Here is a 124,982-nt window from a genome sequence, read left to right on the forward strand (position 1 = left end):
TGAATGGGGTTTTCAAAAAACCGGCTCTAACTTATCCTGTGCTAAATAAACATGTTCAGAACCCTGTACGTTTCGTCCTGTGTAAATTTTTCTCTTGTACATCACTGGATCCTCTGAATTACGAGGTTGTTAAAGGGTCGTAATACTAATAATGCTACACGAAAGCTAATGCTACTGCACATTAATTAGACGTCACTGAACTACACCAATCAAAACAACGAAACGAGCAGCTCGATTTTGTTGAGTACAACCAAAGGCGTAACACCTAACCATCCTTGCTTTCTACTTTAATGTAGCTAACTACTAAAAATATCAACCAAAACTTGTGAATATCACTCCACTGTTACACTTTTGAATCGCGCTGCTTCGTGCGCTTATTTCAGAGGCTTATAAAAGAAAGAAAAAAGAAAACATTAAGAGGCTTCAAGTTTAGTGACGTCAATTCCGTGCGCAGTAGCATTAGCTTACATGTAGCAATATTCATATTTTGACTCTTTAACGACTTCATAATTCAGAGGATCCAGTGATAATAGACAGAAGAATCTCCATAAAACAAAACGTAACAGCTTTGGAACATTTTTTATGACTACAGGATGTGAGAGAGGCAATTTGCGAAATCTCCATTCATATTTCCCATTCAAAATTTCTCTTAGACCCGGGTTACCAAATATGGGCATAACAACATGGCGTGGCCTACAAAATGACGACACGACTTCAGTGGTCTATTACATATACTGTATAAAAGATTACCAAAGGGCCACTAGGGATAAGGTAAGAGAGATATAACTCATGAATAACTGATAAATTGAACGTATCAGCATTTTTTCAATTTCAAAGCAACACTAACAGAGTAAAATAACTGCATTATTCATATGTACAAAACCTTTTGTTTAAATTGTCTTTAACATTCAAATGATATGTATTACATCAGTAACATAAAGCCAATTTTTTGGTTTTTACTCGATTACAATATAAAATAGTGTGTAGATTGCAGTCTCCTACTGCAATTAATTACTTGTGTAATTCCTGTTTCACAGACTTTTTAAATATCATGTATTCATTATTTTCCCTGTAGACTTTTTAGCAGTTTGTTGACATGTATGATAGTAATGCGTAGAGTTGAATAGTATCCACTTTACAGTCAGCTGTCTCAGTGTATATGATTTATTTACATGTGCTTGTACAGGCAGAAATGTTTTAAAAAGGCAATTATACAAGATGAAACATTTTACAACATATAATCCACAAAATGCCTCACCTAAAAGACAAGCCCAAACTGTAGCAAACATAAAATGCATGATTTGCGTGAAGTAAAAGAAAGATACATAGATATGTATACAGTAGATATGAAAAGTAGAATGCCCAGTCGTACCTTATAGTGGCAAAGCTGGTAGAGTGTGTGCCATTTAGTAAATGTTCTATCCAAATAATTAAATGTAAATGTATATATAAATCTGACCCAAACTAGTCTGGAATTTAATTTGGGGCCAGAAATACCATTATTATGGCAAAAAGTATTTGTCCCCTTTACATTTCTTCCCTTTTAGCATATCTGTCACACCGATCAGGCATAACATTATGACCATCTTCCTATAATATTGTGTTGGTCCCCCTTTTGCTGCCCTACACACAACAACCTGTGATGCACTGTGTATTCTGACACCTTTCTATCAGAACCAGCATTAACTTCTTTAGCAATTTAATAATAATAGTAGAGCGTCTGTTGGAACGGACCACACGGGCCAGCCTTCGTTCCCCACGTGCATCAATGAGCCTTGGCCGCCCATGACCCTGTCGCTGGTTTAAAATCTGTTCCTTCCTAGGACCACTTTTGATAGATACTGACCACTACAGACCGAGAACACCCCACAAGAGCTGCAGTTTTGGAGATACTCTGACCCACTCATCTAGCCATCAAAAAAGTTGGAGCTTGTCAAACTCGCTCAAATCCTTACGCTTGCCCATTTTTCCTGCACATCAACTTTGAGGATAAAATGTTCACTTGCTGCCTAATATATCCCACCCACTGACAGGTGCCATGATGAAGAGATAATCAGTGTTATTCAGTTGTCATAATGTTATGCCTGGTCGGTGTATACTGTATGTGTCAGATCATCATACCACTTTTAATATTAATATAATATTAAATGATCCAAGTAAACAGAAAATGATGATTTCATTTATTGAATATAAATGCTGATCAACCCTACTTGCCCCCATGTGAAAAAGTAATTGTCCCCTTTGGTACTAAATCACAGGTAAACCAAATTTAGTGATAATAAAATTATAAAGTCATAATTTCACTAGCCACACCCAGGCATGATTACTGCCAGACCCATTAAATGTAAACACCATTCAAAAAAAAGTGCAAATGCCATGTTCTAAAAAGTTTTAAATACTAATTCAAAACAAAATAACTGAAATCTGGAAAGTGTTACAAAGCCATTGCTAAAGCTCTGGGACTCAATGAGACACTCAACAACAACAACAATGAGAGACATTATTCAGAAATGGAGAAAACTTGAAACAGTGGTGAACTCTCCTAAAAGTGGTCGGCCTATCAAAATTTAATCAAGAATGCATTTGGTGATTCAAGCAGAAGCTTACAAAAGAACCGAGATGAACAACTAAAGAACTACTACCATGGTCTTCACTTGCCTCATTTAAGGTTAATGATGACTGATGAGTCCAGGGTGGACCATTGATAGTCTGGGGCTGTTTTGCTTCCTGGATGATTTGTCATAATTGATGGAAGCCTGAAGCATAAATTCTCTACCAGAAATTCCTGAAGGAGAATGTCTGCCAGTGAGTTCATGACCTAAAGCTCAAGGGCATTTGGGTTATGCGGCAGGACAGTGATCTGAAGTACACAATCAAGTCCAAAGAAACAAAAAGAAGATTTTGTAGTGGCTGATTTAAAATCCTGACTTGAATCCCTTTGAGATTTTATGCAGTCCATGCTGGGAAACTCTCCAATGTAGCCAAGTTAAAGCAATTCTCCAAAGAAGAGAAATTACTCCATAGTGATGAAAAAGACTCATCACAAGTTACGTCAAACACTTAATTGCTGCTGTTACTGCCAAGGGTGGCACAACTAGTTATTAGTTTCAGAGGGGGGCAATTACTTTTCACATAGAATGATCATATTAAAGCTGCATTTATGTTTACCTGTGTTGTTTTTATCTTTTAAATCATTTGGAAGATGTGAAACATTTCAATGCAAAACTAGAAGAAATCAGATGGGAGCCAAATACTTTTTCACAGCACTGCATATGGTTGAGTGTGTAATGCCCTTAGATAGATTGGCAGCCTGTTCTCAGCGTATTTTGCCAGCATATTTATGAATTACATTACCTGCTATACAAACAAAAATAGAACATTTTTACAAACATTTCTAGTAGCTGTTTCATTCAACTGAACATCAAAAATAAATGAAACAATAATATCTGTTTACAAATGTAAGACCCAATCACAAATGCTTTTACTAGGCTTTCTTTGTACAATGATTAGGCATAACATTATGACCACCTTCCTTATATTGTGTTGGTCCCCCTTTTGCTGCCAAAACAGCCCTGCAACTGTGATGCACTGTGTATTCTGACACCTTCCTATCAGAACCAGCATTAACTTCTTCAGCAGTTTGAGCTACAGTAGCTCGTCTGTTGGATCGGACCACACGGGCCAACCTTCGCTCCCCACGTGCATCAATGAGCCTTGGCCACCCGTGACCCTGTTGCCAGTTTACCACTGTTCCTTCCTTGGGCCACTTTTGATAGATACTGACCACTGCAGACCGTGAACACCCCACAAGAGCTGCAGTTTTGGAGATGCTCTGACCCAGTCATCTAGCCATCACAATTTGGCCCTTGTCAGACTCGCTCAAATCCTTACGCTTGCCCATGTTCACTTGCTGCCTAATATATCCCACCCACTATTAGGTGCCGTGATAAAGAGATAATCAGTGTTATTCACCTCACCTGTCAGTGGTCATAATGTTATTCCTGCTCAGTGTATGTCACTACTTTTTAATACTAGTATCAGGTATTAAAGTAAATACTGACAAATTTTCATTGGGTGCTCAGGTGGCACATCAGTAAAACACACTAGCACACCAAAGCTCGCAAGTTTGAATCTAAGCTCTGCTACCAGCCGGCTAAGCACCTATGCAGACAGTTATTGGCCCAAAGGGCAGGAATTCCAGAGGAGATTCCTCATAACTGCTGGAGTTGTGACCTCAGCTGGCTAGTCAATGGAGCCCAATTGAAGGTATGCACATTCCTGAAATACAAAGTATTCATACCCTCCAAATCCAACTGATAATATAGTTTTGGCTATTGAATTAAATTGGCTATTGAAATATAGTAGTTTGCTACTGCTGCTTGTGTTATGCACAGCCATGTTCCTCAGTACACGTCTCATTCAGATAAGTCAGTTCATTCATTTTGAAGCACTTTTCATTGTCCTGACCACATACTTGAAGTGGTTGTGACCGGGCTGCCAGGATCTTTGCAGGCCTTCTTGTAACTTTTGCCTGAGCCAAGTGAATGGATGAAGATGGGACTGTTTGGTGATGATGAAGAAGATGAAGATTGTGAGGATGAGCGGTTACAGGAAGAGGAAGACGCTTTGAGTTGGATCCACTTCTCTCCAAGGGCCTTGGCAAAGTGGTCATCCACAGACACGCTGATTGAGAGTTGCCTAGACGTATTCTTTTGATAGTTTACCCCAAGGCTTCTTTTGAAATGCTCCTCAACATTGTCATAACTGTGCTGGGTGATAACTGTATGGAAAGAACCAACATAGAGTACAATTTTAAATGTACATAAAACTTTATTTAACAACAGTTCATATTTTAAAAATGTGTTCCAATTGATTTATAATTGAATATACAAACCCCATTTTTGGACAAATTTGCAGCAATATGCAATAAAATAATCTGTGATTTATTCATTCTCTTAAATCCTTTTAATTTTTTCACCGATCAACTTCATTGTATTTTGTAAATATAAACACATTTATTTCAAATGCCTGCAACTCTCAAAAAGGTTAGAACAGTGGCTAAATAATAGAAAAGTTTATGTAATATTCAAACTATACTGTTTCAAAACATTCCACAATATACAGATGAATTGGTAACAGGTGAGGGAATCATGATTGGATATAAAAAAGAGAATCCACAGAAGGCTCAGTCTTTGCAAGCAATAATGAGTTGTGGTTCAACACTCTGTACCAAACTTTCAGCACTTTCAACATCAATTAGTTCAAAAACAACATTTCTAAATGGAATAATGCAAATAAATTAGGTATTTTACCATCTATCATACATAACAGTGTAAAAGATTCACAGAATCTGGAGAAATCTCAGTCTGTGTAGGGCAGGGCCTGAAATTACTTTTAAATAAGCATGACCTTCAAGCTCTCAGATAGTATTGGAGTAGATCATGCTAATATGACAAAGATAGCCACATAAGCTCATGTGTACTTTAGAAAACTATTGTTACATAACACAGTCCACCACTGCATGTAGAAATGCAACCTAAACTCTATTGCACAACAAGAACGTCATACATCAATTCTCTACAAAAATGCAGCCAAGTATTCTGGCCACAAGCTCATCTCAGATGAACTGAAAGGCAGTGGAAATGTGTGCTGTGGTCAGACCTCAATTGGTCCACAATTCAAAAAAATCATCTTCCTTGTGCCAAAGATGAAAAGGACAGTGCAGACAGCAAAAGGTACAGCCAACATCTGTCATGGTATGGTGGTGCAGCAGTGGCCATGGCATAGGTGATTTGCACATGTGCGAAAGTACCATTTTATAGACAGATGCTGCCATCAAGGTGACTTCTTTTTAAGAGAATAACATGGTTATTTTGGGAAGAAAGGCCAGGCCTTGTCCTGCATGTGCTACAATAGTGTGGCTTTGTAGACAGACAGACAGACAGACAGACAGACAGACAGACAGACAGACAGACAGACAGATAGATAGAATTAGTGTAAGTTCCAAAACCATCAAAAACTGCTATTAACAGGAAAGCTGATGAAAACAGGGGTAAACCCACTTCTGTCCCAACTTGTTTTGAGTGTGTTGAAGGCATTAAATCATAAATTTGCTAATATTTAGAAAACACAAGCTTAAGAGAACGAACAAACCACAGATTAACAGACCACAGATATTTATACTGCATTGTACAGTGTGAAAATGAGGTTTATAATTATTTTTTATAATAGATTTTTACCAACACAGATTTAAAGATTGGATAACGTCACCTGGCCTGATGAATCTATGTAAATTTTTACTGTTACATGCAAAAAGTGGAGTGAAAATATGTCCGAATAGCATATGCAGCATGACCCATGTGTTAACATTTAAAACTGGTGATCATTTGATAATGGTCTGGGGAATGTTTTTGGGGAGAATTGTTGCTATACAACTTGTAACCCATTTTGGCCACAATTTACTCATCTTATTGCCTAATGGCTACTTCAATTATGATCTTGAGCTACTTCACAAAGTCTTCTCAACATGGTTCCATTAACATGATGCAATGTTCCGTGTACCCTAATGGCCTCTTAATCTACCTTAATGGTCTCCGGATCTAAATCCAATTAGGCACTTTTGGGATGTGGAAAAAGCCCTAATGTGCACCTGGCTTTGTGGGTAGCACTGTCGCCTCACAGCAAGAAGGTCCTGGGTTCGATCCTAGATGGGGCGGTCCAGGTCCTTTCTGTGTGGAGTTGGCATGTTCTCCCTGTGTCTGTGTGGGTTTCCTCCGGGAGCTCCGGTTTCCTCCCACAGTCCAAAGACATGCAGTCAGGTTAATTAAAGATACAAACTTGTCCAACTTCAATATCTTGTGAAAAGCCTTTCTAAACATTGAAGGCTGGGTTGTCTAACAATCTCATGGTCAGGAATGTCATATAGTGTATAGTCAGTGGTAGAAACAAACATGGTTACATGATACCCATTTAGTATATTTAGCATTCTTTTGCATTTCAGAGATAAAACATACCTGTGGAATGGCTACAACAGTCTTCAGATCTAGAGGTTGATTTAGTGGATGAGACACAAGTGATCACTGTGGGTCGAGCCTAGAAAGAGAGAAAATAGATATTTGTAATGAGTTATCTATGATATCTACTACATTTATATTTATAGCAAGCTGTTGTTGGTACATTTTATTAAGAAGCGGAAAAGGTAAAACATTTTGAAAGTTCCAGACTTTTTCCATGATTCAACCGGTCAATAATAGTGGTGGTGCGTTGTAACATGTTGACAACATTCCTTCATCCTTTGCTTACATTTTCTCTCTGAATCTTGCTTGGCTGCATATCTAAAACAAGCAAAGACTTGCCCGCACATTTAGTAGGTCTGTAATGGGTGCCCTATTTAGCATTCTGTTGCATTAGGTTTAGCCAACTTAAATGATTTCTACTCTGCATTAAGTTTGTTAAAACCCCTTTAAAGATGTTTTATATGTGATTAAAATAAATGCATTTTAACAATCCACTTTAAACAAGAGTTTAAACAATATTTCCTTGTTCTTATTTACTGTTAGAATCAAATCTAAATCTGCAATTATCTGCAAACTATTTATAACAGTAAAGTATTTGAAAGGCATGACCCACAACTGTAAACATTATGAGGTTGCTAGATGTTACTAGAACTTTGACTGGATCTGGAAACTTTGGTCACAATCATCATCAACCTTATTATAATCATTTTCCTAATTGACCACCACTTTATCCTAATCAGGGTTGCAGTGGGTCTAGCATCCACTGAATCACTGGGTACGATGCAATAACACACTCTGAACAGGACGCCAATCCATTGCAGGGCCTCAGCCATACCACTCAGACATAGCCAATCATGTCTGTATGTGGACTCCCAATGTGCCAATAGCACTGCTGGGGATTTAAACCATGGACCCCAAAAGTAGTGGGCTAATGTTATTTACCACTGTGCCACCTGTGTTTTGTCTTTTTAGTGTGAAAATAGCATAGATACAATTTTTAAGTAATTACCATTGTAGACCATTACCTGAATGTGCCTAAGTGCAGTTGTCTTGCTCTTGTCCTCTGCTCTCTCTGGCTCCAGGCGAGCTTTCTTGATCAGGGCGAGAGGTTCATCCATAACCCGTGTGCAGTGGATTGGACTGGGAATAAGATGAATGGGACTTGTTGTGGGGCTCCAGGTAGATGTAGGACTTTCAGGCACTGTTGTCTTTGATGATACCCTGGCAGAGTTCTCTAGGCTTTTGTTTAAAGCCCTCTCCCTCCTGAAACCACAGCCATGAGTATCAGCATCTTTAATGGTCTTTGCTCTTTTTCAGTGGCATATAAATAATGTTTGTCTAAGCTGTATATATTTTAACATAACCACAGTTTGATGTACCTTTCTTCCAGTGTCCTTCCTGGATCTAAGCTGTGCTTGCGTTTTAGTGGATGAGCAGGGATGACTCTGATCCTCTCACTGGTCATGTGATGAAATCTGTCCTCACTTCTCAGGTGTGGCTGACCTAGGAAACACAAAAGTGTATTTAATGCAAAGACTGACAGATAACATGCCAGTGCATATACACTGATCAGCCATACCATTTAAACCACCTCCTTGTTTCTACACTCACTGTCCATTTTATCAGCTCCACTTACCATATAGAAGCACTTTGTAGTTCTACAATTACTGACTGTAGTCCATCTGTTTCTCTACATACTTTTTTAACCTGCTTTTACTCTGTCATTTAATGGTCAGGACCACCACAGAGCAGGTATATTTTGGGGATGAATCATTCTCAGCCCTGCAGTGACACTGACATGATGGTGGTGTGTTAGTGTGTGTTGTGCTGGTATGAGTGGATCAGACACAGCAATGCTGATTGAGTTTTCAAACACCTTACTGTCACTGCTGGACTGAGAATAGTCCACCAACCAAAAACATATCCAGCCAACAGCGCCCTGTGACCACTGATGAAGGTCTAGAAGATGACCAACTCAAAGAGCAGCAATAAATGAATAATCATCTAATGGTGACTTTACATCTACAAGGTGGACCAACTAGGTAGGAGTGTCTAATAGAGTGGACATTGAGTGGACACAGTATTTAAAAACTCCAGTGGCGCTGCTGTGTCTTATCCACTCATACCAGCACAACACACACTAACACACCACCACCATGTCAGTGTCACTGCAGTGCTGAGAATGATCCACCACCTACAGAATATCTGCTCTGTGGGGGTCCTGACCATTGAAGAACAGGGTGAAAGCAGGTTAGAAAAGTACAGTATGTAGAGAAACAGATGGACTACAGTCAGTAATTGTAGAACTACAAAGTGCTTCTATGTGGTAAGTGGAGCTGATAAAATGGACAGTGAGTGTAGAAACAATGAGGTGGTTTTAATGTTATGGCTGATCGGTGTATAACACATGTATGAGAAAATCTTTAAAATGTACACTGGTGTATAAGTAAACAGCACAAAATGCTGGTAAACTTTATTACAGCTAGATATTGTTTACTGGGACAATATGTGTGACAGACAATGTTAATGTGTGACTCCTCAATGTTAATCCCTGTGGTTTTATTATCATGTGAATGATCTAATGGTGGGAAAATGTTGATGTGCTGTGAATAAATGTAAACTCCGTTAAGTAGCAGAACAAGATAAACTGGCTTAATAGGTAATACAGTTGAACACAGCTGTTTTACCAGTAACGGTAAGCGTGATTCAAATTAAAAAAAAAAGCTATCCTTTGAGACATAAGCTGGTTAGAAATAATTTTTTATCCACTGAAGTAGTATGTTGTTACATTATATAGACAAAAGTATTGATGCAACCCTTTTAACTTTTGAATTAATGTGTTTCAGTCGTAACAGTTGCTTACATGTATAATAAATAAATTATAACAATACATTTTAGGCTTCCAACTTTGCAGAAACAGTTTAGGCAGGGCCCTTTCCTGTTCCTGCATTACTGTACCCCTGTGTACAAAGCAAGGTTTATAAAGACATGTTTTAAAATATGGCTTAAAGAAACTCAAGTGGCCTCCACAATGCTGTGACCTCAGCCCCAGTGCACAGCTTTGGTATGTTCTTGAACATCAGTTGAGACTTTCTTGACTAACATCAGTGCCCAGCCATACAAATGCTCTTTTGACTAAATAGGCACAAATTCTCTCTTATGAGAAGCCTTCTCAACAGAATGGCTGTTATAGCTGTAAAGATCATATGAAGGTCACTATATTTTAATACTATTTGTTTTGGAAATAGGATGTCCAACAAGCTCATGGTCAGGTGTCCAATACTTTATTTATTTATTTATTAGGATTTTAACGTCATGACTTTACACTTTGGTTACATTCATGACAGGAACGGTAGTTACTCATTACACAAGGTTCATCAGTTCACAAAGTTATATGGAACACAGTCTTGGACAATTTAGTGTCCCCAATTCATCTCACTTGCCTGTCTTTGGGCTGTGGGAGGAAACCGGAGCACCCGGAGTAAACCCATGCATGCAAACTCCATACAGAAAGGACCCGGACCCCCCCACCTGGGGATCGAACCCAGGACCTTCTTGCTCTGAGGCGACAGTGCTATTCACTGAGCCATCGTGCTGCCCGTGTCCAATACATTTGGCCATAAAGTGCATGTTATGCACAAGACTGACCAATCTAGAAAGAATTAAAGACATTTGCTTAATTTGCTTACTATGTACTTTTATTGTATTGTATTTTATTGTGTCAACTCACAAAGCTACACGTTCATTGCAAAGCAATTATGTTTCAGCTGTGTTTAAATGATATACAAATTTAAATTACTTGGATTATTGGGATTGTAAACATATTAATTAACATGATCTTGTATGTGATGCTTTTTAAGTAAAGACCAGCACATCTGAAGCCCTAACATATGATTGTTCATATTGGAAATTCCTTTCTTGAAAAATAATTCACAAACGTCAGTTATACAACAACAATATGATTTTAATTACTTAATGGACATGGTAATTGAATCAAATACCAAACGTATTATACCAAATATTAAATCTAAATCTTAAAGTAAATCTCTGAGTTGCATGATAAAAATGCATCTAAAAACACACAATAGGTTGCAATCCCTGTAATGACCAGTACCCCCTCTTTCTATCTAAGAAAAAAATTTGCAGAATGCAAAATATATTTATATGCATACATTTATACACAGTGTGGAAATAGAAATGGACAGGGGACTGGGTAAATACCACACCTTGAGTGGTTTTCTAGTGCCTGAGGGAGAGGTATTTTACCTCACTGATCACACACAAAAACAGGAATTTTTACCCTAAGAAGCTCAAACCGACAACAATAAGATCTGAATTATGATAAATGCCACAGTCAGACATGAAAAACATTGAAATGTTATATTTGTCAGTATTTAAACATTTAACTTAATTAAAATTTTTAAATTAAAATGCTGCTAAAATTACTTCAAAATACTTACACTTACTTATAGCATTATATCAGGATTCCATCCATAATGTAAAAAAGCTTACTGTAGCGTGCACTTGTATTTGTTGTATCTTGCAATTAGAAAAATAGTTATAGACGTGTAATTACCTTCCAATATGTAAACTTTGAAACCACTGCTCATCCGAGTAATGTAGTGGAAATTAGTGACCGCCATGGTTCCAAATCCTTGGCAATGAGTCGATGATGAACTCTACACTGGTGCTTTATTAGGACTTCAGAAATGTAAGGCTCAAAATGACTCAGTCTGTATTAGGATGGATCGTTTTCAGTCACTCAAGAAATTTTCTCAAAGTTTCCATTGGCTGGTTTTAGTCCAACCCCTTCCCGCTTCTCTTAATTTTTTTTGTCAGTCTTTCTTACCTACATGTTGGCTCCACGGGTGCCTCCTGGGAGGCGTTTGGTAGGTAATGTGAACCCTCTTTTGTGTTTCAGCATTTGCTTTTAATAAGCTCATCAGCAATAAAATGATGGATAATAGTAAGATATGTAAATTTAGTGGCAGCAATATTTCATGTGACTGTTTTTTTTTATATTTTATATAATCTGTAGGCATGTTAGCAGGAGAACTTACATTTTCAGTTGTACTTAGGCTAGTTTTTATTTCTTCCTCCCAATGTTTTTTTTCTTGGTTACTTTTGTAGGAGCCATCCCTCTCTGACAGCCCCTCCTTTTGGGTTAATCTAAAATCTTGCCTGACTGCATTTTTAGACTGCTTAATGTACCTGTGCAGCAGTCATTCTGCCAACCTGTCCATGCTTGTAGCTCCATGTAATTTCCCTTCACTTTAAAGCACCAGGCTTTCCTTTGTGTCTTGGTAAATAAAGGCTCCAGGCATTGAAAAGATCTCATGTGCTCTATGTGTAGGATCCTGTCTGAGCATGCTGAAAAATCTGGATTATTGCCCAGAATATGTAAGAGAAAAAGTAAGACACATTGTAGGTAGGTCAGTTATCAAGTATAGTTTAAGTCTAATATTAAAATTTACATTTTAAAAGCCAAACTAAGTTCTACATTTTAAAACCCCAATTCTAAAAACACACTCAACATCAAACACCATTATACCAAAATACCAAATATAATACAGCAAAATTATACAACCCCCAAATCAGAACAAGTTGGGACAGTATGGAAAAAAACACTTTCTTCTTACATTTACTTTGACTTTTATTTGATTGCAGACAGGATGAACCTAAGATATTTGATGTTTTATCTGCTCAACTTCATTTCATTTATTAATAAACATCCATTCCAGACATTTCAGACCTGCAACACATTCCAAAAAAAGTTGGGACAGTAAAGCATTAACCACTTTGTAATGTTGCCATTCCCTTTCACCACACTTAAAAGACGTTTTGGCACCGAGGATACCAAGTGATTTAGTGTTTCAGCTTTTATTTTGTTATTAAAATACCCATAAAATACCCATTATTCCTGAAAACACGTCTTAAAATGTGCAACAGTACGGGGTCCTCGTTGTTGCATTTTTCCTTTCACTGCAGGCAGGCCAGTCCAGTACCCGTACCCTGTTCTTCTGCAGCCATTCCTTTGTAATGTGTGCAGCATGTGGTTTTGCGTTGTCTTGTTGAAAAATGCATGGACGTCCCTGGAAAAGATGTTGCTCTAAGATCTCAATGTACTTTTCTGCATTAATGCTGCCATCACAGAAGTGTAAATGACCTTTGTCAAGGGCACTGACACAGCCCCATACCATGACAGACCCTGGCTTTTGGACTTGTTGCTGGTAACAGTATGGATGGTCCTTTTCATCTTTGGTCCGGAGCACATGGTGTCCATTTTTTCCAAAAAAGACCTGGAGTGCTGATTCATCTGACCACAATACACGTTTCCACTGTGTGATGGTCCATCCTAGATGCCTCCGAGCCCATGGAAGTCGACGCCGCTTCTGGACATGGTTAACATAAGGCTTCTTTTTTGCACAGTAAAGTTTTAAGTGGCATTTGTGCATGTAACTCTGTATTGTAGTGCTTGACAAAGGTTTGCCAAAGTAATCTCTTGCCAATGTGGTTATATCAGCTATTGTCGAGTGGCGATTCTTGATGCAGTGCCGTCTGAGGGATGAAAGATCACGGGCATTCAGATTAAGCTTGCGCCCTTGGCCTTTACACACTGAAATTCCTCCCGATTCCTTGAATGGTTTAATGATATTATGCACTGTAGAGGGAGAAATATGCAAATTCCTTCCAATCTTTCTTTGAGGTACATTGTTTTTAAACATTTCAATCATTTTCTCACACATTTGTTGACAAACTGGAGATCCTCTGATCATCTTTGCTCATCAAAGACTCAGCCTTTCCTGGATGCTGCTTTTGTACCAAACCATGATTACAATCACCTGTTGACATCACCTGTTTGGAATCACATCATTATTTAGTTTTTTTACCTCATTATTAGCCCTAAATTGCCCCGTCCCACCTTTTTTTGGAATGTGTTGCAGGCCTGAAATGCAGGAATGAATGGAGGTATATTAACAAATGAAATGAAATCTGCAGTCAAACAAAAGTCAAAGTAAATGTAAGGAACACTGCATTTTTATTTTATTTGCATTTTCCATACTGTCCCAACTTTTTCTGATTTGGGGTTGTACCAAATATCATATGGCAAAATAAAAGAAAAACAAGCCATTTCGTGATAGATACATTTCTAAAATATGTGTAATTAAAGCAAAATATCAAACACATACATTAAAACACACAACTAATACACCATTGTTAACACACATAAAAGTGATTTCAGTAAGTATTTAGACCCCTTGACTTGGCACACTTTTTGTGTTGTGGAGATGGTTGGTTTTGAGTGAACATAACTGTCATTTTACCCATTAATCTACAAACCCCATTTTCAGGAAAGTTAGGACATTTTGAAAAATGCAATAGAATATTCATAACTATATATTCAACATTTAAAGTATTTCACAATAAGCATGTGTATTGGTAACAGGTGAGGGCTTCATGACTGGATATAAAAAGGAAGATCCACTAAAGACTTAGTCAGAGGCAAGGCTGGGTGTGGCACAAACTCACTCACTTACTCACTTTCTTAACCGCTTATACAATTAGGGTCGCGGGGGGATGCTGGAGCCCAGCTTTTCGGCTTCAGTCCATCGCAGGGCAAACACACATACAGGTCCTTCTCAAAAAATTAGCATATTGTGATAAAGTTCATAATTTTCCATAACGTAATGATAAAAATTAAACTTTCATATATTTTAGATTCATTGCACACCAACTGAAATATTTCAGGTCTTTTATTGTTTTAATACTGATGATTTTGGCATACAGCTCATGAAAACCCAAAATTCCTATCTCAAAAAATTAGCATATCATGAAAAGGTTCTCTAAACGAGCTATTAACCTAATCATCTGAATCAACGAATTAACTCTAAACACCTGCAAAAGATTCCTGAGGCTTTTAAAAACTCCCAGCCTGGTTCATTACTCAAAACTGCAATCATGGGTAAGACTGCCGACCTGACTGCTGTCCAGAAGGCCATCATTGACACCCTCAAGCAAGAGGGTAAGACACAGAAAGAAATTTCTGAACGAATAGGCTGTTCCCAGAGTGCTGTATCAAGGCACCTCAGTGGGAAGTCTGTGGGAAGGAAAAAGTGTGGCAGAAAACGCTGCACAACGAGAAGAGGTGACCGGACCCTGAGGAAGATTGTGGAGAAGGGCCGATTCCAGACCTTGGGGGACCTGCGGAAGCAGTGGACTGAGTCTGGAGTAGAAACATCCAGAGCCACCGTGCACAGGCGTGTGCAGGAAATGGGCTACAGGTGCCGCATTCCCCAGGTCAAGCCACTTTTGAACCAGAAACAGCGGCAGAAGCGCCTGACCTGGGCTAAAGAGAAGCAGCACTGGACTGTTGCTCAGTGGTCCAAAGTACTGTTTTCGGAAATCAAGGTGCCAGAGTCTGGAGGAAGACTGGGGAGAAGGAAATGCCAAAATGCCTGAAGTCCAGTGTCAAGTACCCACAGTCAGTGATGGTCTGGGGTGCCATGTCAGCTGCTGGTGTTGGTCCACTGTGTTTTATCAAGGGCAGGGTCAATGCAGCTAGCTATCAGGAGATTTTGGAGCACTTCATGCTTCCATCTGCTGAAAAGCTTTATGGAGATGAAGATTTCATTTTTCAGCACGACCTGGCACCTGCTCACAGTGCCAAAACCACTGGTGAATGGTTTACTGACCATGGTATTACTGTGCTCAATTGGCCTGCCAACTCTCCTGACCTGAACCCCATAGAGAATCTGTGGGATATTGTGAAGAGAAAGTTGAGAGACACAAGACCCAACACTCTGGATGAGCTTAAGGCCGCTATCGAAGCATCCTGGGCCTCCATAACACCTCAGCAGTGCCACAGGCTGATTGCCTCCATGCCACGCCGCATTGAAGCAGTCATTTCTGCAAAAGGATTCCCGACCAAGTATTGAGTGCATAACTGAACATAATTATTTGAAGGTTGACTTTTTTTGTATTAAAAACACTTTTCTTTTATTGGTCGGATGAAATATGCTAATTTTTTGAGATAGGAATTTTGGGTTTTCATGAGCTGTATGCCAAAATCATCAGTATTAAAACAATAAAAGACCTGAAATATTTCAGTTGGTGTGCAATGAATCTAAAATATATGAAAGTTTAATTTTTATCATTACATTATGGAAAATAATGAACTTTATCACAATATGCTAATTTTTTGAGAAGGACCTGTACACATACACACACCCATTCACCTATACAATTCAGTGTCTCCAGTTAACCTGACTGCATGTCTTTGGACTGTGGGAGGAAACCGGAGCTCCCGGAGGAAACCCACGCAGACATGGGGAGAACATGCAAACTCCGCACAGAAAGCACCCGGACTACCCCGCCTGGGGATCGAACCCAGGACCTTCTTGCTGTGAGGGGACAGTGCTACCCACCTTGTGCCAAACTTTGTTAAAAAACCTCAAAACAAGATTGTGGATAATTGTGTTCTTTCACCATCACATTTGATTAAATTGTGAAATATTTGTGAAAAGATTAAATGAATCTTGTGAAATCTCAGTCTGAGTAAGGTAAAGCCAGATACCAGTTTTGAATGTGTTGACCCTCAAGCCTTCAGACTACACTGCATAAGAAGCATTGATATTACTCTTAACTGCAAAAGAAGCAAAAGCCGACGTGTGTAAAAGCTATATGTGTGAAAGCACCATTCATGTGGAGGCGTATGTTGTGACCTTAGAAAGACATGACACCTTCAAAGTGATGTCTTTTTTCCTGAAAGAAGAAATACAGTTTGTACAGCTAATCACTCAAACAAAGTGATTGTCATGTTCAAAGCTCTTCTTTCAGCTTTTGCCAACAACCATTTCTGCAGCACTTCATAAATCAGCCCTTTATGTCGAGTTGCAAGACCAAATGCATTGTTGAGTAAAAGGCATATAACAGAGCACTTGGTGTTTTCCAAATGGCATTGTAAATGACTCAAAGATTTACTGGATATAACACAACAATAACCCAAAGCATACCGTCAAAACATCACTGCAGTGGCTTCAGGGCAAGGGTCTGAATGTTCTTAAGTGGCCCAGCCGAAGCACAGACTTAAACACCATCCAACATTTGTGGAACTAAGATGGCAGTTCACAGAAGCTCACCATTAAATCTGATGAAGTTTGAGAGGCTTTGTCATAAATAATAGGATAAACTGTTTAACCCTTGTGTGGTGTTTGGGTCTGTGGGACTCGTTTTCAATGTTTACCAAAAGAAAAATAATGCTATTTATTATTATTTTAACCTCAGACTCCTTGCCTTTGGCTCATTTTGTGTGAAGAACATATAAAATAACACGTTTTAATGAGTTCACACTGTACACCCCACCCCCCTACACATTTATATTAGACATGTGGTGGTTATAGGTATAAAAGTGTGTCCCTTTACTCTGTCCTACTACAACATGTCCTGGTGTGAGTGTATGTGTGTCTCTCTGTGTGTGAGAGAGAGAGACAGACAGAGTGCCAGACAGAGAGAGAGGCAGAAAGACAGACAGAGAGAAAAAGATGGACAGACAGCCAGAAACAGAGAGGCAGGCAGAGAGACAGAGAGAGAGAAAGACAGAGAGAAACAGATGGACAGACAGAGAGAAACAGAGAGACAGAGAGAGAGAAAGACGGAGAGAAACAGATGGAAAGACAGAGAGAAACAGAGAGACAGGCAGAGAGACAGAGAGAGAGAAAGACAGAGAGAAACAGATGGACAGACAGAGAGAAACAGAGACAGGCAGAGAGACAGAGAGAGAAACAGACAAACAGGCAGAGAAAGACAGACAGATAGATAAAAACAGACAGAGAGACAGACAGAGAGAGAAACAGACAGAGACACAGGCAGACGGAGACACAGACAGAGAGACAGACAGAGACACAGGCAGCGAGACAGACAGACACAGCATACATGCATCAAATGAATGTATGCAACACACACACACACAGTAAAGCTGACCCTCATGTGTTGTATAGGCTAGCATGAATATACTGTGTTCCATGGGACTGATGTGTAGACTGATGTGTAGACTGATATAGATACTGTATCTGTTCAGGCTGGTGTTTCTTACACTGTTAAATGTTTTACATTTCTTAAGCTTGTTTCATTTGTTCAAAGTAAACACTTGTTCCAGCCATATTTTGATAGTGATTTTTTCACTACTTTTCACTATTTTTCACTATTTTTTATCACTACAAATGGATGGCACTGTTATTTATAGATATGATCCAACATAGGTAAATAGTAAATGTTAACCAAATATGCTGTATTTATTGCTTGTAAATATCTTAAAGTACACATCTGATATTTTGTATGTTAAATATGTTATGGCTGTATCGATGTAAAAACACAATAATGCGGTGGGTCCACCAGACCCGCAAACATTGGCTGAGTAACAAAACTATGAACACCACACAAGGGTTAACTGTTTGCAAAAACTGTAAAGATGTATCCAAGAACATGCACAGTTGTAATTGCTACAGAATAGGCTCCAACAATGTATTTAATAAAGGGTCTGAATATTTTTATGCAAAAGATTTCAGCTTTTAATGTTTTAAAACTCTAAAATGTTTTCACTTTAATTATGTGGGATTAAGTGAGGATGGTGGGTTAAAATGGCAATTATATATATTTAAAACAAAATCCACAACACAAAGTGTGCAAAAAGACAAGTATTCAGAATACTTTCTAAATCTACTGTATAACTTTTTGATCACAGTGTAAACAGAAACACAAAAATGCTTTGTATTGCCTAAACAATCTTGCATGTCACAGTCATCGACGACTGTAATGTTCTCAGAAACACCATTTACTGCTTTCAATTAAGAGCTCAGGTTATTTGGGTTGGTGAGGATTAAGGTTGAAAGTTTATAAACACTTGGCCACCCAAGAAGGATGGGCCCTGCTGAGTCTGGTTCCTCTCAAGGTTTCTTCCTGTAATTTTCAGGGAGTTTTTCCTTGCCACAGTCGCCCTCGGCTTGCTCAACAGGGGTTTTTTGTATCTGTTGGTCCTGGATTTTGTAAAGTTGCTTTGAGACAATGTCTATTGTAAAAAGCGCTATATAAATAAAGTTGACTTGACTTGACTTGACTTGACTTGTTACATCTGAAAGGGTGTGGTAAGGAGAGACTAATGACTCACCACCAATATGATTCTGGTTCTGACAAGTACAATGGCTGAACAGAATCAGAAAAAATGGGGTAGCCAAACACATTTATAAAAGGAAGAAAAGGGCAGAATTTATATGAAGCTTTTTAGCACTTTTCCACCAAAAGAACTATGGTTCTTGAACCAGTTCTGTTCAGATTTCTTCGAACCTTGGTGTTTTGTAGAGAACCGACCCGCGTTTCCACCAGTTTTTGGGAACCAAGCATGCGTCATCAATGGTGGGCGTTACACAACGAAAGTAAAGAGTACTAACATGATGACAGAGAGTGTAGATTATCTGCGAGGATTTGTGCTGTTGTTACAGATGTTCGTTATGCAAAAATCATCGGCCAACTATTGGTGATAAGAAGACGTAGATGTGTTTGTCGCAGTTGTTGTTTTCTTTAGTTCATTGACGTGAGAAGCGTTTTGTGCTTCGCTCTCACCACGACCCTCGGCGCAAATAGCCGATTTGCTCAGCGCTCGGCTTAAGCGATAAAACATCACTAAAATTCTACGACATGAACATTTATTTGTGTGAACTAACCATCAAATCTACTGTAAAAGCTCCACATGTATCTGTGTTTAGCCGTATTAGCTTCACGTCGTGGTTCTGCAGCTTGCGGTTCTGGAAAATCGGCTTCTCTGGAGAGTCTTTATGTAAAAAAGCGTAACGTGGCTTAATGTACTAAAAGTACTACACAGGAACACTAAATTTCTCTCCGTTATTACTGGTTATAAGTGCCCTGTACTACCGAAATTCATTGATCATTGTTTTAGTACAACAAGCCACGTTAAGCTTTATTTGTCATGTTAAGCGTTTTTCATACTGTCCGGGTTACTTTTACCACGTCATATCACACAGTTCATCTCTTTGAAAATATCAGTGAATATGAGCGGCAAACTGGCTCAAAATTTCATCAGGTGAACTTCAGATGAACCAAAGCAGTTTAGCAGCTTCTCATGTGAAAGCACCCAAACCTCTACACTGTGACACGCCCACAGATGATCATGGTTCGCGCTGAAAAACCAAGTATTCTGTGGTGCAAGATTGGAATGCTAGAATCGCTGCCTGGAACCTCTTTTTTTGGTGAAAACATGCGGAACCGGTTCAAAATCAAGTATGCGAACCGGAACGGAGCCGGCTCCACGTCGGTGGAAAAGGATCTGAGCACCCAAAACAACACTCTACAACATGAGCTAACCAGCAGACCAATAAATGAAAAAAATCCAACTATTCAAAGCCTGAAAGAGGGTGAGTGATTAAACTCATTCGTTTCACAAATTAAAAAAATTTTTTTTTAAACTTACTGAAGCTAGGAGGTGTAATGGTGGTGATGAGGCAGATTCCGGACCCAAGTGCAGTGGCTGAACAGAATCCAACCAAAAATAAGGGAGCTATTGACAATAAGGATCACCCACAAACTATGTAAAGCAAAAGATAAAAAAAAAACAAGCTGCTTAAGGCAGGATTTGAAACGATACTGTATGTAGCCACAGATTCAGCTGTGGGATCCCCCAAAATGTGGGATTGGTCATGACATCAGAGCATTTGCTTGAGGTCCTGGTTTACTCTATCCATCTGCTGATAGGGGGAACCCAGACAAAAGACTGACAGAGGCTTTCCAAAACTGGCTTGTGAACTGAGGTTTCTGATCTGGCACCAGATCTCTCAGCCCATGAACTTAAACTGCCTTCTGCAGAACAATCCTTTGACCAAGGACAATTTACTTCAGGCCTTTTAGAAGCGGTCCATCATCACCAATATAATGGTGTTGCCTTGGGTTGGTGGCAAAGTCAAGGAATGGGTAAAGGCCTGCAGGGTGTGTTACAGGGTTCTTATTGAGAGTGTACACCTGGAAAGTCCCAAGATATGCTTGTACATCTTTATATATCGAAGACCAAATGAATTGCCTGTGCAGAAACTCCAGAGTTGAAGGGTGCCCTTCAAAAGGAAAAGATGCTCCCATTGCTGGATCCATGCTTTAAAGGATGTTGTGACAAATTGAATCCCAGTGGGTCCATTACCGGGATCACATGGCCACATGCTCATCCAGATTCTTACTGTAGATAAGACTATCATCAATGTAGATGAACAAGTAGTGCCTCAGTGCTTCTTAAAGTACCTAATCTATAAACAGGTGGAGGATGGCTGGGGCATTTATGGGCCTGAAAGGCATTATACTGTATTCATAGTGGCCTAAAGGGGTGAAAAACACTTACATTAATTCCCCTGCCTCACTCTAAATAGGTTATAAGTGCTGCATGGATCCATTTTGTTATACTCAGAGGCCTGCTGCATATACTTCATGAACAGAAGCAACATTTTCCAGCATCATTATGGGGTCTATCAGGTAATTGCTCTGGATGGCAGAGATTGACAGATGATGGTGGTGATAAGTTGTGGGCCTTGTCAATAAAGTGTGTTAATAAAGCTCTTTCCTGCAATCAAATAAATACTTTTTGTGCTAAGCATTTTTTTTTCTTGTTAGGGCCACCATAGAAGTGTTGCCTTCCAAATAAGCCCCGAGGTCAGGGGTCAGTTTTTGGTCTGGTCTGGAGTTCTGGCAGAAGTTTGCTGGTGGAAGGTGCTATGGGGTTCTGCTTGGTTGCAGTCTGGGCCTAAACAAGGAGCTTGAAGCTGTTTTAGGATCTGCTAGAGCACTAGCTTTTAAAACAGTGCCCTGTCACCCAATAGTGTCCTTGACCCTGTAGGGGTCTGCAGGGTAAATAGCTGGCTGAGTCGTTCTGTAACAGCAGTGGTGAGGCAAAATACAGAAACTCACCTCTTAGCTGAATCTGGAAGTGCAGTGGCTGAACACAATCAGAAGACTGATTCAAGGAAGGATTCAATGTTGTAGGCATTGGAAGTGGACACACTATGTGCAGGGTGCAGAGCAGCAAACAAAGAACACTATCAAGCCCAATAGCAAGTTAGCAGGGGAACTGACTGACTTAATGAATCAATATAGGTAATCAACACCCTATCTGAAGCAAGGTGATTCTGACTGCGACTGAAGCCAGTGTACTAGCTACGCGGTCAACCAATACACTGACACACAATCGCAGTCTAATGCTTCTCCGTAATACCCTAACTAAGCAGATAAAGAAACAATAAAAAGGGGTTGGATGGCTTATCTGAACTCTAACAATTGTTCAGAGGTCACATATCTGACATTCATTTAATTCGATAGGCAGTTAACAAGAGAGATTTTTTTGAAATATAGCAAAATATTGCAGCACAAGCCATCTACCTTACCAGCATGGTACTACTTCTTGCCATTGGAGGAAGTGGTCGAAGGAGAGCTGAGCTGAGCTTAGGTAATGACTCAGCACTAAGGGTTTCCTTAAAAAACGTCAAAATCTGATGTGGTCCTTTAGCACTGTTTAATTCTATGATGGGCTGATTTAAAGGTTTGTTACCAGTACTGGTAATTGTTGACAGCTTTCATAATATGTAGTGTGATGACAGCTTTTTAGCAAGTGAAATAAGTTGTTAGGACAAGTTTAACCCACATTTTGAAAGTTAACATGACAGTTACCAGTACTGGTAATATAACATTTGACATTTTAATCACTGTTATGACAACACTTGCTGTAATAAGGGTTCAAGTAATTGTCTACACCACTAAATTAATATTATGTATGTACTCAGAATGAATTATTAAAATCGTTTTCAGGGGTGCTCAGGTGGCACAGGTGATAAAATGTTAAGTGACTTTGTATGTGTGATGTTTATATAAAAAAATAATATTCAACCTGATAGCTCAAAAACTTTTACTCCTATGCTCTTACTCCTATACTTTATTTATAAAGTTTAGGATCAAAGGACATGGCTGAACCTTCACAACTTCTTATTGACCCATCATTCCCCTCTCTCTTTCTAGATGAATCCTCACAAGCAGTTCTACAACAAGATTAACACCTATGCTTTTTGTTAGAGACCATGCAGTTTCACAAGATATATTTCAACATCCAAGCTTCATGTTAGAGACTAAGTACTGTAGTTCTACAATTTCATTTCAAACAGCTGCAAAGTACAGATTGCCATCAAACTGCACTCAGCAGATGGTGCCGTTTCCCCAATTTTTAACTCATTTCCAGCACCTCTTCGCACACCTTTTCTCCAACCTGTGTCCAGGAGCTAGAAGCTCCTGTTTCAAACAGTCATGCTTCTCACCTCCTACCTCCATTTACTCAAAATCTCAATTCAGGCTGCCATAAGCTTCAAAGAGTACCCAAAGCAAAGTCATTATCCATAGAATGCCCCTATTTGTCTTATATAAATATACTTAAGTGCAGTACAACTAATTCCATATATCACAACTTGTTTGGAAGCTGGGTTCAGAATGCAGGGTCAGCCATTGTATGACTCCCCAGGAGCAGAGAGGGTTAAGGGCCTTGCTAAAGTGCAAAACAGTGGCTTTTGAAATTTGGCCCAACAATCTTATCTACAACCATTTTTAACAACGTCACCTGACAGAGACTTTTACATGTACCACCTGCTAATGCCAAATCTACAGCATTGAAATTTAAAATCTCCAAATTTATGTCTGCATCCATAAGATTACAATGGCTCTACGACTGTTCGTCAGCTATTATAGACCAGGCTGTTCACCCTACCGGCTACACATTTCTCAAATCAAACACCACAAAGTCTTCACACCCAATAAAACCACCCATCTTCAACTCTTAAACATACCAGTAGCCATTCACCATCTAGGTAACAACATAAGATGCAAGAACTGCTGTCATGCCAGATGCTAAATGCAAACCTCTTCTAAAACAAGAGCTAAAGAGCTATCTATCACAATTAACATTCCTGCCCTTTCTGTCAACAACTGCCCCACCACTCCTTCACTAGCTACTTGCTGCATGGCCTCACTTTCAGTACTTCCAACTCCAAACACCAGGAGACATCCAAAGGCCCATGATTGGCCTCTTCTCCTTTCTATGCATCAGAACATTCTACATCAAACTCATCACTACAGCCACACATAAATAATCCAGAATGAAGAGGATCATCACTGACCATACAGCACTGCATGTAACCTCAAAACCCATCATTAACAGAATCAGAATCAGGGTAGCAAACAAAAAAAAATATCACCCAACGTTTTTGATTAAAAAAAACAAACAAGCGGGCGTCACGGTGGCTCGGTGGGTAGCACTGTCGCCTTACAACAAAAAGGTCCCGGGTTTGATCCCCAGGTGGGGCGATCCGGGTCCTTTCTGTGCGGAGTTTGCATGTTCTCCCGTGTCTGTGTGGATTTCCTCCGGGAGCTCCGGTTTCCTCCCACAGTCCAAAAACATGCAGTCAGGTTAATTGGAGACACTGAATTGCCCTATAGGTGAATGGGTAACTGTATGTGTGTGTGTATGTACCTTGCGCGCATTGAAAAGCTGAGATAGGCTCCAGCACCCCCTGTGACCCTAATTGGATAAGCGGTTAAGAAAGTGAGTGAGTGAATTAAAAAAAAAAAACCAAAAAAAAAAAACCAAGAAGTTACAGGGAACAGGGAAAATTATTTCTACCACCAGAGGCTGGATTCGATATAGGGCTGTAGAACGGTAAAACAAACACTCTACAGCAAATGCTAACACATCACCAGTACCTTCAGTGGGCTGGTCAATTTAGCCCTTTAGTCATTTTACCTAATACTCAGTAAATACTTTCCATATACTCCCTTTTAACTACTGCCACAAGCCTGAACTAGTACTGGACTTCCAAAGACCACACAGCCCAACTTCCCATGCGTCAGTCATCATGACGATATCACTGCTACAGGACACTAATTTAAGTGTTGCTACAATCCTACTTATTTCAAGGCTATTTGCTAATTAGGTCTAATCTAGATTGCTAGATTTTAAGATTTTTGCTAAAGGCAAATACAGACAGGTAGAACAATCAGAATTGTGGTGACACGAATGAGAGAGTCCTGATTGGTTGTTAACGGAGCCTGAGGTACCATGTGACCTCCCATGTGAGTCCAAAGAGTCAACTGAGTCAGCGAAGAGAGTCAAGTGAGTGAATTGGTGATTGGCAAGCAGCGTGACAGAAGGTCCTTCATATAATTACAAGAGAGTTCTGTTAGCTGATCTTTTAATCTTGGCAGCTGTAGAAATGTTTTTATTACTTGCAGTTCATATATAATCTTAAAGTTAGTGTATTTTACTTGGTAATATACAAACATAGTGTAGCGTCGGCACAGGCTTTACCCAGAAAGCCTTGCGGCAGTGGTGTCTAAGCTCACCGTAGCCGTGTATCCCGTTGTTGGGAGTGGGGTGGCTGCGGTGAGGGTTGGGTAAGTAGCTTATATGTTTGTCTGTTGTATGAATGTATGTGTGTATGAATGGGTGTCTGTCCCTAAATCACTGAATGAACTGCCAAAGGCAGCTCACTCGCGGCCCTGACGCTATCCTTCCTGCTCGCCGGCACCACATTGGTGTCAGAAGTGGGATTGTGGCATTTGGGTGGCTCTGGTGGTACAGTGGGCCAATATGTCCGGTCTGTCTGAGTGCGCTAGCCCAGGTGGCTGTAGGGGCAGGGTGCCCGGTCCAGCAGTGTGTGGAAGAGCGGCTCGGCAGTGTAATGGGGTGCGGTCTGGCCGATTTTTCATAAAGGTGGCAGATGAGGCCACTGAAAATCTTAAGGTGGCACACCAAACCCAAAAGCCACGATTGAATTTCAGGAACTCAGTTATGCTGTTGTAGTATATAGACTAGTTGATAACTGTCAATCTGTCCCAGTTGAGGAACTGATGTGCATAGACAAATTGTGCTCATATGCTGCAGTGCTCACAAACAATGCAAATGCAATTTAAACATCTTGTGGAATACCTCTCTACATGGTTCAAGAAAGACTTTAAGATCTGTTAAACTGGTTAGTGTTTCCAAGCCACTAGTTTTTATTCATATCACAAATTCACCTAAGCTGGGAGATATCTCATATCCTCAGTGCTGCAGCTGTATTGTGAGGCAAATGGAAACACCAAATTTTTCACGTTAGCTGCAAATACAGCTTTATCAACCATGCCACACTCTCTTGGCACTGAACTTCAGGCAGTCCTATGTGCTATTGCTGAACAAAAAATTATTTAAAATTTTGTTTTTCAAATCCAACTACAGTTGTTGAAACACCTTTACTTAGTACAAGCTAGCTATCAGCACTAAGTCAAGCTAACCAGCAAACAAAGTTGTACAAGCATCATACACAGTTTATACAGTTAAATAATTGGTTAAAACATATTAAATAATATAACCTTTAAGTGCTGCAATGGAGTATCATCTTCATTTTCATATCCAACTTCAGTCAATTTTGCATCTATATTTTGTAAATAACTTTGTACAGTGCTGTAAAAGTATTTGCCTCCTATTTATGCATATCGGTCACACCAAATGGTTTTAAATCCACATACAAAATGTAATACTTACAAAAACAACACAAGGAAACACAAAAGAGTTTTTGAATCGTTGTTTTATTAAAAGGGTTATACAACATCTGTTATACATGTAAAAAAATTATTGCCCTGTAAACTTTTCTCACCATCTGTATTACCTCCATTATCCCAGTCCTTGTGTAGGTGGCATCAACCAGTCAGCAGAGGTCATAATTGTAACAGTTGTGTCGAATCCCTCAAGCCATCCCTTACCTGAACAAGCCAATTATTGTTCTTGTAGGTGCATTGCTGGCCAACAGCAGAGCTATGATGAAATCTCAGCACTGGAGTGCATGATTTACCGCAGCGCCCAAAACAAGAAAAACATTTGTCTTAAAATAAATATAGTAACAAATATGCAAAAGTAGAAGCCATAATCTCTTTATGCATGTTCAATAATCCAGGTACTCAATTGTCTTTCACATATGAGTGCCGTATAGCTGGGGGGTGGGGGCGCTGAGAGTACATCTCTCACCATCTTACATCACCGTGATAGGAGCTATACCCCAATCATATGTGAAAGGCACATGTGGCCATTGCAATTAATGGTCATTGTGATTTGCATATGGACCTGATCACCGGTTTCACTGTTATGCAATGGGCGGTGATTGGTCGTTATAAAAATCGTCTGCATATAAGGTTGGGGTTATTCACCACCAGCTCAGACTGAAGAAGTCACATGGATGAGTGACGAAACGTATCTCTACAACAAACTTGTGTCCAGATGAACTGATTCAACTTTGTGGATAGAAGTCATAATGGGCAGATATTTTTATAAATCTGTATGATTGTCATGTATGTACAACACTTTTCCTTTAAATAAATGTCTTTGTCACCAGCATGACTGGTGAGAGTGCAAATGTTGTATGTTGCAATGGTAAACGTACGTTTTATGTCATGGCAAAATGTATTTTCGCTGAGGCAATTTGAAGACACGATGCCTGGAATGGGTTGCTTTAAACTAATCTTTCTTCATGTCTTTATAGACCTGGCTTTTATTGATTTATTACACCTGTCAGCAATTTTTCTGGCTGAAACACATACATTTAATAATTAGAAGGGATGTTCCAATACTTTTGTATATATAGTGTACATGCTGTTTGTGTTATAAGACTTTACTGTATGGCATGGCACACTGAATACTTCACCTTCTTTATTTTTAAAGTTAAATGAGATTAACTTTTGAGCACAGCGACAAGCTGTAAATACTGAGAGTCAAAGCTGCTCAAGGTAGAGCAGCGAGAAGTGGCAACATCCCACTTCATAGGAAACAATGGCATATCCAGTGCAGTAGTAGTTTTTCTGTGTGATGTGAATGCAGTTTTAGTCTCAAACTCCTGTATTTGAGTATGATTTAATTTAAACCTTTCAAGGCATGTAAACTCACTTGAGCTTTGTGGATAGTTAAGTGCGTATTATTTGTAATTCGTTTCATACGGTATAAGGGTCATCATACACTGATCAGCCATAACATTATGACCACCTCCTTTTTTCTACTCTCACTGTTCATGTTATCAGCCCCTCTTACCATATAGAAGCACTTTGTAGTTCTACAATTACTGACTATAGTCCATCAGTTTCTCTACATGCTTTCTTAGCCTGCTTTCACCCTGTTCTTTAATGGTCAGGGCCCCCACAGAGTAGTTATTATTTAGATGGTGGATCATTCTCAGCACTGCAGTGACAATGACATGATGGTGGTGTGTCAGTGTGTGTTGTGCTGGTATGAGTGGATCAGACACAGCAGAGTCCACTCACTGTCCACTTTATTAGACACTCCTAACTAGTTGGTCTACCTTGTAGATGTAAAGTCAAGAGACGATCGCTCATCTTTCGCTGCCGTTTGAGTTGGTCATCTTCTAGACTTCAACAGTGATGACAGGACGCTGCCCATGGGGCACCATTGGCCGCATTTTTTAGCCAGCAGTGGAAGTGTTTAAAAACTTCAGCAGCAGTGCTGTGTCTGATCCACTCACACCAGCACAACACACACTAACACACCACCACCATGTCAGTGTCACTGCAGTGCTGAGGATGACCCACCACCCAAATAATACCTACTCTGTGGTGGTCCTGACCATTAAAGAGCAGCATGAAAGGGGGATAACAAAGCATGCAGAGAAACAGATGGAGTACAGTCAGTAATTGTAGAACTACAAAGTGCTTCTATATGGTAAGTGGAGCTGATAAAATGGACAGTGAGTGTAGAAACGAGGAGGTGGTTTTAATGTTATGGCTGATCGGTGTATGCTACCTGTTAAATGAAATACTATTGACTTGTATCACTTTATATAGAGTTATAGAAAATATATAATTTCTACTCATTGTTTCGAAGTGTATGTACAGCACTGATCGATCACACGTAGTGTAGATCCTGCTGTTCTACTTGCATCCTGTTTTCCCATTCCGAGCTCGAACGCGTGACTTCGTCAGTGATGTCAATCCCAGTTCCCACATCTCCGTTCCGTTTACTTGAAGTTAGCCTTTTTTTTCCCGGCTTATTGTACGCATGCGCAGACTCCAAGACTCTTTGGCGCTATAGGAGGTCTTAGTGGTAGTTGAGCAGAACGAAAAGCTTGCTATCACTTTTAGCAAAACGTCGCTAGCTAGCTCTGTTCACGATTTGGTAGGACTCCGGAACCAAGGTGATTTGTGCGGCATTCCAGCGACCACAACAACAGCAACCAAAAGCGTTCTACGTTTATATTTGTTGGTAAGTAAAGCTTTTCGTGCGTCTATCTTGTTGCTTAACTAATGAATGTGTTTGATGACTTAGCTTGCAAATGGTACGTCAGCTAGCTGGTATTTGTTAAATGCTCTGAAGGCGAGATGCATGAACGATCTACACTTGACAGTGTGCGTATATAAACACTATTGAGTCTGTATGTACTTTTCGGTATTAAGATTTGTAGCTGCACATCGTTTTTGTGTCATTTCTTACGTAAAGTGTGCAGCTTTTAAAGTAACTTGCTAACGTTAGCTTGGCACTTTGCTAGCTAATAACAAGTACCTAGCTAGTTACAGGTATGTCAAGATAGATGGATTTACTATTAACCACAAACAAACTAGTTCACCACATTTACCCTGTTGTCTGCTAAGTAGTTAAAAGGTATACCAATAAAATACCCACTGTTTTTGTTATATATGTAACCCTATTGCAATTACAGTTAAACAAAACAAGAAATTTACATTTAATCATAGTGACTCAACATGTGCCATCTTTTTGTTTTCTGTCAATTATATATATATATATATATATATGACAAAAGCCATTTTTATGTCTGATGATTAATGTTTAGACAGCTAATGAACAGTTTAGTGTCAACAATAGTAACTCACTTTGCATTCTCCTATTCGTCAAAAAATATCACATTGTTTCAACAATTTTTTTAAGATTCAGTTCACTTTTTGCGATGGCACAGCATTTCCAGGAAGTGTCAAGTCTGCTCCACAAAGTGCCGATGATGCTGTAGGTTTTGAAAATTTGACAGACAAATTTATACAGAAGATCAAGATCAACAGATTAAACAAGGAACAGCTTTACTCATGGTTGGTTGGTTGGTTGGTATTCCTGCAGGCACACTAGTTGTGGATTAGATTAGAAACCTTTGAGCAGAACCAATATGATCAGTTTCTGGTCAAGGTTTTTTATCTGTGTCTAAACTGTCACAACACTTGAATGCCCATAATTCACTAAACAACTGTATCTGGCATATGGCTCAATTGACTACTCCATTTATTCTCTAAACAATTTGGTTGCAATTAGGGCTGACTCAATACCACTTTTTTGTGTCCAATACCGATACTGCAAAGTATTTGCTGATACCGATACCAATTCGATACCGTCATTTTAGGGCTGAAACGATTCCTCGAGTAACTCGAGTAAATCGATTACTAAAAATCATCGATTCAAATTTTTTGCATCGAGGAATCGTTTAATCCGCACAACCATATACAGCTCACGGTGTTTTACACGGACGACTTTCACTTTTGCGCAGCGTGTTTAACGCTGTGTGCAGGTGACGTGAAGAATCTGAGGGCTGCGTCCCAAATATCTTACACATAAACAGAACTTAACAGGACTCAATCCGGGTTCTTTTTGCGGACAGTTTAATGAACACTACGTATTTGGACACGTTCGCCGCTCCTGCGAACTGAACGTATCAGTTTAGGACGCAGCCGAAATTTGATAGCGCGGACTGCAAAATATAGAGAGAAAATAGCGAACAGGAGGAGACTGGACAGAGAAAACCACAGAAAGTTTGAGATCATTTTAAGCTGATAAAACTAAAACTCAGTATAACATCCACACCATCAGAGCGTCGTGTTTACTTTACTCATGTTTACTGACTTTACTTCGTTTCAACCACCACAGGCTTTTATGAAGATTTAGGCAAACAAACACACACATACATATACACACACACACACACACCAGATCTACCTCATCTAGAGACACAATCCTGACAGATTTGTATCCCCCTACAAACACCACAAAACCTCCCAACAAAATATTAAAGCTTTATGTTCTGCGTGAGCTGTAGCTGAAACTTTGAGTTTTGAAAGTTGCACAAATTACAGGCTTATGTTCATGTATTTTTTGTTTATTATTATTTATGACTTGATGACCTGATGTTTCAGGTTGCCTGTTTACATTTTAAAAGTAAATTGATTTATTTTTGATTGATTTATTTTTGCATTTAAAAAATGTTAAACTGTCCTGTATGCAAGGAATACAAATGTACAGTTTGGTTTAAGAAACATGTCTTATTTAATCTAATATGTATTTGTTTTTGCTCTTTGTTAAAGCAAAAGTATTTCTTATCCGATTACTCGATTAATCGCTGGAATAATCGATTACAAAAATAATCGATAGTTGCAGCCCTACGTCATTTCTCCTCTCAAACAACTAAGCAGTAATAATACATGTCTCAGTGCACCATGGTTAAACTAGCTATCTAAATAACAATGCTCAGACTGTGAAACAAATATTCTAAAGGAATAAATACAGAACCTACAACATCACACTTATGCAAAACTGCTGTTTTTATTTTCACTTTTACATACAGAACGTTTAGCAGCATTTTTGGCTTGTTTAAGAAAAGTGTCTACAATTGGAAGATGTGGATGTCAGTCAAACTCGATGGACCAATTAGAATTGACGCAGAGTTGAGATTTTCCGTTAAAGTTTTGTCACGTTTTTAGATTATTAAAAACCAAAGCGCGCTTATTAAAAAACCCTGCTGGATTTTGAAGAGGAAAATGGGAAACGATGTAGTTTGTTTCATTTCATAACACTAATGGATTAAATGTCGTTGAGGATGTGAGAGATCTCCAAACCGGGACAAGATTTATTAACCGGGGCAATTTTTATTGTGCTTAAACAGTGTGTTTAGATGTGGCAGTAGTAGATGATTTTTTTAAATGCTAAAAGTTGAAGTAGATCAGTGTGTTTTCATTTCTGAATGGCTGTTGCAGATGAGTTGTAGGTCAGTGGCACATGTTAATGATGTCATCAAGCGTTAGTGGCAATAAACGGCACTCTGTTGGAACGTATCTTCGAGTGTTATTTGCTTTACACACAAACAATGGCCTTATTTACATTAAGTGGTATTTACATTAAGCAACAGTATCGGATTGGATTACATGTTTTTTTCCTTCCAATATCCGATCCAGTGATTTTGGCCAATATCGGACCGACACCGAGTATCGGATCCACCGAGCATGCCAGCCCTAGTTGCAATGTTGGCACACCAGTTGCCGTAGTGGCTCAGTGGGTTAGGTACTAAAGTGTTGATGGGAAGGTTATAGCCCCTCCATCACCTGCCACTGTTGGACTGCTAGGCAAGGCTCTTAATCATGTGTTGCATGGCGGCACGGTGACTCAGTGGGTAGCACTGTCGTCTTACAGCGAGAAGGTCCTGGGTTCGATCCCCAGGTGGGGCGGTCTTGGTCCTTTCTGTGTGGAGTTTGCATGTTCTCCTTGCGTCTGTGTGGGTTTCCTCCGGGAGCTCCGGTTTCCTCCCACAGTCCAAAAGCATGCAAGTGAGGTGAATTGAAGATACAAAATTGTCCATGACTATGTTTGACGTTAAAACTTGTGAACTGATGAACCTTGTGTAATGAGTAACTACCGTTTCTGTCATGAATGTAACCAAAGTGTAAAACATGACGTTAAAACCCTAATAAACAAACAAACAATAAATTTGACAGACAAATTTAGATAGAAGATTAAGATCAACAGATTAAACAAGAAACAGCTTTACTCGTGGTTAATTGTTATTCCTGCAGACACACTAGTTGTGGATTAGATTAGAAACCTTTGAGCAGAACCAAAATGATCAGTTTCTGGTCAAGAGTTTTTATCTGTCCCTGAAATGTCACAACACCTGACCGTAATTCACGAGAACAGTTGTATCTGGCATATGGCATAATTGACTTCTCCAGTTATTCTTGAAACAATTTGATTGCAATGTTGGCACACAAGTTGCTGTAGTGGCTCAGTGGGTTAGGTACTAAAGTGTTGATGGGAAGGTTCTAGCCCCACCTTTGCCAGGCTGCCACTGTTGGACTGCTGGGAAGGGCTCTTAATCATGTGTTGTAGGTTTTTGACTAATTTATTGTTGTGCTAGCAGGATTATATCAGAAAATTTAAACTCTCTCAACATTGTAATGTAAACAACACTTCTGTTTACTGTACACACACTACAATGGTAAAAAAAGATAGATGATTTGCTAATAACAGCTTTACATTTAAAGTAGTAAGCAAACAAACAAGTGCCTGCAGCAGAGCCAAATTGGCCACAGTGTTTGCTTGGTTGATGAGATGACCGGACTATGTGGATGGGGTCTTCAAACGCTGTGCAAGGACCCTGGTTAGCGGATAGAGGCGTCTGTGCAGTAGCACGGACGTAAAGTGGGGTCAGCTAGGACTGTGCATGCGTCGGAGGGCACGTGAGCGGCAAATATTTCCGCCATGCAATCAGGGATCCACAGCAGCGAATCACAAATCGACTACGCTACATCAGGAGAAAATGCATAAATAAATAGAAAAAACCTTAAAAAGCATGTCTATGTTTCCTCAAACTAAAACAATTATGGGTTAGATGTAATGTATGCTTGTGTTTAAGTGTCATACAGTGAGCTGTATGATAACCATATCAGAAACTCTTTATGTGAGTGTGTTTGTTTGAACTGCATTTCCTTTTGTCACACCTATAGTTTGTTTGCTCGGGTCCGAGTCAGTTGATGACAGTTGATGAGTTCTGTAACTTGGAGTGTTTTCCCCTTGATTTGTTTTTACACAGAAAAATCCAAGCTCACCAAAATGCATCACATCACGTCTTGAAAATGCTGTACTGAGATCACACCATGTTCTCACCACAAATAAACTGTTTCAGAGTTTGTTTGGGACTGGACCTAGATTGCCTTCTTTCAAGGATCTCAGTGTGGTTGTTTTGATCTGTGTTTACAACCACCCAAATAAGTCGCACCAAGAGTGAAAAACTAACCTGAGTCAAATTCAACTGGACTAAAAAAAGGCACGTGAAGAAAACACCCTTAAATACAAACCCAGTATTTTTAATTCACAGCTTACTAGTTGCCATGCCATATTTTTCTCACAATGCCATGGTTCTAATTAAAAGTGGAATGCAACAGTTTTGGGGAAACAGTGAGAATTATTTTCTTCCAACAATGTTAGTTAGCATGCTGGATTGAAGTTCAGTCAGACTGGCAAATATGCACGATATGTGACACTCAAGGTAGCGCAGTGGCAAAGTTTAGCGGCACCACCTTACTCCATAGGAAACAATGGCACAGCCATTGCAGGTGTATCACTTAGGCCAGGGTCTTTCAAACCCTAGGTCACGACCCTTAGGTGGGTCACAAGCCGAAAAAATAGGTCGCAAAGAAAAAAAAAATTTAATAAACTCGTCACTGTCGCATCACAGCAAGAAGGTCCTGGGTTTGTCCCCAAGTGGGGCGGTCCGGATCCTTTCTGTGTGGAGTTTGTATGTTCTGCCCGTGTCTGCGTGGGTTTCCTCCGGGAGCTCCGGTTTTCTTTCACAGTCCAAAGACATGCAAGTGAGGTGAATTGGAGATACAAAATTGTCCATGACTGTGTTTGATATAACCTTGTGTGAACTGATGAACCTTGTGTGATGAGTAACTACTGTTCCTGTCATAATTCCCCTTGTGGAAGCTTTATGTTACATCTTGTATAGTGAGGGTAAGATGCATTGTGATGCCTGGGTCGCATAAAAAATCACGGACAAATTGTGGCTCGCATGAAAAAAGTTTGAAAAATCCTGACCAAGGCTGTGTGCAGAGATGCAGTTAATCTGATCCTAAATCTTCTGCTGGGCAGATTTTTTGTTGTGTAAACTTTTTAAATTTGTGTCTGGTTTGATTTGTAGACATTGTACTCAGAATTTTATATTACATTTAGGTCAATTGTATTTTACATTACAGAGATCTAACTTCTTGGCTAAACATTTCTCACACCATTACACCACCATCTAGCTAAACTGTTAAAACAAGCCAGGTTTCATCTATGGATTCATTTTCTGTCCACCACTTAACTACAGAGACTGTTGTGTGAGAATCCCAGTAGTTTAGTATTTACTATAATAAAATAGCTCTGCACCAACAAAAATGACAAATCAGTGTCACTTAGATCAATGTCTGATGTAAACATTAACTCAAAATACAGTCTTGGGCTGCACAATATGAACTAAAATGTGATATTGAGTAAATAGTCAGATATGACCATAATGATTTGATGAGATGCAGTAACTAAATGAAGGCTATATTCTCACTAGGGATCTTTATATGGAGAAAATGCTGCATGAAGCACTTTTTGGAGCTCATAAGAATTGGATCAACCATAGCAACTTTATACTACTTTAAGCAACTGGCTAACGGTTCAAGGTAGCCATTTATGAACTATGCTGTGACATTCAGTGATCAAATATCCAGGGTAATTGAGTTAATTGTTTTGTCCAAAGTTGTTGTTTTGTGTTTTTTTTTTTTTTAATGGAGATTTTAATAATTAACCACTAACACACTTCAGTGCACATGCACATCACGTGTTAGCTGACAGTGGTGTCTAGTTAAAGTCTAGTTAAATGCTCTAAGGTGCGTTCTTGTTGCGAGAGTGTGCTGAAAAAAATAATTAAGTACTGTTAAACTCTGTACCTGTGGAAATGTGTTGAATGTTTTAGATTTGTTAAAAGTAAAGTTTAGATATTTTGCCTGATGCAGCTGTGTAAAGGTAAGCCTCTGCTGACCTTGTTACATTAAATAATGTTGTTAAGAGTAGATTTGGCATGCCTGTTGCATCTTGATTACAGTATATACACTGAGCAGTCATAACATTAAAACCACCTATATATATATATAAATACACGACCCCAATTCCAATGAAGTTGGGACGTTGTGTAAAACATAAATAAAAACAGAATACGATGATTTGCAAATCCTTTTCAACCCATATTCAATTGAATACACTACAAAGACAAAATATTTAATGTTCAAACGGATAAACTTTATTGTTTTTTTGCAAATATTCACTCATTTTGAATTTGATGCCTGCAACACATTCCAAAAAAGTGGAAGAGGCGAAGGGAAGGAAAAGATGTGGTAGAAAAAAGTGTACAAGCAATAGGGATAACCACACCCTGGAGAGGACTGTGAAACAAAACCCATTCAAAAATGTGGGGGAGATTCACAAAGAGTGGACTGCAGCTGGAGTCAGTGCTTCAAGAACCACCACGCACAGACGTATGCAAGACATGGGTTTCAGCTGTCACATTCCTTGTGTCAAGCCACTCTTGAACAAGAGACAGCGTCAGAAGCGTCTCGCCTGGGCTAAAGACAAAAAGGACTGCTGAGTGGTCCAAAGTTATGTTCTCTGATGAAAGTAAATTTTGCATTACCTTTGGAAATCAAGGTCCCAGAGTCTGGAGGAAGAGAGGAGAGGCACAGAATCCAGTGTAAAGTTTCCACAGTCAGTGATGGTTTGGAGTGCCATGTCATCTGCTGGTGTTGGTCCACTGTGTTTTCTGAGGTCCAAAGTCAACGTAGCCGTCCACCAGGAAGTTTTAGAGCACTTCATGCTTCCTGCTGCTGACCAACTTTATGGAGATGCAGATTTCATTTTCCAACAGGACTTGGCACCTGCACACAGTGCCAAAGCTACCAGTACCTGGTTTAAGGACCATGGTATCCCTGTTCTTAATTGGCCAGCAAACTCGCCTGACCTTAACCCCATAGAAAATCTATGGGGTATTGTGAAGAGGAAGATGCGATACGCCAGACCCAACAATTCAGAAGAGCTGAAGGCCACTATCAGAGCAACCTGGGCTCTCATAACACCTGAGCAGTGCCACAGACTGATGGACTCCATGCCACGCCGCATTGCTGCAGTAATCCAGGCAAAAGGAGCCCCAACTAAGTATTGAGTGCTGTACATGCTCATACTTTTCATCTTCATACTTTTCAGTTGGCCAACATTTCTAAAAATCCTTTTTTTGTATTGGTCTTAAGTAATATTCTAATTTTCTGAGATACTGAATTTGTGGTTTTCATTAGTTTTCAGTTATAATCATCAACATTAAAATAAATAAACATTTGAAATATATCAGTCTGTGTGTATCTGTTTATTTGCAAAAAATAGAAGAGTTGAGTTATCTCTGATCTTATATACTCTTAAATGCAATGGAATCTTAGGTTGTCATAAGGTTGTGGGTTTGACTGATATAATCGCTCAACAGAATTAGCCAAAATTTGCAAGAAAGCAGATTGGACTGATAGTAAACATCAATTTTTAAACAAGGAAATGTGCAGTTTACATGATCGCTTTAACGGCAAATGATAAATGATTGTATCCATCAAGATTTAAACAAAGTTTTTTGAAATACTGAGGTAGTGTATGTATGCAGCTGTGCAAATAAGTCTAACTCAGTAGGCAGTAGTGCAAAAGATCTCAAGCTGCAGAATCAAACAGAGTAAGCCAGGTTTAGATGTGGAACAGCTTGGATACGGAACTGTTTCCGAGCCTGGATGGCATTTCAGATTCCTGTCATTTCATAGTGGGTAGGAAAAAGAACAGGCCGTGGTTGGAATGAGTGGGTTTTGTATACAGTAGATGGGAGCTGTGTGCCAGTGATATGCTTTGCCACCTTGAAGATTTTCTGTAGAGCTTTCTGGTCCAATGATTTGCAGTTACCACACTAAGATGCAGCTGGTTAGTTTGCTCTCTCTGACACGGCAGTAGAAAGTAGTAATGTTTTTGGGGATAGATAGGCTTCCTTAGCCTTCCCTGGAAATTCAGGCATTGATGGACCATCTGTATGTGTAAAGTCCATGAGAAGTCTTCATTTATGTGGACTTAAAAAAATTTACAGCAAAAGACACACTCCACTTCAACCCTATTGGTATAGACGAAATTCACAGTAAGTTCCTTTGTCTTCTGTATATTCAGAAGGAAACAATTGGAAGTGCTCCACGCCGTGATTTGCTGAGTTTTATCTCTGGAGGCTGTCTCATCATTGTTGCTGATTCTGCCTGGCCTGCTGATACCTGTTCTGTCATGAATGTAATCAAGGTGTGAAACATGATGTTAAAATCGTAATAAACAAACTATTTATAATCACATTAACACAAGTGCTGTTTACATCATGTAGCAAATAAGTATAAAAAAAATCTATGTAGAAGTGAACAGTCATAATAAATAAAACACAAGTAGCTTGCATACAAATATTGAAGCATATTCACCAAGATAGCACAGTCTGTAGCCAAAGCAAACTAACAAGCAAATGAGCACACAACTGGTAAGGGTCATGAGCTCCTTAACAAATAATGGTATTCTGCTCTTAATATGCTGCAATAACAGGCAGCATCACACTGATTTGCTTCTTTTTTATGAGTGTATTGTAGGCTGTGGTCCGGAGCAGACTGCCCAAGGTGGGGGCAGGGTGTTGCCTTGTATGAGTTTTTAATATTGGTTTATAGAGTATAGTGCAGAAGTCTTTTAGCCTTTTTTAGTCTTAAGTTTTAATGACCATCTCTTTATTTAGATACAAACAGAAAATAAATAAAATAGTATATTAGTAAATTTAAAAAACACACAACTTTCAGAACAAAAGGGCGTCTACAGGCAAAAGTCAGTATTTAGGGTGTGTTCGAAAACCTAGTGAGCTGCCTTGCTGTCTTACTGCCTACATAGGCAGCTGCCTCAGTATAGAGGATTCTAATAAGTCATCGACTTATAATGTAGGTTATTCGAACGCACTACTTAGACAGCAATTCCATCAGTTTTTGCTTACTAAGCTAACACAGTTAGCCTCATGCCATTCAAACCAATGGGATGGCGTGGCACAACGCGCTAGCATGTCAACTAACATCTCTCTCCGTATACCGAAAACGGTTAAATTCGCCGACAAGCCTGAATTTGCAAATAAATGACACTTGTGCAAGTTTATACAAATTTAAAATCAATAATCACCGCACCGTCCGCCATATATATTTTTTTTTGCGAGAAAAGTTGTGCAGCACTGAATGCTGGGATTGTCTTCACTGTTAAGGCAGCATCGGATGCTTTCTCGTTATTCTGTCAAAATACCTTTCAGATTTAAGGTGACTTAGTAGGCAGCATTTTAAGGCATCTAGGAATTCGAACAGCCTTCTTCTTGGGAGCACGTGTAGGATGACATTAAATGCTTTCTATGTAGAGAGCTCACTAGGTTTTTTGATGTGACCTAGTTCATCTTAATGTGACCTCTCTTGGCACTAAGCACTCTAGAATCTAGAATTCATTGGGGAGGCTGTCCTAAAGTTTTCTGAAATAATCTTTTTGTATATTATACCAGGCTTTGAGAGTGACCCTGCTGATGCAAAATTGTGGTTTTTGGCTTTTTTGAATGTGATTGAACATTGGTCTTATAGATATTAGCAAGCTTCCAATGAATTAAACTCATACAACATGTGTATGTAATGCTTAAGCATGTTTTGCAGAAACCTGGTGTAATAGACCAATAGACAAATAGCAATGGCATTAATCAGGGTTCCATTCCATTAGAGTCCAGAGGAGTCTTGTTCCTGACAGTTTTCTTACAGACTCAGGTTTAGGGGGAGGTCCCAATAACTATTTGCCATTTTTTAGCTATGGAGTCCAAGTTATTGTCTAATGATATCAGCAATCAAAATGTGGCAAGGCATAGATCAGCTCAAGGATATAAAATATCTAAGTCTTTAGGTGGACCCAATACAATAGTGACCTCAATAATTTTAAATGAAAAGTTTGGTACAATCTTGACTCTTCCAAAAGTTGGCTGTTAGGCCTAATAGAGCATCCAGGCAAGAGGGATTTTTGGTCAGGGAGGTAAGAAAGAGCTCACTGGTCACTTTAAAATAAGTTTTGTGCAGAGATGGTACCTGTTTAACAGACAAACATCTCTGCATCACTCTATAAAGTATGCATTAATGGCAGAGAGGCTAGATGGAAGCCACTGATGAGTAAAAGGCATATAAAACCCTTTTTGGAAAGTATTTTGTTGCGACATGAGAGACTTTTCTGGTCTGATGTGACAAAATTTAGTACAGAACAACAAGCACTATGTTTGACAATGCTGCCAAATATATGAACATTGTTAAAGAAAATGAACACATGCATATCCATACTGGACTCACAGCCAAAACAATACTTGAGTTGCTCTTGGTCAAGATTCTGCAAATCCTGTCAGTCGTATGCACACAGACTGTATGCCGTGAGCTTTATGACATGGGTTTCCATGGCCAAACAGCTGCATGCAAGCCTTACATCACTAAGTGCAATGCCAAGCGTCAGATGGTTTGGTGTAAAGCTGTGGGGTGATGAATCAGGTGTCTCTATCTGGCAGTCTGATAATCTGGGTTTAGCGAATGCTGGGAGAATGTTACATGCGTGACTGCATTGTGCCAGCTCTAAGGTTTGGTTTCAGGGGTTGGCCAAGGACCCTTAGTTCCAGTGAAATTTTAATGCTTTAGCCTACCAAGAAATTATGGACAATTGTATGCTTTCAATTTTGTGGGTACAATTTGTGGAAGGCTTGTTTCTCTTCCAGCATGACTTTGTCTCATCTTGCAAAGCAAGCTTCATAAAAGCATGGTTGGTTGAGTTTGGTATGGAATAACTTGACTGACTTCAACCCTACTGAACACCAGTGGGATGAACTAGAAATTGAAGATTTCAAGCCAGGCCAAGTCAGTGTCAGACCTTACAAATGCTTTTCTGGCTGAATGGGCAAAAACACCCACAAAAACACTCCCTACTCCAGACACAACCTTGTAGAAAACTTTCCAAATGATGGCATAAAAACATCCATAGGTGTAGTGCCTCCCGATACTTTTGTCTACAGTGTCATGGTATCACAGTAAAATATGTTTAGCAACTTTAATAAAAATGTAATTTGATGCACATCTACAAAAAATCACTTGCAAAAGTCTAAATCATTTGCATATTGAAAAAAAAAATATATAAACTGGACATCTCATAGTCTTGCACACTAAAACAGCCACATTTAATCTAGACAGTGGGTTTAGGTTAAGGCTAGAAACGCAACTTGCATTACAGTGCCTATGAGTCTGTAAAGTCTTAAGTACTTATGTATACAGGAAAATTCCCAAAAGAGCAGAAGTGGTAGTAACGAAGAGGATCCGATAAAGCTTTAAACTTAGAAAAAAGGAACAAACAGCTTTTAGCTGTTTTCATTTCTGAGCAAATGTCAACCTTACAATAAAAAATAGTGTTATAAGCATGGAAGTCTAATATTTGTAATTGCCTTCTTAATATTGGTTCTTGTAAAACTTTTAATAACAATAACCTGAATCAGTTATATGTAAATCATGTTTTAACCAAACATTTTGCATTGAGACACAGGTCTGTGTTTTTAATTGTCTTTGCATCTTAATTTCTTCACATGGTTTTGCATTAACCAAGGTCTTTTTGTCAGTTGTACAATGTTTGTTTTATTACTAATTAACTGTCAAATAAGTCATTGTTCAGTTAATGCTGTTGGGTAAAGAGTTTTATTTTTTCCAAATTAATTTTTATTAGCTTGCAGGTAATTCAAAATCATAAACAGGGAACCTACAAACCCCATTTCCTGAGAGGTTAAGACATTTTGCAAAATTAATGATAAGAATCTGTGATTTATTAATAGTCTTGAACCTTTATTAAACTGACAGACAGGAGACATTATGTTTTTTTTGTATGACTGGGATATATATGTTTGTGGCTTATTCTACTGTCATAAGTACATAAAGCATAAATAGTTTTCATTTTTCATGTATATAATGAAGGTTTTGAGTACTATAAGCTTTGCTTAGCCCCACATAATGCCACAATATATGATGGAATCAGTACACGTGGAACAGTTGCAATAAATACAATTTTATTGATAATTTAATATTTAAGTGTACAATTACCCCTAGCTCTCCCTCTACAACTACAAAATATCTCAGATTCCGGTTTGCTTATAACGTTGAAATAGCGACTAACATGAAGTATTTCCGCCCCCTAAGACAGACCTGGAATCCAGTGTTTTAATTATTGCTCTGAAAGCTTCTTTCTCAACTGTCTATAGAGGAATTGTGTCCATGCATATGTGGATTGTTACTGCGCTTGTAATGTCGTTGTTTGCAACAGCAGTGGCTCGACAAACCTTACAGTATATTGTGTTTTAGTCTGTTCTAAACTGCCAACACGCGGCAGGTTACTCGGTGCATATTTGGTCTTCCTCTCTTCATCCTCCTTCTGTTTTTGTTTATTTCTTTTTCACCATATTGAGGAAACCTCTCTCATCTGTTAACACCGCTTAATCTGCACGGCGCTCCATATCGCTTTTAGCAGCGAACAATATTATATGAGCTGCTGCCTTTTGAAGCCTACAGCTGTTTTATTAACTATGTTACGGTATGGTATTTGAAAAATCCATACCGTATGAGGAATCAAAGACTGTATACCGAATGTACAGCCATACATGTCCACCTATTTTAGGGTGTAAGTGAGACTCAAATACACAGTCTAAACTTTTACTTGCGCTGCACTCAAGTTCATATCAACTGTCAGCTGTAAGAAGTCAAGTCAAATGTATTTGTATGGTCCTTTTTACTATGGACATGGTCTCAAAGCAACTTTAAAGATTCCAGGATAAAAAATAAAAACTCCTGATAAGCAAGCATAGGGTAACAGCAGCACAGGAAATGCCCCTTTATATAACAGGGCAGAGAACATCTGCCCCAGGATCTGCTGACACTGTAAAATACTTACACTGTAAAACAAAGTGCACAAAACACCACAAAGAAAACTAGTGATACCACACACAATGAATGGAATATTCAACCAAACTACAGCAGATAAAACACAGAACCGATAGTACATATTTAGAACCTAGGCTTGTTTATTGAACAACATTGATGTAAACTTATAAACACATGGATCAGTTTTTCAGCATCCCTAACAGACAGAGGTATTACACAAATAAAAGACAACAACTTTAGTAATTTTACCATTGTGGGCATTAAAGGAGAGGTCTGAATCCATTGTGCTACCCAAGTTTTCTTTTTTACAACTGTGCTAGATTTACAGAGAAAACATAAAGATTTAATACCAGGTTAGAAAGCTTATGCCTCAGGGTTTTAGATCTGACAAATAATATCCCAGTTGTATTTAAATTTCATAGAACAAAGTTACATGACAAAGTCTTTTATTTTGTTTACACAATCTTTACTCTTACTAATTGTGTAGATGTAATTGTGTTTGGCTGCTATGTACTACTGTGTGTAGTCTGTATAACAGTGGAAATGTATTGATGATATAATAAATTGTGGTGTTGTGACATTTCTGGTGAGTTAGGATACTGTATCAAAAAGCAAACAGGGATTATTTTTGTTATTCTGCATTAAAGAGGTAAAATATAAGGCATGTTTATACACTGCCAAGACATCCTTACATGCTATCTGATACACTTTTTCATTTTGTGTGCTGCCATTTGAACTCCAAATAAGTTTAAATGAATATTGAAACCATTAATTGAACAGTGTCTTCCCTATTTGCTTCATTAGCTTGTTTTATTGAACAATCAATGAAGATAATATAAAACTCACTGATGTGTTAAATAATATAATGGATCTGTTTAATGACTGTCGGTTAAAAGAAAATGGCTAGATTTACAGCCCTACAGATTACATTTAAATAGCTAATAACAAAATGCCTGGAGACCTAGCAGTGCCATTGTTATGAAGCAATTCCACAAAGAAAAGTTGGCTTGAACTTTCTAATTATGGAAAGCATTTACGTGCAATCATTGATGTTAAATGTGTTACCAGTCAGGGGGGCAGTTACTTTAAGGTTGATATTAGTGTTAAAAAACTTTGTCCCTGAGCAAACAGGATATACAGTGGGATTCTTGTCTCAGTTGTTATTGTTTTATTCACTGATCATTCAGTGTGACACATACAACAACAGAGGAAATTTACGTTACAAGGGTTATTAATGTTAATGCTTGATAATGAAACTGTTGACAAGCATTAACATAATAACAGTATTGTATAATTAAATTTAAGTAATAATCAGAAGATTAAAATGCACTTAAAAATGAACTGTGAATAAGCAAAGTGATGTCAGATGCTCAGTCTCCAACCAGCCACGGTCCATTCTGTAATACAGAATCAGTGGTCATAAACGGTAAACAACTTAACTAGGATTTCCATGTAATGTTTCTGATTGTTGGCCTGTGTACATTAATTGAAAATGGAACATTTTAAAGTAGGTCAGGTCAAAAGTTTAATCACAGTTATAAATCACAGATGCTGTATATTTTAGCATCAGTTTTATATTGTTTGGAGAACACAAAACTTGACATGTAACCCAGTGGAGTTTGCACTGGAGACCCAACAGACACCACATATAAGGAAAAAACTATATTATACAAGACATTAATGAAATAAACCAAAACTATTAACTAATTGTTTCAAGCAGTAAATGGTGTTCTAAAAGCCAAGAAAATTAACAGACCCTAAATGTCATGCATGAATGTAATAGAGAACAATTTGGGGCAAGCCGTAGCCCAGTGGTGAAGGTACTGGATTAGTAATCAGAAGGTCGCTGGTTCAAGCCCCACCACTACCAGGTTGCTGCTGTTGTAACTGCAATGTAAGTCGCTTTGGATACAGGCGTCTGCTAAATGCCGAAAATGTTAAAAATGTCAAAATTTTTTTTTAGGCAGTTGTAGCCTAGTAGTTAATGCACTGGACTAGTATCAAAAGGTCACTGGTTCAAGCTCCACCACTGCCAGGTTGCCACTGTTGCACCCTTGAGCAAGGCCCTTAACCCTCAGTTGCTTAAACAATATACTGTCACAATACTGTAAGTCGCTTTGGATAAAAGCGTCTGCTAAATGCTGAAAATGTAAATGTGAAATGTAAATGTACAGATATTGTTATACGCTCATTATGAAATAAAGTAAAGTGGTAAAGTGGTAAATGGGTAAAGTGGTTTTAAGCCACAATGGGCTGCAGCATTGTGGCCAATGAGCTGCAATTTTGGAAACCCTTGTATGGCAACATATTTACTGTTTTTACATATTTGTGTTATAAATTATAAAAGTTTAGTTATAAATAAGTTAAAGTACCAAATCTCTGTTTTAAACATTGATGAATGTTGTAGTGAAAGTGTTCATTTATAGGGAAATAACAAGCGTTGCAGATGAAAACTCTAGTTGTGGTATGAAGAGGACATTAATAATGCATATCACAATCCAATTTTTTTAAAATAGCATGTCTTTGCTTGATGGAGAACAAAAATGCTAAAATTTATTTTTAATGTTTTGCACCTTATTATAAAGGTGCAAGGCAAGTTTATTTGTATAGCACCTTTCATACACAGTGGCAAGTCAAAGTGCTTTACATAAGGGAAAAAAAATAAAAGCATTAAAACATTGTTTTGTCCTTATATAACTGTAGGAAATTTTTGCTCATCCAGTTATTGATGTGCTCCAGATACTGACACAGTGAGTCTATTGGGCTGTAATCATCTGGTGAGAGAGCCAGATATATTAGATATATAATATTTGTGTTGTCTGTGTAACTATGGTAATCAGTGTTGTTGGTCTGTAGCATTTGGCCTAATGGAAGCATATAAAGATTGAACAGAATAGGTCCGAGAACTGATCCCTGGGGAATTTCACATGTCATAGCCACCCTGTTAGATTCCCAGCTGCCAATAGTGACGAATTAACTCCGGTCTCCTACATAAGACCTGAACCAATGAAGGACTGTTCCTGAAAGTAAATGGTGTTCTAAAAGACAAGAAAATTAAGGGACACTTACTATCATGCATTATTATAGAGATAACAGCAGAAGCTGATTTCTTTTGCTTTGTAGAGTTATTGTATATACTCATTATGAAAACAGTACTTACTTATGAGCTTTTTATTTTTACTATTTTTAATAGCATGTCTTCTGTGTGACATTGTGTTGTATTTGCTTGATGGAGAACAAAAAATGATTTTAAAACATGTGTTTTTAATGTTTTGCACCTTATTACAAAGGTTTAGCATCAGTTACATTTGACATTTCATTAACAACATGTATTCAGTTTACTTGAGGATATCAGCAGCCATCCTGAGTAAAACTATAATTCATTATGTTTACTTTTGTAGTGTTTCTGATGCAAGTATTTTCTTCATTTGCAGTTGATTCTCTTGCTGAGATAAAATATGGTAAAGCCAGACATTCACACTCTGGCACACCACCTGAAGCAGGAGAGATTGTACGTGACTTCAGAAAGACAGCTTATCCAGCGGCTCAATGGTGATGTCCTGAAGACAGCAGAGAGGCTGTACCGTGCAGCTTGGATAGCCAAGCAGCAGAGGATAAACCTTGACCGCCTCATCCTTACCAGGTAACTCTACCCTGCTAAATCTATAACATATAGTATTTTAAAAAATGTAAATAAAAACAAACTGCACTGCAAATAATTTTGACCAATATTTGATTGAAAACAGTTCAAGGATGTTTTTAACTGATGTGCTTATTTAATTTTAAGTGTTACATCTTTCCTTTTAATGATGTTTTTATGGCAGAGAACTAAGGACACTGTTATGTACAGTGGGGCCAAAAAGTATTTAGTCAGCCACTGATTGTGCAAGTTCTCCTACTTAGAAAGATGAGAGAGGTCTGTAATTTTCATCATAGATACACTTCAACTATGAGAGACAAAATGAGAAAAATAAATCCAGGAAATCACATTGTAGGATTTTTAAAGAATTTATTTGTAAATTATGGTGGAAAATAAGTATTTGATCAATAACAAAAGTTCAACTCAATACTTTGTAACATAACCTTTGTTGGCAATGACAGAGGTGAAACGTTTCCTGTAAGTCTTCACCAGGTTTGCACACACTGTAGCTGGTATTTTGGCCCATTCCTCCATGCAGATCTCCTCTAGAGCAGTGATGTTTTGGGGCTGTCGCTGGGCAACACAGACTTTCAACTCCCTCCACAAATGTTCTATGGGGTTGAGGTCTGGAGACTGGCTAGGCCACTCCAGGACCTTGAAATGCTTTTTACGGAGCCACGCCTTCGTTGCCCGAGCGGTGTGTTTGGGATCATTGTCATGCTGGAAGACCCAGCCACGTTCTATCTTCAATGCTCTCACTGATGGAAGGAGGTTTTGGCTTAAAATCTCACGATACATGGCCCCGTTCATTCTTCCCTTAACACGGATCAGTCGTCCTGTCCCCTCTGCAGAAAAACAGCCCCAAAGCATGATGTTTCCACCCCCATGCTTCACAGTAGGTATGGTGTTCTTGGGATGCAACTCGGCACTCTTCTTCCTCCAAACACGACGAGTTGATTTTTTACCAAAAAGTTCCATTTAGGTTTCATTTTGGTTTCATTTGACCACATGATATTCTCCCAATCCTCTTCTGGATCATCCATATGCTCTCTGGCAAGCTTCAGACGGGCCTGGACATGTACTGGTTTAAGCAGGGGGACACACCTGGCACTGCAGGATTTGAGTCCCTCTCGGCATAGTGTGTTACGGATGGTAGCCTTTGTTACTTCGGTCCCAGCTCTCTGCAGGTCATTCATCAGGTCCCTCCGTGTAGTTCTGGGATTTTTGCTCACCGTTCTCATGATCATTTTGACCCCACGGGATGAGATCTTGCGTGGGGCCCCAGATCGAGGGAGATTATCAATGGTCTTGTATGTCTTCCATTTTCTTACAATTGCTCCCACAGTTGATTTATTCACACCAACCTGCTTGCCTATTGTAGATTCACTCTTCCCAGCCTGGTGCAGGTCTACAATTTTCTTCCTGGTGTCCTTCGACAGCTCTTTGGTCTTGGCCATGGTTGAGTTTGGAGTCTGACTGTTTGAGGCTGTGCACAGGTGTCTTTTATACAGATAACGAGGTCAAACAGGTGCCATTAATACAGGTAACGAGTGGAGGACAGAAGAGCTTTTTAGTTACAGGTCTGTGAGAGCCAGAAATCTTGCTTGTTTGTTATTGACCAAATACTTATTTTCCACCATAATTTACAAATAAATTCTTTACAAATCCTACAATGTGATTTCCTGGATTTATTTTTCTCATTTTGTCTCTCATAGTTGAAGTGTACCTATGATGAAAATTACAGACCTCTCTCATCTTTCTAAGTAGGAGAACTTGCACAATCAGTGGCTGACTAAATACTTTTTGGCCCCACTGTACAGGACACAATTGTTTTATTTGTTTGTGAATTTTGTCCTTCTTTTGCTTGACAATGACAGATGATGACATATTGATGACAGAAGCTGGCTTTTGAATTTAGTTTAAATAACAACTGCGATAGTAACTGAGATTAAAAAGCTCAGGGTTAGATTAGTTTGTCTGTGGTATTAGATGCCAGCACACATTGTTATTGTCTAAAAGGACATTTTTTTAAAAGCTAAGCTAAAAGGTTTTGGTTGACTTCATATGTTACATGTTATCAAACATTTATTCATTGAAACATTTATTGTGTTATCTACCACTGCTTTGTCCTGGTCAGGTTTGTGATGGCTTTGATACAGTGGGTGAAAGGCAGGAAACACCCCATACAAGTCTTCTGTCCATCACGGTGTGCCACCATGCCGCTCATGTTATCAAGCAGCTATGCACATTAATGAAAGTACACAACAGTGTTGGTACTCTAGATAACAAGCTACATTTGTGCTATTTGTTTGAAAGGAAATACTTTATTGCAGTTAACTCAAATAATGCAAAATTAGTAGCTTAAATGTTTCCCCCTTGTCCATTATTATGTTACCAAATCTTAATTTTCACTCCACCTGTTTTAACAATTAAAAACACAAAGGACAAAAGACATTTAAGTGCAGCTAGAAATCACAAGCAGTGAGAGCAGCAAGCATCTGCAAACGTTCATGAGGTGAATAAGCTGTTTGGTATAGTCAGTCTGCACTGCCTGTAGATAAGAGAAGAAATGGGGATAGGGGTAACATTGAAAGAAGAGTGCATCAAGAATATAGTGAAGGTCAAAGGAGTGTTTAATAGTGATGAGTCAAGCTTAAATTTGAATGAGTGTTGACGAATGTCATCAGTGCATATGCCCGCCCACAAGTGAGTTGTAAGAAGAAGAAGCAGAAGATATACTTTATTTGTCATATATACATATACAGATGTACAGTACAATGAAATTCTTTCTTCGCATATCCCAGCTTGTTTGGAAGCTGGGGTCAGAGCGTAGTGTCAGCCATTGTACGGCGCCCCTGGAGCAGTCAGGGTTAAGGGCCTTGCTCAAGGACCCAACAGTGGCTGCATAGCTGAGCCTGGATTTGAACCGCCAATCTTCCGGTTGATAGCCCAAAGCTCTACCCACTAGGCTACCACTGTCTCAAGATGTAATGAATGTAAGAATGTTTAAGGGACGTCGAGTTACAAGGTACCGCTGTACTTTGTGGTGAATGTCTGCATTTATTTTTTCAGTGCAGACGCTTCCCCAGCCGAATGCTGTCAGCATGCCAAGGTGTTGGAGAATACGCAGTTTGCAGATGGATATAAGTTGTTGGGCTTTCAGGAGAGCATTTATGGAGAGTTTCTTGGGCGGCTGAGGGACAATCCGCGACTGGTTGCCTCCTTTGTAGTTGCTGGGGAGAGACTTATCCAGGAACATGCACAAGGAGTGATCCACACTGTTTTTACCTCTCTATATGGCAACTGCATCATGCAGGAGGATGAGAGCTACTTACTACAGGTATACAAAGACGGTTCCTATTCACTAAAACTGTTATTTGCATGTTAATTAGCATCAACATACTAGTGCATTGTTACAATACGTTTTGTGCTTTAATCTGATTTTATTGTAATTACCCCTAAAATTTGGTTAGGTTTGTATTTATGTTTTAAACACTTTCTGTCTACATTATAAATACAGACATTTGCAACTGTCATGTATTCATTAAACATTCTTTAGATGTTAATGTACACTATATTGCCAAAAATATTTACTCACCCATACATATTATTGAATTCAGGTGTTCCAATCACTTCCATGGCCACAGTTGTATAAAACCAAGCACCTAGGCATGCGGACTGCTTCTACAAAGATTTGTGAAATAATGGGTCACTCTTAGGAGCTCAGTGAATTCCAGCATTTTACCGTGATAGGATGCCACCCGTGCAGCAAGTCCAGTCGTGACATTTCCTCACTACTAAATATTCCACAGTCAACTGTCAGTGGTATTATAACAAAGTAGAAGCGATTGGGAACGACAGCAACTCGGCCACGAAGTGGTATCCACGTAAAATGACGGAGCGGGGTCAGCGGATGCTGAGGCACATGGTGCACAAAGGTTCGCCAACTTTCTGCAAAGTCAATCTCTACACACCTCCAAACTTCATGTGGCCTTCAGATTAGCTCAAGAACAGTGTGTAGAGAGCTTCATGGAATGGGTTTCCATGGCCGAGCAGCTGCAGCCAAGCCTCACATCACCAAGCACAATGCAAAGCGTCGGATGAAGTGCTGTAAAGCACGCCGCCACTGGACTCTAGAGCAGTGGAGACGTGTTCTCTGGAGTGACGAATCACGCTTCTCCGTCTGGCAATCTGATGGATGAGTCTGGGTTTGGCGGTTGCCAGGAGAACGGTACTTGTCTGACTGCATTGTGCCAAGTGTAAAGTTTGGTAGAGGGGGGATTATGGTGTGGGGTTGTTTTTCAGGAGTTGGGCTCGGCCTCTTGGTTCCAAGCTTTCCCAGAGGAGTTGAAGCTGTTATAGTTGCAAAGGGTGAGTTGACATCATATTAAACCCTATGGATTAAGAATGGGATGTCACTCAAGTTCATATGCGTGTGAAGGCAGACGAGCGAACACTTTTGGCAATATAGTGTACATGACAAAGTACATTATTTAGTAGTTAGTAGGCTGTTTGTTTGAAGTAAACTACATTTTACAAATTACACATATTATATTTTTGCTATTTTAACAAAATATTGTAAGGCATTTCTTTTCACCTTTTACCCAGGTCCTACGTTACCTAATTGAATTCGAGCTTAAGGAGAGTGACAATCCTCGTCGCCTGCTACGCCGGGGCACATGTGCTTTTAGCATATTATTTAAGCTCTTCTCTGAGGGCCTGTACTCGGCCAAACTATTCCTTACTGCCACCTTACACGAACCCATTATGCAGCTCCTGGTAGAGGATGAGGACCACCTAGAGACCGACCCAGGCAAACTGACTGAGAGGTTTACCCCGACACAACAGGAGCGCCTTTTTGGCGAGAAAGGCACTGATGCTTATCGCCAAAAGGTTCAGGCAGCCGTGGAAGCAAATGAGGCGAAACTAGTGGCTCTTGTTAACTCCTTTATTGGATACCTCAAGCAGAACACCTACTGCTTTCCTCAGAGCTTACGCTGGATTGTGTCTCAAATGTACAAGTCGCTAGAGCGTGTGGAGGGGCTGGAGGTAGGTGAGGTGAGGACCATGTGCACAGACCTACTGCTGACCTGTTTTATCTGCCCATCCATTGTCAACCCTGAACAGTATGGAATCATCTCAGACGCACCCATCAATGAAGTCGCACGCTTTAATCTTATGCAGGTAGGATCTGTTTGATCATTTTGAACTCATTTGAAGTCTTCTCTAAGAAATGAAAATGTGTATTAGAGTACTTCTGTTTGTGACATTTAAATGATAGTTTTTTGATGGTATAATGTATTTTGAATTATTTCATGTGAAATAATATGTTTATCTTTAATGTTCTCTTTACTATTATAGGTGGGTCAGTTACTACAGCAATTAGCCATGGTGGATACGGATAATGGGGATCCCAGACGGAAAAGCAGTTTATCAAAATTTGATAAAGTAAGAATTCTATTTATTTGTGTTACGAGCAAGCCTGCACTGTCTTTAACAAACTTAGCAGACAGTGGATATAAAAAGTCTACACAACCTTTAATGTGAAAAATATAAAAGTGCATCAACTAGTTGGAGAAAAAGCAAGACAAAGTACAACAAGCATCAAAATCCCCTTGACAGATATAAAACTGCTAAAAATACCTACATAAAAGAAAAATGGCAAGCTCAGTGGAACACACAGACCACAAATACGCCCACACATCAACATTAAACCAAAGAAACAAACCAAAGTATGACGCATAGACCAAGTTATGCACACACAATTCAAAATTGGCCATGCCAAAATAACCCACCAACACCTGATAAAAGGTGAAAACCCCCAGCCTGTGAAATTTGCCAAACACCTTCTATGATAAAGCACATCCTCATAGAATGCCCCAAATACACAAAGGAAGGACAAGATGTACACGTCTGAAACAAAAAAAATAAAAAATGGGTTGGGGGTGTATTGGCAAAGTAATTTCATGTAGTTGGTGTCACCATGGCAATGTGTAAAACGTAGGGGTTTAAAACTAACCGATGCATTTATGGTCAGATAATCTTATTACTCTCAATTCAGCATTTAGCCCTAAACAGTAATAACAACAAATAAAATAGTTCATCAGTAGAGCTATTTCGACAACATCTGGCACCATCACACCTCTATCTTAGTATGCCCATTTAAAAATGTTCGCTCTGTTTTCAGAATCAGGGACTTTTTAACAATGCAGACGTGCACTTCAATAATCTGTAGCTTTGTGATGTGAAATTATCTCTGCAGCAGTAACAACATCTTATGTTTTACCCGATCTCACAAAATAGTGGCACCTGTATTTGACACTGACACATACTGTACGTGTCAGCTTTGCAGGTCATGCGTTCTGCTTCCCAAGGATCCCAACCGGGACAGAAACACAATTTTTTTTCTGTAATTCATCTGTGAATTTTTATTTGTGCTGGGGCATTATTAAGAGAAGTGCGAGAAGGCGGGACCTAAAGAGAAAGGTGAAATCAGTGCAAAAACATGCAAAGAATAGCGCACGCAGACTGCAAAAGCCTAATCCCCAGTATTTTTGGTGATTTATAAATCCCGGCCCGATGCATTTTTTTTAGGAAATCCATTTTGTCCAGGAAAAAGAGGACCTATATAAAATCACCCTAAAGTCACCCTATATAAAATGAATGCATTATTTACATTATACTCTGTATGAATTTAAATGGGCTAAACAATGTAATTAAACAAAGCTAAATTATAGCTAAAATGAAAAAGGAGAAAAACAGTATTTTGGCAGGAAACTCACCTTTCTGGGGAAGTACACGATTAACTTAATAGGTTTTAGCAATTCTTTATTTTCATTTTACAAAAATTCATATGTGATAATTGACAACAAGGGTAGATTACTTCTGATAGGCCTAAAGGGGATAAAAGGACTCTTGGCTCTTATGCTCTCAGCGTTACTTTTTTTTCTTTTTACTTGATTGCATCAGTAACATATGGAACTCTTATCTGTGCATGAAATTTAATATGCTTCTTAACCCTTTGTTAAATACTACCAACAAGCTAAGAAGATAAAACTTGTATAAAAAAATACAAATAAGGTAATTAAAGACATAGGACTGACTGTATTGTGGTTCATGCGTGGATTACACCCAGGATGTACTTTTTTTTTTTGCTTGACGCACAGTCTGTTCAAGAGTAGATTATTATTTTCTTTTCTTTATTTATCTTGTAGAAAAAGCCAGAATGATTTTTCAGACCACTCTGGGGTCTATCTAACTTTTCATTTAGATTGTATGCAGTGAAATACACTATATTGCCAAAAGTATTCACTCACCCATCCAAATCATTAAATTCATGTGCGTAGAGAGCTTCATGGAATGGGTTTCCATGGCCGAGCAGCTGTATCCAAGCCTCACATCACCAAGCTCAATTCAGTGCAATGTGTCAGGTGCAGTGGTGTAAAGCACGCCGCCACTGGACTCTAGAGCAGTGGAGATGTGTTCTGGAATAACAAAACACGTTTCTCCGTCTGGCAATCCGATGGATGAGTTTAGGTTTGGCGGTTGCCAGGAGAACGGTACTTGTCTGACTGCATTGTGCCAAGTGTAAAGTTTGGTGGAGGGGGGTTGTTTTTCAGGAGTTGGCTCATTCCCTTAGTTCCAGTGAAAGGAACTCTTAATGCTTCAGCATACCAAGAGATTTTGGACAATTCCATGCTCTCAACTTTGTGGGAACAGTTTGGGGATGGCCCCTTTCCTGTTCCAACATGACAGCGCACCAGTGCACAAATCAAGGTCCATAAAGACATGGACGAGCGAATTTGGTGTCCTGACCTTAACCTGATAGAACACCTTTGGGATGAATTAGAGCAGAGACTGTGAGCCAGGCCTTCTCATCCAACATCAGTGTCTGACCTCACAAATGCACTTCTGGAAGAATGGTCAAAAATTCCCATAAACACACTCCTAAACCTTGTGGAAAGCCTTCCCAGAAGAGTTGAAGCTGTTATAGCTGCACAGGGGGGGCCGACATCATATTAAACTCTATGGATTAAGATTGGGATGTCACTCAAGTTCATATGCGTGTGAAGGCAGATGAGTGAATACTTTTGGCATTATAGTGTATATTGTGAAGGTTAAACACTGGCATGATGAATGATCCAACTTAGAAGTTCAGTGGTGACAGGTCTAGGGGATGTGAACCCTAATATATCATTGAATGCAGCCAAAGCCAGGGGGAAGATCATGGGTAAGATCATAGCCAGGATGCCTCTGTTGAAAAAGATTAAAGCATAGGAAAAGCTGGGAGATCTGGATGAAGCGCACATTGTTCATAAAGACCCCTCTATTAGAAATGCCAAGACAGGAAGTTGAGATAAAATACTGAGTTTGGAAGTTGAGAAAAAACAACATGAAACAAAGATTGAGAATACAACAAGCGGAAAATACCATTTATATGATTGGAGATCAGTTTACAAATAAGAATACTTGTAGTCTGAATGTTATACAAAAGCATTTTAAACATATTTAAAATAGTTATACTCTCAGTCAGACTAGGTGAAGAGACATACAGTTGTTGAATTTCTGAATGTCTTAGACCTCTTCATGCCTGGTCAAGAAATAAATGATACTTTAACAATAACATAGGAAGAGATAGACAAAGCAAATCTCAACAAGTAACAATTCATTTGTTACTGATGGGTTGCCCCCAGAATGGTACAGATCTATAAAGAAACACTCTCTCCCTTTAGTGGAGACCTGTTTTAATTATGTTATAAAGCATCCGCTTTCCTGGAGAGAGGCTTTTATATCAATTATCCCTGAGGAAGAAAAGAACAGGATGGATTATAAAAGACATAGGCCTTTTAGTGTTTTAAACACAGACTATACGCTTTATGCCATGACTTTAACAATAAGGAAACAGTAATACTGTTGTTAAGAGGTGCTTTAATAAATGACCAAACTAGATTTATGATTCATCAAACAAACCCTTAAGATAATATAAGGAGAATCCTACATATTATTGAGCAGATTATTGAGGAAAAAAAATCTAAAAGCAACAGTTCAGCGAACCCTACTGCATATGGGGCTCCGAAGCAGACGGATAGTCACTGCACCTCTGCTAACAAAGCTGCATCGGCAGAAAAGGCTTCCAATTTTCACATCAGTATTGTAATTGGACCTTTGATGATTGGCACAAGGATTTCTTCTCCGATGAGTCATGTTTTCTGCTTCATCGAACGGATAGACATTGGCGTGTCAGGTGAGAAACATCAGAGAACAAACACCCTGCAACCATTGCTGGAGGAACACAAGCTGTTGGTGGCAGCGGAATGTTTTCGTGACATTCTCTGGGCCCATACATTCATGTGGAATGCACTCTCAACCGATTTGGATATGAATCCATCCTTGCAGATCACGTACACCCATAAATGCTGATTGTCTTCCCTGGGGCGGATGGGATCGTCCAGCAAGACAGTGCGACATTTCCCATGGCTAGAAATGTCCGACATTGGTTGGAAGAGCATGACCAAGACTTCCAAGTACCACCCTGGCCCCCTAATTCCCCAGACTTGAACTTATTTGAGCATCTGTAGGACCACCTAGATCGTCATGTTCGCTCTATGGATCCTACCCCATGCACCCTGCAACAGCTGTGGGATGCACTGCAGTCAGCATGGCTCCATATACCTGTGACAACCTACCAGGACCGTATTAAACACACAGTGGTTACTCTGGATATTAGTTGGTGGACATAATGATGTGATTCGACAGTGTATATGTATGGGGGAAACAGTGCATGTGGTTTATTGGCAAGATGGGGACTTGACCAAATGTGACCTACTGTACAAACAAATTGCAATTTCTTGCTTTCTAGTAGTGCTAAATACAGTAGACCCTTGAGTTACGAACGGTTTACCATACGAACATTTTTAGGTCTTCTTCTTAACATACAAACAAATTTCGGATTACGAGCCACAATTCGCGAAACATGTGACGTCACAAACAAGTTGGCTCCGACCGTCTCTGTCTTTATATGCAGTGAGCGAACATTCGGACAGCGGACTGTGTTTTTCCGGTGTTTTAATGTCCCCAGAGAAAGCGCAGTTTTTTGTTGTTGTATAATTACTCCTGCCAGTAGCTGTCACTGTGTATCAGACAGAGGGGACAGTGAGTAAGAGAGAAGAAGGAAGTTATTCTTTTGTGAAATTACACCTACAAAATACAACGCTATTGAAATAAAGAAGGAAATAATAGAGAAATATGAGAGTTATTGTTGTTTCTGGTAGGTCAAGGGTCCACTTTAGTAAGACATTTTTAAATTCATAATTTAATACTTATTTAATAGTAAATTCATACTTCATTTAACATTGATCATTTTAATATAGGCCTGTGCATAAATGTTATCTTTACACATATGAAAGTCACCCATGCCATGGCACCGATGTACACCCATATCATGACAGATATGGTAAATTCATATTATTTTTGTGATTTTTCTTTATTTGAATACGGTGACTGGTCTGCTTAACTGACTTCAAAATGACTTTTAAACCCCGTTTTCAGATATTTTAATTCACTTAGTTTGTTTGATCTTTCTATCTGACGTTAAAAGTGTTGCTTATTGAAACTTTAAAGTTTACTTCACACTACTGAAGTGATGTTTATCTTCACGCTGGCTGGTAGTAATTAGGACTAAAATGCATTTACTCACTTGGTTTATCATATTACTGAGGGGAGAAATTACTTTTCTTAAATTGTTCAGTGGTTTTGACTGAGTAAAATTTTTTTCTTCAATAACTCAGATGTATAACTGTAATAAAATAAAATAACTTTGTTTTTATTTGTGTTGTTTTCTTAAAATGATCTAAAACAGTTGACTCGAAATCTGAAATTGGGTTTTTTTAATGGTAATGTTAACTACAAACATGATTGTTTCTTCTATTTTTTAAAACCACATAGTCTCATTTTTTAAACAAGCACGTTTTATGTAAATGTTTCATATTCTTCTTTTATTTTTTTTAACTGTTTTTATTATTTGTCTTTCCAGAGTTGTGTTGCTGCCTTTTTGGACATTGTGATTGGTGGAAGAGTTGTGGAGACCCCTCCGATGTCTTCAATAAACCTTTTAGATGGACTTACTCGAACTGTGATTTATATCACTCATCATCAACTGTTTACTTTGGTAGGTCACAAATTAAGTGCTATATAAGGGTGTAGTTAAAATAGATCACTGTACCTCCATTGCATATATCTCCTATAAATTTGCACAGATGCTAACAAAAATATTAGTTAACTCCACCCTATCAACCACCTGAAATACCATGGCAACCAGCTAGTATCACCCCATCAATCACCTGCCATTCCTGCAACTACCTGGAATATCATAACAATCCATTACCCTCTCAAACTTACTGAACCCTTTTTTTTCCCTTTGCAAGATTGTACCAGTTCTAAGTAGTTCTGTCAGAAAATCTGAATGTTGTTCTATAATATAATGTTAATAATAGCAAAATAAAAAAGAATTTTTACTTTTACTCCTGATATTTTTCTTCTTTAGGTGGACTTTGTACATAGTGTGACTACAAGTGACCAGCTTAGAGATGAAGATCACTTAGCACTGGAAACTCTGCTAGCCAATCTACCAAAGTCCTGCACAGTTAAGAGCAACAGCTTAGAGCTCACACCTTCCAACACACCCCAGCTTTCCCCGGCTACTACACCTGCCAACAAGAAGAACCGACTATCCATAGGTACTTGCAGTACATTTTAGTTCAAGTTCAGCTTATAAATTCACCACAGTTTTGGTGTTACTATCAGGAGTTTTATTGTATATACACCGACCAGCCATAACATTAAAACCACCTCCACTTACCATTTAGAAGCACTTTTTGGTTCTACAATTACTTACTGTAGTCCATCTGTTTCTCTGCGTGCTTTGTTAGCCCCCTCTAATGCTGTTCTTCAATGGTCAGGACTCTCCCAGGACCACTACAGAGCAGATGTTATTTGGGTGGTGGATCATTCTCAGCACTGCAGTGACACTGACATGGTGGTGGTGTGTTTGTGTGTTGTGCTGGTATGAGTGGATAAGACACAGCAGCGCTGATGGAGTTTTTAAACACCTCACTGTCACTGACTGAGAATAGTCCACCAACCCAAAAACATCCAGCCAACAGCGCCCTGTGGGCAGCGTCCTGTGACCACTGATGAAGGTCTAGAAGATGACCAACTCAAACAGCAGCAATAGATGAGCGATCGTCTCTGACTTTACATCTACAAGGTGGACCAACTAGGTAGGAGTGTCTAATATAGTGGACAGTGAGTGGACACGGTATTTAAAAACTCCAGCAGCGCTGCTGTGTCTGATCCACTCATACCAGCACAACACACACTTAAATAATACCTACTCTGTAGTGGTCCTGGGAGAGTCCTGACCATTGAAGAACAGGGTGAAAGCAGGCTAAAAAGATATGTGGAGAAATAGATGGACTACACTCAGTAATTGTAGAACTTCGAAGTGCTTCTATGTGGTAAGTGGAGCTGATAAAATGGACAGTGAGTGTAGAAACAAGGAGGTGGTTTTAATGTTATGGCTGATCAGTGTATACTGTATATGTATGTAAATTTGCACAAACAACAAACTTGAACCAGTAATTACCTGTCCTATCATGAATGTAACCAAAGTGTGTAAAACATGATGTTAAAAAAGAATAAATAAATAAACAAATGTAACATATATTATTGTATATTATTGCCAGGTCATACACAATTGTGTTTTAAGGTACTTGTTAAACAATATTGATCTACCTAACCCAAATAATTCACACTATCAGCATTCTTAGTGAAGGTGGTTATTATAAAGCTAAACTACACTTTTAGGCCCAGAAAACATTTAACACATGCTTTTAATTATCACATGTACTTTGTTTATGGTTGTTGGTGTATAATCAAGCTTCCAAGAGCTGGTAATATTTTGATTAATTGTAGTCTATTGGAAGTTAATGCGTAGTAATGCTTAGTAATTACTTACTCTATAATGCTTTACTAATTATCATTCTTTTCTCTCCTGTTACCTACAGCTTCACGTAGTCGCTCCCGCTCCAACATCGCTCAGGATAGTGAGGTGGATGCTAGCCTCCAGGACTCCCAACAGGAAGATATACCTGAGGAGGTGCTTGTCATTTCATTAGGAACTTCACCTCAAACTATGCCTGGAATGATGCCGGAGAATGAGGTAAAAATTTACTATATATAGAAGCAGCCTTTTTTAAATGTATAGAAATTTTCAATATAAAGCTACATTACCTTAGAATTAACCATAATAAAGAATGTAAAAAAAAAAAAACCAAACCTGGTATTTTAACCTGTTAGTTCCAATGCAAGGATTAGCGTTAATGTGTAAAATAAAGCTGAAAAAGTAGGTGTTACAATTGTTTTTGCGTTTACTTTTAGCCATGTTCTGTTACTTATATCACTTCTAAAATGTTTACAGGGTGAGTCAAAATTATGTTTACACTTGAATGGCGGAAACCATTTATTAACAAAACATTCTTCATATGTGTACGATGATTTACAAGACAGTCTCAACCTGTTCGCCGTCATGTTCAACACACAAAAACCAGCGAGCAACAGTACCATTTAATGCCCGGACACACATTTCACGGGAAATAGATCCATTAGTGTTAATCATTATTAATCATTTTGACTCAACCTGTATAAGAAAGTTGAGGTGAAGTACACCAAAAATATGTAGACTCCTGACTATGAGCTTGTCAGAAATTCCATTCTGAAAGTGTTAGATTTTAAGCTTCATTCTAAGAGTTAAATTAGTGCTTTGAATGAATTAACAATTACATAACTTCCGATAAATGTTGTGTATTAGAAACAACCAATGTTTTATTGTTTTAGGTACTGAACTTGCAGCTGTCAGATGGAGCACAAGGAGATCCCCAAGCTGATGTGACCAAACTTCATGGCAAATCTGACAAAACGCTGCGCTTCTCACTTTGCAGTGACAATCTTGAAGGCATCTCTGAAGGTCTGTGGTCTCGTAATTACCAGCAAATGACTTCATTCAAAATAATATTCCTGCATTTCAGGCCTGCAACACATTTTAAAAAAAGTTAGGACGGGGGTAATTTAGGGCTAGTAATATGATTCCAAACAGGTGATGTCAACAGGTGATTGTAATCATGGTTTGGTACAAAAGCAGCATCCAGGAAAGGCTGAGTCTTTGATGAGCAAAGATGATCAGAGGATCTCCAGTTTGTCAACAAATGCATGAGAAAATGATTGCAGTGTTTAAAAACAATGTACCTCAACAAAAGATTGGAAATTGCATATTTCTCCCTCTACAGTGCATAATATCATTAAACAATTCAAGGAATCGGGAGGAATCTCAGTGCGTAAAGACCAAGGGTGCAAGCTTAATTTAAACGCCTGTGATCTTTGATCCCTCAGACAGCACTGCATCAAGAACCGCCACTCAGCAATAGCTGATATAACCACATGGACAAGAGATTACTTTGGCAAACCTTTGTCAAGCACTACAATACAGAGTTACATGCACAAATGCCACTTAAAACTTTACTGTGCTAAAAAGAAGCCTTATGTTAACCATGTCAAGAAGCGGCGTCGACTTCTCTGGGCTCAGAGGCATCTAGGATGGACCATCACACAGTGGAAATGTGTATTGTGGTCAGATGAATCAGCATTCCAGGTCTTTTTTGGAAAGAATGGACGCCGTGTGCTCCGGACCAAAGACGAAAAGGACCATCCAGACTGTTATCTGCAACAAGTCCAAAAGCCAGGGTCTGTCATGGCATGGGGCTGTCTCAGTGCCCTTGGCAAAGGTCATTTACACTTCTGTGATTGCATTTTCCATGCTGTCCCAACTTTTTCTGATTTGGGGTTGTACATTAAAATGTGTGTTGTGAGGCTTGGGAACTCTACAATTGTGCAAACTAAATGAGAAAAACAGAAAATATAGAGAATAAAATGGGGGAGAGTAATTTAAGACTAAGTGATGAATAATATTGCTGAAGAGGTTATATATGTGTGGTGGGTGGGTGTGTGTGGGTGTTGTGGGTAGTAGTGGAATGAGTGAAATAGGAAGGTTAGTTATATATTGTTCAGCATTCTGATGTCCTGCAGATAGAAGCTGTTTTTCAGCCTGCTTGTCCTGGATTGAATGATTCGGTACCGTCTGCATTCTGGCAGTCTTGTATACAGTCCGTATTTATGTATGGGGGGCAAGCCGTAGCCTAGTGGTTAAGGTACTGGACTAGTTATCTAAGGGTCACTGGTTCAAGCCCCACCACTGCCAGATTGCTGCTGTTGGGCTTTTGAGCAAGGCCCTTAACCCTCAATTGCTTAGACTGTATACTGTAACTGTAATGTAAGTCACTTTGGATAAAGGCATCTGCTAAATGCCTAAAATGTAAATGTCATGGCGTGGTCCCTGATCATTTTTAGACCCTTCTGTGGTACACCGTCTGTGGTAGATATCCTGTAAGGCTGAGAGTTAGGGACCAATGATGAGCTCAGTTTCACTCACGACTCTATGGAGGGCCTTGTTATCGCAGAGAGAGCATCTGCCAAACCAGACACTCATGTCTCTTGTTTGTATATTCTCAATGGTGCAGTTATAAAAGCTTGGCAGATTTATGTGTGGGAGACCAAACTTTCTAAGCCTGCACAGCAAGAAGAGTCTCGCTGGTGAGCAGTCTTAAATAGTGCCTTGGTTTGTAGGGACCAGGTCAGAGGTGCACACTGAGGAACTTGATAGACCTAACTCGTAGCACAGCAGCTTCTCCAATGTACAACGGGGTATGGTCATTCTCTTGCCACTTCCTGTAGTCCACGATCTTCTCCTTAGTTTTGCTGACCTTGAGGTGATTAGGTTTAGGATGGTGGTATCATCAGCAAACTTCTGTATGATGTTGAAGCTGTTTAGCAACGCAGTCGTGTGAAAGCAGAGGAGTGGGCTGAGAACACATCCCTGTGGATCCCCTCGTGTTTCGAGTCAGTGTGGAAGAGATGTATGTGGTCACCAATCTTTACCACTTGAGGTCTGCTTATCAGAGAGTTCAAAATCCATAAATCGCCCTGAAGGATCTGATCACGTGGTTATTTTGCAGCTGCTGTTGTTAACTGGTATTTTAACTGATGTAAAGGTGTTACCTGCCTCAATGTGCAAAGAAGGTGTTCAGTTCATCAGTTAATAAGGTGGAAGGATTCACATCACAGGTTCTTTCTATGTAGTAAACCATTCCACATGCAGCTGTGGTCAGATCCTTCATAGTTTGACACCACCTTAACTCGGTAAGATCTCTTGCCGGACCTGATGGTTGTTACGAGATTATGAGTTTGGCCCTTGGTCAGTGTTCTCAGTGCTCATTTTTGGAACAATGAGCACCACTCTGGGGCCTTCACATTCCATATTCTTGTGCACACCATTTAAATAAAAAAGCTTAAATGTTTAACCCCTACACGTAGTTCTACAGTGCCGAGTTGTGAGCGCAGGTCCCATTAGAAAACTCCACCTGGGAATCAAACCCAGGACCTTCCTGCTCTGAGGCGACAGTGCTTCTCCAATCAGCTCAGCAGGAAAAGTGATCAGAGAGGGCTCACCTTCCCTCCACTTTAAACTCAGCTCAGACGCAGAGTGATCTAAATCACAGGGGTGCGTACAGACACGAAGCTTGTGGCTGAAAGGTTAACAAGCTTTCCCTGCAGGATAGGATGTCCTGCTGGCACACGCTTGCCACGCGGAGCGCCCGAGCTAACGAAGATACGAAGGCTGAAGTGTAGTCTGTACCTCAGACGTGAAAGGTGCCTCTTTAGAGGGAGCGAGAGGAAGCAGAGCACGCTGTGTGGGGGGCTGTGGGGTTAGAATTAAAACAAGGTTGTAGTGGAATGAGGAGAGGAATGAAAGTCTAGTTTGGTTTGGTCTGATCTGCGCTCTGTTGGTGACTGAAGGTTGCAGATATAATCCTAACCTCTGCTGCAGTAAGAAGCTTTTTGGATTGTTCGTATTAGGGGTGTAAAAGACGTTCATAGTGGATTTTTTTTTATAATGTCTAATATTATATTAAAATTTTTAATTTTTTTGTTTATAAAGACTTACATTCACTTGCTAGTGCATAAGGGTTGCAGGTTGAAGCCCCACCAACGCCAAGCTGCCACTGTTGGACTCCTGATCAAGCCCTCAGTTGTCATTGGTGGTTTCCCCAAGATTTTAGAGCATACAGTGTATCACAAAAGTGAGTACACCCCTCACATTTCTGCAAATATTTCATTATATCTTTTCATGGGACAACACTATAGACATAAAACTTGGATATAACTTAGAGTAGTCAGTGTACAGCTTGTATAGCAGTGTAGATTTACTGTCTTCTGAAAATAACTCAACACACAGCCATTAATGTCTAAATAGCTGGCAACATAAGTGAGTACACCCCACAGTGAACATGTCCAAATTGTGCCCAAATGTGTCGTTGTCCCTCCCTGGTGTCATGTATCAAGGTCCCAGGTGTAAATGGGGAGCAGGGCTGTTAAATTTGGTGTTTTGGGTACAATTCTCTCATACTGGCCACTGGATATTCAACATGGCACCTCATGGCAAAGAACTCTCTGAGGATGTGAGAAATAGAATTGTTGCTCTCCACAAAGATGGCCTGGGCTATAAGAAGATTGCTAACACCCTGAAACTGAGCTACAGCATGGTGGCCAAGGTCATACAGCGGTTTTCCAGGACAGGTTTCACTCGGAACAGGCCTCGCCAGGGTCGACCAAAGAAGTTGAGTCCATGTGTTCGGCGTCATATCCAGAGGTTGGCTTTAAAAAATAGACACATGAGTGCTGCCAGCATTGCTGCAGAGGTTGAAGATGTGGGAGGTCAGCCTGTCAGTGCTCAGACCATACACCGCACACTGCATCAACTCGGTCTGCATGGTCGTCATCCCAGAAGGAAGCTGACGCACAAGAAAGCCCGCAAACAGTTTGCTGAAGACAAGCAGTCCAAGAACATGGATTACTGGAATGCCCTGTGGTCTGACGAGACCAAGATAAACTTGTTTGGCTCAGATGGTGTCCAGCATGTGTGGCAGCGCCCTGGTGAGAAGTACCAAGACAACTGTATCTTGCCTACAGTCAAGCATGGTGGTGGTAGCATCATGGTCTTGGGCTGCATGAGTGTTGCTGGCACTGGGGAGCTGCAGTTCATTGAGGGAAACATGAATTCCAACATGTACTGTGACATTCTGAAACAGAGCACGATCCCCTCCCTTCGAAAACTGGGCCTCATGGCAGTTTTCCAACAGGATAACGACCCCAAACACAACCTCCATGATGACAACTGCCTTGCTGAGGAAGCTGAAGGTAAAGGTGATGGACTAAACCCAATTGAGCACCTGTGGCGCATCCTCAAGTGGAAGGTGGAGGAGTTCAAGGTGTCTAACATCCACCAGCTCCGTGATGTCATCATGGAGGAGTGGAAGAGGATTCCAGTAGCAACCTGTGCAGCTCTGGTGAATTCCATGCCCAGGAGGGTTAAGGCAGTGCTGGATAATAATGGTGGTCACACAAAATATTGACACTTTGGGCACAATTTGGACATGTTCACTGTGGGGTGTACTCACTTATGTTGCCAGCTATTTAGACATTAATGGCTGTGTGTTGAGTTATTTTCAGAAGACAGTAAATCTACACTGCTATACAAGTTGTACACTGACTACTCTAAGTTATATCCAAGTTTTATTTCTATAGTGTTGTCCCATGAAAAGATATAATAAAATATTTGCAGAAATGTGAGGGGTGTACTCACTTTTGTGATACACTGTATGTCATGCCACATTAGTGGAATGTTTTTAACAGTTTTGACACCAATATTCTGCTGGAGGTCATTTTGTAGGACTCTGGCAGTGCTTCTTATGTTCATTTCAGCACAGTGAAGCAGATACCGGCACCACTGCTTGGTTTATGCCCCTCTACAGCTCTACCAAGCTTCTCATATAACTGTCCGTATCCTTGAATCTCCTTTATTCCTTTATTTGAGAGTGCTGGAAGACACGGCAAACCTTCTTGAGAAGGCACATATGTATGTTCCCTCCTGGAGGAGCTGGACTACCTGTGTAACCTGAATGGGCTGCAGGTACTTTCATGCTACCAGTAGTGACGAGGAGACTAACAAAACACAAAAACTATAGAATCAGGAAAGATAAGGAGAGTAAATGTCTCAGACCACCACCTGGAAAATCATTTCCTTTTTAGGGCTTTTTTGCTGTTGCCTCTCCAGTGCACCTGTTGTCATTTTCTTTGCACCAAAACAAGTGAAACTAATTTACAGTCACTTATGCTTCTTTCATGCCTGCCTTTTTAGTTTGTGTTGCAATGTAAAGGTTTAAAGAAGCCTTTTTGTCTCCCTCTGCTGTCTGTAGAAAGAACAACGGTCCAGCTATAAATTCTCAGCAGGATTGGCTAATAATAGTTCAACTATAAAAGATAGATAACGAATTTTAAATTGACCAATCACATCTTTCCTCCTCATTGGTGGGCTTTATTACCTCTACTTTTAGGTTTCACCTGCTGTGGAGACACGGGTGTAATATCAAATTGTTAAAAGCCTTGGTTCTACATGGACATGTTTAAGTGTAACACAACTTTAAGTAAAGTTTATTCATATTTTAGTTTAGTCACATACTAACTGGTAGTTATGGCTGTTCGTATATTCAATTAATAAATATGAGGTAAATAAAGACAATTAATTTAACCATCTATTCTGTTTATTTAATGACAGTCTTTGTACAGTTTAAAACAAAAAACTAAATCAGACTAACCTGTAATTAAAAAAAATTAGACTCACTGGTCCCCACCTTGTCACTATTTGTGGCAGACAAACCACATACAACATTCAGAGAATCTCAGGTTCTTTTGTGGAGGATTTATAGTTTTGTTGCCTCTGGGACTGAGGACCTTTAATGTGTAACAGGAACAATAAAAACAAAGGATTATCAAAGCATTTTAGAGTGAAATGTGCTCCCAGATGTAAAAAAAAAAAGCTATGCTTCAGTCTAACAATTTCTCTTACAGCAGAATAATGACACAGAGCACACACTTTGCCAGCAAACAAATGCAAGAAGCTCACAGATGGCTACAAAAACATTTGGTGGCTGTTATTTCTTACAAAAGGTTGTGCAACCAAGTATTAGTGAAGGTGTCTTTAATCCTGTCCATGTCATATGTTTTTTTCTTTGTAAATGAAACCACAACTGTAATTAGCCAAAATTAAAACTATTTAATGTCCTTGTTTGTATAGGTCCATCTAACCGCTCCAACTCTGTCTCATCTCTGGACCTGGAGGGGGAATCTGTGTCTGAACTAGGCCCAGGACCATCCATTGGAAATGGTGTTGAAGCTTTGCAGCTATTAGAGCATGAGCATGGTTTGTATTTGACAGATATGCTTTAGTTTTCTTACTACATTAAACGCATTAAGCTTTTGAACAAAATAATTAAAACTATTTATTTATTTGCATTGTATGAAAAAGGGACACTAGTTTTGCCAGTGTTTTGTCAATCTCTCTTGACTTTTGTTTTTTGTGTATCTTAAGTAATTTTGTAAACAGAAACAGAAATTATTTTTATCTTTAATACTTTTTTACTATTTTATTTAGCCACAACTCAAGACAACCTAGATGATAAACTCAGAAAATTTGAAATTCGGGACATGATGGGTCTGACAGAGGATCGGGATATCTCTGAAACAGTCAGTGAGACTTGGAGCACTGATGTCCTTGGTAGTGATTTTGACCCTAACATGGATGAAGACAGACTCCAGGAGATAGCAGGTCAGTCTTCTTTTTTTGTCATTCCTTAAATTCCTTATACTGTCCCTGCCAATGAGAAACACCCTTATATCATGATTCTGCCACAATCATGTTTTACTTTAGGGATAAACATGGTGAATTCAATTTTCATTTTATAATATCAGATGACTTGTCCATGCTCTGGGGGCATGGCATTAACTAAGAGGTGTGTGGTATAATAAGTGACAGCATAACAAATAGGTCTGAGGACTTTTGTCAATACTGCCTACTTGAGATATAACTCGGCTCTTTTTTTCTTACCATATTCAGTGAAAACTGATGCTGGTGACAAAATTAAGTTGATCTGTTTTAGCCAGCATTTACCATCAATAACAGTAAAACAGTGATTTATTATGTCAGCTTTTCTGTTCATCATAAAAAATTAACCAAAGCTGGAAATTAAGCCTAGAGCTAGCGCTTACTTGCTTTACACTTTTTTGATGGCTGCATTAATGTAGAAAAGTACATTACGATTTAGGGGCATCATATACTGCCTTTAAGACGCCATCTTTTCCATGGAGGTTTCTGCATTTTTCAACGAGACAATGCAAAACCACATGTTGCACACATTACATTACATGGCTGCGGAAGAAGAAGGTACAGTACTGAACTGACCTGCTTGCAGTCTACAACAAAGAATGTGTGGAGAATTTTAAATTGCTCCGTGCTGTTGCACATCTTAAGACCTGTTTGCAGGAAGAATGGGACAAAATAACACTTGGAATTCCTTATTGCTTGGTTTCCTCTGTGCCAAAACATTTGTAGAGTATAGCGACGACAGCCACAGATATCAGGACGACATTAGGCTTCATGGCTACTCTAAAAGCTGAGGTGCTTTGGTGTCTGCACACTGTTGCGAAACATCAGTCCTGTAATGCTAATGAGGGTTTGGAGAAATTTTTCATGTGATATTTTCTGATTCTGAGATAGTTAACATTTTAAAATATTGGTTGATCAGCGAATACAAGGAATCACATGATTACAGTGAAGTGTATAAGCAGAATATTGGTGTTATTGTGTGCTATTTGCCATTTTGTTATTGAGAAAGTGGTATTAAAAAAGTTACATTTAATTTACCCACACCCCTGCAGACTGCAGACACCCCGATTAACAAATAAAATGAAGTTGACCAGACAAAACATGAAATTTCTTGGGTTTATACTGTCTGCAATGAAATAAAAAACAAAGTAAAAATTTTGTTGTGCATTTTCCATATGCTTTTAACTTTTCTATATTTCACACAGACAACATTGAGAAAGGTCCTCAGCCTTCTTTGCTATGCTGTCACATATACCACACAGCTCTTAATTACTGTCAGTTAATGCCACACCTCTCAGTTGATGCCACACCATCATGTCAGATCGGGACACATTTATGTCAGATTTGAAGTCAGAAACTGGAAAAACACGATCTAAAAAAAAGAAGATGATCTGATTCCTAAAAAAATAAGATTTCAAACTGTAAAATCTGATTTTGAAACATTAATTGTGCAACCTGAAATATAAGACCTCAAATATCAAAACAGCGACAGAGGATGATAGCTCTCTTTCTGGCCTTTGGAGCCTGAATTTTCTCTATTTTTTTGCAGCTTCTCTTTCGCTCTGTTGTTTTTAGTATGGGTTTTTAGATCTGCACATACGTTTGTGTTTGGATCTCTGCCTGGACACACAATTGTTGGCTTTTCCTTCACCACACCTCTCATTTATTTTGCTTTGTTAAGCTGTGGTATCTGGTGTAAAATGCTAAAGAAAAGAACATGTGTAATACTTAATAATGTAAGCAATGATCTTGTGAGTGTGTAGATTTAGGATCATCAGGACTGTGATTGTGACTGTAAATATGTTGATTGATTTATCATTATTTTAATGTTGATTATTATGTGTTTACTGCTGATTGTGTAATGTAAGGTGACCTTGAGTGTCATGAAAGGTGCCTACAAATAAAAGGTATTATTATTAGTAGTAGTAGTACAGCTGAATTGAGACTACACCTAGTGGCTTTTTCCCTTTTCAGGGGCAACGATGGACAACATGCTGGGGAGCCTGATGTGTTTTTCAGCACATGGCCCTGTTCTTTTGGAACCCTGTGGTTCTACAATATCTGAGACCACAAGTGAGGCTTGGAGTGTAGAAGTTCTTCCCAGCGACTCAGGTCAGCAATCATGGTGTTTCTTATAAACAAGATAATCTTTGCAATATGAAAGCTGTGCTATCATGAATTTAATATCTTATTCTATGTTTCGAAATTCTTTGACATCTATTATAATCATTTCCAATTTCCAACTAGAATAAGATAGACCTAAAATGTTGGATTATTGGACTAAATCAAGCACTTTGCAGGCCCATTGACATGGCAGTATTAACTAAATATTTTGCTACTTTAAATACATCATTTTTTTTCTTTGTTTGTTTGCTGTATCATTCAAATGTTAAAGACTTAATTTAAAGCAAATTTTAACTCTGCAGAGAAGTTTAAATTCCTTTGGAGGTCAAATATTTATGATTGCAACTGCAGTTAATTTGTACATGAATTAAATTAGATAACAAATTGTCTTTGCCCTGTCAAAGTGTTATTTTGCAATCTTCTGTTGATTTCTTCTTGCTTGGGATTAAATGTATAACTTTAAATTTTTAGTAACAGTGATTATTGTGTTCTTGTAGTTAATAAATTACTTGAGGTTTTCCAAGTTTTAAACTAATGTGCTTCAATGATTATATTACTAATCTCTTGATGACCATAATTATTTTGGTATGAATTGCAACTGTGATGTACAATTGTGAAATTGAATTATACTTTGGTGATTTGCTGCTAAACATTTGTGCTTTTTTTAAAGATAAAATATCTGATTGTACCACACTATGTACAGCTGTCCTCAGAATGAATACATTCTTGGAATTCTACAAACGGGAATGTTATGTAACACTGAGAGTTACACTGTTTATAAGTTTTGTAACGAACATCTGTGAGAAGACAGTAAACTGTTGTTTTCTAAAGGCTAAATCAATCTAACTATAAATTTACACCAAAATAACTTACAAACACAATGTTTAAAATAAAATAAATAATAAAAAGGCTTTATGAATCCCAGTGCTGCTCATGAAGTAGCTGGTCCATGTAAAGTTTATAAAATATTTTGTATTTTTATGTTCTATAGAAACTGCAGATTCAAAGCAGGAGGAGCGCTTGCAGGAATTAGAAAGCTGCTCAGGGGTGGGCAGTACTTCTGATGACACTGAAGTTAGAGAAGTCAGCTCTCGACCCAGCACCCCGGGCTTAAGCATAGTCTCTGGTACACTAATTTTATTTTCTGTCTCATTCACAATTGTGCATGTGTATGTTGTCATCTCTCTTTATTAGCTAGCAAATGTTTATGGTCAGACATGTTTAACATGTCTATGTACATGTCTACTTTTAGTTTTTGTGTCAGTTAAGCTTTTAAAATCGCAGAGCTCAGCAGCAGAAGATAGAAGAAAAGATACGTGTGTCACTAGAAAAAAGGAAATTGTCTTTGAATTATTTAATATTTATATAATATGCTGTGTTTCCAAATTGTGGTGCATCCTGTTTACTTTAATTACTTAAAATTATCTTGGAAATGTGTCAAACTCAATTGAAGTTCACCTGTTGTAAGGCCAAGGTGAACCTTGGCCAAAGCCCGAACTGTAAAGTCCAAGAAACTGTCTGTGGATCTTTGCAATCAGATTATGATGAGGCATAGACCAGGGGCAGAATATAAAACGATATCTATGAGAGTTACCAGGACCACAGTGGCTTCAGTAATCTTTAAATGGAAAAAGGACAAAAGGGCAATAGTTAACCTGAGCAGACTGAAAAAGTAGCCATGGTGGCTATTTTCGTCCTCACTTGACATAAAATATGCAAACTATAAACAAGATACTTTTCTTACATCCCTTTTTTGTAAAGCAAAGTCTGTAATATTATGCCATCTCAAAAAAAGCTTTCCAGAAGACAACAGAAAAAGTTTCACACTGTCTTTTCAAACATCACACTGTGCCCAGAGAAATAGTAATTGTTAGCTAAGGTTACAATAGCTGCTGTTGATATGCCACTCCAGGGTCTTTGCATGGACTTCATGGGAGAGCATGCATACTTCCAGGATGTCTCTTGGATTATGCAGGAAAGATCCCAAACCAAGTAGTCCACATTAGCCTTCTGACAGCAGACTTTAGATAGGTGGCTGCTCCTCTGCACAAACTGTTTGTACAGTTACTCCTCTCCTCACTGGCTTGAATTCATAATTTGTTAGCTATTGGGTTACTTTAAATCTCCTTGAAACACTGTTCAGTCTTGTCTTCTGCCATAATGTGACTGAAGCAACAGGCACTTACTGCAACTGCTGTCCAACTAACCAACTTCATGACGTAGTCCCTGACGCAACGGCAAAATGGCAGCAAGCAAAAGCATAATTTAGTACAAAATGTAAATCTTTTATAATTTTCCATAATAGTAATTATTTAAAACCTATTAAATCTGTGGAGAGACTGCCGATCTGACAGAGCTTAAGCTGTGTATCCAGCAACACTTGTAGTGGTAATTGCTGGTAAAGGGGCCTCTACAAAGCATTAAATAAAAAGTCTAAGTAAACTTAGTTTTTGATTTTTAAATAAGTTTCAAAAAAATTCTAAAACAATTTCACTTCAATGTTGTGGGTGGTGAAGCATAAAAATGGCAATTAAAGCAATTCAAAATCAAATCCACAACACAATAAAGTAAAATACTTACATTGAAGTAACCCTGTTAACTGTACAAAATACCTAATGTAATCTATCTGTGGAAAAAAAAATCTACAATTATTTCTACCAAAATTCTGAGTCAAAGATTTAGCACTGCTATGTGTAAATTCAAAATATATGCCAAAATGTTTTTTTAAACTTACATTTACACTTGTTTAAAAATGTGTTTGCTTACACACTGAAAAATGAGCTGCATACTAATAAAGAGGTAAAAAAAGACAATTGTCTTGAAGGAATATACACATATTGAATAAGTAGACTTTCAGAGCAAATGAGTGTGTTATCATTTATGAGTGAAAGTGTGATCCTTCTGTAGGTATTAGTGCAACGTCTGAAGACATCCCCAATAAGATTGAAGACCTGCGCTCAGAATGTAGCTCTGATTTTGGAGGCAAAGACTCTGTCACCAGTCCAGATGTAGATGAAGCTTCACAAGGTATACAGCTGTAACCTTCTGCTTTATAAACCATATGAGAGCTTTGAGAAAAACGGCACAAGCATCATAAGGACATTTTTTTTGTTTGTGTCCTGTGTTTACATGCATGATCTTTGTTTTAAAAGTTAACTACTGTTACACAAGTACATAATAGATCAAAAGTTTAAATCCATAATCCAATTTCCAGATAAGTTAACAGTATTGGTTTTGATACTGTGTTGCATCAGTGTATCCCTAAGTTTGTTATCCATTTAGTATTTTTATGAATGTTAAGCTTTTTCTTATTTTTTACGTTTTTATTGTACTCTATTGTTATTCTATTAGACATTTTTTTTAGTCTAGTCATATCCAGTTACCCAGTTGTATCTCTCCTCTGCTGCTGCGGGCCTACCCTTATCAAGGAGGGCCGTAGCTAACACATGCTCCTTCCTTAGCGCATGTGTAGTAGCCACACAGGGATCAGTGTCGCATATAGAGATTCGTTATTCATGCCCTGATGTCTGTTAATCACACTTTCTGCTGAGGCATCATTGACCAGCCAACAGAGGCAAGCAGCAAATGCCCTTCTTCAGACAGAGCCCATCATGTTTTTGCAGGCACCTGTTCGATGTGTAGGCCAGACAGAGGTGATCATGTCAGTGTAGGTGCCTAGTCAATAGCTGTGCTGATATTCGAACCCAACAGCTTAAGATATTAGCAGTGGTGGGCTAGTGTGTTACCCTGTATTCACACCGACAGGGTCTTTTCACCTTTTGTCGGCCAAATTGCTGAACGTTCATCTCCGTGTCCACATCGGTTGCATCATTATTGCCTGTGGGTGTTTGCAATGGATTAACTGACTTTAAGCAAATCAGATACCTTTCCTCCCAGTTTTGACCACAAATCAGATGTGTTCCCACTCAAAATAAAAAATCCTGGAAAGAAATGGCTTGGGTATAAATTTCATCCCTGTGTAGAGTTCCATCTCCAGTAGGAACAATTACAGTCACGATAGCAGAGATAGAGTGCTTACTGCTCAGTGCTCAATTCCTATCGGTAATCACATCGCTTTGCTCCTAATTGGCATAAACTTTAACTTTGCTCAACTTTGTTGCATCCCCAATGTTCGCGCTGCTTCTTGTCGCCAAAAATTGCCATCTCTAATTGAAAATGAGAGTTGCTGTCGGTGTAAACTCGGGGTTAGACCACTGCACCACCTGATTGTACTCATGTTTAATGAAAGTGAAATACTTCCTTTGAATGATCTCTTAAACAGCTACAAATGATCATTCTTGTTTAACCATTTTCTCTTTTGTTTTTTTGTTTTTTCTCTTCTTCTTACTGCTTATGACCAGGAGCGCATGCTCTTCCCTGTGTGCCTGTCCAAGCTGTTTCTTTGTTGAGTATGTTTGATCCACTTTCTTCTGCAGAAGGTAATGTCTATCACTTTGCTATGAAAACTTAAGAAGTAACATAAGTTACATAATACAGTATTAACTTGCATTTGTAGATGCAGCTATGTATAGTGTTTACTAAAGAAGGTTTTCTAAAGTTATCCTGAGCCCAAGTGGTAATATACAGAATGCACTGACATCTAAAAGATTGGAGGACATAGGCATCCAGTATTAGTCTTTGGCCTTTTTGCACAAATATTTCTCCTGAGTGAGTGTTTAATTTAAGTTATAAATAGGGATGCATCGATACCATTTTTTCCCAACCGAGTACGAGTACAAGTACATGTATTTTTGTACTTGCCGATACCAATACCAATACCTATTTAGAATACCGTTTTTTTTAAAACAAAAACACACGTGAGAAGTGACGAGAAGTTTAATGATACCACGTCCAAAAATGCACGTCAACAAGTAGCGAGAGATCAAAGTGTTTGTGCGCTGACGTGATGAAATCAAGGAGGAAAAATAAATGAATCTGAGTGGATTTGGCAACACGAATAGCATGGATTGTTCTGTAGTGAGTTGGAGGTTAATAAATATTTTTGCAGTGTTGGTGTTTTGTTGTTATGTTTTGTAGAGAACGATCAGGTCAGAAATACTGTAAAATGTGTGTGTGTGCCGGTGTATTCTGATATAAACTAAATTATCCCCCTGTCCCACCGGTTTACACTCCTCTCTTGCGTTTCCCCTCACACCGTATCCTGCGTTCTCATTGGCTGTTCGACATGTCACTCATTCCCAGTCGCACATCTGAGATCAGATATCTGACGTGCTAGAAAACTCGAGCGCTCGGTGAGCCGGTCGGATCGAGTTGTTGGATAGTTCACACTTGGCGATCGAGAGCCGAGTTTTGATCGCCGAGCGAACGCCGAGTTGCTCCCGAGCCGGCAAATCTAGCGCCGACCAGTCACCGAGCGAAAATCAGGGCAAAACTCGTGTAGTGTGAACCAGGCATAACGCAGCAACGTGCACTAGGCACACGGTATCGGATGTTTAGTATCGGAGCCTCGTTTGCGAGTACGAGTTAATGAGCGCGGTATCGGGCAAATAGCCGATACCAGTATTGGTACTCATGTATCTCTAGTTATAAATTATAGATGTACTTTCTTGGGCCCACATATGGTTCCAAGTATGCAAATGAGGTACTTTGTTATTGACATGTTCAGTTTGGTAAACAATGTATTATTTGTAAGATTAAAAACCTTTGCAGCAATTGTAATATTATCTAGGACAATAAAAAAAACACAAGCATGAGCATGATGCAAAATATCATGAATTGTAGAAATGTAGACTTTAGACTGAATGCTAAGGTCTTTCTTTATTTCTTTTTTTTTTTGTTTTTTTGTTCATCTTCTCTCTTACAGGCACATGCATTGGCACCATAGTGCGGCCAAAGGTCCAGTACACCAGACCTGCACACCCTCCCCCAGACCCTCCAATTCAAGAACCTTGTGTCACAGGACCTTCTGAGCAACGGCCATCCCTCTTTAACCCTAATTGCCAGGCCCAGGCCGATTTGGAGCATACTAAACTAAGGCACTCATACCCAGATCGTCTGGTCAGGAGTCGCAGCACAGACACATGTACAGGACGTAGGCCCAGCAGTGACCCGTGTATAAACCGACGAACCATGGTGGAAGATAAGGACCAAGCTGGGACTTTTCCTACTGGAATTAGTGCTTCTACAAGCAAGGATTCACTTAAAGCAGAGGTGTGCATGTTCCCACAGGGTTATGATTTTTTCATGTCTTTAAATGATTATATCAATTTATTTTCCTCCTGATAGGTCTGCTTTTGTTGCTTAAAGTGTAATTGTTTTATTTTAGAAAGGGCATTTTCTAATCAAACTACATGTGTGGGCATTTCTGTGTGATCTTATGTACAGCTTACATGCGTATGTACATTTGTCTCGGTCCAGGGAGAAGACAAGAAGGACAGTGATGATGAGAAATCTGACAGAAACAGACCATGGTGGAAGAAACGTTTTGTTCCTGCTATTCCTAAAGGTTAGAGGTCAATTCATATACGGCAGCACTGTGCCCTTTTGCGACCTTAATGGTTTGTCATGTTTGAAACGTGTCATTGTTTACGTGAAGTAGTTAATATGCTTGGAATTGTCATCTTTTGCATTATTATGCATATAACGTCGGCATGACATGATACTGTTTCTCAAACCTTTTTACCTAATCCTAGTGTACAGGTTTAATTTCTGTTTAGTTATCAATGACTAGAGCTAAGGCAAGGGGTATACGATTTTACTTACCTGTAAAGCCCAATTGTATCTGTGCTGTTTGTGTTCCTAACACAGTGCTCTATTGGACGGCAGAGAGTGACATCCCAGGTAACACTTGAATATGAGCAGTTTAAACAGCTCATGTAGACTTGTCCTTGACCCATTGTCATGGCAAAGTTGTGATGTACCTCAGTTTGTCCAGTTTCATCCTCATCCATTTAGTCATGTACCAGTCAGCCATAACATTAAACCACCTGCCTAATATTGTGTAGGTCCCCTTTGTTCCGCCAAAACAGATCTGACCTGTTGAGGCATAGACTACACCAGACCTGCCACCAAGATGTTAGCAGCAGAGTCCTGTAATTTGCAATATGGGCCCTCCATAGACTTATTATCAGACTTATTTATCCAGCACATCCCACAGATGATTGGATTAAGATATCAGAAATTTGGTTGCCAAGTAGACATCTTTAACTCTTTGTTTCTCAAACCAATCCTGAACTATTTTTACATTGTGACGGGGCTCATTAGTCTGCCTGAAAGAATGCCACATGAATGCCAGCACCCAAGGTTTACCACCAGAACATTGCCCAGAGCATCGCAGTTTTTCCTCCATCCTCTTTCCATAGTGCAGGGGTGTCCAGACTTTTTCCACATATGGAAAACCATGCTAAGGGCTGAACCACTCACTAGAGGTGAGGTATATTGCCTCAACTTTAATGTAATAAAGTCAGCAAAACAATCCAATGTAGGTAAATTATGCTTAATAATAGTTTGGCCATCCCTGCCATAGTGCATCCTAGTGCCTTCTCCTTCCCGGTAAGCAATGCACACATACCCGTCTGTCCACATCACACAAAAAAATCTTCTTCCATTTGTCCATGGTCCATTTCTGATTAAGTGCCCATTGTAGGTGCTTTTGAAAGTGTGCAGGGGTTAGCACAGACACTCTGACAGGTCTGAAGCTACACAGACCCATACACAGCATGCTGTGATGCACTGTGTGTTCAGCCTTGGGCGTTCAAGACCCTGTTGCTGGTTCACCGGTTGCTCTCTTCTGGACCCACTTAGTGGGTACTAAATACTGCATGCCGGGAACACACCACAATACCTGCCGTTTTGGAGATTTCTGAGCCAGTCAACTCAGATCATTTTTCCTGTCTCCTGTCACCTTTAGAAAAGAGAAAGAAAGATATCCTTTATTTGTCATATATACATATACAGATGTACAGTACAATGAAATTCTTTCTTCGCATATCCCAGCTGGTGTTGGAAGCTGGGGTCAGAGCGCAGGGTCAGCCAACTTACGGCGCCCCTGGAGCAGACAGGGTTAAGGGCCTTGCTCAAGGACCCAACAGTGGCTACATAGCAGAGCCAGGATTTGAACCGCCAATCTTCCGGTTGATAGCCCAAAGCCCTACCCACTAGGCTACCACAGGCCCCTTTAAAAGCTGACTGTTCATCTGCTGCATTATCCCACCCCTTTACAGTGGCCATTTTAATAACATTAACGTAATTAACTTCAGTGGTTTTAATGTTTTGACTGTTTAGTGTATTTATTATTTTTTGTGATGTAAAATTTTATTTATTAATTTTTCATAAAATACACCTAAAAATAAGTCAGTTTCATTTTGTTGGGAATATAAACAAAGTGCTTTTTCTTTTTCTACCTGGCTTCACCCTTTTTATTTGCTATTAGCAATGTGGTTTTTGTGTAGTGTTATTGGACTCCATTTTAATTTCCTCAGTCACCTGATTCATCCACATAATTAATATTACAATATGTGTTTAATGCCCTGCTCATGGCTGCAGGGTAGTTCTAACAAATTTTTATTCCCCTCCTGGCAGCACCAATCGCAGCATTCCGAAAGCGGGACAGGATCGAAAAGGATGATCTAGGAGCAGAGAGGGTCCCCCAAGGTCTGTTCCAAAAAAAAGAAAACACAGCATATTTGAGACTAAAAATACATCCATGTGCTCATGAAGACTGAACACTGTATGTACTTAAATTGAATATACAACCCCAAGCAAGAAAAAAGTTGGGAATTTATGAAAAATGCAAAGAAAATGCAGTGATTCTTACACTAACTATTGAAGACAGTGTAAACTCATGACTTTCATGTTTAGTCTTTAATGTTAGGACTTCATGACATTTGTTAATATACATCCATTCCTGCAACACATTCCAAGTTGGGATGGTAAAGAATTCACCGATTTGCAGTGTTGCCATTACTTCTCACAATACCAAGGATACCAAACGATGAAATGTTTCAGGTGTTATTTTGTCCTATTTGTCCTGCAAACACATCTTAAGGTGTGCAACAGTACAGGGTTGTCATCGTCACATTTTTTGTTTAATGTGATGTAATGTGACTTTTCTATTCTGGTTTAATTGGTGGGTGTTTGTATTGTTTTAGGTATGTCAGATGAGCCTTCATTACTTAGGCAGAACTGTCAAGCTCAGGCAGCAGAGGACATATTGGACAAGTACAGGAACATAAAGAGAATCAGTCCAGGTGAGAAAACAACTGCCATCTATGATACTTCATGTAACGTTAATGTTTTTATTAATTTACTGGATAGAAATTTAATTATGCTTTTAACAGGGTTTTTGGGTCGCAAGCCGAAAAAAATAGGTTGCAGAAAAATTATAATAATTAAATAAACTTGTATGTGAATGCCCCCTTGTGGAGGCTTTATGTTACATCTTTAAAACCACAGAGAGAGTAAGATGCATTGCTTGTGTTACCTGGGTCACTTAAAAAATCATGGACAGAATGTGGGTCGTCTAAAAATGTTTGAAAAATCCTGCCTTACAACATCCCATATGGATTCAAGTCCAGGCATAACTTTAATGTTATTAATCGTTGCTTTTGTGTTTTGAATTATTGTCATGCTAGATCACAGTTACAATTCAGCTTCAGTTTCAGTGATTACATTTGGCCTAGTCTTTAAACACAAACCGTAGTTGAAGTAAGTGATGTCAAGAAGTTCATGTGTACTAGGAGCAAGAGGCAATTACTTGGGTGATTTGAAAGAGGTGACAATAACAAAGACAACAAACCCCATAGTGTAACACAGTTCAATACATGCAAATATATCTTATGCTTCTTTTTATTCAAGTTCATTCAAACCCAAACCCAGTCCAGAAAAGTTGTGACATTTTGTAAAAGGTAATAAAGTAATTATCTGTGAGGTTTTATTCTTCTTCAACCTAAATAAACAGGGCGACACGGTGGCTAAGTAAGTAGCACTGTCGCCTCACAGCAAGAAGGTCGATCCCCAGGTGGGGCGGTCTGGGTCCTTTCTGTGTGGTTTGCATGTTCTCCCCGTGTCTGCGTGGGTTTCCCCCGGATGCTCCGGTTTCCTCCCACAGTCCAAAGACATGCAGGTGAGGTAAATTGGAGATACAAAATTGTCCATGACTGTGTTTGATATAACCTTGTGAACTGATTAATCTTGTGTAATGAGTAACTACCGCTGTTAAAATCCTAATCAACAAACAAACCTAAATAAACAAAAGTAAAGCTAAATTACTTGATTCAAATTACTAAATTACTTGAAATTACTTAATTACTTGATAGAAGCAGCCGCTTTTGCCACAGGCGTCTATATACATACATGCTGTAGTAAAAGTTAAAGGTGAGCTAGCATCTTAGTGAGACTGAGAAAAAACCAGCCAACCTCCATCTCTGGAAAAACGTTTTTGAGCTGGGATTTATCTGAAACTGTCCAATGTCTGTTACAAGACAGAGCCATAGAACCAGCAGGGTTCTTGAAAACAGTGGATTTTTTTCAAGATATTAAGATACTTTCACACTGCCACATTCCTGTGAGATATTAAATACCTCCTGCCTATCTAGAAAAAAGAAACACGTGTAAGAATGCTGTTTGTGGACTACATTAGTAAAAATTATATAAAAAAAAACACAAGCAAAGATTAAAATACAACTTTACATTATTATATGAAAAATATAAATAAGATACATTATATTAAAATGTTTGAGCATTGTAATAAAAAGGTGTAGATAATTCCTCTTGCACCACTCATAAAAGCTGTTCACAAGATCTCCGTATTCTCCATTCTTTCTGTTCCTGATACACGTGACCTCTGCAGAGTCATCAGAAAATTTCCAAAGGTGGCAGAGATCTGACCTGTACTGGAAGTTAGTAGGGTACAGGGTAAAGAGGACAGGAAAGAGCACAGTTTTTTGTGGTGCTCCAGTGCTACTGACCAAACTCTCAGACCAACAGGTTTCCAACTGCACATACTGTCAGACCAACAGGTTTCCAACTGCACATACATACTGCACATCATCTGACCGCAGCAATCTTTCCCTCCAGCTTTCTTCTTTAGGACTCCTTGTTCTCCCTCAGTCTGACCTTCAGCTCCTTCTTCACACTTCTCATCTGTTCTCTGTTCTTCTGTTTGAATGCGGTTCCTCTTGTTTAACAGCTCTTTTAGGTTCTTGGTGATCCATGGTCAGTTATAAGTAAATTAATTTGACTTGACTTGGCTTGACACTGTCCTGAGTGGAACAGTAGTGTCTGTGCAGTTTATATAGTCAATGATTGTCTGTCATTTTTGTCCTTACCAGCTGACTCACATAATACCTTCTAGTTTGTGGTCCCCAAGCAGATTTGCAGATTAAAAGCTTCTGAAATGGCAATTAAGAACTCAGTTTGAGAGTATGACGTCACGTGCTGTTTCCAATTTGGCTGCTGGTGGAATGTAATCAACAATAATGGCAACCATATTTACCCTCAGCAGATATTATGGACATAAACCAACAACTAACAGTTCAACTCTAGCAATTAAAATCCTCACATTTTTATGCTAAAACCTTCAGGTAGGTGGATCTGTAGTGTCAGAGCACAAACAGACCTAAATCAACATAGAAGAGCTAGTCACGCCAGTGATTTACACCACTGCACTACTGCTATTATGCACACTGCACTGCATACATCTTATATGTATTTCCACATTAACAGAACTTAAATCACTTTGTGTAGCATTGCACTCTTTATTTTAACTGACTACATTTCACACTACTTAAAATAAAAATACCCACAGTCACTTTAGTACTGGGGGCGGCACGATGGCTCAGTAGGTAGCATTGTCGCCTCACAGCAAGAAGGTCCTGGGTTCGATCCCCAGATGGGGCGGCCCGGGTCCTTTCTGTGTGGAATTTGCATGTTCTAGTAATGCCTAAAGAGTTGTAAGATACATTTACTTGTTTTTAAATTTAACTTCATTTTTGTAGTGTAATTTGCTATATGTTTACTTTAATACAATCCTTAAGTGTTGTCTTTTCTGTGTTGTGTGTTAAGCAGAAATTTGCAGAGAGGGTGAAAGTGAACATGACTCCCCTAGAGATGAAGCTCTGCAAAACATCTCTGCAGATGACCTTACAGACTCTGCCAGTCAGATTGCACATTCTCAAGACAACAAGTTTTCATTTAGGTCAAACAACTATTTAATCTGCATTCATTTTGAATTTAACAGTCACACATTGTTAACCTGAGTTGATGATTGTAGACTTCAAGTTAAGTTAAAGTTTCTTAGAAAGTAATTTGTGTGTGTTGTCTATTTCCTTTTAGTGATGCTAAGAAGAAACTGCGTCTGGCTTTGTGCTCAGCAGATTCCGTAGTTTTTCCTATTCTGCCCACTGCAACTACACGGAATGGGCTTCCTGACCATACTGATCCAGAGGGTACTGTATTTAAAATATATGATATGAACGAAATGATATAAATGATATCGCTATGATATAAAATCAAAAATATTCAACCCCCTCTGGAAAAAATGTTGTCCATACAGTCAGGCAGGTTTGCTGCTGTGCCATAAATTTACCGACAATACAGAGGGTGGGGGGAGTAAAAATTGTTCGTGGCTGATAGGCTGAGAAATAGCTTATAGTCCAGATTTAGTGGCATCTGATTTCCACCTTTTTGGACCGTGTAATGAAGCTTTAAAGGGAAGAAGATTTTCATGTGATCATGATGTGAAAGCAGATTAAAAACATTTAGAACAAAGGTTTAGGAAGTACATGGCACTAAGGGCCAGCAACATTTTAGTTTTAATTGGTTTTCACAGTTGGTGTTAATGTATTTGGATGGTGCATGTGGCACTCTAACAATTGGTTTGACAGCTAATTTATGAATTCTTATGTTAACAAAGGCAACTGAGAACTTTGTGTAGTGTAGTAACAGCAAAAGAACAAAATGCAGCTTTAAAAATCTCTATGCTGTATAATATGAATAATGATTGTGATTGTTGGAGCAAATTGACATGTGATTTTGTGGATGTGTCTGATCATCAGCATTCTGTGGGGTCTACAGAAACTCTGGGTAAAAATGTTTAGATATACATGTATGGGACATGTACAGTATTATACAAAAGTTTGGATATGGATCTAAGTTGTATTATTATTAAGTGAATAATAGCTAACAATTGCTAAGGAGAATACATTTATCAAGTGTCTTGTCTTTTTCATCTGTTTGTCTTTCTCTTTAGACAACGAGATTGTGTGCTTTTTAAAAGTACAACTGGCAGAGGCCATTAATCTGCAGGATAAGAACCAGATGGCTCAGATCCAGGAGACCATGCGCTGCATCAGCCGCTTTGACCCACGCACCTGCAGAAAACTGCTGACTGCCATTGCTGAGGACTACAGGTATACAAACAAACTACTTGCCCTCTTAACTGAGGTTGACGGGTACCGTATATTCAAACAAACTTTTGTTAGTGTGTTGGAGTTGATGTATGGCCAAGCTAAGTATTGTGTGATAATGTGTGTCTAATAGAAAGAGAGCTCCGTACATTGCGTATTTGACAAGATGCCGCCAGGGGCTGCAGACATCTCAGGCTCATCTAGAGAGGCTCTTGCAGAGGGTACTTAGAGATAAAGAAGTGGCCAATCGCTATTTTACCACTGTCTGTGTCCGACTGCTCCTAGAACAAATGGAGTCCAAGATGCAGGAGTTTATCAGAGGTATGTTTATAAGTGGACATACACTGTTCTTTATTGATAAAAAACACCTAAACAATGTGAAGTGCAATGCAACAATGCAAGTGACTGCCAATGACCTGCAGCAAAAATTCTGGCAGCAGGTGTTGAAGTTTCAACTTGCACAGTAAGGTGCATTCTGAATACTGAAGGTCTTCATGCCCAAACTCCCATCTGGTTTACCTTTACTGACCCCAAAGCACAAGAAAAGTCTGCTCAATGCCATATAAAATAAGCAGTTTTAGTATTGTGCTCTGTTGGGCGATGGAACTATTTGGGCCTCTGGATCAGCGGTATGTCTGGAGGATGAGGATTAAAGCATACACTGAAAAGAACAACCAGCTTACAGTAAAGTATGTGGCTTGGTGATGCTCTGGGCTGCGTTGCTTCCTCTGGCATTGGAAACCTGCAGCATGTGGGGGGCAAGATGGATAAAATTAAGTATTAGGAAATCCTAGAAGAAATCCGATTGGGATGCCACTAAAGACTAATTTTCTATCGATTAATCCATAGACTATTTTATCGATTATTCGATTAATCTAAACGATTAATTTTCCTCCCAAAAAGTACTTCAGAATCTCATTTACGCTTCTTTTATTTTAACAACAAACTGTATGGCATAATAATATGGCACAAAGCAAAATGTAAAACAGGGTTTATGTCCATATGATCAAATTCTCAAGTGCTTCATATTAAACAAAGTGCAACATGTGTTTATGGCATTCCGTACACAAAGCGAAGTGCTTAAACTTATAGCAGAAATAAAATAGTTCGAGGTAGGCACATATCATTAAGTCCAACGTACAGTAACAACAGAATGAGCCCAGATTCTAACCTACACGTTCACTCAAAACTTACTTTAGATTCTAAGCGATGTAAACAAAGTGGTAAGTGTTTCACATGAGAAGCTTTTTGCGGTTTGAGCGCTGGTGCAACCGCAAAAATCGTGAACCCAATGCGGCAAAGTGTGCGGCTGTCTAACTGAACTCCCTAAGGAACACAGTACTCCAAGATCTCCGCGATTAAGAAGCGTAATGAAACAATCTAGATGCGCAACATCGCGCTAGTGCTGCTGTGGATCAAAGCTTTGCACAGTGTACAAACCACCTTTTTGTTTTGTGCCAGTTTTAAGTATTCCCAAACTTTTGATCATTTGGGTCTTGAAAAACTTTGAGCTTTTCTTTGAAAGCTCTCTACAATCGGCCTCTGACTGCTGCAGACGGCATTTTTTTTTAAGATTGCGCTTAATGCCGCCAACCAGTGACTGGACCAAATACGACTTAGGTCATGCATGCAGCAAGTAGTGCTGAGGGAAATCATATGAACGGTTATATGAATGGAAACATTAACATTAACAAATTAGAAAGGATCATCGACTAGGTCGACCAATCGCGGCAGCCCTAAAATCAGCATGACTTCTGTGTGGAAGCTGAAGGACAGGACTTTGAGGTATGCTGGACGTATCCCAATCATATCTCAAAGCCCACAAAGGCTTGGGGTCAGAGATTTTTTGAAGATTCTGGAGTGGCTGTCACAGTCACCTGCCAAACTGCCAATTTAAGGTTTAAATTAGGACTCATTATTAAATTTTTTCATTAAGGCATTCAGAGGAAAACTTGATTTTGTGACTTGAATGGTTGTCTTGTTAAATAATCCAGTTGCCCTGAATACAAACCACTATTAATTAAATTTGGTTAATTGGTTCATAAAGTAAATAAGGAGGCAGTTATTTTTGGACTTGTGTAAGTTGGTGTTGGATAACTTTTTTTTTTATATGTAATTTGTTCATTTAAAAATGTATTATGTGTGTACTTTGGTTTTTGTGTAATTTAGTATTGCCAAAATGAAAGTAAAATGATGCTACAGTTGCATTTAGTGTAAAATATTGTATGACTTCTACATTTTATGATTAGAACTGCATGTATTTAGTAGTAAGCTATTTTAGTTGCTAAGATGGCTATTTTGACAGCATTTCAGGGCTTTACGGCAGCTGATGATAAGACTGCAGCAGTGGAGGATTTCCTGCGTTACCTTTATGGTGCCATGGCACATGATGCCATTTGGCAGTATGCAAGTGAGGAGCAGCTACAGGATGCCCAGATGGCCATTGAACGCAGCGTCATGAATCACATCTTTAAACTGGCCTTTTACCCCAACCAGGATGGAGACATTTTACGAGACCAGTAAGGAAAAACCACACCTACCTCTCTTTTGCATACAGCTCTCTCTTTCATACTGTATTTTTAATCAATAAAAATAGACTGCACAATGTCTTAGCTTTGTTTTTGGCATTTTTCTCCAGGGTCCTGCAAGAGCACATTAGTCGTCTGTCAAAAGTAGTGACTGCCAACCACAAGGCTCTCCAAATTTCAGAGGTAAGTACACAAGGATACTCATCAATATTTTAGGAATTTGCACAAGTTCATGCTGCTTAAGCCATGCTGTATGTTGCTTAACATGCAACATGATATAAGATATAAGGGATTTTCCTCTAGCACACCAGCGCCGAGATTCTGAACACCCCGTTTGGCTGGGCGCCATCCAGCGGGGACAATTGGCAGTGCCTGCAGCAGACAAATTTGGCCACCGTGTGGGTGGGGTCTTCAAACGCTGTGCAAAAGAAGGGGCCGTAGGGCACATGAGCAGCTCTAACGCAATTGGGGATCCACAGAAGCGGAAGACAAATTGACTACAAGAGAAAAAGGGAGAAAATGCATAAATAAATAGAAAAAAACCACTATGAAGCTATAAAATTTTAATGCCCTCGGTACAATTAGGGAAGCAGTGAAGTTTCTATAGTGAATTGTCCTAATGTGTATGTATGCACATTTTCTAAAGTCATGCAGTCATGGACTTTTTTTATTCAGTCAGCTTACTTTTTTTCAAGAGCTAAAAATGTGAGCACTCAAATCTCAGTTCTGCTGTCAGCCGATTGGGGATCTACACCGACATGATTGCCTGTATCTAAGGGTGGGAGGGCTGAAGGGATTCCTCAATTTTTCTTGCAATTGCAGGGTCTGCTGGCTGGTGACGTGTTTTCCCAGGAATTCCATGATTATTTCACCAAGACGATGCCAGGCCTTATTCTGTATGCGCTACAACTGTGGACACAGAATTCATGTGCTTGACTGGCCTGCCTGCAGTCCAGATCTCTTGCTTATTGAAAAGTCTTGTATTAAGCAAGCATGGAAAAAATTCCATTTGCAAAACTGCAACAAATAATGTCCTCAGGTCCCAAACCATTATAAATTCTCATTAATAGGAAAGTTAATAGAACCAGGGCTAAACCTGTGTTTGTCCCAACTTTTTGGAGTGTGTTGCCAGCATCAAATTTATATTTATAAATCGTATATTATAGTAACTCCCCAACTTTTCTGAAAATTGGGTTTGTAATTATTGATACAAAATATAACTCCACAAAGTAGCGCTATTTATCAATGCTGGGGTAAATTTATCACCCAGATAACAGACAGAAATACATGTGTTACTTGTGAGTCTCAATTATGTCGTTGTTGTGTGTCTCTAGGTGTATTTGAGGGAAGCGCCGTGGCCTTCTGCACAGGCAGAGATTAGGACAATCAGTGCTTATAAGACTCCACGGGACAAAGTGCAGTGCATCTTGCGCATGTCCTCCACCATTATGAATCTTCTCCGTTTGGCCAACGAGGATGCAGTGCCTGGAGCTGATGACTTTGTCCCTGTGCTTGTTTTTGTCCTTATAAGGGTAAGCTTATATTTATGTGGAAAAAGTCTTTGGGATCAAGCGCTAATGATTTCTTTCCACATTGGTACTAACACTGGCAAATGGTATGTTTGCTGGGAGTAGTTGTTCTTTTATACAATGCTGTAGACTAACTGGCATACAGTATGTAAGCCAGATTAAATGGCTATGTTGTATGACCAAAAGATCACAGTATTTAAGATTCTGACATACAGTACATACATACTTGCACACTTTTAGACACTTTTTATTGTGCACTTGGATGCCAAACTGTAACATTGCAACATCTTAATATTTAACCATTATACAATTTCTTGTTTCAATTTCAAAGCTCTCCCTTTTAACAAGTAAAACATTCTGAGTTTTAATGTGCAGTTGTATTGTCCTTTAGTGTACAGTATTCAAGAGTTTAAAAGGGCTATATTGCTCTTTTCTGTCCACAGAAACATTGGCATAACATTATTCTGTGGCATAACATTGGGATGGCAATAGTATATGGTTTGCTGCCTATTAAAGCCTATAGCTGCTGTATAAGCTATGCTATGGTATGGTGGTATATGAAAAATCCATACAGTATTGTTTTATTGATAAATAAAAGGCATAGCGGTAAAAACACACACTGCAGCCATATGAACAACGATTGGCCTGTTGTTCAGATAGGGGTGGGATAAGCCGGATAGGGTCTCTCTCTTAACTAATGCAATTGCGACATCTGCTGGCTGATTGATGACGCCTGCACAGAGATGGGAAAAGAGTGCTGTCAGGGTGTGTCTCTTCGAACACAGTGCTGAGCTGCACTGCACTCGTCAAAGTGTAGGTGACGAGATGCATACGGCATGTTGCCCACGTGTCGGAGGGGGCGTGGGTTAGCTTTGTTCTCCTCAATCAGAGCCGGTGCCGGCATTAGTGGAGAGGAAGCATGACGCAATCGGGCAATTGGATGCGCTAAAAGGGAGAAAAAGGGGAGAAAATGCATAAACAAAATGTAAAAAAACATATATAAATATTTATTATGCCCCATACCTCTACCATTATAATGTTTCCACCATTAAAACATGTTATGAACAAATTTATGTTTAGCATGTACTGCAAATAAGCTGATCCAGTTAGATGCTGGTTTCTGAACTCTGCCTCTTCAGTACTCATTATTAAACCCTTGTAAAGAGGGTTATCAAAAAAGACACCACAGTCTGGTTAGAAGTGTTATGCATACATGTTTTTCCCCAATATTAATTTCTTCTTCCATTTTTCCTTGTAGGCAAATCCACCATGTCTTCTGTCCACTGTTCAGTATATTAATAATTTTTATGCCAGCCAGCTGAGTGGGGAGGAGTCCTATTTGTGGGTGCAGTTCACAGCTGCTGTTGAATTCATTAAAACCATTGATGATCGCAAATGAAGCAAAACAGTCACCTGTACAGGATGACTGTAGGATTGGGAGAAAGAGAAAAAAAAGACTTTGCAACAAGCTACTCCATCACTGATTTCACACAGCAAGTCACCAATTTACTTTGCAGAGTTTATTAAACTGTATATGGAGCCAGAAAGACCGTTAACATTTGAAGTATGTTTAATTATGTTCATGAAAAAATATATAGATTAAAGATCAGGACTCCAAACTAATCTTCTTAAATGGATGTTGGACATTATATCTTGTTAGTGTGACTTAGGTGGTGGCTCTCATTAAAAGATTTTTGTAATTATTAGTACAAAGCATGGGTATTTTAATATCAATTTAAACCGAAAAAGGGACAAGCCGTGGTGATTGTGTAATTATATTAGGCTGGCTTAAGAATAATGCATTCTTGTGTACATGGTGTAGTCATTTCCTCATTTTAAACCCTAACCATTTTATACATCACATTAGAGAATCTTCCCTAAAGTTTTTTAAAATCACAGTCACAGCAAAACTACAGTAGTGTAAAAGATGACAATACAATTCATAACAAAGAAGCTTGTAAATGATGTTAACATTTTTAATCATTTCCTTAAAAATGATTTGATCAAAACAGAAGGACCCTCATTTATATAAATAATAGTGTATTTATTCTTTTGTTTTAAAAAGTTTTGCAAATTTGCCATTAGATAAAAGTGTTAAAAAGTAAATGTGCACTTTGGAGAAATGTGCTTAAATGTTAACAATATACAGAATTAATGAAAAAGTTTTTCTCTGTAAACAGATTGACAAGTATTTGTGTTTATAGTTCTATATTTACCTTGCATATTCCATTTTTTATTATTTGATATTTTAATTGTACTTTACGCATTGGCTTCTGTTTTTAAACATTTTCGTCTTTGGCAGTACTGTGCTATATCAACAAATGTGCAGCCACTAGAATCTACAATCAAATGTATAACTGAAATTTAGTTTCATACATTTAAATAACTTATAGACAATTAACTTTGTCTTATAATTGGTACAGAAAATTGGCTTAAAGTGCAGGGAACTTTTTTAACTTTTTCTTCTTAATTCACAACTGAAAACGGTAAGGTGAGCAGGTATAAGCTGTAAGATAAAGAATCAGCTCTGCATCTGTGTTAACTACTATATTTAGACATTGTTTTAGCAACAAAAAACATTATAGTAACCTGTCCAAAAAGAACAATAAATTGCTGGTGTCTGTTAAAATGGACTTTAAAATGTAATGACTTTTGTTTTTATCTCTACCTGTCTATTCATTCACCCACCTGTATATACTGATAAGTATCCACAAAGCTTAGTCACTGTTGGTAAGTTACTGTCATCTAACTTTAAAACAAGCCATAATACAAATATCACATTCATCAAAGACCCTTGTTTTAATACATGATATTTTGGCCCAGTAAATTACTGGATTATTACTGGAGCAGTATTGCTGTGATATTTTTAAACAATAATATCAATGCTGGGAAAATATAAAGCCAACCGTATCCTGTGATCAAAGTGTCCACTGATACTAAAGACTAGAAAAGGATTAACACACATTCAGCAAAGAATGCAGCCTCAGATCAGAAAATAAATTTGGACAGTATGGAAAATGCTAATAAATAATGCCGCGTTTATTACATTTACTTTGATTTTCATTTCATTGCAGACAGTATGAACCCAAGATATTTTATGTTTTGTCTGATTAACTTCATTATATTTGTTAATATACATTCATTCCTGCATTACAGGCATGAACAGTAGCAGCATTTATCATTTTGTAATGTTGCCATTCCTTCTCACATCTTAACAGATGTTTTGGCACCAAGGATACCAGTTGATAAAGTAATTCAGGTGTTATTTTGTCACGTGGTTGCAAGGTGTGCAACAGTACAGAGTTGTCATTGTCACGTTTTTTTCACATATTTTGTCTGGCAGGCCAGTACCCGTACCCTCTTCTTCCACAGCCATGCCTTTGTAATGTGTGCAGCATGTGGTTGCGCATTGTCTTGTAAACAATGGATGGACGTCCCTGGAAAAGATGTCGTCTTAAAGGCAGCATATGTTGCTCTAAGATCTCAATGTATTTTTCTGTATTACTGCTGCCAACACTGAAGTGTGAATTACCTTTGTGCAGGGCTCTGACAACCCATACCATGAGAGACTCTGGTGTGTGGACTGGTAGCTGATAACAGTCCGGATGGTCCTTTTTGTCGTTGGTCCAAAGCACGCAGTGTTCATTTCCTGCTACGTTTATTCCTCCAATTACAATACACATGTGAAGGTTCGTTCCAGATGCCTCTGAGCCCAGAGAACTCGACGCTGCTTCTGTAAAGGGAGAAATATGCAAATCAAGCTTTCTTTGCGAATGATGCTTATGTACCAAATCATCTGTTAAAATGCACATCATTATTTATTTATTTTAATTTTTTTCTTTGAACCTCATTGCTATCCTTAAATTGGCCCTGTCTCAACTTTTTTGGAATGTGTTGCAGGCCTGAAATGCATGAATGAGTGTTAATGAAATGAAGTAGACAAAACATGAAATATTTTATGTTTATACTTATACTGTCTGCAATGAAATAAAAGTAAACGTAAGAAACACTCAGTTTCTTTATTAGCATTTTCCATACTGTTTCAACTTCTTCTGATGTGGGGTTGTAAAATTGTTCTAGTTTTTACCTGGATTCCTATGTATCCATACCTGGGGTATGTAAGTCTGATAAAGTGTCAACATTATTTAAAAATCTCAGGACCACTGCTCCACCTAATACACTCATACCCATACAACACACTTTATCATGAGTATGGTTCATTATAAAAAAGCATTTTAAAAAGGATAGATGGATAAATAATGTGCAATGTGTATACACAATGTACAGAGCCCTGACCATTGAAGAACAGCATGAAAGGAGGCTAACAAAGCATGCAGAGAAACAGATGGACTACAGGCAGTAATTGTAGAACTACAAAGTGCTCCTATATGGTAAGCGGCGCTGATAAAATGGACAGATTTAGTGCCATCTGATTTCTACCTTTTTGGACCTCTCAGAGATGCTTTATGGGGAAGAAGATTTGTAATGATGTGGCTATGCACTCAACCAAAAAAATGTTTTGCTGATGGCATTGAAAAGTTGGTACAATGGGCCGCTCAGGTGGCGCAGTGGTAAATACACACGCTGGAACCAGAGCTGGGATCTCGAATACATCGTATTGAATCTCAGCTCTGCCTGCTGGCTATATACAGTATATATATACACACACACATATACACATATATATAAAGTTGGTACAATGCTGGGAAAATGCATCCGAAGGTGACTATGTAGTAAAGTGATGTAATTTGTTTTTGAAATTCTTAATAATTGAGTTAAAAAAAAGTGTGGAAACTTTTTGAAGAACCCTTGTACAAAGCTGCCATACAAAGCCAGGTTAGTTTGCAACTGCACATTTGGACAATAATATAATAACTTTTTTGGAGAATGATCCTCTTGTCTAAATCACTATCTCTAGTCATTTTCATTTTACATTTTGATATCAAATGTTTTTGAGAGAAACGGTCGCTGTGTACTCTGGACCAAAAACAAAAAGGACCATCCACACTTGGTCTTTTGGTCTGTCAGTGTATGGGATTGTGTCAGTTTGCAAGACAAAGGTTAAGTACACTTTTGTGATGGCAGCATTAATGCAGAAAAGTCTAGGAACCACAGCAACTCGGCCACAATGTGGCAGACCAAGTGAAGTTACAATCCAGGGTTGCCGAGTGCTGAAGCACTAGTGCAAAAAAGTAATTGTTCTGCTGACTCAATAACTGCAGAGTTCCAAACCCCCTCTGGCATGAACATTAGCATAAAAAACTGTGCGCCAGCTGAGCAGCTGCATGCAAGTCTTACATCACCAAGCACAATGCCAAGTGGATAGAGTTGTGTAAAGCATGTTGCCACTGGACTCTGTGGCTTGTCAACTCATGCTTCTTCATCTGGCAAGGTCCATAAAGGCATGGTTGGGTTAGTTTAGGTGGAAAAACTTGATTGGCAGAAAAAGAGCCCTGACCACAACCTTACTGAACACCTTTTGGATGAACTAGAAGGCAGACTGCGAGCCAGGACCTCTTGTCTGACATGGATGAATAGGCAAAAATTCCCACACACTCCAAAATCTTGTACAAACCCTTCCTAGAAGAGTGTGAGCTGTTCTAGGGGACACCAACTCCATATTAATGCTTATGGATGTAGAATAGGATGTCATTAAAAGCTTCTGTGGTTGTACTGTGTAGGAGCCTCATTCCTTTAATGCCTACAAAAACTGTTTGCAACAGGAATCTTGACCTATTCTTGCTTGATACAAGACTTCTGCTAACTCAATAGTATGTGGTCGCCATTGTCCGATCAATCTCTTCATGATATATTTTCAGTAGGGCATACATTTTTCAGAAGGACAGACTAATCTGTACTGCAGGCAGGCCAGTGAAGCAGACACACACACTGTGTTTATGAAGCCTTGCAATTGAAGCACATTCAGAATAATGCCTGACACTGTCTTGCTGAAATAACCATGGACCTTTTGAGAAAAGGCATCATCACTTTGATGGCAAAATATGTCTCTCTAAAATCCCAATGTGCACATCTGCATAAATATCACCTTAAAACATTTACAAGGCATGCATGTCATTACATGTTGGCTTTTGCAACTCATAACACTCTGGAAAAGCCTTTTCATCTTTTGCAAAGGGAACTTCCTGTCCACTTTTCTCAAAAACAAGCTGAAATGTGGACTGATCGTAACCACAGCACACATTTCCACTGTTTATTGGTCCATCAGAGATGAGCTTATACCCACAGAACTGCTGCATTTCTTTATAGAATTGATGTGTGATGTACTTTCTTTTTGTGAAATAGAGTTTCAGGTTGCATTTCTTGATGCAGCACAGGTCTGTGTTTAGTGACAAGTACTGATGAGCCCATGTGGCTATTTTTAATCACAGTAGCATGATGGTTTTTATGTAATTCCATCTAGGGTCTAGAGGGGGACACATGTTTAACAGTGGTTTTTGGCCTTGCCCTACATGGATTGAGATTTTTCTGTATTTCCTGAATCTTTTCACAGTGTTATGTACAGTAGATGGTGAAACGTAAAATATTTGCAATCATGCACGTGAATCCTGACTGTGGAAGGCTGTAACTAACACATGTCCTCTCTGTGTGCAGTAACCAACCACTTCTTTTTACCTGAACTAAGCGGGTTTATATAGAGATTTGTATTACACAAGCAGAGTCAAGCAACAATTCACTTATTTTTGTGAAGGCACCATCGACCAGCCAGCAGAGGTCATAATTGTAGCAATTATGAGAAAACTTCCCGGTCCTCCACCAGACAAGTCCCTCTGTGTAAACACCCGGTCGACCAATAGTAGAGCTGAGATTTGAACTCACAAGTCTGAAATGTCAGCACTGGTTGGCTTTACTGGTAACTTGGGTACCACCAGTAAGTGTATGCCTTCCTTGTGTATAGGTACCACTTGTGAATGCAGGGTAAATTATAACTATTAACAAAATAAACATTTATTAGCTATCACACTATTGTCATCCTATCGTCTTATTATTATTATTATTCCACCGGTTTTTTTTGTTCGGCTTTCTTTGTCTGGAATTTTCGAGATATCTACTCTGTTTCAACTCTAATTTGCCTGTTGATGACACCGCTGCTTGTGCAAAAGTTATAGGCAGGTGTGAAAAGATGCTGCAACGTAGGAATGCTATTAAAAACAGAGTAGCATTAATAGTTTATTTTTGTCATTTAACAAAATGCAAAGTAACTGAACAAAAGAGAAATTTAAATCAATTCAATATTTGGTGTGATCCTTCTTTGCCTTTAAAACATTAAAATAGCACCAGTTCTTCTAGGTACACTTGCACAAAGTCAGGGATTTTGTAAGATCATAGTCAGGTGTATGATTAACCAATTATACCAAACAGGTGATAATGATCATTTTCATATGTATGTAGATTGAAACACAGTCATTAACCAAAACAGAAACAGGTGTGTAGAAGGCTTAAAACTGGGTAAGGAACAGCCAAACTATGCTATAAAGGTGAGGTTGTGAGGGAAAGTATCATGTCAAAGGTCATACACCATGGCAAGACTGAGCACAGCAACAAGACACAAAGTAGTTATACTGCATCAGCAAGGTCAAAGATTTCAAACCAAACTGAGAACTCACATGAGATGCACAAAGAAATGGGCAACACTGAAGACCGTAGGATACTTATGCGACAAATGAAAGACACATCATGCTTACTTCCTCTTGAAATTGAAAGATGCTTAGCAGTGCCATCAGTTTAGAACGGGCAAAAACCAGATACACCCAGAAGTAGTCTTTTTGGAAGAACTGTGGCCAAAACGCCACAGGGGCGGAGCCAGGGGGTGGCCAGTGGTGGCCATGGCCACCATAAATGAATCTTCGGCCACCCCTCCGGCCCCCCCATCACCGGCAACTTTTTTTGCCGAAGCATTTCTGCACGCAGGTGTTGATTGGCTTGATTGGCAGAAAAAGAGCCCTGACCACAACCTTACTGAACACCTTTTGGATGAACTAGAAGGCAGACTGCGAGCCAGGACCTCTTGTCTGACATGGATGAATAGGCAAAAATTCCCACACACTCCAAAATCTTGTACAAACCCTTCCTAGAAGAGTGTGAGCTGTTCTAGGGGACACCAACTCCATATTAATGCTTATGGATGTAGAATAGGATGTCATTAAAAGCTTCTGTGGTTGTACTGTGTAGGAGCCTCATTCCTTTAATGCCTACAAAAACTGTTTGCAACAGGAATCTTGACCTATTCTTGCTTGATACAAGACTTCTGCTAACTCAATAGTATGTGGTCGCCATTGTCCGATCAATCTCTTCATGATATATTTTCAGTAGGGCATACATTTTTCAGAAGGACAGACTAATCTGTACTGCAGGCAGGCCAGTGAAGCAGACACACACACTGTGTTTATGAAGCCTTGCAATTGAAGCACATTCAGAATAATGCCTGACACTGTCTTGCTGAAATAACCATGGACCTTTTGAGAAAAGGCATCATCACTTTGATGGCAAAATATGTCTCTCTAAAATCCCAATGTGCACATCTGCATAAATATCACCTTAAAACATTTACAAGGCATGCATGTCATTACATGTTGGCTTTTGCAACTCATAACACTCTGGAAAAGCCTTTTCATCTTTTGCAAAGGGAACTTCCTGTCCACTTTTCTCAAAAACAAGCTGAAATGTGGACTGATCGTAACCACAGCACACATTTCCACTGTTTATTGGTCCATCAGAGATGAGCTTATACCCACAGAACTGCTGCATTTCTTTATAGAATTGATGTGTGATGTACTTTCTTTTTGTGAAATAGAGTTTCAGGTTGCATTTCTTGATGCAGCACAGGTCTGTGTTTAGTGACAAGTACTGATGAGCCCATGTGGCTATTTTTAATCACAGTAGCATGATGGTTTTTATGTAATTCCATCTAGGGTCTAGAGGGGGACACATGTTTAACAGTGGTTTTTGGCCTTGCCCTACATGGATTGAGATTTTTCTGTATTTCCTGAATCTTTTCACAGTGTTATGTACAGTAGATGGTGAAACGTAAAATATTTGCAATCATGCACGTGAATCCTGACTGTGGAAGGCTGTAACTAACACATGTCCTCTCTGTGTGCAGTAACCAACCACTTCTTTTTACCTGAACTAAGCGGGTTTATATAGAGATTTGTATTACACAAGCAGAGTCAAGCAACAATTCACTTATTTTTGTGAAGGCACCATCGACCAGCCAGCAGAGGTCATAATTGTAGCAATTATGAGAAAACTTCCCGGTCCTCCACCAGACAAGTCCCTCTGTGTAAACACCCGGTCGACCAATAGTAGAGCTGAGATTTGAACTCACAAGTCTGAAATGTCAGCACTGGTTGGCTTTACTGGTAACTTGGGTACCACCAGTAAGTGTATGCCTTCCTTGTGTATAGGTACCACTTGTGAATGCAGGGTAAATTATAACTATTAACAAAATAAACATTTATTAGCTATCACACTATTGTCGTCCTATCGTCTTATTATTATTATTATTCCACCGGTTTTTTTGTTCGGCTTTCTTTGTCTGGAATTTTCGAGATATCTACTCTGTTTCAACTCTAATTTGCCTGTTGATGACACCGCTGCTTGTGCAAAAGTTATAGGCAGGTGTGAAAAGATGCTGCAACGTAGGAATGCTATTAAAAACAGAGTAGCATTAATAGTTTATTTTTGTCATTTAACAAAATGCAAAGTAACTGAACAAAAGAGAAATTTAAATCAATTCAATATTTGGTGTGATCCTTCTTTGCCTTTAAAACATTAAAATAGCACCAGTTCTTCTAGGTACACTTGCACAAAGTCAGGGATTTTGTAAGATCATAGTCAGGTGTATGATTAACCAATTATACCAAACAGGTGATAATGATCATTTTCATATGTATGTAGATTGAAACACAGTCATTAACCAAAACAGAAACAGGTGTGTAGAAGGCTTAAAACTGGGTAAGGAACAGCCAAACTATGCTATAAAGGTGAGGTTGTGAGGGAAAGTATCATGTCAAAGGTCATACACCATGGCAAGACTGAGCACAGCAACAAGACACAAAGTAGTTATACTGCATCAGCAAGGTCAAAGATTTCAAACCAAACTGAGAACTCACATGAGATGCACAAAGAAATGGGCAACACTGAAGACCGTAGGATACTTATGCGACAAATGAAAGACACATCATGCTTACTTCCTCTTGAAATTGAAAGATGCTTAGCAGTGCCATCAGTTTAGAACGGGCAAAAACCAGATACACCCAGAAGTAGTCTTTTTGGAAGAACTGTGGCCAAAACGCCACAGGGGCGGAGCCAGGGGGTGGCCAGTGGTGGCCATGGCCACCATAAATGAATCTTCGGCCACCCCTCCGGCCCCCCCATCACCGGCAACTTTTTTTGCCGAAGCATTTCTGCACGCAGGTGTTCTCACAGGGACGCAATTCAACAGCGCACCTCAAACAAGTAGTTCTCCACCAAAACAGTGCAGTAATACACTCGACATAAATGTCAACCACCAACACAATTACAGAAGAAGTACTACTTAGTGCTACTAGTACTACTATTACTATTTAGTAGTATTTTGTGGCGAGCTACGAGTAAAGGCGCCAGCTGGCTCTGCGCGTTCCAGTGTTGCCAGATTGGGCGGATTTTGTTGGAAAACAATTTAATAGCTAAATAGTTAAATAACACTTCTATTTAAAAGAATACAGTGTATCACAAAAGTGAGTACACCCCTCACATTTCTGCAGATATTTAAGTATATCTTTTCATGGGACAACACTGACAAAATGACACTTTGACACAATGAAAAGTAGTCTGTGTGCAGCTTATATAACAGTGTAAATTTATTCTTCCCTCAAAATAACTCAATATACAGCCATTAATGTCTAAACCACCGGCAACAAAAGTGAGTACACCCCTAAGAGACTACACCCCTAAATGTCCAAATTGAGCACTGCTTGTCATTTTCCCTCCAAAATGTCATGTGATTTGTTAGTGTTACTAGGTCTCAGGTGTGCATAGGGAGCAGGTGTGTTCAATTTAGTAGTACAGCTCTCACACTCTCTCATACTGGTCACTGAAAGTTCCAACATGGCACCTCATGGCAAAGAACTCTCTGAGGATCTTAAAAGACGAATTGTTGCGCTACATGAAGATGGCCAAGGCTACAAGAAGATTGCCAACACCCTGAAACTGAGCTGCAGCACAGTGGCCAAGATCATCCAGCGTTTTAAAAGAGCAGGGTCCACTCAGAACAGACCTCGCGTTGGTCATCCAAAGAAGCTGAGTGCACGTGCTCAGCGTCACATCCAACTGCTGTCTTTGAAAGATAGGCGCAGGAGTGCTGTCAGCATTGCTGCAGAGATTGAAAAGGTGGGGGGTCAGCCTGTCAGTGCTCAGACCATACGCCGCACACTACATCAAATTGGTCTGCATGGCTGTCACCCCAGAAGGAAGCCTCTTCTGAAGTCTCTACACAAGAAAGCCCGCAAACAGTTTGCTGAAGACATGTCAACAAAGGACATGGATTACTGGAACCATGTCCTATGGTCTGATGAGACCAAGATTAATTTGTTTGGTTCAGATGGTCTCAAGCATGTGTGGCGGCAATCAGGTGAGGAGTACAAAGATAAGTGTGTCATGCCTACAGTCAAGCATGGTGGTGGGAATGCCATGGTCTGGGGCTGCATGGGTGCAGCAGGTGTTGGGGAGTTACATTTCATTGAGGAACACATGAACTCCAATATGTACTGTGAAATACTGAAGCAGAGCATGATCCCCTCCCTCCGGAAACTGGGTCGCAGGGCAGTGTTCCAGCATGATAATGACCCCAAACACGCCTCTAAGACGACCACTGCTTTATTGAAGAGGCTGAGGGTAAAGGTGATGGACTGGCCAAGCATGTCTCCAGACCTAAACCCAATAGAACATCTTTGGGGCATCCTCAAGCGGAAGGTGGAGGAGCGCAAAGTCTCGAATATCCGCCAGCTCCGTGATGTCGTCATGGAGGAGTGGAAAAGCATTCCAGTGGCAATCTGTGAAGCTCTGGCAAACTCCATGCCCAGGAGAGTTAAGGCAGTTCTGGGAAATAATGGTGGCCACACAAAATATTGACACTTCAGGAACTTTCACTAAGGGGTGTACTCACTTTTGTTGCCGGTGGTTTTGACATTAATGGCTGTATATTGAGTTATTTTGAGGGAAGAATAAATTTACACTGTTATATAAGCTGCACACAGACTACTTTTCATTGTGTCAAAGTGTCATTTTGTCAGTGTTGTCCCATGAAAAGATATACTTAAATATCTGCAGAAATGTGAGGGGTGTACTCACTTTTGTGATACACTGTATATTCCGTTTTAAGAAGCTCCAGCATTGTAGAAGGCTATTAAAAGTAAAGTCTATTTTTAATGCTGATTTGGCTTAATAGTGTTGGTCAGTCTGTATCATATTCTTGAAAGAAAATTAAAATGTGTTTTCCATGCATTCACACTAGCATGTTCTGTTGTTCAAATGAGTCTCATCATTACACACAAGTTGGCAGCCAAATGATAATGTATTGCAAAGGAATATATTTGAAATTCTTCCTCATAACGTTAAGGTTATAGGCTATATTTTGGTTTTTCACTTGTCAGAGAAAATGAAGAGAGGAAAAAAAGCTTATTATTCTTCGTGATGTAATTCTACATGGCACTTACTGCCTGTATAGGTAAATGAGTGAGTGACCACATAAAAAAAGGTATCAGTTTCTGTGCCACCCCTGTGTGAGCAATGGTCTCAGTCTGGCCACCCCTATGAAAATTGTCTGGCTCCGCCACTGAAACGCCATACCTTCGACGTGGAAACAAAGCCAAGTGACTCAACTATGCATGAAAACATAGGAACCCTTTGGGTTAAGTAATACTCCAAATGGCCGACAGATGGCACTCTCATCATGTGTAATAAGCAAAGTTCTAAAGCTATTTAATTCACTGCATTAGGTAAGTTACTTGAGTTTTACATAGACAAACACCATTTCCAAAAAAGCTAAGACATTTTGTAAAATGCAATAAAAAGAAGAACGTGATTTCTTAGTTCTCTTAAAATTATATTTAACTGACAAAAGTAGAAAGACATGTTTCCACTCTCCATGTTGTAAAAACTACTCTTTCTCTCTCCAGGAGCAACAAGCCATGGAGGAATACGTTCAAGAGGCGCTTTATCAGAGATACATCCGTCCTTTAACCTGTCCTGCATCTGCCGGTTTCTTTGCTATAAAAAGGGAGGGCCTGAGATCTTGTTTACATTATTGGATATAAAAGGAGAATCCATCAAAGGCTCAGTGTTTTCAAGTAATGATGAATTGTGGCTCACTACTTTGTACCAAAATTGTCAATCAGTTCATAAAAACATTTCTCAATGCAAAATTCCATCTACACACCATCTACTGTAACATCCAAAAAAGTCTGTGTGACCTTTGAACCCTTAGATGGTGCTGAATGAGAAACCATCATGCTACTGTGCTAAATATAGCCACATGGGCTAAGAGTTCAGTAGACCCTTGACTTACGAATATAATTGGTTCTGAAGGGCTGTTCTTAAGTCAAAATGTTTGTTAGTTAAACCTATTTTTCCCATAAGAAATAATGTAAATAGAATTAATCCGTGCCAGACCTCCCAAACCCCCCCTTACCTAACCTTCCTAATGTCTTAAATGGTCTTTTTTATTATAAATACAAGTATATTTTCCCTTAAATCTTAAATTATAGAATAGACATTCCAGTAATAAACAATAATAAACAATACACAGTAGTACTGTACTGTACATAAAACACACATCACATTTCAGTACAGTACGTGTTCTGTACCATACATCATAATAAACTTCATTATTTTTGTATAAAATGTATCTACCAGAAACAACAATAACTCTCATATTTCTCTATTATTTCCTTCTTTATTTCAATAGTATTGTATTTTGTAGGTGTAATTGCACTAAAGAAAGAATACTTTACTGAGCTGAATTCCTTCTTCTCCTTCTTTCTTCTTCACTCACTGTCCCCTCTGTCTGATACACAGTGACAGCTACTGGCAGGAGTAATTATACAACAACAAATAGTAATAGATTTTTTCATTTTGTCAACGCTACGCTTTCTCTGCACCTTCTTTGGGGCCATTTTAATATAAAATTTTACAAAATATAAAGAAAACACCGGAAAAACACCGTCCGCTGTCCGAATGTTCACTCACTGTGTGTGTGTATATATATATATATATATACAGTGTATCACAAAAGTGAGTACACCCCTCACATTTCTGCAGATATTTAAGTATATCTTTTCATGGGACAACACTGACAAAATGACACTTTGACACAATGAAAAGTAGTCTGTGTGCAGCTTATATAACAGTGTAAATTTATTCTTCCCTCAAAATAACTCAATATACAGCCATTAATGTCTAAACCACCGGCAACAAAAGTGAGTACACCCCTAAGAGACTACACCCCTAAATGTCCAAATTGAGCACTGCTTGTCATTTTCCCTCCAAAATGTCATGTGACTCGTTAGTGTTACTAGGTCTCAGGTGTGCATAGGGAGCAGGTGTGTTCAATTTAGTAGTACAGCTCTCACACTCTCTCATACTGGTCACTGAAAGTTCCAACATGGCACCTCATGGCAAAGAACTCTCTGAGGATCTTAAAAGACGAATTGTTGCGCTACATGAAGATGGCCAAGGCTACAAGAAGATTGCCAACACCCTGAAACTGAGCTGCAGCACAGTGGCCAAGATCATCCAGCGTTTTAAAAGAGCAGGGTCCACTCAGAACAGACCTCGCGTTGGTCGTCCAAAGAAGCTGAGTGCACGTGCTCAGCGTCACATCCAACTGCTGTCTTTGAAAGATAGGCGCAGGAGTGCTGTCAGCATTGCTGCAGAGATTGAAAAGGTGGGGGGTCAGCCTGTCAGTGCTCAGACCATACGCCGCACACTACATCAAATTGGTCTGCATGGCTGTCACCCCAGAAGGAAGCCTTTTCTGAAGTCTCTACACAAGAAAGCCCGCAAACAGTTTGCTGAAGACATGTCAACAAAGGACATGGATTACTGGAACCATGTCCTATGGTCTGATGAGACCAAGATCAATTTGTTTGGTTCAGATGGTCTCAAGCATGTGTGGCGGCAATCAGGTGAGGAGTACAAAGATAAGTGTGTCATGCCTACAGTCAAGCATGGTGGTGGGAATGCCATGGTCTGGGGCTGCATGAGTGCAGCAGGTGTTGGGGAGTTACATTTCATTGAGGGACACATGAACTCCAATATGTACTGTGAAATACTGAAGCAGAGCATGATCCCCTCCCTCTGGAAACTGGGTCGCAGGGCAGTGTTCCAGCATGATAATGACCCCAAACACACCTCTAAGACGACCACTGCTTTATTGAAGAGGCTGAGGGTAAAGGTGATGGACTGGCCAAGCATGTCTCCAGACCTAAACCCAATAGAACATCTTTGGGGCATCCTCAAGCGGAAGGTGGAGGAGCGCAAAGTCTCGAATATCCGCCAGCTCCGTGATGTCGTCATGGAGGAGCGGAAAAGCATTCCAGTGGCAACCTGTGAAGCTCTGGTAAACTCCATGCCCAGGAGAGTTAAGGCAGTTCTGGGAAATAATGGTGGCCACACAAAATATTGACACTTCAGGAACTTTCACTAAGGGGTGTACTCACTTTTGTTGCCGGTGGTTTAGACATTAATGGCTGTATATTGAGTTATCTTGAGGGAAGAATAAATTTACACTGTTATATAAGCTGCACACAGACTACTTTTCATTGTGTCAAAGTGTCATTTTGTCAGTGTTGTCCCATGAAAAGATATACTTAAATATCTGCAGAAATGTGAGGGGTGTACTCACTTTTGTGATACACTGTATATATATATATATATATATAGAGAGAGAGAGAGAGAGAGAGAGAGAGATATGGTCTGAGTCAACTGACGGAGTTCGTGATGTCACATGTTTTGTTCGAATGTGAATTTCAGTTCGCACGTTAAGTTGGAAAAAAAAACGCTCGTAACCCAAATTGTTCGTATGGTAAATGGTTTGTAAGTCAAGGGTCTACTGTACTTCTGAAAGCCACTTACTTAACACAGTCCACTGTAAATGCAACCTGAAACTCTGTTATACATAAAGACAGCCATATTTCAGTTCGATGCAAGAAAAAAAAAGCTGACTTCTCTGTGCCTGGGCTCATCTCAGATGGACTAACAGAAAGTGAAAACTTGTGCTGTAGTCAAATGAGTCCACATTTCAGTTTGTTTTCAGTACAACAACTTACTACAGGTGTATAGTAAAAATTAAACCAGTGGGTCATCATTATAACTGTGCAATTGACCTGGTTCTTGGCTGCAGCCCTCCATGTTGTACAAACTACTCTTTTTTTGCTCCAGGAGCAACGAGCCATGAAGAGGTACATTCAAGAGGCGCTTTAGCAAAGATACATCCGTCCTTTAACCTGTCCTGCATCTGCCAGTTTCTTTTGTATAAAAACCGAGGGCTTGAGATCTTGTATACATTATTGTGGGCTAAATACAATTGCAATGAAATACCTCTAACAATTAAGACAAGCTAATGTTTTTTTCTCAAATTGAATCTGTGTAGCACATACACTGATCAGGCATAACATTAAAACCACCTCCTTGTTTCTACACTCACTGTCCATTTTATCAGCTTCACTTACCATATAGAACCATTTTGTAGTTGTACAATTACTGACTGTAGTCCATCTGTTTCTCTACATACTTTTTTAGCCTGCTTTACCCTGTTCTTCAATGGTCAGGACCCCCACAGGACCACTACAGAGCAGGTATTATTTAGGTGGTGGATCATTCTCAGCACTGCAGTGACACTGACATGGTGGTGGTGGTGTGTTAGTGTGTGTTGTGCTGGTATGAGTGGATACGACACAGCAGTGCTGATGGAGTTTTTAAACACCTCACTGTCACTGCTGGACTGAGAATAGTCCACCAATCAAAAATATCCAGCCAACAGCGCCCCGTGGGCAGCATCCTGTGACCACTGATGAAGGTCTAGAAGATGACCAACTCAAACAGCAGCAATAGATGAGCGATCGTCTCTGACTTTACATCTACAAGGTGAACCAACTAGGTAGGAGTGTCTAATAGAGTGAACAGTGAGTGGACACAGCATTTAAAAACTCCAGCAGTGCTGCTGTGTCTGATCCACTCATACCAGCACAACACACACTAACACACCACCACCATGTTAATGTCACTGCAGCGCTGAGCATCATCCACCACCTAAATAATACCTGCTCTGTGGTGATCCTGTGGAGGTCCTGACCATTGAAGAACAGGGTGAAAGCAGATTTAAAAAGTATGTAGAGAAACTGATGGACTACAATCAGTAATTGTAGAACTACAAAGTGCTCCTATATGGTAAGTGGAGCTGATAAAATGGACAGTGAGTGTGTAAACTAGGAGGTGGTTTTAATGTTATGGCTGATCGGTGTATAATTTAGTCAGAATTTGTCTGGAAGATGAGTGGAAGACAGCTTCAAACACGACTTCCAGTCATTACGAATATTTAGTCATGCCTTACGGGCTGACCTCAGCACCTAGTGTTTTTTAATGTTTGATTAATGACGTGTTGCGAGACATGTTGGGGGGATTTGTGATTGCTTATATTAATTATATTCTAATTAATAATTAATAACAAGACATCGGATAGGTGCATAGGAGAATTATTAAAAACCAGCTTTAATAAAAAAAAAACCTGGGACAGTGGTAGCCTAGTGGGTAGAGCTTTGTGCTATCAACTGGAAGATTGGCAGTTCAAATCCAGGCTCTGCTATGCAGCCACTGTTGGGTCCTTGAGCAAGGCCCTTAACCCTGACTGCTCCAGGGGTGCGATGGCTGACCCTGCGCTCTGACCCCAGCTTCCAAACAAGCTGGGATATGCGAAGTAAGAATTTCATTGTACTGTACATGTGTATATGTATATAGGACAAATAAAGTATAGCTTCTAGCTTCTTTTTACAATAGAGATTGTCTCAAAGCAACTTTACAGCATCCAGGACCGACAGACCAAAACCCCCTGTTGAGCAGGCCAAGGGTGACAATGGCAAGGAAAAACTCCCTTAAAATTTACAGGAAAATATTGAGAGGAACCAAACTCAGGAAGAACTGTTTGAATGGACTGGATTTAAACAAACCATAAATACACACAAATAATTTAAACTAAATGTTATAACAAGTAAAAAGAAAAAAAAACAAGCAATTTAAGTTCTTCATTATTTAGTCCAGTCAGTGATAAAGTCAGCAGTGAGTTCTGGACGTTTTCAGTGCAAACATGGCAGGTTTCCATCATATCTAGCAGGAGCAGCATTGTAGGCAGAGCAGTCTCAACTTGTAGGCTTCAAGCTGTGGGTAAACAGGTTGGGAAAACAACAGAAGATGTAGGTCAAATGTGATATGAAATCATTAGAAGTAAAATGTTTTGCAGAGAACAGTATGAGTCTTCTGGCATCCCTAAATATTACAGAATAACTAATAGGGAGAACTAGGTGGTAACACAGTCATGAGGGCTTTAATAAGACATCAGTGCCTGCCTCCCCACCATCAACAAACCTGAGTGATCGGAAAAAAGAGGCAGAACAACAGCAACCCAAAATCTCTGAACACCACAAATTTCTATGACCTAGAACCCCCAAGCTCTGCACATTTGCCTATAGTTGGGGTGGGCACTTTTGGTCTTAGTGGTGTAGTGGAACGCTGCTAAAGGAATATACCATGAATTATTCATAAAATTCTCTCTTCATCTGCCTATTTTGTCCTTAGGCCCTCAGGCATTTAAAGGACCCCTCATGCCAGGGTCTGTTTAATCTCAGTATTTTATAACCCCAAAAGAGAATCTCAGGCTTCTTCCCCACACTCACAAGCATCTTACGCTTATGTTGCATTCCCCATTTATAGTCCCACAAGGAGTAAAAGCCATAAGTGTTGCAACTCTGATTTTTCCTCTCAAGTGATATCTCAATTCATTTACAACCTCTCTGGGGGATAGTAACACCAAATACTGGTACAAGAGGAACAGACCCCCAATCTACTTCCTCCCTTGTGCATGCAAATCAAGCATCATTCACTCAGAAATCCCACACCTGGACCTTCACAGATGCCAAGAGACAGTTTACTCCCCTCAAACCAAGCATATACACACACACATTCTTCTGAAAGTCCAGTGGCCTGAAGCGGGATCTGAGCCATGATCTACCTGATTTGGAAATGAACCAAGCCAAGTTAATTCAATCAAAGACAATCCAACAATACATACTGTACTCAGAATTTTACTTTCATGTATCCTTTCTATTTTGCTTACTCTCTTTGACTCAAAATATAGTGTTATGAATTATGTTATACCAATATCCTCTATAAAAGGAAGGCTAAATAACATTTGTACTGCATGCTTAAATCATTGAATGTGTATTAGACCTGTTTAATCTATATATGGGTATTTAGGTTTTGTTTGTTTATTATGTTGGCGATATTAAAAGTTAACTTTCACAATCAAATAAGTTTCTTTTGTGAGCCAAAACTTAGCTTTTAGCACCAACTATTGACCACAAGTGATTAACCTACATGGTGGGCAGCAGGAAAGGTATAATTTCGTCACATGGTCTTAAGGAAAATTTATCTCCTATTGGCTACATCAACTGCACGCCACACCTTTCTAAATGAATTGAAAAGAGGCGGCACGGCCACTCGCAAGTTGTGGAAGTTTTGGAAGTTTTTCCAGAGTTCACATCATCCACAGGTGATGCAGCATGTAGTTCACTCAGAAGAGTTTTAAGAGTTTGAGAAGCTGATGCTGACCCATGAATTGGCTCAGTTTTTTAGTTCACTGTTCATGTTTCTGCTAGTTTGGATTGGACTTAAATCGTCTGCTATTCTGCTGCGTGTAAAGAATTGCGTAATGCATGCTGACCTTTGTGAGACGAAGAGAGTAGAGTGCTTAAGGCACCTGAGCGAAGTGTTGCGGGCATGGAAAGCACAGAATTTTTTTTTTTTTCAGTACTTAGTAACTTCCTGTTAGACAGGAATCACAGCTTGCAAACACTTTTTTATATTTAGATAAAAGTCCATCCATTTTTGTAGTTGGAATATTATCCACTCTACAACATTTATGTATGTTTGAGATATCCTTGGGTGGTCTTGTATGCACAACTTTAAGGTCTTTCCACATATGTTATATGATGTTTAGGTCAGGGGACTATGAGGGTCATTCCAAAAGCTTTTGTTTGGGTCTCTTCAGGTGGTCCTTGGTGATTTTTGAGGGATGTTTTTGTTTGCATTTGTCTGATAGCCTTCACTTTGGCCAGGTCCCACAAAAAGCATTTTAGTTTTGGCAAACTGACACTTTTTACTCTGTGTGAGGCTTTAATACTAAAGCTTTTTCAGTACACAATGTAGATGCTGGTCATGCTCCATTTTGTCCCTCCCAAAGACAAGGATGTCATCAGCTTGACCGATTACATTTTTTTTTGTGCTCAGTCCACTGGACAAAAATACTCAAACTGTCTGACCCACCTGGGCCACTCTGCTGTGTTGGAGAAGTAGAATGGCTCTGGATGTGTTATATAAGCAGCAGCTACTACCATTGCTCCATTGCTTTTAATCTAAGTATTTTGAGCTACACTGCTGGAAGACTGCACTCACTAGCTCATGCAGTAGCTTTCTGTAGGTAATATAGTTCCTGTCGGTGCAGAATGCTGTTGTATAATTGAGCTCTATGACAGCTTGGCTATGAAAACACTGAACAGTCAGCCTGTTAAGAGCTGTTGGTTAGTGGTTTGAGTTAATTATGCAGTTTATAGGTGAGAGATTGTGCGTGTAAAGGAGCTTGTGGTGTTACAATTTAAAATTTAAAATTAAAATGTACTTGGGTTAAAAACCTCATCAATCTTTAGAACTGAAGAAGCCTTTCGTGTAAGACTTGAAACGTCTTTAATAACCTAAAAGAATTCCAGTTAACTTCAACTCAGTTAATCAACCTACCAAGACCTGGGTGACTGAGAACCTACACAGACATACTGTATATACAGTACATACACAAGAGTGTTATTTTGTTTGAAGTGCTTTTTTCACAGAGCGAGAATAATTTATTTTTTACAGTGTAAAAGCACACAAGGCAATTAATGTTTCTGCAGGTACATTTGGTATCACCAGCTGCCACCAGATTCCTGAGGAGGCAGGTGGTCAAAAATGCTTAAGTGACGGCAGATGACCTGCAGCAAGATTTTGTGGCAGCAGACACATAGGTTTAAGTTTGCACAGTAAGATGAATACTAAATGCTGAAGATCTGGAACTTTTCTGACCTATGGATCTTTTCAGCATATGCTAAGAAATCCTATGAGAAAACCTCATGTCTTCAATGAGGAAGCTGAAACTTGGATGTCATTGGACCTTCCAACAGGACAAAGATCCCAAGCATACCTCAAAGTCAGCATGAGGGACATTATGAAACTATGCTGACTTCTGGGGAATCCCTCCTACTGCTATTTCTGAGTACTATATTTTCCCAACCAGTCCTGGTAGCTGGAATGCCAAAGCTCAATCACCTTTGAGAAGCCCAATAATCTAAAACCACAGGAGATCCAGTGAAGAAAATAATTATGACCTAGGACAAGGGTGAGGAGCGAGACACTGCCATGCTGTGTTATTAGAAACCAAACCTTTGTTTGGGGAACCTGTTCTTCTTATGGTGTCAAACTTTAGTAGCCTAACGACTGACTAAATGCACTAAAAGAAGTCTCCACAGTTCCAAATCCACAGTTCAGTTAAAGTGAACAGTGCTTAATCACAACTCTATAAAATGTATTTAGTTTTCTCTTTTTGGTTACTAAAGCCAACTCTTAAGCATACATTCACTTGTAAATGCTTAAACACACACACACACACACACACACACACACACACACACACTCTCTCTCTCTCTCTCTCTCTCTCTCTCTCACACTTCTAAGGTTAACATTGTCGAGAATATGCTGGAATTATCTTTCCATTAATGAAGTGTGCATACAGGTTTTGCACAAAATGCTACTTCACTTCAGTTGTTCTGCTTTCTAAAACCTCATTAGCATTTCTGTTTTAATAGAATCCCTTTGACACCATTACACATAGTGGTTTTTAAAGAGCAATGCTATTAAAAGCTTTCTTAGATGAGCATAAATGAGTGCCAATATACTCTGGATAATTACTGCCTAAATCTGGTTGGGTTTTAATTAATGTCAAATAGCTCTGCTTCAAAACAAGCTGAAGTAAGAAGAAATAATAACAGCAAGCACATCTATTTATTTTAGCAAATATGAATTGTTTTAATATCATCATACACAATAAATTAATCCATTTTGACACAAGGGGACAAGCAGTATTTTTTAAATAAGCAATTATATACACATTTTAACAACTTTGACTTTTTTTAGTTAGTTTATGTTTATCTTTTTATAATCCTAATTTCTCTGAGCTGTCAAAGACTATAATAGTTTTTTAGACAGTTCTATAAAAAAGATTTCTTCAATTTTAAATTTGATTTGATTTAAAAATCCAACCCAACATATTGGCAGTTAGATCGAGCACCTACCTCCTTTATTAAAGACTGCGTGGCAGAGATAGTCATCTCTATCTCACACCTTATTAACAGATGTGTTGCAACTTGCTATATCCCTACCAATCTCAAAACTGCTGTTATACCCCAGTGTCCCTAGCATAGTACACGGACCACACTTTTTAGAGTTATCAATGACCTGCTTCGTGCAGTTGATTCACAAAGTGTTACTCTCTCGTATGCGCAGCATTGGTATTGCTAGATCTGCTCATTCCTAGTTTTCCTTCTATCCTAGTGATAAACGGCAGTATGTAGCTATTCAGAACCATAAGTGTCACTGCAGTGCTGAGAATCATCCACCACCTAAATAATACCTGCTCTGTAGTGGTCCTGTGGGGCCCCTGACCATTGAAGAACAGGGTGAAAGCAGGCTAAAAAAGGACTACAATCAGTAATTGTAGAACGTGCTTCTATATGGTAAGTAGAGCTGATAAAATGGACAGTGAGTGTAGAAACAAGGAGGTGGTTTTAATGTTATGGCTGATCAGTGTATATGCTGCTTTGTGGCCATATAATACGCCATCATGGATTAAATTTTCATTGTTATGCAGATGATACTCAGATCTTTGTCAGCCTCAGCCCTGGTTAGACTATATTAAGTAATAAATGTAAGTCTCTTTTGTGATTGAATTTTAGGATGTTCATGTCAAAAAAAGCATTCTATAGCACCAACTAGCGACGACAAATAGTTAATCTTCATGCGATTTGGGAGGAGGCGATTTCTCATTGTCTACATCCACCGAAAATCCCACCTCCCAAGTAAGTGGAAAAGAGGCAGCATAGCCATTCTCATCGAGTCTTGCAGCCTTATGGTTGCTCCACAGAGAAGAAAGTTCAAAGAGTTTGCACAGTTGATAAAGTTGGTTCACAAGTTGGTTTATTGCCGTTTACAAATACACCTTTACTCTCATGGTAAACTGGTCAAGTTTAGTGTGCTGGTCACATCTGGCCAAACCGAAATTCGGATCTATCGTCAGCATTTGAGACTTTGCCATTGACCAAGGTACAGTCTTTAACACCTATGGTTTGATTTGGCTATGTAAAGAATCCAACCTCTTTGTATTGTGTGCTGACCTCTTGTGCTCCACATCTGCACACCTTAGAAACTCACAAGATAACCCACAGACATGAGGCGAGTCCTTCCAAAGCCTTTCTTTCATCATCTGACAGTTGCACACTTCATATGCTTACAGTGAAGAATCTTGGTTAAAGTGTTTTCTTTCACCTTCTTCATCAGACAAAGTATTTTGTCTCATCTTGTGGGACAAGGAGGAGGCAAAATTATATTCACATAAAATCAGTTTAGTATTCTTAAATCAGTCAACACTTTAAACATAGTACATAAAAGAGCTACTAGTGAACACAGGGCATAACATGATTAGGTGAAGTGAATAACACTGATTATCTCTTCGTCATGGCACCTGTTAGGGCCAGTGATAGCTCAGTGGTTAAGGTACTGGACTAGTAAACAGAAGGTTGCCGGTTCAAGCCCTGCCACCACCAAGTTGCCACTATTGGGTCCCTGAGCAAGGCCCTTAACCCTCAATTGCTCATTGTGTTCTGCTCACTGTGTAAGTCGCTTTGGATAAAAGCGTCTGCTAAATGCTGAAAATGTAAATGTTAGTGGGTGGGATATATCAGGCAGCAAGTGAACATTTTATCCTCAAAGTTGATGTGTTAGAAGCAGGAAAAATGGGCAAGCGTAAGGATTTGAGCAAGTTTGACAAGGGCCAAATTGTGATGGCTAGATGACTGGGTCAGAGCATCTCCAAAACTGCAGCTCTTGTGGGGTGTTCCCAGCCTGCAGTGGTCAGTATCTATCAAAAGTGGTCCAGGGAAGGAACAGTGGTAAACCGGTGTCAGGGTCATGGACGGCCAAGGCTCATTGATGCACAGGAGGAGCGAAGGCTGGCCCGTGTGGTCCGATCCAACAGACAAGTTACTCTAGCTCTAAGTTCTGAAGAAGATAATGGAACACATGGCACCAGGATGCACTATGGGAAGAAGGCAAGCCGGCAATGTTCTGCTGGGAAACCTTGGGTCCTGCTATCCGTGTGGATGTTACTTTGACACGTACCACCTACCAAAGCATTGTTGCAGACCATGTACACCCTTTCATGGAAACAGTATTCCCTGATGGCTGTGGCCTCTTTCAGCAGGATAATGCACCCTGCCACAAAGCAAAAATGGTTCAGGAATGGTTTGAGGAGCACAACAATAAGTTTGAGGTGTTGACTTGGCCTCCAAATTCCCCAGATCTCAATCCAGTCGAGCATCTGTGGGATGTGCGGGACAAACAAGTCCGATCCATGAAGGCCCCACCTCACAACTTACAGGAGTTAAAGGATCTGCTGCTAACATCTTGGTGCCAGATACCACAGCGCACTTTCAGGGGTCTAGTGGAGTCCATGCTTTGACGGGTCAGGGCTGTTTTGGCAGCAAAAGTGGGACCAACACAATATTAGGAAGGTGGTCATAATGTTATGCCTGATCAGTGTACACCGATGTAGTAAGACAAATCTTCAGATTTAATGATGAATTTACAATATACACCTGAACTACCATGACAACATTTAGAAAGGTAGGTAGAGAAACCTCTATAGCACTGTTTAGTAGATCTTTTGTGGGTTGTTGATTGAAGATGATCTGTGATGTGTCCTTAGTTGTTTTAGTTGTTTTTTTTACTGGAGATTCCACTTTTTGCATTACCTGGGACTGTTTTTAGCATTACATTAGCATGTTTGTTCAGTAATTGTGGATCAGGTTTTCTGTTATGTTTATGAATAAACAGAAGTTTTTCTGTCTTTTATGGTAAACTACATGAAAATGCCAAAATGGTTTACTTTAATTCTGAGTCATCTTACTCCACTGTAACTGTTATTTGGAATAGCAAGGGCGACTTAGAATTCAGGTAAGCCATATTGCTCCTTTTTAGGTGGTTAATCATAAACAGAAAACAAACAGTTTAGCCAAATTCCTCAAAAGAAACATTGTAAGAGCTTTTCAGCCAGTTGCTCTATGGTCTGCAACACAAAAACAAAAGGTGAGGAACAAAAATAGGAAACAAAACAGGGTTTGAATACACAGGGTAATTAGCTTCCACAGGTGTAACCATTACCACAGCGCAGCGGTAAAACACTCTAGCACACCAGAGTTGGGATTTCGAATACATAGTATCGAATCTCAGCTCTGCCATCCAGCTGGGCTGGGCGGCTGCATGAACAATGATAGTCTGTTGTTTATAGGGTAGGACAAGCCGGATAGGGACTCCTTATAACTGAGCGAATTACGACCTCTGCTAGCTGGTTGATGGCGTCTGCACAGAGTCGAGGAATAATGCTGATCAGGGTGTGACTCTCCATGCACAAAGCTGATCCGCATATGAACTCGCCTTGTGCAGGTGAAAAGATGCACTCGGCTACTGCGCACATGTCGGAGGGGGCGTGTGACAGTCTCGCTCTCCTCAATCTGGGCAGGGGTCAACTTCAGTGGAGAGGAAGCATAACACAATTGGATATAAATTGGATACGCTAAAATCGAGAGATAAAGTGAGAAAATGCATAAAAAGTTAATTAATTACTAAAGGTTTTACTTTACTTTGTTGTTGCTCTGGTATCACAGAAGTAAAGCACAACTGACTTCTCAAACTTGCGAGTATCTTAGCTCTGCCAGCAGGCCAGACACTTATATGGACAATGACTGACTCGTCTGATGGTGGGACTGCCAATAGGGATTATTCATTAATGCTGCAATTACGACCTCTGCTGGCTGATCAATGGCACCTGCATAGTGATATGTATTGTATATGTATGTAGGTATGTATTTTTTTATTATTGCAAAAAAGGTTTGTTTATTTTTGTTTACTATTCTCAATTTATTTATTTTTTTATCGTGATAGCATCTTTTTGTTTCTTATTCAAGAAACAAAATATACAAGTATCAATTTATTATATACAATATACAATAATCACCGGAGTAACTAAATTCACACAATTGAATAAATAACTATCATATTTATTAGGCTTTATACAGCAGTGCAAATAAAGTACATATGAGGTACCAATAAACAGAAAAAAGGTATAAAATTAGTAATAAAAAGTGTAAAGTAAACAGCATGTAACATAACACACTATTAAGTGTGATTATATTAGGAAGGAATACAGAACAACTTATGTTGGGATAATTTGGATAAACTATGGGTGTGTTCGAAAACCTACTTAGCTGCCTTGCTGTCTACAAAGGCAGCTGCCTAAGTATAGAGGATTCTAATAAGTCATCGACTTATAAGGCATGTTATTCAAACGCGCTACTTAGACAGCGATTTGCAAACTAAGCTAACACAGTTAGCCTCCTGCCATTCAAACCAATGGGATGGGGTGGCACAACGCGCTAGCATGTCAACTAACATCTCCATTATACAAAGTAAAAATCAATAATAATTTGTTTACATTTGAAAATAACTCAGTTTGTTTCTCCACTCCGTCCGCCATGTTTTTTATTTTTCTGTGAGAAAAGTTGAGTCGCATTGAATGCTGGGATTTCCTCCACCGCTAAGGCAGGATTGGATGCTCACTCGTTCCTGAGTCTAAATAGTGTTGAAATTTTAAGATACCTTAGTAGTGTGCATATTAAGGCATCTAGGATTTCGAACAGCCTTCTTTTCGGGAGTGCGCGTAGGATGACGTAAAATGCTGTCAATGTAGAGAGCTCACTAGGTTTTCGAACTCACCCTATATTTGCAATGGGGTAGAGAAGGCCTCACTAAAGAAGTGCCAAATGGAGCCCTGCACCTACTCCAAAATGTAGGCTATTTTATCAAGGCAGAACAATACTGTGGCTAAAAACCACAAAAAATAACATGAGAGAACATAAAATAAAAAATGGCAAAAGTATTAAAGGAACATAGGACCAAACCATGATCTACAGCCTGAAGTAGAAAGCCAGGACAGGAAAAGTGTAGAGACAGACTAAGTACAGGCTGTCATAAATGTTCCAGCTACTTAATCCACAAGTGTGTGACAACTCAAGCTGTTGAAATAATAAAAATTAATCATAGGAACTTAGTAAAAACTGGCAGCAGCTATAAGAAGAGTAACAGGAGTGGAGCAGTCACTCCACTAACTGATGCCACTTGGGACCAGTGAGGATTTATATGTGGGGTCCACTAATAGGGATGCCATCACGCCACTCCTGAAGAGTAAAGAGCTCTTAAAAAGTATGTTTAAATAACCTAATTAGCATTAACCTAATAAATTCAGATTAAAACAATAATCAAGTTATGGATCTAAAGTTATTGATCTTGCATCTAAAGCCATAATTTTAAACAGAAGTTTTACAGCTGTCTAAATGCAATTTGTATACAGTAACTGAAACCTGGACTAGCTGTAATGAGTATTTAGGTTTAAATGAAGCAGCTCCTCCTGAATACAGTTATGTACAGTTAGGTACATAAGCCATGTCTTAATGGTTGTAGAGGAAGTGTAGCCACAGTTTATGACAGACATAGACCTTACAGTAAAAACAACTTGAATGACTAACTCATTTAAATTGCTTGTTGCTAATTAATTTTCATAAAAAATGCTTAAGGTAATTAGTAGTTATTACTTATAAATCTGACCTGACTTGAAGTGTGAGGACTGAGCATTTTATGACACACTTCTCAAATGTGCTGTATGAAGTGTTTCAGCCTAATGTACAGAACTGGATAGTCCTCCCCTACCACCACATGAGGAGAAGCCCTCTGTCTAATGCATCAGTCTAAAATTTAAACTGAAGAAAGAAATTAGGGGAGTGGCATAGACAAATGGGTAGTGCCCCAGTGCTTTCCACAGTGCCTCGTTTATAAAACATTAGAAGATGGCCCTTTAGGCAGAGGTCCTGATATAAGGGAACCCAAAGAAAGACCAAGCAAGTACTCCCGTTAATTCATGGATTATGCTGCTACAATCACGGGAACCCAGGTTATGTGTGAGGTTCAAAGCCTGCATAAGGAGCAGTAAAACTCTTTCAGCATGGTCACCAAGCTGCATTGTGAAAGAACAGGTTTGATTGATCACCTCTCCAGAGGCTAGGGCTTGACCATCGATGACCGAGATAGTAAGCAATAACGACTCTAGGGGTAAGACAAGCAGCCCTGTGGCTTTAGTCAGAGCAGGGTCTTCTCTTGCTGGGTTCCCCCTACAAGAGTTGCCCTAAGAAACACGCCTGTGGCCTGTGGGGCAGTTTTCTGGTCCAGCACATGTCCCTTTCCCTGAGATGGACCCTACATTTTTACTAAAGCTCTGGACAAGATGGGCAGATTTCTACTTAAACTAGAGTAGGGAAATGTTTACTGTGGAAGCACTACTGTAAGTCGCTCTGGATAAAAGCGTCTGCTAAATGCAGAAAATGTAAATATTATGTAATCATATTTTATTAATAATTATATACTGTATTATTTAATTATAATTATACATAATTAAATCATAATATAAACTAGAAACTAGAAAATAAAGTGACATCAGTTTGTGGAAGAGTTCTAGAAAAAACAATCCACATCAGTCCAACAACAAGAGGTCTGAAATGCCTCGGCTGTAGAAAGACTGATGTCTGAGAGTCTGATGGTGGTGAATAAAAATGACCACACATGACGCTTTTTGGCACAGTGCAACTATATCAATAGTAACTGGTAGCAGAGGAGTCTTGGACCTCCTGAAACCTACCACCATCCTCTTGATCTTGCTGATGTAGAGTTGTAGCTGGTTTCTTTTACAACATTCAGGTTGTAGCTCAGGTTGATTATGCGCTGCAAGATTTAGCCCAGCTGCTCAGCACACAGCTTCAGCACTCTGGGCTCAATACCATCCGGACCTCCAGCCTGTACCTGGTCCTCAGTGAATGTTAGCCTGTTAGTTTGGTTTGGAGTCTGTGGTGAGAAGGGTGTGGGCTGTTCAATGGTGGAAAAAGTAAAGGGTGAGATAGGGGAGCTACACTGAGGCACTGAGGAATCTGCCAGCTGAGGATCCACAGACATTAGAGATGATGGCTGTATTGGAGATCGACCATTATCAAACCCAGTATAGAAATGTTTCAGCTCATTAGCACATTAACAAGTGCCATTGGCTGGGGCTTTGCAGAAAGCCAGTGATGTCTTGTATTCTCTTCCACACATCCTGTATTTGTTTTCTATTGTTCTGTTGTCTTCCTTCTTCCCCATTCTGAAGGCTCTCTTCTTTAGGTTGAGGAAGGATTTCAGATCACTGCTTACCTTTGTTTTGTTATTGGCATAGTTTGTTATCCCATCAATGTAATATCTATGAGATTCACACAGCAAGTCTCAACATGTGGCTTCAAAGCAAAGTACTGAATAATTTAATGGCCTCAGAAAACCACTTCTTCACTGCCCTGGTGGTTACTGGCTGGCGTTGCACTACAGGTATATACTGGTGTATGAGGTTGTGATCTCCCCAGAGGTGAAAGGGCTATTGAGCTGTATGCCTCTTCAACACACAGATGGTCCAATGTCCTGTTCTCTTTTTATTTTGCACTTTACAAACTGACTGAATGTTAGTAGATATGAGGAAAGATCAGATCTCCCCAGGATTGAAGTCTCCAGACACTGCAATGAATGCACTGGGGCTCTGATTCTGTACTGTCATAATAGTTGAATGTATGATGTCACACCATTATAAAAGACAAACTATAGGATGATACACCTTGCAATGTGCAAAATTGAAGGACCTCCTGTTAAGACTTCAAATGTCTTGTGGAATCCGTGTCTTGGTGGGTCAAATCTGTTTCAACAACATATTAGGCATGTGGTCCTAAGGTTTTGCTCATCTTTATAGAGTGTAGAGTCAGGAGGACCATATGCCAAAGGCATGGGGATGATCAGATGTAATCCAGTAACTACCAAAAACTGGCATGAATAAGAAGCTGTTGAAACATGTATGACACTCATCACAATCAAGCAAATGTAACATTTTTTAAAGGCTATGGTCCAAGAGTCTTTGTTTTGCAGCTTTAAACCCAGATTTACTTTTAGCATTAAGTGAGTAAAAGATTGGGCTTTTCATTCAGATATTGACAGTAGTTAGCTGTTTTGTACTTTAATGGGTACTGAGACGTCACCAGCCATAATCCCTAACAAGAAATTCTAAGGTCATTCAACAAAGTTTAATGTCATTAAAGAACTTTTTACACCACCAGATTATATACAGACTGCTGTATGTACATATATTAAAAATTAAAGTGAACTAGCTAAACCTGACAGCCTACAACTAATAAGGAAGTTTTGGAAAAACAAGAAAACAAAACATTAGGAACCCTTTCCCCAAACTTGTCCATGATATTGCCTATTTTAAAACACTATCACAGTCAGGGCTATTAATTGTTCGGCTGATGATAGCAACTTATAGTCAAAGTTAGCTGATCATTGTACAGTGAAGGAGACAATGAGCTTCTTTTCTCAAAAACACAAACATTCATAAGTACATTTGCTTTATAATAGCACTAAGCATAAATTAAGTTTAAAGGAAGCAGATTAATGACGTAAAATGATGTCTCTCTGAACTTGATGGACAATGGTTGTAGTAGAAAAGTACAACAAAGTACCATGGATTCAGCAGAACTAGAATAAAGACACAGTAATAAAAGAACACACCATATATAATTTATCACCTCCCACCTAAGCTCCTTCTGTAAAGAATGTGACGTCAGCTGAGTATGACCAACGTTAATGTAGTCAGTATGAAAATACCACCCTAGTTCTAACTATAATAGCTCAATGGAAATAGAGTTCTGTCACCTTCATGTCTAGGCCAATTCCCTTTGTCTATGATGGCTGTTGATTACTCACTATCAAAATCCCTTTAAGTTATTTTCATCTTCTGGCCCCATAGTGAAAGCTGATGCAGCCCTTTCTGTTTTGTTTTTCATTTGTTAAATAAGTCACATTCAGCCAGTTCAGTTTTACTAATTAACAGAATTTACTGTCAAACAGTTATTGTCCCGTTAACTTACATACTGGTTGCACCTTTTGCAGAATTAACTAATTCACTGTTTTCTAAGCATATTTTATCCTACAATTCTTTCTAGAACTGCTTTTGATTAAGCACACTGCTTAATTTTTTGGGCATGAACTGCTTAGTTCAAGTCTCACCACAGCGCCTCTATTAGGGCAAAACTATGACAAGACCACCACTGAAGTTATTATTTTTTTTTTTTTTAGCCATTTAGATAAAAATTTGCTTTTGTATTTTGGATACCTATCAGGTTTAAAACATCAGTTTTGTTCATAAAAAGATTTTAGTTTTTCCTTAAAGTGTCAAATGGTTGGTTTCCTGGGTTTCCCTGGTCTTTTTGTGTTGTTGATTCATAAACACTGACCTTAACAAAGAGTAGTGGCATTTGCAGACCAAATGTTTTTTTTTTTCATTCATGTGTTACGACCGAATTTTTTAACAGCTGTGTAGATTCATGACTGTTCCAATGTTCTCTTATAGGCATAATGGATTTAAATGTGTTTGGATAGACATAAACTATTCTTTACTAAAACACTTTAAAAGCTTTCTCACTCAACTCTTTTGAAATGTCCCTTTATAACTTTATAACTTATATATAACCTATATAACTTTAACAAACATTACATCTTTACAGTGTTAATTTCGATACATTTTCAGATACGTTTTTAAAGAATTTCAGGTTTAGTTAAATAAATATGATTAATTGGTTTTACTGCGTAAGTAAGCAATACAGCAATTATTTTTTCACAAGAGTGATACACCGATCAGCCATAACATTAAAACCACCTCCTTGTTTCTACAAACACTGTCCATTTTATCAGCTCCACTTACCATATAGGAGCACTTTGTAGTTCTACAGTTACTGACTGTAGTTCATCAGTTTCTCTGCATTCTTTGTTAGCCCCCTTTCATGCTGTTCTTCAATGGTCAGGACTCTACCAGGACCACTACAGAGCAGGTATTATTTGGGTGGTGGACAATTCTCAGCACTGCAGTGACACTGACATGGTGGTGGTGTGTTAGTGTGTGTTGCTGGATTTATTTTTTTCCCTTTTTCTCCCACTTTTAGCGCATCCAATTACTGCCCGTCAATCATCCTCTCACTAATGCTAGTCCCTGCTTCTGATTGGGGAGGACCAGGCTGCCCCACGCCCCCTCCGACAGCAATCGAACATCTTATCACCTACACCTACACAGCGCTGTGTACGGAGAGCCACACCCTCTACCGCACTCCTTTCCCATCTCCATGTAGGCGCCACTAACCAGCCAGCAGAGGTCGTAATCGCACTAGTCTGAGAGAGAGTCCCCATCCGGCTTAATCCCGCCCCTATCTGAACAACAAGCCAATCGTTGTTCATGTGGACGCTTACCCTCAGCCGGCAGGCAGAGTCGAGATTCGATACAATGTATTCGAGATCTCAGCTCTGGTGAACAGCGTGTGTTTTTACTGCTGCGCCACCTGAGCGGCATGCTGCTGGAGTTTTTAAACACTTTACTATCAGTGCTGAGAACGAATAATAGTGCCACCCAAATATTACCTGTTATGTAGTGGTCCTGTGGGGGCCTGACCATTGAATGAAAGGGGGCTAACAAAGCATGCAGAGAAACAGATGGACTACAGTCAGTAACTGTAGAACTACAAAGTGCTGATAAGTGGAGCTGATAAAATGGACAGTGAGTGTATTCAAGAAACCTAAATATATATCTACTTTCAGTAACTGTTTCATTCTGGTCTGGACTGCTGTGAAAACAATTGGTTCAGGGCAGTAACACACCATGGACAGGGGACCAATGCATTGTAGGAGTTGAAACACATACACATTTCCTCACTTACTGACTTACTCAAACCCAAGTCCAATGTATTCCAGTTAATTAATGTTTGTATGTTTTTAGAAGGTTGGAGGAATTTGGAGAGCCCACAGGCAAACCCATGAAGAAATTAAGAAAACTTAAGTGACCAGAAGTAAAAAACTGTTTCTGGGCATGCATCCAGTCTAGCAACGGTGCCATCATGTTGCCCTGAGACTTAGTCTGTCTAGACCTACAGCAGTTTTTAAGCGCATTACAAAAATATGGTTACAGCTGAAGTCATAAGTTTACATAGAATTTGTCATTAAAATTTGAGTCCATGTTAACAAACTATAGTTTTAGCATGATGTTTAACAAGTTTTAGGATAACACAAGCATTTGTTTTTCAGTAAATGTTTACAAACATATTATTTAACTTATAATTCACTATTTAAAAATTCTACTGGGTCAGAAGTATACATACACCACATTGACTGTGCCTTTAAATAGCTTGGAAAATTCCAGAAAATTATATCAATTGGAGGTGTACACATGGCAGCATTTTGAGGTCTACTTGCCCCCTTGCTTGACATCATTTGAAAATCAAAAGAAATCAGCCAGTACATCAAAAAAAAATTGTTTACCTCCACAAGTTACACAGTACATCCTTGGAAGCAAAAAGTTTTAACACAAAGGTACAAGGCAGCCATCATACTGTTCAGGAAGAAGAACTTTTTCTCCTAGAGATGAACATGCTTTGGTAAGAAATCAATCCAAGTACAATAGCAAATGACCTTGTTAAGCTGCTAGAGGAAACAGATTCAAAAGTATCTATCAACAGAATGTCCTGCATTGACATGACCTGAAAGGCCTTACAGCAAGGAAGAAGCAACTGCTACAAATGTGCCATGAAAAGCCAGGTTACAGTTTGTGCCGGCACCGAGGGACAAGAATCATACTTTTTTGCAAAAAATGTCATGTTGTGGGGGTGCTTTCCTGCAGGAGGGACATAACGAAAAAGAAAAATTATTTGGGGATATTGAAGCAATACCAGCCAGGAAGTTAAAGCTTAAAGGCAAATGGATCTTGCAAATGCACAATGACCACAAGCATACTTCCAAAGCGTCCAGTGGCAAAATGGCTTAAGGATAACAAAGTGCAGGTAATGAAGTGGCCATCACAAGCTTTGACCTCAATACCATGAAAGAATTATGGCCAAAACATGTGCAAGCAAGGAGCCATATAACCTTCAGGCCTACAAAACCTTACTTAGTTACACCAGTTAGTCAAGAGAAATGGTCCAAAATTCCAGCAACTTTTTGTTAGAGGCTTGTGAAAGGATTCCCAAAATGCACTGCTTTGCAATAGCTGACCCTCTACTTGGATATACTCAAAGGATTTTATTGTACTGTACACCTTGATTTTCTCATAATATACAGTATATAGAAAAGAAATATATTTTTTTCTAAAATGAACATCCTATTGTACTATGCAACACTGCATTATAAATTGTAGATTGCACAAGGCTGCTAAAGCCTGTTTTTTCATTTTTAATCACTGATCAAGTAACATGTAAAACAATCTTTTCTTTAATTAAAAACATTTCATTATTTATGTTTATGCTCACATGCTTTATCCCAGATAGACGTTTGATTTTCTGTACATCTTACTTTTTGCTCTTTAATTACTCATGTAACTGTGAAGGCACTGCATGATTATGCTCAGGAAATTTTGATGCAAGCAGTAACAGATTTGCTGCATGGCCTCATCACATGCTGATGTATTTGGAAAGGTGTCTGATTAACTTTATAGCTGCACCCAAATCAACAGCTAATTAATCCCATTTTAGCAGATGCAGTCATGTCATAAGTGTAAAACTTGCTCCTTGCTCCAAAAATGCACTAAGCTGGCAAATGCTGTTTTAATCTTTTAATCTACAATCATTAATTGTAGAACTACAAAGTGATTCTATATGGTAAGAGGAGCTGATAAAATGGACAGTGTGTGTAGAAACAAAGAGGTGGTTTTAATGTTATGGTTGTTCGGTATATATATATATATATATATATATATATATATATATATATATATATATATATATATATATATATATATATATATATACATTAAAAGCGTATGTAGAGAAACAGATGGACTACAGTCAGTAATTGTAGAACTACAAAGTGCTCCTATATGGTAAGTGGAGCTGATAAAATGGACAGTAAGTGTAGAAACAAGGAGGTGGTTTTAATGTTATCGCTGATCGGTGTGTATATATATATAGATAGAACTACAAAGTATATATATATATATATATATATATATATATATATATATATATATATACAGTGTATCACAATAGTGAGTACACCCCTCACATTTCTGCAGATATTTAAGTATATCTTTTCATGGGACAACACTGACAAAATGACACTTTGACACAATGAAAAGTAGTCTGTGTGCAGCTTATATAACAGTGTAAATTTATTCTTCCCTCAAAATAACTCAATATACAGCCATTAATGTCTAAACCACCGGCAACAAAAGTGAGTACGTTCCTTAGTGAAAGTTCCTGAAGTGTCAATATTTTGTGTGGCCACCATTATTTCCCAGAATTGCCTTAACTCTCCTGGGCATGGAGTTTACCAGAGCTTCACAGGTTGCCACTGGAATGCTTTTCCACTCCTCCATGACGACATCACGGAGCTGGCGGATATTCGAGACTTTGCGCTCCTCCACCTTCCGCTTAAGGATGCCCCAAAGATGTTCTATTGGGTTTAGGTCTGGAGACATGCTTGGCCAGTCCAACACCTTTACCCTCAGCCTCTTCAATAAAGCAGTGGTCGTCTTAGAGGTGTGTTTGGGGTCATTATCATGCTGGAATACTGCCCTGCGACCCAGTTTCCGGAGGGAGGGGATCATGCTCTGCTTCAGTATTTCACAGTACATATTGGAGTTCATGTGTCCCTCAATGAAATGTAACTCCCCAACACCTGCTGCACTCATGCAGCTCCAGACCATGGCATTCCAACCACCATGCTTGACTGTAGGCATGACACACTTATCTTTGTACTCCTCACCTGATTTCCACCACACATGCTTGAGACCATCTGGACCAAACAAATTAATCTTGGTCTCATCAGACCATAGGACATGGTTCCAGTAATCCATGTCCTTTGTTGACATGTCTTCAGCAAACTGTTTGCGGGCTTTCTTGTGTAGAGACTTCAGAAGAGGCTTCCTTCTGGGGTGACAGCCATGCAGACCAATTTGATGTAGTGTGCGGCGTATGGTCTGAGCACTGACAAGCTGACCCCCCACCTTTTCAATCTCTGCAGCAATGCTGACAGCACTCCTGCGCCTATCTTTCAAAGACAGCAGTTGGATGTGACGCTGAGCACATGCACTCAGCTTCTTTGGACGACCAACGCGAGGTCTGTTCTGAGTGGACCCTGCTCTTTTAAAATGCTGGATGATCTTGGCCACTGTGCTGCAGCTCAGTTTCAGGGTGTTGGCAATCTTCTTGTAGCCTTGGCCATCTTCATGTAGCGCAACAATTCGTCTTTTAAGATCCTCAGAGAGTTCTTTGCCATGAGGTGCCATGTTGGAACTTTCAGTGACCAGTATGAGAGAGTGTGAGAGCTGTACTACTAAATTGAACACACCTGCTCCCTATGCACACCTGAGACCTAGTAACACTAACAAATCACATGACATTTTGGAGGGAAAATGACAAGCAGTGCTCAATTTGGACATTTATGTGTGTAGTCTCTTAGGGGTGTACTCACTTTTGTTGCCGGTGGTTTAGACATTAATGGCTGTATATTGAGTTATTTTGAGGGAAGAATAAATTTACACTGTTATATAAGCTGCACACAGACTACTTTTCATTGTGTCAAAGTGTCATTTTGTCAGTGTTGTCCCATGAAAAAATATACTTAAATATCTGCAGAAATGTGAGGGGTGTACTCACTTTTGTGATACACTGTATATATATATATATATATATATATATATATATATATATATATATATATATGTATATATATATATATATATATGTATACATATACATACATGTTTTTTTACAGTATAAATGTACTCATGTTGCCTATATATATAATTCTGAAATTTTATTTAAATGATGATGTATTGTGATTTATTGTTAAATGTTTATTTATTTTTAAATTATGTTACCAGTTTGTTTTGAGCTTAAAGTACATTTTAAAATGGCATGTCTCATGAACCATAAATGTTCAATATACATTTAGATCCTTCCTAAATAATGTTCTATAATTACCAACATTTTTCAAAATGAATGTAGTGTGTTTGGGAGGGAAACACTTTGATTTGTTTGGATGTAGGACAGCAGACTCTGTACTCTCTGTACTAAATAATACAAAGACAAAAATATGAATATTTATTAATTATTTAATAATTATTAAAATTAATTAAAATAAATTTAAATTTAAATGAATAATTTTTAAAACATTAAGACTACGAGACTACACATAA

At 39.1% G+C, this 124,982-nt stretch overlaps 2 protein-coding genes across 2 annotated transcripts; one reads left to right on the top strand and one right to left on the bottom strand.

Moving 5' to 3' along the window:
- Positions 1–4,454: 4,454 nt before the first annotated feature.
- vgll4l (vestigial like 4 like) lies at positions 4,455–11,659 on the bottom strand. The gene is made up of 5 exons (XM_062998564.1): positions 11,593–11,659; positions 8,396–8,519; positions 8,042–8,279; positions 7,014–7,092; positions 4,455–4,780 (listed from the first exon to the last, which is right to left on the bottom strand). Exons 1-5 carry the CDS (start codon positions 11,657–11,659, stop codon positions 4,455–4,457), a joined length of 834 nt encoding a protein of 277 aa, XP_062854634.1.
- Positions 11,660–29,228: 17,569 nt separating this feature from the next.
- gapvd1 (GTPase activating protein and VPS9 domains 1) lies at positions 29,229–89,650 on the top strand. Its single transcript, XM_062999208.1, has 27 exons — positions 29,229–29,337; positions 46,361–46,569; positions 49,639–49,906; positions 51,175–51,750; positions 51,928–52,014; positions 57,599–57,733; positions 58,109–58,301; positions 59,631–59,785; positions 60,460–60,589; positions 66,869–66,994; positions 67,226–67,399; positions 69,431–69,568; positions 70,572–70,706; positions 72,488–72,607; positions 73,942–74,019; positions 75,405–75,751; positions 75,959–76,046; positions 78,122–78,193; positions 78,691–78,789; positions 81,608–81,737; positions 81,875–81,987; positions 82,791–82,950; positions 83,081–83,268; positions 85,253–85,466; positions 85,586–85,658; positions 86,810–87,007; positions 88,263–89,650. The coding sequence occupies exons 2-27, from the start codon at positions 46,385–46,387 to the stop codon at positions 88,401–88,403; spliced, it is 4,323 nt and encodes a 1,440-aa protein (XP_062855278.1). The 5' UTR covers positions 29,229–29,337; positions 46,361–46,384; the 3' UTR covers positions 88,404–89,650.
- Positions 89,651–124,982: the final 35,332 nt, after the last annotated feature.

This window comes from Trichomycterus rosablanca, chromosome 7 (assembly GCF_030014385.1).
Source record: "Trichomycterus rosablanca isolate fTriRos1 chromosome 7, fTriRos1.hap1, whole genome shotgun sequence".
NCBI classification, from domain to species: Eukaryota; Metazoa; Chordata; class Actinopteri; order Siluriformes; family Trichomycteridae; genus Trichomycterus; species Trichomycterus rosablanca.

Excerpts from the sequence above, each read along its gene's own strand:
- vgll4l (XM_062998564.1), bottom strand. The coding sequence starts at position 11,659 with ATGGCGGTCACTAATTTCCACTACATTACTCGGATGAGCAGTGGTTTC. Across the intron at positions 8,520-11,592 it reads CAAAGTTTACATATTGGAAG|GTCAGCCACACCTGAGAAGT; the intron begins GTAATTACACGT and ends TGTGTTTCCTAG. Across the intron at positions 4,781-7,013 it reads CTGTTGTAGCCATTCCACAG|TTATCACCCAGCACAGTTAT; the intron begins GTATGTTTTATC and ends CTTTCCATACAG.
- gapvd1 (XM_062999208.1), top strand. The coding sequence starts at position 46,385 with ATGGTAAAGCCAGACATTCACACTCTGGCACACCACCTGAAGCAGGAG. Across the intron at positions 75,752-75,958 it reads AGGATTCACTTAAAGCAGAG|GGAGAAGACAAGAAGGACAG; the intron begins GTGTGCATGTTC and ends GTCTCGGTCCAG. Across the intron at positions 76,047-78,121 it reads TGTTCCTGCTATTCCTAAAG|CACCAATCGCAGCATTCCGA; the intron begins GTTAGAGGTCAA and ends CCCTCCTGGCAG.